This window comes from Pipra filicauda, unplaced genomic scaffold (genome assembly GCF_003945595.2).
Source record: "Pipra filicauda isolate LSUMZ 115617 unplaced genomic scaffold, ASM394559v2 scaffold13_size5146498_pilon, whole genome shotgun sequence".
In the NCBI taxonomy this organism is placed as follows: Eukaryota; Metazoa; Chordata; class Aves; order Passeriformes; family Pipridae; genus Pipra; species Pipra filicauda.
In genome coordinates, this window is record NW_024103874.1 from 4,102,436 (window position 1) to 4,246,614 (window position 144,179).

A 144,179-nucleotide genomic window follows, 5' to 3' on the forward strand; every position below is an offset into this window, starting at 1 on the left:
CACTGTAGGCTTTATACTTATTTATCATCATTATTGGAGACATTGTGTAGTTGACTGAAATGTTATGCAACAGAAGAAAATCTCAGAAGTGAGAGCTTTTGGGAATATTTCTTTGCCATACCCTGCCTGAGAAGGACAAATATTGATTCAGAGACTTTGGGTACATTGATTATCCTTTTAGGGAAAACATGATAGCATTAATAAATCTTGGAATTTTGCTTTTATGTTCCCGAGAGTCTGTATTCTCAGCCTAGTCACATGCTGAATAACTGATTAGGGTCTCTTTTATCTGTTTTGGGGTTTTCCCTTTAACACTACAGTGCCAGCTCTGTTGAAATGAATGTGAGCCTTTTTGCTGCCATTGTGTGAAGTCCTGCCTTTGCCCCTAAGCACATGTACAACAGAGAAAGGGTCACTAATCTTGGCTCATAAACCTTTTTCAAATGACAAGCTATTACTTCCCTGGCCTGTAAGAAGTGAGGCTTGGCTGCCCTTTTTCTTAAAAATGGAGGGGAAAAGAAAAACCTTGAGGGGGAAACCACAGCCAAGCATTTCAGATGGTTTTGGATGAAAAGAGAGGGGAATTTCAGTGTCAAGGCCACCACTAATCAAAAAATTTCTTGCCATCAGCCTCTTCAATCAAACTAAAGAACTGTTAGTTTGATTGTCTCAGAAGATTTTGTGTGTCCTGCTAAGTGACTGAGGAGATCCAACATTGCTGGTAACCTGAGAGGAGGAACTGTGAGTTCTCATCACACCAGAGGAGTGATCTGACCTCCTCCTCATGAAATGTCAGATCAACACGCCCTAGACCATAGCTGGGCAAGAGATCCAGCACACTTACAAGCTCTCAGGCAAAAAACCCTCAACATAACTTCTCAGAAACACACTCCCACCTTCCCTGAGGGTATGGGAAGTAGATGATGAGTCAAAAGGAGGAGGCTCTGACGTCTGCTGGCAATGGACCTAAAGGAGTGGCTGTTTCTCCTTGGCTGAGGAGCAAGCAGGACAACCATCATTGTAGCAAATTATGCTGCTCTCCTTGAGCCTAAAGGAAATCTTTCAGAGGACACTTGTGACCACAAAAGATCAATGGCAGGTCAGATACCACTCAGAAACATATATGATATTGGCACCTTCCTGGCACTGTGCTCCAAGAAAAACACCCTTGGCAAATTCCTCCTGTAGACAAGGCAGCTAATCTGGGCTCATAAATCACGGATTGCGGGGAATCGCATCGGAGGACCGGACTTGCAGTTCATTCTTATCAGTGTTTCTCAGGTCTTTGCTTGCTGTCAATAGTCCTCCACTTGATGTGGCAGAAGGCATTATAATACAGCTGTAATTACAGTCCTCTCATTTTGGAGGCTCCTCAGCAGTTATAAACGTGTGTTTAAATCAAAGGAATTGCGCTGATGTGCAGCCGATGAGGATCTGCCCTTCGGTTTTAGAGGCACCACTTATAATTTGCTTCAATCATTTTCCTGCAGGGGAGCAACATGGCAAAGTATCTGTGCACAAATGAGAAGGAAACACTAATTTCCCAATTCTGAACAGATTTAAGTATGTTGATATAAAGCAAGGGTGAGTTAGGAGGTACAGCCCAACACAACTGTGCCACTTTCCCACCAGAGCACGAAGCACAGCCCTGCTCATGTTCTCTCACTATATGTGGTACGTTACACTAAAACAGAAAACAAATAGGAGATATTTAATGACACACTTGTCCTCTAAGGAAGTGGGAAAAGGAAGCCACCAGGACAAAATTCAGACCTGTCTCCTTGTGTCCTACAGGAAGTGGCTTAGATGCCGTGGTTGAATGCAGGGAAGGGATTGGTACTTGCTGCGTCCCCAAAATATTTCTGCTCAAAAAATTCCCTGATTTGCAAGCTGTCAGTGCTGGGGCCAGGCTGGCAGCTGGGGTGACTCTGTGTGATGCCACCATGCCTGTTACAATTGGGAAAATGCCTCACACAGGATAACTCAGCCCCCATGAACTCAGCTGCCCTTCCCTGGTGCTTGCTCTGTCCCTTCCCCGGCGAGGAAGAAAACTGAGAGCGCTTTCTGGTGAGAGCAGCGAGCTTGACAGGCTCATAAATATCACACTGCATACCCTTTCCTTTCTGTCCTTTGAAAGAAAAGACTGACACTAAGGAAGCATTTGATCATGTTGGATTTGTGCCATTTTGCGGCTTACTTGAATGAGCTGAAGGCGAGAGTCGGGAGCAGCAGAGACTGGGGAATTTCGTGGGCCCAGCGGGGTTGTTGATGGAGGGAAAGGGCAGCCAGGACCTGTATGAGGTATCAGTGGCCCCATCGGTCAGGCCAGCTGGAAACAGCCCCAGTGCCTGTTCAGCAGCTGAAGACAGAAGGGAGCAGAGCAGGGCTGGGTGCTGCAGTTGCATCAGTTTGGAGATCCCAGTGCTGGTGCACGTGGCTCCTGGGTCGTGCTCTCTGGTGACTTAAGAGCGACTTTGAGGGAGGGGAGACAAGAAGACAGGGGTGTAACAGGGGTGAATAGTGTTTTAAAGCCACCCCAGTGTATTTACAGCATGAAGAACATCTGTTCTCCATCTACACCTATGTGTTGCCACTTTGCATGGGATGCAAGGCAACACGCGTTGGATTTATCCCAGTGGCAATGGTCTTCGTCCTGTGTGATACATTTCCAGCCCCATTTCCACACACTATATATCTACACTTGAGAGGGAGAATGAATGCAGAAACAGCTCTTTGCTTGCTGTAAACTAGTAAAGGGTGGTGTTTTGCTTTTTATAAAAAGAACCAGGTCAGCTCTAACAATGAAACTAAACTCTAAATCTAATTTCTCATTTTCAGGGTTTGTGGCTGTAAATTTTAGCTCTCAACACGATCTCTAGTTGGGACGGATTGGCCTTTTGAAAGCCATTCTTGCTTTCACTTTGGAGCTCTGTTTCACCCTAAGATATGGGCTCTTAGTTTGCAAATGCAGTGTAAATTTATAGTGCTATGTAGAAGAGAATAAATGAGTCTTTATACTGGGTCCTTGGATTTTTTACAGCTCCTATGAATAAAATACAAAGAGACTTGAAAGGCTTTATTAAATAAGAAGGTGGGTGTCTCGAGAATGATCAGTTATAGGTATTGTGCCGGTGTTGCGAATTGTTGGTTTTAAAGCCTTTGGGGCAATCTGTGGTTGATCTAAATGATAAAACCTTTGCAGGCTTCAGGGAGCTCTGACAGCCCTCACCAGCTGGGGATCTGTCCTGCATTTCCAATGACACAATGCTGTGTTTTTGACACAATTTCCAAAAACACAATGCTGTGTTTTTGGCTGTGTTTCATTGAGGGGATGTCCCCTAACAACCCAAGAGAGAGGTAAAATCAATTTTTGCATGACTAATTGCTTGGTGTGCGAATGCAGTGTCGTGACCCTGCTGGGTCTGCTGGGGCTGCTCCTCATGTGGGACTGGAAACAGGGTTGTATGTAATAGCCCTGGAATGCGCCAGCAGTGAACCACTGCTTCCCCAGGGTCAGGAGGTAGAATAGGGAAGCTTTTTACCCTTTCAAAGGGTCTAGCCCACCTTGTCTCCTGTCCAGTTGAGAGCAGCTTCGCCTATGAAGCTGGTTCTGGGGGACAAAGCCTCAGCCCAGGGCTAATCCTGAGGTCAAGCCCTGGCAGCCTGTTTGCTTGTTGCCTGCAGGATAGTGCAGCTTCCAGTGTGCTGTTTTCTCCTTTGACTAAATTTTCTGTGCATGGAGAAACTCTTTTTTCCCTTTCTTTCTCAACTGATATCACTAGTTGGAAAAATACTGGTTACCCCAGCACCAGTCTGGGGCTGAGGGTCCCCACATCCCTGCCAATAAAGCACAGCAACAAATCCAGCCCAGCAGCCCAGCCCAGTGTGGAGCTGAATATCCTTCCAGGTACACCCTGGGAACCCCACATGGGATGGGACGGGATGAGATGGGATGGGATGGGATGGGATGCAGTAGGACTCCCCACTGCCCTCCAGCTTGCCGGGTGCTGCAGGACTGCATGCCAATGAGAATCTCTCCTGGCTCCTGCAGCTCAGAGCACAGAGCAGCTTTTAATTACCCACGGAAGGAGAGAGCTCCACAGCTATCCCATACTAATGATGACCGAGTGTCATTCTCCACACCACCTTCCTCTCTGTTTGAACCTAGGGATACATATGGAGGGGAGAAAGTGGGAGAGAGAAATATATGCCTGGTCTATATTGCGTAAGTGTATAAGCATATATGTCTGTGTATAAATGTATCATACAGATATACATCAAATATCTGTTGGCTGTTTTGTCTGACAGGGCAATGATGCAGTCAAATGGCAAGAAGAACCAGTAACAGTAAATAATTTTGTCATGTTTACCACCAAAAAAATACTTTTCACTGCTAGATGTGGAAATACCTTCCAAAGACTTCACTGACTCCTCCCCCACCTTTTTTTTAATAAGGAAATTGAAGAATTGAATGATAAAATAACTTTTCAAACATGGTACAATGATTGACAGTGTCATATCTTTCATGCAGAGTCACTCTTCTTTCTTGCTAGGGAAATCCCAAACTAAGCTCTTCCTTACTGTGTTTACCTTCTTGTTCACATATACTTAGGGGGGTTTTTTGTATTTTTCACATTATCACTTGCTAAATATATCACAGACCATCATTTACTTTGCTCTGCAGCTCCAAGACCTCCACATGCCTTTCTCTCCTTGCAAAATCAATCGCTGGCTCAAATATTTAAATATAAAAAGAATACCACCATACAGTATACAAGCAATTTGTTATCATGGTGTGCAAACAAGGTAGAGAAGGGAATATGCTAAAGTAAATTTTATGTATAGCTACTGTGTAAATTTGCCTATTTCCCAAGAGTTGTATTGTCACTATTAATCGTAATAGCGTTTCTAATATGGCATATTTCCAATATTTTCTCCTTAATTAGGATTCTGATCATACAATCCTGTTTCATTCCTGTTGTGCTTCCCTTTGGCTTTCTGAAACCTACACAACTTTTATGTGAAGGGTCATAGTTGGTGGCACAAGGGAGGAGCAGGCAGGGGCTCCCCAGCCCACTGTGCCTGCCCGAGCCCCTGAGCACCCTGTGCCCACCACACCATCCAAGGACAGTCAAGGTGTCCTTCACATCCCTTCTGTGTGTGGAGCCCACAGGCAGCTCCATGTTTGCAGAAATGAGCCCCAGCCCCTCTTTCAAACAACAGACAACTGAGTAGGAGGTCTCTGAGCTGAAGGGCTATGCTGTTGTACGTGCCTCGCTGTTTGCTAAAATGTACAGTTGTGTACAGGTAGAGGGGAGAATGAGATGGTTTGAGAGCAGCACTAGAGTGATGTAGGAAAAGAAAGGGAATAAGATCATTTCCAAGTAGGCTCGGCTGTGTGGAGTGTCCTTGACTGTGACTGTGAAGGGTTTCTGACAGCGCTGATGTAGCGCAGCCGTTCCCGCGGGCAGGAGCCTGGGGACTGCTGCTCCAGGTGAGCTCCACGGGCCAGGGCAGGTCAGGGACTCTGTGAACAATGTGTTTGCACGAGCCATCCACCTAAATGATGAGCAAACTACTATCTTTAACTGCTTTAAAGAGCAATTTTCATGTTTATATACCTGTCTTAATAGAGACTGTCCTTACCTCTGCCTAAACTCTGCTACTGTGGTTCTGTGAGACCCTGACTCACTTCAGGCTTTGTTATTTCAAACACACATACACTCTTAAAAAAAAGAATCATCCTTGCACACAGGTCATACAAAGCACATGTGCCTTCCTGCTGCCAGAGTCAGACACAGGATGCTGATGCTGTGCCACTGGAGGTTTTTCCATGGGAAATGCAAGCAGATCAATAAGACCCAGACGAAAGGAGAGGCAAGGGAAGACAGCAAATAGCTGTGGTAGAAATAAAACACTTAAAAAAAAAAATCTGGTTTTGTTTAAAAGCTAAAGTAAATGCTATAGGGAAGCCTCACATATTCTCCTGGTGGGAGGGTGATATTTTGTAATAAGCTTGGTGAGCTCCTGCTCTGTGGTCTAAAGCAAAACCTTTAACCTCCTCTACCTCTGCCTCCTCAGCATAAAAGGAGAACACCAACTTATCCTACCTTGGCAATGTGCTTCAAATGTCATGGAAGAGGCATAAAAAGGAGCTTCTTGTATCCCCATGAGATGAGAAGGGCAGGGCAAAAGATCTTCACACATCATGGATCAGGAGAGCTCCTCCGACTTCAGCAGAGCATCACTAGTTTGTCTCTTCTTCTTTTTATGTCCACCTTGGAAAGGGCAGAAAATGGGTCATTCTCAGCTGGGTTTGACCCAGTTCAGTCAGGACTGGGGCTATTCCAGCAGTTCCAGTATTAACCCTCAAGGGTTATAAGCTGTTCTTAGAAAACAGCTAGAGCAGATTATCCTCTTCTTTTTTACTCCTGAAAAGTGTTTGAATAGAACAATTTATAAGGCACCAAAAATTGCCCGCAGTCCTTTCAAATACCCAGAAGAGAATATTCAGAGTCCAGTAAATAAACAGGGACAGTGTTACTGTGACCCTTCCCAGCCTCTCCTGGTCTGATTTCCCATTATGCAGTAAATAAATAACTATCCGTTATATGGCTATTTTTTTAATAAAAACACTTCAAACTGCTTTGCTTTCCCTTAATTAAAAACACATCAAGCCATGGATAAAGCATTGTGGAATGGCTTGTTGTGGCATTGCCTTTTACAGCTGGCAAGCAAATTTCTAATAAAATGGTTTTTGAAAGGAATATTGCCTTCATTCAAATCTCCTATAAAAACTACCCATCCATTAATTCCAATTAATGACACTACAGCATTTCCACTAACACTGGTAGTAATTCTTTGCTAATGGATGATTTGCAACAAAATCAGAATCAATGTAAGTTTGGACAGGACCCTTGCAGAATTAATTTACTGCCCCGATGTTGGTTGAACCAGGGCACAGTGGTCTTCTCAAGCATATAAATCACAGTGGTTTGAAATGGTTTGTCAGTGGCATCAAACATAGCCCACGTCATGAGTTTCCTGTGGGCTTTACAGAGAAGACAAAATGCACCTTGCTCTGCTGCTTGATCCCACAGGTTCGTGATGTGAAAGCTGCCCTTGTGCACAGGAACATGGAAAGATCCTGGGTGTAGGGATAAAAGATAAAAAGGGAAAAGTGCCTGCTTCCAGCAGCCACAGCATCTTCTTGTCATTCCCTGCTCCATAACTCACCTGTCTTATTTCCAAAAGATCCTGAGCCTTCTCTGTCCTCTCTGCTGGATCTAGGACTGTTCCCTCTTGGTTGGTTTCCAGGCCACCACCAACATCGAGGCAAGAGATCTGGCTTGTTTTGCCAATCAAAAAACAAAGCAAAGAAATCAGCAAGGAAAACAGAGAAAAAAGTCCCAAGAGCCATGTGAAAACAAAGCTATGACTGGTCCATCTAAAATATCTAAAATAAATATATACATCCCACCCCAGCCCCCATCTATGTGTGTATATATTTATGTGTGTGTGTATATATAGGTGTATATTTGTACATAATATATAATGTTTGTTGTTCAATTGCCAAGAGGGAAGAGGAGAACCAATTACACACTGAACTGGTCAGGAAATATTGAGTAAAAATGAAGTTTCTGTCTGATAACTTCTAATGAAAACTGAGGAGCAGAGCACACAAGATACTTCGATGGGAACTGCACAGGAATAACAGGCTTTGACAGGCAGGAAAGGAAAATTTCACACTGCTCCTAATAAGAGGCTTCACATGGTAATGGGAAGGGTTAAGTAATTTCTTTCTCCTCCTAAAGGACTTTAATTAACAGCTGATCATGTTGCCTAATCTATGCATCTCTGCCTACCTGCTGCTGTTCTTTTGTCCTCTTGGAGAAAGGGTGGTAAAACTTAAATTGTTGACCTTGAAAAGCAATCATTCTGCAATCACCTCATTGGAAGAGCTAACAGCATCTCTGTGAGCTCCACATAAACACCAAAAAAGGTGGACAGCAGTAAAATCAGGATGGGCTTGGACCAAGTAATCCCCTTTTCCTCTTCTGTATATCATCAGTTTTACACCTTTACCAGCGACCTTGCTGCAAATGGAAACCTTTGTGTGCAAGAGCGGAATAGAGTGCAATTAACGTAAAACTAGCTCTTTATGTGGGCAGTTCTGGGTTAATTTAAGTCTGTTCAGCAAAATGTGCCCATCACCAGAGCACAAGCAGCAGTAGCAAGGCAACCCCTGCGTTGAAACTCGCTGGCAGCGTGTCAGCATGGCCCATACCCTTGGAACGCCCCAAAATGTTGAGCACATCCCTTGACTGCTCATCCCTGGATAAAAAAATTCCCACAGTACACCTGGAAGAAGACCAAAGAAGTGCCTGATGGGATTACAGCACATCCCGGATGGTGACAGGACAAATTTCCTAAGCTCATTGACCGTTGCTGGCTACTTCCAGGCCAGCGGATGCTGAAAATGGTCTTATCGGCAAGAGGCTCACAGTGATCTGGGATCGAAGGCTTAAGAATAGAAAGGGAGGTTATTTATGCTTTATTTCATGTATCAATACTGTGACAAAAATGCAGAGACCAGCAACATGAGAGATTTCTGAAAGAGAAAAGACACAAAGGCAAGCTGGGGGATCACTAATGTAATTCTTTTCTTTTTTTTTTTCCCCCCTTCCAAAGCATTCATTTTCTAATGATTCAGCCAGGCAATTCAAGTCAACTCCCCTTTTGTATTGTGGATTTAGGTAGAAAACCCAAAGGGTGTTTATTTTGCAGTGTATTACAGAGAAATGACACTAACAGCCAGGAGTACAAGGATGACAAGAGCCGGGGCTTTAGCCGCTCTCGCAGCATCGTGCTCGAGGGCTCGGCTGGGGCCCACTATCAGCATCCCTCCCGCCGCCACTAGACAAGAAGGCAACTTAATAGAAACGGTTTCCAAATCACAGAGCCCTGTAACCTGTCATTTTCTGGATGGCTTTATTATAGCTTTCTGTATCTGAAAAAACCCCAGGTTCATCCTTCGCCGGGTTAAAGGGATTGCGGGGTTTCCCGGCTGACTGTAACACCGTGCTGTGCAATGCTGGCAGCTGAGGGAAATGTTATTTCAGCTGATAATAAGGAGCATTAATGAAAGAAGCTACATCTGCTCGGTTGTAGCAGCGTGTCTAAATGCAAACAGGCTGTTGGAAACTCTCACATTTGCCCCAGGATGGCTCAGACTCAGATTTCAGGGGCTGTGGGGTGCAGATCATCACCTGTGCCCCATGTGGGTGTTTCCCAGGGAATCTATTCTCAAACCATGTCTGGATGATGCATTTTGAAGACTTAATTCCAACCCTCTCTCAGTGGAAAATGTGCTTAACACTGAGCCATTCAATATGACTTAAGCACTTGCTTAAAGCTAAGCAAATGCTTAAGTATTCACCTGGTTAAGGATTCTTTCCTGAACCAGGAATGAGACATGGTGTTTTTTAAACTGATTGATATATTTGGAGTAAGTCAGTATTAATGATCATGTAAATTAAAATCTGGAAGACATCCAACTTTTTAAAAGCTTCATCTGGCACTGCAGCTCCTTGCAAGTTGACTTAGTGTTCCAAACATACTGACGTGGAAATGCACTTTCACTCACAAATATTTCTGGGCACAGGAGGCCTTTTAAAGAAGCTCCAGTAATTACTGTGACGAGGTGATCACGAGGGTTGTCTGGCATCAAGATCGATTTGGAATTAATTTTACTCAAAATAATCCAAACACACCCATCCTTAATGAATTCTCTTAAAATATTAATAATAAAATGCATGGATGTTCTTTTCCTCATTTGCTTACTCTTTCTCACCATGGGATGAGCTGGGGTGCATGCAGGGGTGAGAATCTTCTCTGAGTGTGTTGCAAGAAGACAGAGCCAGGGAAAACAAAACAATGTGAAGGAAGACCTGCAATTCTGTGTCACACGTTAATGCTCAGTGAAAAATAATGCTGTCAGGGTTTACCCTCACTGATTCCCATTTGACACTCGTCCAGGGAAGCTCAGCATGCCAAGAACCACCACGTTGCATTAGTCAGGGCTTGTTGATCAACCCTACTGAAGGACACAGAGTTGTCCTTATGTCTCACAGCATGCACAGAGTAATTCACCTTAATAACACTCTAAGAGCAAAATGGGACTCTGCATCCTTTTTTCCACCACTGCGTCAGGCAATTGATGCTGCTGCTGGTTAACCAGCTCAAAAACTCAGTTTGCTGGTGACTGGGTGTGTTTCTGGCTCTGTTTTTCCTGCAATCAGTGTGATGTTTGCATGAATGTGGCAGTCAAGAGCATGATGATTATTTTGTGCTTCCTTCTCCTGAAGGGAAGGAGAAGTGACTAACATGGGCAGAAGAGCTTGAATAGACAGACAGGCAGCTGACATGAGAAGGTGGGATAGCACCTTCAAGTATCTAAAGGGGCTACAAGAGATATGGAGATGGACTTTTTATGAGGCCATGGAGTCATAGAACAGGGGGGAATGGCTTCAGACTGACAGATAATAGATTTAGAGTAAATATTAGGAAGGAATTCTTCCCTGTGAAGGTGGTGAGGCCCTGACAGAGGTTGCGCAGAGAAGCCGTGGATGTACCATCCATGGAAGTGCTCAAGGCCATTTTGGAAGAAGCTTTGAGCAACTTCATCTAGTGGAAGGTGTCCCTGCTCATGGCAGTGGGTGTTTGAGCAAGATGATCTTTAAGGTCCCTCCCAACCCAAATCACTCTGTGATGGTGGGATCTGCTCAGGACAGGAGGGTTTGGGATGTGTATCGGGAGGGCAGACACACAGGGCAGGCAGAAGGAAGAGTGGGGCAAAAGGAAGCCATCATGGCATGGCCAAGACTTTGTGCTGGGTATGACAGTGGTCACCCCAGAGAAACACAGACATCAGGATTTGGAGTAATCCACTCTTTTCCTGCATCTTTTCTGCTGACTCCACAGAAAGCCTGGACTCCCCACTAGTGCCAGAGCCAGCACATCCACATGCCAGGGATTCGCACTCAAAAGCCCAAAATATGTCCCCCAGTGTTAGTACTTTTTGCGTCATCTCTGTCCTTCAGTGATGTCCCCTTGGCTCCATCTAAAGCTGTTCCAAGAGAGAGATCCTGGGGCTGCTGTATAAACTAATCTTGTAAACGCTCCTCATTTTTGCCCAGGCTATCAGAGTAAAATGTCTCTACAGTGCAGTACATTTATTAAAGTCCTAATGGAATTAGAGTCCTCCCACCAAAAAGCCAGATGGTTGGTGTTTTTATGTTATTAGTTAATGCAATTTAGTATTAAAGTTTTGAGTTAAAAACAGTATGTGTTGTTTTCTTTATGACATCTGCTTATATTCTGCCAGGAAAATGAATTTACGTTTAAATAGGGCCTTTCCTTTATTAATGAAGTCAATTAAAAGAATGACCCAAATGGAGGGGATATTCAGTTTTGGAAGCAATCACCTTTTATTACTGCAGGCAGTGCTGGCTCTGGGAGCCACAGTGCTGAGCAGGCGCTGGAAAAGGCCCTCAATGTCCACCGTGTTTAACAGCCACTGAGAATCAGGCAGGGGGAATAAAAACTGCAGAGTGTCGCAAGAGACTTCATATTTTTGAGACCATAAAATATCTTCTTCACAGTGATTGGCAGCTGCCAGCAGCGTGCGTGGGTTTGAGGAGGGATGTCCTTGGGCGAAGAGCAGCCTGATGGCCACACGGTTTGCTCAGTCCTCATCCTTCATTTCAAAACCCATCACACATGGTGCAAAGGCAACTCCAAGACTATTTCTCGGGCAAAAGGCTCAATTGCACACAATCCCACTCTCCTTGTTTTATTCTCCCTCTTTCTTCTTCTTTTTATAGATGTGTTTTATGACATAGCATCAAGGACAGGCCCCTCTCACAGGTTTTAGCACAGTATTGGGAATGAAGGAATGTTTCTTATCATGCCAGGCTTCCCTGATGGTGGCAAAGAGATACTTTAAGGGGGAAGCAAGACCATGTGTGGGAGAACCCAAGCCTCCATCCCCAGGAACAGGCTGCACTGGAACAGAGACCAGGCTTCCCCGGTCCTTGTGGGTGATGACTCTGCCCCTCAGGTTGGTGTCACCTCATTCCCTAAGCTGAAGCCACAGTCATGTAAAACTGCTAAGATTTACTGGAGGTCTCCTTTATATCAACCCCACAGCCTTTTCCTTTTCATTGTGCTGTCATTGCTGACCTTTCACATTTGGGATTAGACAGAATGAAAGATAAAATCTTCATTCAGCTCAGATAAATTTTAATTTTCTTTTTACTACATGCTCTCTCTCTTTACTTTCTTTTTTTTTTTTTCTTTTTTTTTAAAATACACATATCCCCCAGAGCCATCCAAGCAGCAGCAATGCCATGAAGCAAATGCTCTCAGCAGTCATCATAGTTGTTCTGGAATGTGAAATTGTGAAATACTCACAGCTTTACACTGGAAATATCACCATAGCATTTATGGACAGATACTGCCAAGAGAGCTGGGCCAGATTTTGTCTGGGTTAGTCTCTAACCTGACTGAAGCCAGCGAAGAAAAGTCAAATTAAACCAGTGAGCACCTGAGCTGTAACTTGGTTGCTGTTTCCTGCATATTAACGTTGTTACTAAGTCAGTAAATATCTATTAATTAGAAAACTAAGAAAAAGTTTCACATCCTTTTCAGGCAGGCAAAGTGAATCACCAGAATGAAACAAAGTGAGTTTTTTTCTGTTGCCTAAACATCATCCTCTTCCTGGCACATACAGAGTGGATTTCATGGTTGCTGTTCTTAGGACAGAAAATAGGGTGTCTTTAAAATGGAGATAGAGCTGCAAAGCTGTTAACCTGCAAAGCACAGACTGATACACAATAACTACATATAATGACTTCTATTCTATTCTATTCTATTCTATTCTATTCTATTCTATTCTATTCTATTCACCACCCTTGGCAGTGCTCCTTGCTATGTGTGCACTAAGTGGTGCAGCTCACATCTATCACGCATGGCAGGTTTTCTCTCTTGCCTCCTCTCCCCAGGCCTGGAGCTGTGTTTGTGGCTCAGTGCTTTGCATTGCTAATGATCAGCTTGTTAGATTTCTAGATGCCTACACTGTTCTGCCTGTACAGGAGAGAAGAAGTTGTCTGTGACTGTGGGCTGCAGGGTGTTGAACGCTGGGGTGGTCTTGGAGAGGGTCCCTCTCACAGTGCTCTGAGAAGTGCATGAAACAGCTCACACCAAACAGATGAGCCTGTCCCTAGCTCTTAGGGGTTGCTCAGACCTTGCCAAAGCAAAGGGTGACTGGTGGTTTTAACAAAGCGTTAAGGCTAAGAGTGGTTATAGCTACAGAGGTTCTACAACTGGGAGTCTCAAACAGGCTGATGCAATTAAGATAAGATTCACCAGTGCAGAAAAAAAGCAGAGCTCAACTTATGGTTTGCATGCCAGAAAAGCTTCAGCTTGGTTTTTCTTGCCTGTTTTCATATGCTGCAGTAGCTCTTGGAAGGGACCTTGAGGAAGTGGTGGGGTGACCCCAGTGCAGGCAGTGCAGCTGGCACAGGGGCTGGAGTGATGCTCAGAGTGCACAGGACAGTGTTCACCTCCTTGCAGTGTCCCTCTCCACACAGTACTCATCTCCATGTGTCACCTGACTCCTTCTGGGAGCAAGGGCTCTCCACGAATCCCCAGTTAACTGGGAGTCAGGCTGGGGAGTCTTGGCTGTCTTGGGCTCCTGCACCCCACAGCACCGGTATGAGGGGTGGCATTTTGCAAGAGAGGGTCAGAAGAAGCTCCTTGAGTTCCCTGAAATGCCCATGGCAAGGTATAGGCCCCAGTGTTTGCTCCTTAGTACATCTCCAGCAGGGTATATCATCTCCACCAGAAAGGCTGCCTTCACTGTAGTGGAATTTAGGGAGCTGGTCAATAAAATGGAGCCTGGCCAGACATTTAGCTGTAGATGAAACTCCCTTCTCCTCTCTGCTCCTTGGAAAATACTCTTTTTTTTCCCTTCATTTGAAGCACTTCCTGTAAACCAGAAGATATATGACTGTTTCAAAGAGTTTTAATACTTTTACCAGTAACTCCGCGGCGCTGCTATGAAGAAGTGAGGCACTGCGGGTGAAGAAGTGCATGGCAATTTAGAAGATTTAATAGAAGTCGATTTTACACTTACACACATTAACATTCACACGGACTTGATAAGAAAAAAAGCACCGTCCAGTGTTCTCACAGCTACATGATGCTGTTTGCCAAAGTCTTTAGTTATAATTAGTCAGATTAAACTCCATCCATAGATAGCTTCAACTCCATCCAGAAAAGCTACCTCACCTTCTATTTTTACAAGCCATGCTGACAATAAGCACTCTCACATCTGACAGGATATATTGTCTTTGCCCATTGCCTCTTATAACCTGACAGTGAAAAATGTACACTTCAGCATCCAGGGAGTCGTTTGTTACCTCTCCACTTCCTTCTAATTAATGAAAACATAAGGGAAGAAACAATAACTGGGTCTACTGTTCAGGCAGAAAATGATTATTGCTCGGATGAAATAAAAAAAAAATATTTTTGGCACCTGATTGGCTCAGCAATGACATAATCAGCAGAGAATTTTACTGACTATGCAATAAAGCTGCATATAACTATAAATGCAAAATGCTTAAAGGGTTTGCCCCCTCCTTCCTTTGCATGTAGTTACACCTACCATAAAGGCTATCTTAAAGATGATAAAAATGAGGTGCTTTATAGACAAATGGTCTTTTTACAGAAAAGTGAGAGATTGGACCCAAAAAGCAGTTCAGCCTGGCTTTGCTCACAGAGATGTGTGGTTTGGCATGGAGCACTTAGATTGCTGTATTTGGGCCAGGTAGCATATTTTTCGTGTTGGTACATGGGAAAATGATTGATACAGATGAAACCTGGAATTCAGCAGAGCACTTCCCAGGCTTTTACTCCAGCATGAGTCAGTGGAGGGGCTGGGGGGCCATGGGGACTGGGGAATGCATACTCACCAACACAAAATGAGTTTCCCCAGTGGTTCTGGCATTTCTGCTGGGAAAAGTGGGGGATTCCCCAGCCTTTTTTAGAATTTTTCTGCTTTCCATGAGCATTAAAACTGGTCGGGGCATTTCTACCTGAGATCCACCTGTAAAACATCTCTGGGATATCCAAACTTGTTTCAGAATTCTGATTTTCCCATTCATCGTCCGTTCCTTGAGCTTTCTCATAGAAATGTCCTGAATATAATGACAGTCCTGACCTCCATAAATACAGGGCAGTATTTTCTCAGATGATCAAAGTTGCTGAAATACTGCTATTCCATTTCCCAGAAAGCAAGTTGCAGAGAGCTGTTGGGATGAGAACAGATGTCTTCATTACCCACCAGAAGCAAATGGAAAACCAGTGCAACTGAGGGGAAAAAAGGAGAACAGCAGTGATATGTTGATATTGCAGTTGTTGCCGAGTGGTACTTTATTGCCTGGTCTTGAATGAGGCTATGAACAGTGCAAGATGCTTTAGGACACCCAGGCACTAAACCTAAGCCTCAAGTAACCTGTGACTGTGTTTCATCTTCTCTGTAAATCCAGTGTTTGGCTTGCACCAAAGTTTAAATGGCAAAGTGTCATTATTGGCTGGAGAGAGTGACTTGCAAGGACAGATACATGGCTCCCCAAAAGAGGATGAATATCTTTTATCCTGTTAAGAAAAGGGTGGATACTCAAGTTAATAATTGTGATACACAGCCAGAAATAATTAGAGACTGCAAGACTGGCAATCATAAATTACTTTTCTTTTAATAACATAACGAAGGCAGAGTTGCAGAGGTAATAGAAAAGTGCAGCTCAAGCAGAGAAGTTCAAATGAAAAAATCAAGGCCAAATCCATTTCTTTAATTCCTTTCTCACACAAAGGACAATAAAATATTCAGTTTCCAATGGACTAACTTTAACTATAGCTGATTTTTTCCGCAGCTAACTCATCTAGGGGAAAGGAAGAAATAAAATCTTAAAGGGGAGCTCTGCTGCCTATTTAAATCTGTGAAATGTGGCAATGGAAGGATTTCCTCCACATCTGCAGATGATGGTGGTTGTAGGTAGGAGTAGCCCTGGTCTAACAAGCTGATTTTTGTTTGAAATTCCAGGAGAAATCCTGGATACCAGCCAGGGATTCTAATAGGAGCACCAAAAGCTTTATTCTCCAGTGGGATTTCCTTGGGATACATCAAAGTGATAGTTTTTCTGTTGCTGGAGTCACATTGTCAGCCTCCTGCCCAGTTTGCTGCCAGAGCTAATGCAGGAGGCATCAATAGGCTGAACACAGGTGGCTAAGCTGGCATGGGTCAAATTATCCTGCAGTGAGGCTCTGATTGACTTAGTGCCCATCTTTAGAAGCTGAATTGGGGGGAGATGGACCCTGAGAACAGCTTGTGCTGTTTTAGTTCAGTATGCAAGGGGCAGTGGAGTTTGGAGTGCTGAAAGCAAGATCATTGAAATCTGCTGAGTTGATGTTATCCATTGCAGTGATTTTCTTTAATTGCAGCAGAAGCTGAACGTCCTTTAGTCTGTACAGTGTGACAGACTTATGAAAATATAATGTAAAACTTGAAATGCAACAAAAGGAGGTGAAATGATTCCTAAATCACTGTGATTCTTTTGGAAAAGAGGAAAGGCTTTGCTTTCATGCCCAGACCTATCTTGCAGAGATAATATCAGTATGTGGATTACAGGAGTATCTTTAAGTCCTGAACTCAAGGTTTGGTTGTCTTGGGTGGCATCAAGCAAAAGAAATTATACAGCCTTTCACATGAATATAATTAAATACAGTTTAATATATTTTCCAATAAGAATATAAACATGTCTGAGCCAAAACCAGCCTCAGTTTGAATTTTACAAATAATGTAGGCTGGAGGTTCCAGTGTGACTTTTAAGTAGGAGTCTGCAATTTGTTCTACTTTAATTTGACCCATCCATCTTGATGGGTAGTCTCATTAATGCAGCATAGTTTTACATCAGAAATATCCCCTTTGAATGATATGAAGCCTAATGCATTCCTCCCACGCTGGAATAAATATAATATGTGGTAAATATTAACACCTGATGATCCTTAACACAACTGATCGAACATCAATTTTCAAAAAGGGAAACCATCACTGGGTAGAAAACAGATCAGCTGTTGAGCCAGACAATTATCTCTCTCTTGAATGAGATACTCCCTGCCAAACCAGAAAGAAATAGATATCTGGCAGACCAGTAAATGTAACTAATACCTTTAGGACATGTTGGACAAAATTCTGTGTTCATAGTGCTCCAAGGACTGGAAAAGGCTCCAGTACCAAGGTACACGTCCCATTACTGATGTGAAAATCACTGCATGGTGGTGCAAGGCTCTGCTCTGAATAAAGAGCTGTCACTGCTAACAGTGGTACCTGTTGACTTCAAGACTTCTGGGAGGATCAGTGATGTCCTCCGGTCTTCTTTGCCTCCATCTGCGCATCTTCCTCATGGGGAAGACACCAAGACACGTTGCTCACAGTGGCACTGGGAAGAGAGATGGGGTGGGAGGATCATGCAGGAGTGAGGCTGGGCTTGCCATCAGAAGCTTATTCCCTCTTGGCCACCTAAAGCACCAACGCCACCCCACCAGGGCTGGTGCACCTCTCACACTGCCTGGATGGAGCTGTGGTGCAGGGAAATGGTGTTTCACCTCCCTGGGTCTCTTTGACCTTGCAGGAAAAACTAACCAAGTCTTCCCTGAGTTGCCTGTGACTGGCTCCAGGTGCTGTTCTCACCAAGAGGAGAATTAAGCAATGTTGGGTTAAATGAGCTCTGAACTGGGTGACTGGTTGACTCTCTCTGCAGGGATTTCAAAAGCATTGATCTGCTCTGCTGCCCCACGAGATGTGGCTGCTGGGCTTGGCAACCTGCTGCTGTCTCCAACTCCTGCTGGAGACCTCAGCCTCCAGCTAAAGGTAACATGAGAGAAGTCCTTCAACAAAATGAGATTATCAGCTGTTGCAATTCAGTTTGCTCTTTTAAAAGATGTATGTCAGCTTCCATCAAACCCTTTGTTGGATAACAAAATGTATCAAAGGGACACACATGTCAAGGGTTTTCAGGCCACAGGTTTGACCTACCCTAAAATAGCTATTGTTAAATGGTGCAGTTCTTTAAAATCTGGAATTATTTTTTTTTTTTTTTTTGGTAAATTCAGAGTAAATTTGCCCTTGTGAATTTGGTGTCTGCAATTAAAGAAAAATGAAAAAAATAAATTCTGAGTAAAAGAGAAAGAAGAGTGTTATTTACTTTGTTAGGGGACAGAAAAATAGAATAATTTCTCTTTTAGCAGCTCCCAAGCCTGGCTGGCTGAAGCAGCCTGTTGCTGGAGCTGCACTGTCATTGCTGCTGAGGCTGATACACAGGCAGAGAGATTCTGGCATGAAGCTCGCTTCCATTAACATATTTTTTCTATGAATGGCACTGTTTGTCCTGCGGAGTGGAAAATCCCTCTGCTTGAAAAAATGGTCTCGAGGGACCACCTCTAAAAGGGAAGGAAGAAATTTATTCATCCAGGCTCACACGGTCTTGGTCCCTCTGCTGAGAATGACAACCAGCGTGACTCCATGTGTCAGCAGAGGTCCTGGCGCAGGAACTGGGCTGAGAAATATGGGGTAATTTGAAGTTGACATTAAAACCTGTCACCATCTAAAACAGCAGGGAGAAAAAAAAATAACAATATTTGCTAAAAGGCAGAAGATAAAATCACTAGATGAAATTACTGCTTCAGAATGACCTTCTAAAAATACCTGCGGTGATCAGTCTGGGTGGATGGAGAGCTACAAACCGGAGAGGTGGTGACTCCACTCTGAAGCCAGGTCCTCCCTAGAGAAATGTAATTTGCACCTTGCAAAAACACTGTCCCCAGATAAATTATGGCCACAATGAACCACAAATACAACAGAAAAAAGGAGCCCTTTCCTTGTAAACAAAGTAGGAGGAGGGAAAGCTCCAGTTCCAGCTTCAGCCAAGAGTCTGGTCGTTATCTCTCAGCACAAAGAAGAATCCTAGACTGGGGCTGCAATTTGGGCAGACCCAGGCAGTTTGTCTTCGTTCACACTGCCAGTGTGTCTCCCACAGTCACCTTCCCCTATAAAACAGGCAATTATTCAATTGCTGCTCTACTTTTCCTGCATCCAATGACACCTACTTGAGTTTCCTGGGGAGCTCTGTGGAGCAGGAACCTGTTTGCATTTCCCATTGCCTCCCAACAAGGGTGACATTCCTGATGGAGCCATGGCAGGGCTACACTTCCTATTCCTTGCCTAAATCCCTTTTGATTTCACAGTCTCTTTGTTATAGGCAGGAACACTAATACGTGGCTGGGTACAGATCACCCCACGGGCCCACGTACACTCTTAATTTCCAATGCATTAACAGCACACTCCAAAACTCCATTCCAAGACACAGACAATAAAAATGAATTAACTGAACAGTCATTAGGATACAATGTGGTAGCGTTAAGGTGAGTCACAATATAATTACCATTATTTCTAATGGAGTTACCACGCCATTACAGCAGAACAACACACCTCACCCCTACCTTGGAATGGGCACACACCTCATTGCACATGCACTGTGGGGCACGCTCGATTCCAGCACAAAAATCAAGGAGAGATCCAGGGCTGGCTTGGAAAATTGCAGCCCCAAGTCAGATGTGTGCAAAAACCACACCCCAGGATGCTGGATCCGAATCTCACTGAATTAGTGATATGGGTCGGAACCAACTCACTGGGTGTGTGCATATGGGGAAGGGCTGGGCCTGGACCTGCTCTCTTTCTTTACCCCTTTTAATCTGTTTTCTTATTTTACTCTTTTCCTTTACTTCTGGATAACTTAAAACCAATGAATTGTGTTTTACTAAAGCTGGTATATGGATTGTTTTAGTGTGTGTTTCCTGTGGAATGGGTCTTTGTGCTGAATGTTTTAGTGAAATGCTTTTTTTTTGGTTGTATTTTACTCTTGTAAAAACTTTTTTCCAAAATATCTTATTTTTCTCACGAAATTAAAAAGAATTTCTCTTAGAGAAGAGTGTGTGACTCTTTCTCTGGATGTTAATTAGAGGTTATAGCATAATCCAGAGTGTAAGTCACAGGTGCTCTTAGAGGCTGGACTTAGAAAATCTGGGTCTGTGTCACTGGCATCAAAATGAGCCTTTTATTGACTGCAGTGAGTTTTAGATCAGCACCCTCAGGCTTCTTGGCACGGGTTCCTAAGGAGAGGTAGATTAGGCATGCACGACCTGTGGACATTTCATTAAGTTTTGAACTTAAAAGTCAAATTCAACTGCATTCATGGGAGAAATTGCAGACAAAAGGTCTTTGACTTCTATGTATGCAGGAAAATGTGTGGCTGAGGCAAAGGCATGGACTTCTGGTGGCCCCAGGAAGGAGAAGGTTGAGGCATCTGCTCCCCACATCAACCTCCAAGGAGATATTTGTCTTTAACAGTATCCTCCACAGGTTTTGGGTTTGCTTTTCTAGGACTCCTGGTTTACAAGGTGGTCAGTGAACTCTTCACAGCAATCATTTCACTTCCAGTTTTGAGGCATGTTGGCTGTTTCGTGAGATATTCTCCATAAGGAGCCTGCAAAAGCAGGGAATATGGGATGTGACATAAATGTATTCTGCTAATGCTCTAAATTAGTCATCTCAAATATGTATTTAATATAATAAATTTGGAATACAGCTACTGTAGGTTAAGTGGCAAGTGGCAGCACTTATAATGAGGATTAATATACATACAGGTCCTACAGATTTGTTAAAATTCAATAAATATTTATTATAATCCACTGGTTCTTAACTTACACTTGAATAAATTGGCTAATGCTAAATAAATAGAGGAACATGACCAAAAGGAATGGGCAAAAGCCTGTTGCCACTGTAAGCTAATGACTCACAAGAGGTTTGTTCTAACAAAACCTGGTTTACTTAGGTTTGGCTCCAATGCCAGTGAGTTTAGCAAGATTTGCATTAGAGCATTTATCTCCAGATGTGTTGCAGAAGGAAATTTCTTTAGAATTTTAGATGAGATAGTCTTTTTCAATCAGAACATGTCTGAGGGTTACTTGTGTTCTTCCTAGAGAGCAGCCTTTGCTCCAACTCAAACAATCCTGAAAGGAAATTAGTTATTCTTGACTATAGAGCATCTTGATGCAGTCTGACTATGAAAAACTAACCTGACTTTTTCAGCTTCAGGAAAGAATACCATTTATGTTCCCTTATATTGGCTCCATTTTTTTTTAGGGAAAAGGAACGCAGGGTGTGGCTGTAAGTTTGAAATGTAGCAAGCATGAAATCGAGCTCCCATCAGGCTGTTGTGTCCCAATAGTCTGGGAAAGCTCCAGCTGGAGATATCTGACCAGGGTATAGGTGTGGTCTAGATGCCATCTGGCCATCTTTCAACCTGATATCTCTGACGTGGGTCTTCCAGAACTGGTTTGGTCACAACTAGTCCAGATCCATCATGCTTAACTGGAGGCACATCAGTGCGCCTGGAGAGAGCAGATTTCCAAAGGTACTTGGGTCTCTTATAATGTGTGAGGAAGTTCAGTTGAATTTCAGAAGCTCTTTGCCATAAATGAGCATCTAATTCACTGCTTGTGCTTTTGGAAATCTTACCAACCACCTCTCTGTCTTCATGGGTTGGTGCCTAATAGTTGTTGAACGTTTGGCAGGGGCAGGGACTGCCTTAAAAGCTCCTCAGACATTTCAGACCAGTGTGGAAGGCTTTGCACAAGGCAGGGATGAAGAAGAGAAAATTTTTGAATTGCCTATTGCACCTTGTTTTGCTAAATTATTTTTGCTCATTGCTTCACCTACTTTTTTTTTAAGTTGATCTTTTTCCTAGCTTATTAAAGAATTCTTGGATCTTTCAGAACTTTTCCCCATATCTGATGATAAATTACCTTCTCCTGTAAGTGCAACATGTGCACACTCTGCTATCTGGCACTGCTGTTCACTACCATCTTTCATGGTTCATCCTCTTGGCTTCCTCTCCCATCATTATGTCTTTGCCCACGATAACCTCCTTGACACTGTCTCACTGATATTTTCTTAGCTTTCCTGGACCCTTTTCCTACTGCTGTCATGCACAGGTTTGCAATGAATATTTCCTCGTTCCCATGTGACAGATAATAATATTTTTCTTAATTGCTAATCACGTCTATTAGTGAGTTACTTGCAGGAGAATAGTTAATTCCAGATTGCTTAGAAATTCTGCAGAAGGGCTGAGGGTACGTGCGGTACTTCCCAGGTGACTCTCAAGCCTTGAGCCCCATGAGCTGGTGATCTCTGCACCACTGATGCTTGTCTAGAAGTTATGTGGTTTCATTCCCAGCCCTGGACAGAAGAGGAGAAGCTATTACCTGTATGGATGAGGTTGACCCCATCCGTAGCCATGCATCCAAGTCCTGTATAATGCATTTTGGGTGAGAACAGAGACCCTGTAGGAAAGGGGAACTTGTAGAGGGTTTGATCTGAGCAAGGGCTTGGCTTAGCAGAGCACTAGGCACAAAGCTGCTGGCACAGGTCCCTCAAAGAGCCTCACTGATGACCCTGTCTGTGAATGGCTTGTTTTTAATGCCCTCCACATGGTGCTGCAGGAGTTCCTTGGCTCACACATTGAGAGGAACTCAGAAACAGTCTCCTAGATTAGATAAAGGTAGTAGGGTGACCCTCAGAGCCAGGCAGTCCCAAGAACTTCAGGGAATTGAAGGGAAGGCAGAAGTAAGAGCTGAGTGAGAGCCTGAGGCATCTGCACAGCACAGGCTGACGGCGAGATAACTGCAGGGAAGAGAGAGGAAGGGAGGGGGTAAAATGAAGCAGTGAGCATTTGTAAATGGGACTCCTCGGGAACTGAACATGATTGCCTAAAAACTCCTGCACTGCCTCTGAACAGCTGCTTTCCCTGTGCTAAATAAATCATGCATCTTGTTACCTTATCCTGTACGCACAGAAAAGATGTGTTTGAGCAACAAAGCGCGGAACCCTTCCAGCACTTTGTTTTTCCCACCAGCCTGTGCCTCTCTCGTGTCAGCTCCTGATCTGGTTTCTCTCCCATCCTCCCCCAGTTTCTCTGCTCCCAAACCAGTCTGTAAAGCCCGGGCTCTGGCCAGCCATCAGCGGAGACCCCAGGCACTCCTGCACTGAGATTTGCAGTGGAGGAGCTTGATAAGAAACCTGAGAGCAGGTTTGTGCTCAGTGGGTGGTGTCGAGGGGCTCAAAGGGACTTAGGCCATCTCCACTAGTGTGTCCCTGCTGCAGCCCTCATCCCTCCAAGGAGGCTCTTCTTGTTCCTCACAACCTCTGTGAGGACAGTGCCCTGCATCAGGCTGCACTTGGGTTGCAAAGGACACCGCTGCATTTTGGGAATGAGTTATTCAAGGAAGTGGGTCTCCTCAGACAAATTTTGCAGAGCTCCATGATCATCAGAAGACATTTCTGTAGCATGCACCAAGCCACAAGTGTTCTTTTTTGCTGTTAAGCACCACCAGTGTTAATCTGTGAGGGAGCGGGAGGCGTGCTCGCTCAAGAAAGATGCGGGAAACCAATTACAAGTTCTTATATAAATCCAAATGTGTCTTCCTAAATACGCCGCCTCTCAAAATGAGGCTGAGATTTAGCTTTCACAATAAGCCTGAACTGTGAACTTTTTAATTTGCACATGGTTTCAGGAAATCTAACTCATCCTATCAGAAAAAAAGCCACTTTAAAAAAAAAAAAGCAACAGCACTCTTTTGCTTGTTTCTTTATTCCAGGAGCAGAGTAATTTATGTACTCATTTAATTTTGTTCTGCCACAAACAAAACCACAGTATATAATGCAATCCCTGTTGCTGGAACACTTATTGTTGGAAGGACACTGGAGAAGACATAAATGTCCCTGACACAAAAGAAGATCCCAGGTTTCAGAGAGATCAGACAGATTGGAAAATATGGGGGTTTTGGTTAAATTTATGAGTGGTCCTTTGTCCTTTCTTTTTGAGTATGATGGCATAATCTTTTAAAACAACAGTAAGAGCCAAATACCTGAGAGATAGGTGCTTTAAAAACAGAGCACTTCCAACAATGAAGGAAAAAACCCTCAAATAATTGAAAAACATTTGTGTTGGGAGGTAAGGTGGTTAGTGCCTTCAGAGAAACACCTTCCAAAACAAGAGTATTGTATTCCACACCCAAACTGGAGACACAACACGCTGGGTTTGCAGAGATACCCAAAACCTCCCAGCCAGCCCGTGAAACAGCCATATTTCATCTTTATGAGAGCATCCAACAGCTGTATTTCACAACTTCTGAAAAGTCGAAGAAAGAACCCGACCCTTACATCTTGCTGAACAAAAAAAAAGCCCACAACATGCGAATGAACTCAAGTCAGCTGGTGGGTAATTGGCTCAGTTATCTCCCATGTCACCGTTTCATCCACCAACAGTGAGATGCTGATAAACCCAGAGGTGTCTGAGCTCACTGGGAGGATGTAGGGAAGCAGCCCTGGCACCCCCCAGTTGTTTCCTTGCTCGTCAGGCAAAGCAATCCCTTCTCCTGCCTCAGTTTCCCAGTTAAATGAGGGAGAGCATCACACTGCTGTCTCCCACATGAGGATTTTGAGAGGAAAGGCTGTTACTACTGTGCTGTCAAGGAACATAATTTCTGTTTGCCATTGGTTTTGAAAACAATTTCATTTTCTTTTTCTTACCAGAAATACCAAATGAAAAGAAAAACAATGGGAAAAAAACCCAACCCACCTTTTCCTTCATACCACATGAACTGTGTGTGTCCCACAGATATCTTATATCCATGTGCAGTAGAAAAGGCTGGGGTTGGCCTCTGGGAGAAGTTAGGAGACATGTTTTTAAGCATGGTTATGTTGTGAAATGGTGATGAAATTGCTGCTTTCATCTGGTGGGAGAGTTGCAGGCAGCATCTTCCCTCCATCCTTCCTCGCCAGTGGGGTTGAGATTTTTTAATTAATGGGAAAATTTGCAATGTGCTCCATTAGTGGAGAGGTGGGACACTGTACTACAACAAAAAAAAGGTGTTTTTAATTAAAAAAAAAAAACTTAAATGACCAAAGGAAAGCATTTTGCCTCAGGAAGATGAAATTGAAATAAACACTCTTTACAGTCAAAATGTATATCTTATGATGTAATAGCCTGATCTCATGATGACTTGGGGGACTTCACAGGCAGCTCCAAAGCTCAGAGTTGGTCTTTTCCAATTATTAATAAAAGATAAAGCCAAGAAAAAAAGACTGTTTTTATAAAATAAAGAATAACTCATTTTTCACTAAGTGTTTGGGGTATTTTTTGGTAGGGACATGCCAATTTGTCAAGACCTCAATTTCTTGAAAGAATTTATCTGTGTTGAGACAACTGCCATTGGCAAAAGCTAATTCTACCTACTGATGGAATTTCGGGTCAAAGTAAGAAAAAAAAAAGACAAAAGAGAGAGAAGGCACATCCCCAGCAACCTTATCAGCTAGGAACAGGACAGAGCCACATTCGAGTCTGTGCCAATAATAAATTAATTATTCATACAAGTTCTTACAGAGAACAGAGGAAGACCAACCACTGGGTGACCAAGCGCCTCCTCACCACCAGTGAGGTGGGAAGGTGGCTGGTCCAGCAGGTTGCTAGGAGATGCCCAGCTTTTCCAGAAACTCCCTCAAGCTGGAGGTGTTAGGGGGTGCTGGAAAAGTGAGTGGGGTGCATGGTTCAGTCAGTTTGGCTTCATCCCAGGACAGTGCAGCATCTTCTGCAGGATGTGAAAACCTGATTGACCTGACTCATATCACAGGGTGTTGGCCAGTCTTTGGTTTGAGATCAGATTTTGGCCCAAAGAAAACCAGAAATCAATTAAAAAAGTGCTCTAATTGGGCCAATAATCTGCATTTTTAGTTTTTTATTATTGGAAATATTTATATTACAGTAGCTTGGTATTTTAGAAGGCTATAAATGCATTTTTATATAATCAGCATTTTTAAAAGTCTATAAACATCCACTATATTTGCCTAATGTACTATAAAAACTTCCAAAGGAGCTGTTATTATCCAACTTGTCACCTCACACAGGCTCTGAGGAAGAATTTTTTTTTTCTTGTCTGCTGTTAATAAAATGAAGAAACCATTAACAGCTTTGGAGCCGGAGGGAGAGGTAAAGGGGCTTGTAATCTTGGACTCCAAAGGAAAAGTCTGCAGCTTTGCTCCTCACCTCTTTGAGATTCCCAACACGCAACAACAATTTCAAACAGACAAAATCAGTTTAGGTTACATAAATTCAAAAGCCCGAGCCTGGTTCTTTTAAAGTAACAACTTGCATTTTGTTTGGAGTGTTGCAATCTCTCACATATCATTTTGAACTGGTTCAGTTTTACAGTCTGCTGTGCGGCTTCCTCAGGTTCCTTTGGTTAAAGGAGCTTAAATGCAGAATTATTATGTGCACACATGAATATATTATTATTAGGCATATATGTATATGCATGTGCAAATATATATATATAAAGCCTGTCAGTCTGTGGTGGTTGCACATTCAGGCCCCATCTCTCCTGGCAGTCTCTGCATGCCAAACTCCCAGTGTTATCGGTGTATGGAGCAAGCTCCAAACCAAGTCCTGATAAAAAGATGCCACACATTTTGGAGAGGAATGCAGATATTTTAGTCCCTGAGAGCTCAAGGGCGAGTGTGGTTGTAAAGCAATTAGTGAGGGGAAGAAATCAGTGTGCAAAAAGCAGGTTTGGGTTTTAAATGATCTCTTAATTCGCGTCTCAGAGGTTTGCTTTTGGTTCATCTCCGTTTATAGTTTGCTCCTGTTCCCAACATATCTTGGTGCCGGGATGGATTCTCAACCCTGGGGAACCTGTCAGGGATGTGATAACAACTCACTCAATCCAAACAAGGGCACGACTGTGCCTGTGATAGTGAGTGGTTCTTAACAGCTCCCCTGCCGCCAGGGCAGGGTCCCGCTGGGGCACAGGCAGCTGCACACCCCGGGGACTTTGTGATTTCAGATGGGCCCCAAAACAGCATTAGAGCTTGTCGCTTCTGGCACTTGGGTTCTCAAAACCCCAAGTGTTCCCCAGAGGGTTATAGGCAATGTTATCCTGTGCTGGCTGGGCTGGTATTTTGGGTAAAGGTGTTCCCAGATGAATTTGTGGTGATCCTGGGTTGAGTCAGAGTGGAGAAGGGCTTCCACGGCTTCAGTTATAGAAAGGGCATGGGCTGGGAAAGCATTGACAGTCCTGTCTGATATCTGAGCGGGAGCAGCTTGGACATCCCTGTAGTGATGGAAAACAGAAGGAAAAAACCCAACAGCAGTTTATGTCATTGCAGGGAAATTCCCATCTGTTCCAGAGGGAAATGAGCTGAAGGTACACTGGTGGTCACAAGGACTATGTTGGGGTAGAGAAGTGAGGAAGAGGGGGAGAGGGTTTCCTACAGGTTCTGTCGCCACTGCCAGTCCTGTGGGGAGTGGCTGGTTTGGTCCCTGGGGTCAGACAGAGCTCTGCTCTATGTTGTCGTCACCTGGCACCTCAGGGACACCAGATTTCATGGTTTTGCTGCCACACACCCTGTTCTGGGCTATCCAAACAGTGACAGTGGGGTACAGCCTGTCTTTGGGACCAGGAGGTGGCAGAGGGAAATCCAGGTTTCCAGAGTGGGTTCAGGAGACCCGTCGGCTGAGACAGAGAAAGAGCCAAAGCAGCCCAGGACAGAGAGCAGACGTGTCATCCGTAGTGGCTATTTCTGGCATCGTCCTCAGAGCTAGGGACCTCAGACATGAGGGCACGGGGAAGCACCGCTGGGATCTCCTGGGAGCCCTCCCCACCTCGTGGCACTATGGGGTGGTTCCTGCAGGCATTTCCCATCCTTAGATGACTTGCTATCAGCTCCCAGCAAGTACAACACCCTCAGATGAGTGTTGCCTGACAGGCTCACACGGATGTCCTAAGTGGAGGTATCCGTTGGGATCACAGTGCAGCAGCGCACAGACCCTGTGGGTGGGCGTCTCTGTGACACACCTCTCCACGCTCATGGGTCACTGATGGGAGCAGAGGGTCTTGGGAACGTCACTGGGGTTCATGCGAACTTCCCACCCCAGTCCCACATCCAGCCACTACCACCCAAACATCCATTGGCAGATGCTGGTCTCTCCAGCCCTGATCCCCCAAAGCCTGCCCACAGGAGTGGTCTGCCAGCAGCATGAGGTGCTCTTGGGGTCTGGGGAGGTGTCATGGTCCCTCTGGGTGAGCCTTGATGAGGTGCAGAGACCTGGGGTGAACAGGGCAAGGGGAGCCATTGGATTCAGGAGGTTGTCCAGAACAGGGATCTGCTGCAAGCAAGCAGGACGGGTTGGCTGAATGCAGCCAATGCCATGTCTGTCATCATTTATCTGCTCTCCCCAAGTGACCTCCCCAGGTCTCTGGACATCTTTATTTTGAAGCTGGGTCTAACTCAAGTTTCTATAGTTGTTCACCTGCTTCTCTGGATGCCAGCCAAGGGCAGTGCCTCCACTGCCAAAATTTTCCCTCCTTGCTGTACTGCTGGATGAAACTTTGGAGGCTGGAAAGATCCCATGACCTCAAGACCCAGGAGACACCGCTGTGTTGGTGACCCACATTAACCCACTGTGACAGAGGGGTTTCCCTGACTGGCAACGAGGCTCCCTAGTGCTCTCCATGTAGGGCAGAAAATCCAACGCCTTCCCAACCTTCAGCACCTTTGGAGACACAGAAGGACAGACGTGGCCAGACAACGAGGTGCCCAGGACCTTGTGGTGAAGGACTCGGCCCCAGCGTGAGGTCTTTTAAAGCCAGTTCTTCCCTCTGTAACATGAAAATCAGGATCCGTTGAGCTTCTTCCCCACCTTCTCACCCAGAATCCTTTCTACCATGAAGGAAGAAATACAAATGAAAGAAAGAAAAGGAGAGGAAAAGAACAAACACAGGAGAGAGCCAAAGGTTCTCCAGCATGGACAAGGTCTCTGCTCTGTGTCTCTCAACACCGGCGCTTACCAAACATAGCCAGGGCCCCGAGAAACCTCGGGCCGGTGGAGAATAGTAAGATGAGCTCCCTCTTTATTTGGCCTAGCTAAAAATAGCGGAGGGGAAAAAAAAGGCAGAGTCAGGACCCTGCAGGACCAGTAGTCAATGGGCTGCGAGGAGCGATTGAACTCCGAGCCCTGCTCGGCAGGCTCCAGCTGACGGGCTATTTTTTGCCGTGGTTGACTAAATATGGTCAGGGAGGGAAGAGCAGGAGCAGGGGCCGCTCGCCCGGGGGTGCGTGTTTGGGATGCTTCGCTGGGTATATAAGCACTGGAAAGGTGGACTCGCGTCCTGACCAGAGCTTCCCCCTCCCTCAGCCAGCCCCCCCCCAGCCCTGTGTATCCCCCCGCAGCCTGACCCTCAGCCCGGGCTGACCCCCGGGGGGGGGAATGTGAAAAGGAGGAGGAGGAGGAGGAGAAGGGGTGGGGTGGGGGGGCGCAGGCACTTGTGCCGGCGCAGCCTCTCGCATCAAGGTGTGCTGCAATCCGGGCGGGCACCGTGGCTGCTCCTTAACCCCCGGCTGGCCGCGGAGCTGCCCGAGCGCGCTCCCCGCCCGCCCCGCGCAGCCCCCGCGGCACCGCGCTGCCTCCCCGCACCCCGCGGCACCGCGCTGCGATGCGGTGCAGCGGCGGGGATGGAGGGATGGAGTTGTGGCGGTGCCGGGCGGCGGGGGCGAGGTAAGGGTGGGTGGGAGGGGAGGGTTTGCCTGGCGATTTTTTTTTTTAATTTTTTTTTTTTTTCTCTCCAAGTGAGGACTAATCCCATCCCTGGGCCTGCTCTCTGTTCCCTTCCTGCATTAGAGATTGGCTATAAGGAGAAGGCTGACGGCTGCAGCATGAAGCGCATTAGTACCTTGTGATTCCATGACCCTCCTCTATGCATCCCTAACTCTCGAAAGCTGATTCAGCTTTCAGCTAGTGCTCTGGTGAGTCCTCTGCTGCAACAGAAGCTCCTAACTGGTATGTCTTTTTTTTTTTTTTTTTCCCCCTCTCTTCTGCTCCCTGCCTTGCCTTTAACTGCTACCAGCTCAGCTTGGTTTAAACACTTTTCCTGGCCAATGCAGGACTGAGTGCCCATCCAACTTACCCGGGGACTTAAATGTGGGCTTCTGCATCCGGCAAATGTATGTGTGTGTGTGTATCTGTGTGGGGTGTGCTGGATGGGTGTTTAATCTGTGGATCGGTTAGGAAACCTCCTCCCCCCCCTTTTTTTTTGTTCTGCTGTGGCATACTCCGCATTTAAAAAAAAACAACCACCTAACAAACTGCAGAGCAAGCAGTGCACTAGAATAATCTGAACTGAAATGTTAGAACTTTGACATGCAACCGTTCTGCAAGGTTAAACCGGCCTTTAAATGCCTAATTCAGACACAGGCTGGCTAATGACACCTGGGGGGATTGGGGCGTTATTTATTTATTTGCAACAAACTAGTGCTATGAGCTGATACCAGGCAGAGCAAAAGGGTGAAATGTGGTTAAACTTAGCCTAACTTGCAATAATCTCAATGCTGTGGTGATTAACTGTTAAAATGCCGAGAAATGAGTATTAATTACAGGTGCGTGGCTTGTGGACGATCAGAAAGGGAATATGGGGAGGAGGAGAAGTTAGGCTTTCCTGCAAGGGTTTGGAATTCAGGTTACATGAAGTGTAGCATCAATTGACTGTTATTGCTTCTGCAGCTCAGAGTTGACTGTGGTCATTATATTTTATATGTTAGTGGTGATACCTAGTCACATGAATATATAGACATCAGTTTTGTGAGATGGATACTGTGGTGCATACACACATAGATTTAGGTTTGTTTTATAGCGCGCATATGGATATTTTACGCATCTTTATGCATAGGTATATAAATGCTATACATAAGCAGGTGTAACATATCATCCAGGTACAACACATCTCCAGGCTATGTGTGGAGTATGGATACAGGTATATATGTCTGTGCCAGAGGGAGCGTGCACTCAGCAATCGTGTGTAATTGTCTAGGCAGAAATCTGTGATTTGTGCTGTCAGTTTAATTGCTGGGATCCTCTCGAGCGGGTGGTTGTGTCTGTGGCTCCCAAGGTCTGAGCTCAGTCTCTCTGCCACAGGCTGCAATGGGGCCAGCGCATGCCTCCACCTCGGCCCCGCTTGTGTCTCCCTTCTCCGGTGCCCAGCCCTAGATACAGGCTGTCCCCAAACTTTTGTGCTGCACATCTTCCATTTGACTTTGCCACTTGGACCTGAGCAGCGCCTGGAGCCTGAGGCAGAGCAGGGATATAATATACAGGACCTTGCTTTCCATGCTTCTCACCAAGCTCCTTCCCCTTCTGTCTCCAGGCAATACCTCAGGCCCTTCCCTCCCCTTTTATTTGCCCCTTTGCCTCTGCATGATTCAGGTCTCCATCCATTTTTCTCCCCAGAACAGCCACAGTTTTACTGCGCATGTTTTTTTGGCCAAGAGCAAGCACAGGAGCTCAGAGAGCCCAGGTGGGTTGAGTATGGTGGATTATGTTCACCCACCACCACTTACTCCTGGTGGTAGCTGGAAGATGGGATCCACAGGGTGCCTCTGATGTCACATTAAAAACACCATCACACCATTTACTTGCTTCTCGACCAAAAGGCACAACCCTGGAAAGCATGAGCTTACACCCAGAACCTCAAAGCAAGTTTAAATCTCCAGGATGAACTTTGCTGCTGTGGTTGTGTCATTGTCTTCAGTTCTAGTAAGGATCTAAAAGGTCATTTTTTTAGCTCTTACATAGTACTTGCTTTAGTGGCTGGTAGTCACTGTCCTACTTGTCTGTAGAAGTTGGGGACTGTTCAGGACAGCCCATGTCAAATGCATTTGAAGAAATCAAATAGGGTGTGAGGTGCAGGTGTTTAGTGCTCCAAGAATCCAGTAACTGTTCTACTGCTGTTGGTCTGAAGGAAATTCAATACCATGGAGTGCCTTGGCTGTGCAACACCTCACCACGAGCACTTTGATTTTTGTTGGGTTTTTTGGGCTTCTTTTTTTTTTAATCTGAGACACTCAGACTTTCCCTCACACTCCTCAGCTCTCCCTTTGCTTTAATTTCACTGCAGTCATGCATTACACCAGTGCCACAGCTCCATCTCTCTTCCCCTTAATCCAAACTAAAGATTGAAATTTGCCTTTAAATGAGACAAATAATGATGGTTAAAACGGCCAACAAAGTCAGGGAATGAGGGGGAAGCTGCACAGAGCCAGGACCAAGGCATGTGCCAGTATTGCATGAGGGGTGTAAAGCCATTTTGGGGGTTGGGGCTGAGCACAGAGGATTTACACCCCGGCTCCATGCGGCCTTTGCTTTTCAGTAGTGCTGGAAGTCGATGGGCAGCAGGGAAGTATTTACTCCCCAGCTGGCAGTGATATTTTAAAAAAAGCAGTGAAAAGCATCGATGCAATTAGGTATTCCAAAGTGCTTAGTTTGCCACTTGCTAAGTTTACTTAAACCCTCTTTAAAGGGTTCATTAGAAGACTGTGAGAAACGGTAAAATTCATTAACACGGAGGCAGCCATTCCCCATTTGCCTGTAAATTGGTATCGATCGTGGGCAGCGGCGGGCGAGGGGCGGCGGGCGCTGGTGAGGGACCCTGCCCGCCCTGCTGAGCGAGCAGGCAGCGCCCGGCGTGACCTCCGCCGCGCTCCTGCCTAAATCCTGCCCATTATAGTCTCCCATTCAGCCCGGGCGGCGATCGCAGCCCTGCCACTCGGCCCACATTGTTCAGGGAGCTTTAAAGCTCAGCACGGCTGCGAGGAGGCGAGGGAGAGGGGGAGAGCCAGGGCTGCGTGCGGGACCGAGCCCCACGGGTGCACAGTGCGGCGGCGTGCGGGGAGCGCAGCCCACGGGGGCTGCGGGAAGAACTCGGGAAGACTTTGGCCCGAGCTCCCAGAACCTCGCTTTGGCTGCCTTTTATGTCTGCAGGTCTTCCCAAAGCCCCTTAGCTGGCGTGGAGCTCAACCGGATGAGTTATTAGGAGCAATTTTTAATTATTTTTTGTTTTTAACGCCCTGATCTCCCCAAAAGGCATGTGCTATCTTTTGGGGGTTGGTTGTCTGCGGGTAGTGTCTCACTTCCAGTGACCAGAAGAGGAAAAATCATTGGATTCACTAGGTAAGATGCTTTCTTCTTCCTATGCTTTAATTTCTACTTACTGATAAAGCAGTCGCTTGTCTGGGGATGATGAGTTCTCTTACTCTGGCAAATGGAACAGTCCTTCCCAGTGTCGGTTTGTAAATCAGTAGATGGCCATTTGATTTTGGGCTTTCTGAAAACGAACTGGCTTTTTGCTTCCAAATTATGGGATGTAGGCAACTGGGAATTCATCTATATGTAACTTTCTCCCACATGGCTTTGTCTGAAATTATACCTGTATGCATATACAGGAAAGCCTTTCCTCTAAACCACATTTTGGTCTTTTTTAAATGCCGAAAGTTTATGATTTTGAATGAAACACCTATTTTTTAGGTGGAGTGGGAGGCTGGCTTGTATCCTGTGTCTTTTATGTTTCAAAGAGCCCCTGCCAGGGCAGCAACTGGACCTTTGCTGCTTTGTGTCCAGTGAATTATGCAGTTCCCCTTTCCCAGGATCCAAAATCCATCATCTGCTGAGGGCTCAGCCCAGCATTACCGGCCAGGATTGGGAGCTGGGGTGTATGTGTGTGTGTGCACATGGGCTGGGCAGGAGGAAAGTCTGCTGGTTTGAACTGAGCCGTAACTCACTCTCAGGATGTAAATTGTAAATCAGCGCTATTTTTCCTCCTGTGACCATATAAATGCGCATATTGAAACTACCTGCTTGAGAGACATACTTCTTTATATGCCCATATGAACCTGGCAAGCTATGGAATGTAAAGAAGTATGTATTTCAGGTGGGAACCCTTCTCAGAGGAGCAGTGTGTGACCCCGGCCAAGGCGGGGGAGAAAGACAGACAGATTATTTTATATTATTTTTTTTTTTTTAACTGCCTGACCCGGCAGACCGACTGGGGAGTCAATTGATGATCTTGTTCCAGCGCGTGTATTGTTCTGTCACTTTGCCTGTGTCAGCAGGTGGAAATGCTCATCAGGACATTAAATATTCAATATGCTGACTGCGGCATGGGCTTTGAAAGGCGATGCCAGAGGAAAGCTGGCTGTCCGCTCCTGGGTTTTAACAGGGATGCAGGCCAACCTCTCCTTTTTCCTGCTTCCCCATCGACCCTTTTTACCCCAGATATTAAGGCTAGATCACAAATAGAGCTGGCTGATCTTTAAATCTAGGAACAACAAAAGGAGATGGAGGGTGGGGGGAGAAGAAGAGAGAGGAAAAGGATACAACAGTTGTGACTCGGGCGTGCGGTGTTTTAGCTTTAAATTGGTGTGCAAACTCCGTTTTTCAAATCTTTCCCACATTACAACTTTTTGTGCTTAAAACTGGCAAGAAGGAGATATTCCTTTTTGTGCGATGAGCCATCCAGTCAGTGGATCACAGCTAAAGCCAAAGGAGTGCTCTGAATATAGGGATCTTATTTTCCCCAGGGAAAACAAGAAAATTAGATCCTTTCATTCTGGAAACCTTTTCCTTTTTAACCTTTTCCAATGTAAAATAGTTGGCTATTTTTCCGGGATAGTACAATAATGTGACAAGATTAAAGAAATTTGGTCTAAAGACAAGTTTAACATTCTGCCTAGATGGGAGCCGAATCTGAGGGTTTAAAGCTTTCATCCCCAAATTTCCTCGCGTTTCTACGACATTGTAACGATGTGCGAAGTTGAACTCCTCAGAAAGCCGCTCCCCAGCTGCCTAAAGTCCTTTTTCCATGTCCATGGGGCCGCTGAGGGTAGCGTTTTTCTTTGGAGTGGTTTCCCTGCAATTGCAACCCCATCTTCATCTTGCTCATGGGCTCCTACGGCATCGTTTGGCAGGTGTGGTGCCATGGCATGGCAGCAGAGGTTAGTTAGGTCTTTCCGATCGCAGCATCCTCCCCCTGAGCACCATCCTCCCCCTGAGCACGGGGAGCAGGCAAGACCCTGAATTTGGATTTTGGGGAGTCTTTATCCATCTCCGTTCACCGTGAGCACCATCATCACTTGTTACAGGTACGCCAAAGGGGATTTAACTGTAGTCAGGTGCTCATGAGGAGTGGGTGAGAAAAGGCAGGTTGGGCTGTGGGGGAGATTTCCTACCTGTAGGATTTGGTGGGGTTTATTGAGGCTGGTTTTTGTTTAAATTAAATACTGTGGCTGATGGGGGCGTGGGCAGTGCTGACCCCTTCCCAGCAGAGGAGGAACCTTTGCTTTGGCAGTTGGCTTTGGGAAGGCCGAGTTTGTACTGGAGAATGGCTGGTTTGCACATCATCCTATTTGCATTTTCGAATGCGCTGGTTATGCTGGGCCCTGGAAAGCTGGGGTGTTCCTGACTGGCTGCGCTGAAGTCCCTCAGGACCTGGCTGCAGCGATGCAGCAATCCCTGGGCTCAGTCCCACCAGAAGTTACCCTGAGTGGGGACAATCCCTGGCCCCCATGTCCCCTCAGGGATGGGATCCTGTGGGTGTCCTGCCCCATTTTGGGGTCAGATTTAAATATGAAGCTGGTGAATGATGGGAAATCAGGTGAGCCCAAGCAGGAAAGCACTGGTGTCCAAGGAGGACTGCAGTTTCACTCCCTTCTAAATCACCAATGTTACCTTGATTCTCTGGATAAAAAAAGAGGACAATTGTCACCATTCTGGATATAACATAGCATTTCAAATTATACATATTATATATAATTTATATAGAAAATTTCCCTCTTTTCCTTGCTGACCCTTTGCCCCACCTCTTCTCCTTTCCTTTTCCTTTCTTCTTTCCTTTTCTACCTTTTATCTTTTTTCTCTTTTTTCCTGTTGGGTTTTTTTTTCTTCTTTTTTTTTTTTTTTTTTAAATTTTCTTTTTTCTTCTTTTTGCTTCCTTTTTTTTTTCTTTCTCAGTGCAGGTTTTACTAAACCCCCTGTGGCACTGTGCATTCCTCTTGCAAAGGTGCTCACGGTCTGATTTACAGTAGATACCTGCATTTGTAATGCAATTTTTATCTCCTTCCCCCCGCCTCTCTGAATTAATACGCTTGTTAATCACATGGAATTGCTAACTTTAGGAAGTCACTAAGTGCTCAGATTTATTTTTTATGTAAATATTTTCAAAGCTATAACTCTGAGCGCTGTCTCGCAGCATGGGAGCGGAGGTAGCAGGGGAGGCTTTGCCATGGCCTGTGTCAGCTGGGCTTGGGTGATGCTAAAAATGACTTGGGGTGTATGTGGCCCCCCAAGAGCCACGGTAGCCCACTGCTGTTGGCATCGATGGCAGCAGGTGATGGCTGCAGGCCTTTGTCTACCAGTTTGCGCCGTTCTTCCGCTTCGTGGCAGCTCTTCATCCATTTTACTCCTTTCGGATTAAAACTGTGGCTGTTACGTTGCACTAGGTCCTCTCTATTTGATAGCTAAAAAAAAGCCACTTCTCTTACACTCTTCCTAAACTGGTGAGCACCTCCTGGCCTTGAGTGCCGTGGCGGGCGCGCTGCAAGGAGCATCTGTGCTGGACCCACAGCGCTGGGATGCTCAGGTGCGCCCATCCATCCTGCAAGCCGAGGACTGAGCGGTGCCAGGCATGGAAACAGGAGCTCTGAGAATTGTAAAAGCCATAAATCCAGTGGACCAAATTAGTTAAATTTTTCTATTCTATGCCTCACAAAATCCAGCCGTTCTCGAGATGAATTCTCCGCATGTAAGCGGAACTACCGGCAGGTATAAGATGGATATTTTGCACGTGCACATGAGAGCACAGGGACAAATTTGTGCCATGCGGATTTCCCAGGCGGGTTTTTCTTTTTTTTTTTTTTTTGTACTTTTGTGTGTTTGTTACGTTGATGATCTATTATTACCGTTGTTACTATTACTTAATGTTGGAAGACAGGTGGTCCCATAAATTCTAGCACCCTCTTTTTTTTTTTTTAAAAAAAAGGGGGGGCATGTTTGCAATTCAAGTTTAATAGTGCATTCATCAAGAGCAATAAAGCATTTTATTGCACAAGTATTTCAAGGGATGTGCTGGCCCTGGTAAAAGCATTAGTAAAGGGGTGCATCAGCAATCTCATTTAAAACTGTCTACCCAACGTGAAAAATGTTGCGTTGAAGAATAAACTGCTATTAAGCATGATTAGATTGACCTGCAGGACAGATATTTTAGCTGCAGCAGCACAAGTCGATCAAAGTGAGCATCACTTAGATTGCAAATTTTTTTTTTTTAATGCCCTAAATTAAAAATGAAAGAACCTCAGAATATTTAGGACCAGAGAGTGACTTTGGGGGTGAGATTTGTGCATTCGATTCGAAGTGGTTTGGAAAAGTGGGGAAAGGGGGAAAAGGTATTAATTGCTGCCCCTTTAGCATACATTGAAAATATGTTACTCAGATCAACCAATCAAAAAAGAAATTGTGCTGACTCAGCATTCGGGCTAGTCTGCACGTCCGATTGCAGAAGAGATCAGCACTGCACTGCAGTATCTTTCCCTGCCTTTGACACCAGCTTAGCTGGGCAGGGCTTCCCTTGTGTTTCCCAGGACTAGTTTAGGCCAAGAACAAGAGAAGGCCCTGAAGAAAGGAAGAGAGTCAAGGTTGCACGAGCCTCAAGCTGCTAACGATCCTTTTTAGTCAGTAAGAAAGAGCTTCCATGCTAGGTTTGCCCTGCCAGATGCAAGCGGCATGAATTGCTTGGGAATATATCTATTTTTAAAGACTTTCACCACATCTTGCACTTAGCAGTGACTGTGGGCGAGGGGGTGGTGTGTTCCTAGCAAGAGAAATATCCTCGGCTCGGATCCCTCCCCGGAAAGCCCAGGGCTGATTTAAGTACCGCACTGGCGATTGCCTCCCAGAGAAGATGCTGGGTTAAATGTTTGCCGCTTGACGCTGAAGTTGCTCTTGACCTCGGCCAAGCGGGCAGTGATGCTGCCAGCTGCTTTCCCATTGGGATGCAGCGGGTCACGGTGAGAGCAACCCAGTGCTCCAAGGATGGGAGCTGAGGACACGGGCTCCGCTGCCGGCTCGCTGGGCCTGCAGACAAGTCGTTTGGCTTGCCTGCCTCAGTTTCCCTCAGAGGCAAAGTAGGTGCTTGCTGTGGAGTCGTTGAAGCTGTACCTGCACTGCAAGGCTGAAGCTGGAGACAGCCGAGGCAGGTTGATGAAACTACCTGAGGACAAGGGTTTTGGGTTTGTAAGGACTTTCCTGCTTTGGTGTTGGCTTGCACAGTGGTGCCCAGCATGTGTTTTGGGGAGACGGCACAGCTTGTCTGGACCGTGCCCCTCTACCCTTGTGCTGTAATGAAGACTTGTCTGCGCTCCCCACACTTCTGAGCAAGCTCAAGGCACAAGGTGCAGAGGCTGGACCTCAACCAGGACCTCATGGGGCTGTGACTGCCTGGGGGATGTCTTAGCAGGAGTGAGCTGGTCAATGGGGTCTGTGGGGTGCTCCAGCACCGCGGGGTTGCTCACTGGTTGCCAGTCTGGGTGCAATGCTGTGCGGTGTTGCTGGGTCACTCTGCCAGCACCGGGAAGGTTGTGTGATGCCAGCCTGGCCCCTGAGCTTGCCCAGCTGTGCACATGCCCAACTTTGTACACCTCGGTGGGCACTTGTATGTGCAGGTGGAGCGGTGTCCCTGTGGGCTGTCTCCTCCCCACCACTGCAGATCCCCGTGATGCTCTGAAGACATTTTTGTTTGCATTGTGTAACCAGCACCATCCCTGGGTTAGTCTGTATTTTTCCAGAGTGGTCTGTATGGAAGAGCAGAGCTGGTGGATGACACCCTTGTGTGCAAGGGGAAGGCTTTCAGGCACAGATATGTCTTGAATAAAGCAGAATTTGATAGTCAAAGATTTTAGCAGTTGCTGGTGGTGCTCAGGAGGCTCAGGGGAAGCAGGCGACTGACATCTCCAACAGATGCGGGGTTTTCCTTTTTTTTTCCTCCTTTTTCTTTTTTTTCCTGAAGCACAGGGCCGTGCCTGTAAATGCCTCGCCATGCCCAGATATGGCCTGTGCTGGGACCTGTGCCGCTATCTAAAAAAGCCCTGGGCAGACTGATGAGCCTGGGGGAACTGGGGAACAACTGCTATAAATAGTGCTCATTCTCAGCTGCCCTTCTGGGGGGACAGGATTAGGTGGCATCTGGGCAGCCAAGAGGCGTGGGACTCGTGACCACCAACCACAGAAGTCACCCAGCAGCTGTAAGGACAGGAGCCATCCCTGCAAAGCCCTTACATAGGCAAGTCAACCCTGGCATTTGGGGAGTCAGATGAAGCCATGGGAGCAGGAATCCAGTGACCTAAGAGCAATCAAGAATAAAGTTCACCACAACAGTCTGGGCAGTGCCTCCAATCTGAGTAGTAACCTGGCATGGGAGGCAGGACTTGGCTTTTGGCTCTTCAAGCTGTTTGGTTTAAGCAAAGGAAGGCGTCAGGAGGGAGTTGGTGACATGGGAAGCAATGTGTCACAAGGACTTGCTGAAATGAAGAGATTGGTGTCCCCTTCTGGGACACCATGGGTTAATTTGCTTGTTAATTTGCTGGCAGTGAGATTATTGGAAGCTCTGATTTAATATTTGTGTTTACTTTGGGTAAACAAATTAACAAAAAACCCTCAAGTCTTAATAATTTAAGGCACAAACTTGATTGAAGCCAGGAGAAGATAATGAATCTCATGTGGTGATTTCACTCCTAACCTTGCAGAGGGTGGGCAGTGTGTGTAGCTCATGCACATGCAGGATGACTGTTCCCTATATGTGAGGGTTGCTTTTAGCTATGGGTTGCAGGAGTGTGAACCAGCAGAGGAAAAGGACTGTGTTGTGCTTGAATTTAGCTGAGCCTTGAGTATTTGAAGGGAAAAGATGGAGCAAGGAGTGGGGATGGTTTGGCCAAGCAGAGGAGATGGCTGTGCATATGATACCTGGAGGGGAAGTCTTGAAATGTATGCAATGAGAGATTGGGGGTAAAAAATGCAGAGCGACACTGCAGCTTGTCCCTGAATGGGTTGGCTGCGGGAAGGGGACTGGGATGCGCAGGCAGCAAGTGCAACACAGGGATTTATACCCAGGCTTTGTCTCTTCCACCCCTCACAGTGTCAGGGCTGTGCTGCACAGGGAGCTAAACAACGTTACTTTCTTTAAATTAAGCCCGCTTTGTCCTAAAGCCTCGTCTTTGAGACAATAAGACGCACCCACTAAAATCTATTGTGCCATTTTTGCAAAGACCAGCAAAAGTCTCCCGTGCGCCGTCCCCTCCCTGTCCTCCACGCTCATTTGGCCTATTTGAAACTGAATTTATTCCTGGGAAGGTCCCCATCAATTTGCCTTGCTCTTTTGTTGACAAGTTTATTAAAAACCTCGGCAACTACATATTAAACTTTTATCAGTGTCGAGGAAGAATACGTCCTTTGAGCGGCCACAGAAGTTATGGATTGGGGCTTAACGTTTCTTGTTCCACTGTTCGGCTGAGTCAGCGTAACAAATAAAAGCTGCCACTTCTTTTTTTTTTTCCCTTTCTTGAGAGACAGTTCCCTTAACAGTGTAAGTAACTGTGTCCAATAATGTAAAAAGGTTTCAGGTCTGGGTAAACATCAGCCTTGATCTCTTTTTTTTTTTTTGGTGGCCATAAGTCTGTAATAATTTGAATTATTAGTTTAAAACAAGAATAAAATATGAACCCTGGAGAAAGTTATTGCTCCTTAGCTCTGAACTGATGGTTTTGGTAAAATAACTGTTACTTTACACGGTTTATATGAAAAAAATCACTGCAAATTAATAATTGCTGTACTGCAAGTGATGTGCTTTCATCCAGTGTGAGAGCATGAAGGGGTTGGAGTGATGCTTGGTTGGGGATGTACCTTCTGTGCTGCTGTGATAGGGGATCTTCGCTCATTTTCTTTAGTCATAAGATGAAACAAAGAGGAGGCCAATATGTTGCACCAAAGATGTTAAAAATAAAGCGTTAGAATTGCATAACCTAGTTCCCGTTTCGCCGCGCAGCTGAGTTTTTAGGAGTTGAAAGAAGCCTGGAAAATAATTGGTGAGAAGGAGTTTGAACTGATATAACAACAGGCAGGTAGGGAAAAAAGTGAGTATTGGTGGGACTGAGCCACAATTCTTGAACTCCGCCGGATAAATAAATAAATAACACAGCATCTTTCTCTGCCTGTCACCGCGTGCAAGGATTTTTTAGTCCTTAAACAGGTTTGCTGGCATAATTTGTCAAGTCCAACAGGGAGGTTTCCATGTGACAGCCGATCGTTTCTCACCACGCACAGTGGTGCACCAAAGCCGTCCTGCCAGCTCGGAGCAACTCCATAATTAGATAACAGTTAACACACGTATATGAGATGGCTCATCACTCATGCCCAGGGTATGGCAGAGCCCGCCATGGCCGATCCTGCGCCGTGCTGGCAGCAGGCAGGGAGCATTCCGGACAAATACATCTTCCTCCAGGAGTTTATCTGCATCACCATTTGCTCCAATTATAACTAATTGGACACATATTGCATTTTCATAGCATCTAATTTTCTATTGATTTTAACGGGACTGCTGGTGTTTTGTACTATTAAGTGGTATCTCGTATCAGTTGCTGTTTAAAAACGCTGAGCGCACTCCCCTGTATGGAATTATGCAGTCAGCACATGTTTTAAAACCTATTTAATTGTTAGGTCCATAAAATGCACAAACTGTATTAGGGAGCGGCTTTGTTCTCTTTTGAGAGTGTGAGTAGAAAAAAAAAATCCAACTCCACAACTATTTCCACGTCCGGTTTCAGGAGCTGCAGCTCCCAGAGACCTGCTTGGAGCCTTGTGCTTCAGGAAAACAGCTTTGGAGGGACCATCTTTATCCCACAAGGAGCCAGCTCCCTCCAGGTAACAATGCTCTTCATTGGCAGAACAGAGCAAGTCTGTGCTTGAAATGGGACCGTTAGTTTTCCAAGAGGCCTAGGACCAAAATTTGGATTAAGACGGAGATAAGGTCACTTTAGATGTTCTGTATAACTAAGGAATAAGGTGATAACTGTAGGGTTTGGGACTTCACTCCCTGTCATAGTTATTGCCGTGTACCTTGGCAATATATCCAGATAAAACCAGGCTATCAAATTAGCCATTTCATTTCAGCAAGTACTCAGTGAAGCAGGGTGAAAGCAACAGTCCTTTGTTCAGCATCATTTAAAGAAGAAAAGATTTTAGAAGAGAGATTTAGGGGACAAAGGGAGAGGTGGCCTGGCAAAGAGCATTTCCAGCAATGCGTGGTGGATCGCTGGCTCGTGGAGGTTGGATAGTGGCATTAATGGTAGAGAAGGCAGATTAAAGGAGATGGAAATAATGTTTTGGGGCAGCTGAGTTACCCCAGGGTGCTGGTGAGTTTGCCATCAAGTTGCTGCCTTCGCTGCTCATTAGCAGGAACCACATTGTGTTTGTGGGAGACAGGTGAGTTCATGAGGGTGTATAAATTAAATAGACACTTTATTAAGTTCAGGTAATAGTTGGGGTTTGAAAGACTGAGTGGCTACTGCGATGTCAGCAACTACTTTAGTGCACAAAGGAACTGAGTGCTTTTTAATTAAGTCAAATAAAATCCAAGCGGAAGGCTCTCGAGCCTTGTCTGGAGTCTACTTTTTGGGCTGAATATCTATAATTTTAGAAATGTTAATAAAACACAGTCCACTTTTTCCCTGTAATAATATAAGTTCAATTAATATTTGATGTCTATAAGGAAAAGGATAAAAGCAGCAAGCTTGTATTTTCTGGTTTACAAATGGCACATTGTGCAGAATCCCGTGACTGTGGCATTGATTTAAACATCCTCGCAAAGACACCATGCAATAAAGTTGAATCATCTGCAGTATAAGTATGGCTGTTTGGGGGGAAAAAATAGCAATGTGAGAGAGTAGATGTTTTCCTGTATTATCAAAAGCCACTTCATTTTGAGGAAATTTCCTCCAATTTAGTAATGTTTGGATGGAAATCAAATAACACATTAGCTGCAGGAAAGGGGAAAAAAAACCCTTGCAAAGCTAATTACGAAGGGAATGTGCACTTCATTAAGATAAAGCTGTAGGAAATCAATGTTCTGTATTGTTGTTTTTTCCTTTTGATTGGATTTTAGAATGATAAATTGTTAATGCATTTGATCTAAAAATGATTTGTTTATTCAGATGAAGAGCAACAGTACTTTGTCTCATTTGGCCTTTTAGCTTATAATGATAATGGCTTGGAGGGCTGCTCATTTTTCAAAAGGGTATCGGACTGGAATAGGCAGGAGATTTCTGGACTCGGAAGGATGGGCCCTATGCAAGGGTTCGTTGTAGGCTAATTCTATTGCATGTTGAATCTTCTGCTTCATTAGGAATATCGACAAATGCTGATAAATTCTTTGGCTTTTCTGTACTGTCTATAACACGTCTTTATTAGAATATTGAGGCTAAAGTAGAAAGATCCGCAAAAGAGCAGATTCTCTTGCGTTGCCTACTACTGATCCTCCTTGCCATAGCAATGGGGCTTTTGCTCCTTTTCCTGCCTGCAATCATTGCCAACGTAGCCAAAAGCCAAGCAGGGGCACTGCACAAGGGTGGTCAGAGAGGGAAAAGTGATGCATGGGTTTGTTTTAGTAATTTGGTTTTGACTCACCTCTAGCCCATGTCTCTCACTCAGGGTGCCCATGGCTCCCTAGTGCCATCCCACAGTGCCTGTAGGCTTTTCCCAGCTCAGGATGTGCTGGAGTGTTGAGCAGGGGCAGGAGCATCTGCTCCTGGCCCTGGGGGCCTTTCCAGTGCAAGACCCTATTTCACGAGGAGAAGACTAGACCTGGCTTCTCTTTGGACTCAAGCCTGAACTTGCTGGTGTTGAGTGGTTGAGGTTTTGGACCTGGATGTGGTGCTGTTGCAGACTGCACTTGCAACATTGGCACAGGCAGGAAGGGAGAGCAGCACCCTGCCAGATTCTGCCTGTGGAACCTGGCAGCACTCAGCAGGCAGAGGTGAACCCCGTACCTCCTATTTCATAGAAGTGAGGGCCCACAGGCATTTGGGAATGGGCACTGCCTCACTGCAGAGATCAGGGGCTTCAACACAGCACACACCTCTATCCATACCTGTAATCCATCTTGCTTGGGTGCCTAGTGGCTGGTACAGCTCCAGAGACCAGTCTGGTAGTGCCTGCCTGTGCCCTTCCTGCTGGGAGGCTATTGCAGCTCTCTCCAGCTTGTAGCGTGGGCTGCTCTTTCTCAGCTGCTGGGAAAGCCTCACCACCAGAGAGACATCATTAGTTTTGATTAATGGCATCCAGAAGAGAAAACCTAATTTTCTAAAAAGGAAAACCTCACCCATAACTCACTGCAGAGAATTTAAACAAAATGTTATAGAACATCCACGCCGACTCACATTGATTTCAAATATGTTCCAAGGAACTCCCTGAAGCAAAGCAAGGGGGGAGTGGGGACAGCACTGGTCCCCACCAGGAGATGCTCAGTGTAACCCCACACCACTCTCCCACAGCAGTGCTTTCAAATGACTGACCCCAAATCAACGGGGCTGGAACAGAACAAGAGTACCTGAGGAGCAGAGTGTGTTTTAAGTGGTGATGCTAAGGCAGCTTGGTGCACTCTAAACAAAAACCCATGTGCCCATCAGGGTTTAGCTCAGTACAGCCTCAGTCGCTGATGGCACTTCCACCTCCACCCAATCACCAGTAAATAATTACTTTCCTTTGCCTCCTGTAAGTCACCAATGGATAAATTTAATACTTCCAGGTCTTCACTGTCTAAGTTTCCACTTAGTTCCTTGGCTTGATTGTCTCTTGAAAAGGTACCTAGAGATAACTTGATTAAATTAATTGTAGAGCTCTTTTTAAAAGCTATTCTCTCTCTCTTTCTCCCTCCATCTCTCCCTCCATTTATTTATAGGCAGCTTAGAGTAACGGGTTTGGGCAGTTAAGTGATCTGCAGTGCTTACCGTGACAATGCGAAGCCTGTAACGCTTGGGGAGATGTAATGCTGGCCCACTTGCAGTATTTCTGTGTGCAGTGGTTCTAAGCACAGGTGCTTTTCCCCAGTATCATCTTGCAGCGTGGTGGGCTGTGAGGAAGAGGGGGGAAAAGTCACCTTTGCCTTATGACGCATATAAATTCTTTAAATAGGTTATGCACATGGCAATGTGCAATATCTGCGCGTGGCTCTGGGTTAAGAAGGAAAGGCCTGACTTTATTGGCTCCCACTGCAGAAATGATCGGAGCCGCTGTGATTTTTAAATTTGATTTACTGAGTTATTTTTAGCAGTGGGGTGTTCGTGCTGCAGGGCTCTCCAGGAGAAATCAGCTCCCCAGCTCTGCGACATGAACCGTCACGCAAGTGACTTGGACAGCGGCGACGTAGCAGGGACTTGCTTTCCTCATTTGGGGACAAATTGTCTGATTACGGGATTGCAAGAAAGAAAAGGCTTTTTTTCCTTTTTTTTCCCCATTTTACCCCACCTTTCACTTCCTTTCCTTCGTTTCCCTGTTGGTTTCTGGTGATGTCAAATACAACGGTTGCTTGTCTTGAGCAGATCTTAAACCTCCTGAAAATGCTGATTTTAATGCTAGATAAGAAGACATGGGAGGCTGCATGGTAGGGAAGCAAAGTTTGCTAACCTCTAAAAAAGGATTTCAGGTGTTTCAGCCTTTTCCCTCCTGTTTGCCAAGGAGAACCCTGAGGGGAGAAGAGTTCTGCAGTTCCGAGTTCCTTGGTTGTAGGCTGGGCTGGTTGTAGGAAAGGACATCTCTGCTGCTGTGTGTCAGGTGTCATTTCAGATAACAAAACACAGGGCATGAAGGATGACAGCAGACCATAAAACACTGAGAGGAATAAGTCAGGAAATGATAATTAAAGTATCTGGATTAAAACAATAGCCTTTACTTCTGTCACGCTGTAGTAGCAGCGTGGCTCTCAAGACAGACAGAGCCAAATATCAGGTTTAAAAATGCTCCAGGCTGATGGTTACTACTGCAGACTATTCCACTGCTGTTAAACTTGCCTCTTTAATTCAGACCCGCTCTTCAGCCGTAGCCTCTAAGAAGCTTAAATAAATCCTGACTGCCTGAAAGTGAAGCCATTTGAACCAGTGCAGCATCAGGCAGCAAGTTGAGAAGAGGTCCAGGCAGCTGGGAAAGAAAAGACTCTGAAGAATTCCCCTCTCTGCTGCCACAGCCCATGAGGCCAAATGCTTTGCTAAAGCTGGTAAAATGGAACCAAATCAACTGTTCAATGGATTTGGTCCCCTTCAACCAGCTGTAGCTGTGCATTGATCTCTCAGATGCACCTTGGAGGCTGAAACACTTGAACCCGACCAGGGCGACTCAGGTAGAAGACGTGAATGCTGCTGATAAGGAAATGATGATGACTGGCATCTGCAGATCTATCACTCGGGCTCTAAACTGGTGGGCTGAGCCTGAGTCATTATGTGGTTGCCAGTCAATTCTGCCTAACGGAGACCACTCAAGATTGATAATCTCTATCATCCTCCTAATATTGATCTCAGCTGTAACTCAGGACCGTGTATTTCCACTGCAAATGCTGTGCGTTTTCATATGTATTTGCTCACACCCACCCAGGAGCCCTGTGCCTCAGTGTTTCATCTGCTGCATCGAAGAATAAAGGTTTTGATCTGAAGTTCCCTCCTTGTGTTTTGTACCACGCGCCAAGCTGCTCCTTCAACAGCTCTAGTGAAGAAATGGGTTGTTACAGGGATACCAGAGCTGGGAAGGAGTTGGGAATACCAGCTGCTTCTTCATTGCCCCAAATGGCAAATATCCACAGCCTGTACTAGCCAACAATGTTTTTTTTTTGTTAATGAGATAAAAGATGTGCTCCTAAAAAAAGGTCCCCAGTTTGATTTTGTTGACCTAAAAGGCTTGTAAAGTCTCTATCCCGTCTGGTCCTTATAAGCACTAATGTTATGCTAATGGACTTAAAGAAAATCGCTCCCTTTCTCATGTAATAATGATTGGTGGGAAAGTAAGCTGGGCGTCATCCTTTCCTAGCAATCGTAAATCTATAGGACTCTCACAAACTATGAATATTGTGGGCATAATGAGCCATTTGGATGCAAAAGTCTGATGAAAGATTATTCATGTCTTTACTTCTTAATGACACCTGGCCCAAGTTAACCCCTGGCATGAGAGTGTGCAGAGATTTGTCTCTTTTCACAAGCCAGGAATTTGGTTCACTTGATTCCACATCTCTGGTCCTTTAGGTACCATTTAAATGTTCTTACTAGGGCCAAGAGTATTCATGTGCTTCAAGAGAAGGAGTTGTTAGATGGATCTGAGGCTTAACATGCATCTAATATTTATGTCACTGGGTATTTGAAAGGCAAAGACATGAGGAGCAATGTTACTGCAGCAGCACCTTTCCTCAGCTAAAAGGAAAGCAGTGCTTACTCAATCCTGCTAGCCCATTTTTCTGCCTCTTAACAGTGCCTAAACATCTATGTGGAAATCCTACTGAAATCTACATGTGTTTTTTTTCCCATACACTTCAATCAGATCAGGCACTTTTTCCTTCATGCCACCAGCTGATTTCTTGAAAACATGTAAAAGAAATTACTGGTTCTATTTATTCATTTATTTATCTTCACAAACGCAGCATCTTTTCAAACACCCAACAATGCATCCAAAGGGCTTTGACCCAGCCTGATGGAAGAGACTCGAGCCTTTGCAAAATGCATTTGCTGACATTTGTGCCTGCAAATAGAGGAAAATGAGCAGCTCCAACAAATCCCTGCATTAGCATGGGGCCAGTTTGCAGTGGGTAGAGAGGGTACTCATGGCTTTCCAGTCCCAGCCACACAGCGCGGCTGTGCCCTTGGCAAAACAGCCAAGTGGCCACCACCTCTGTAGCTCCAAGTCACTTCTTGACACAGTGTCTTTCAAGGCTGATTAATTGCTTTGCAGTTGGTCCTGATGGTTTCTGAGCGCTACTCAATCCCACTTCCTAATTCCCATCTCGGAAACACCGGGCAAAGGCATCTGCTGAGACAGGAATCTCTGTGTGAGCAGAGCAGCAGTCGCTGAGCAAACATCAACTCAATGGTGTCGCTGCCAGTCCTGAGATTCCTGAACAAGGAAGGAAGGGGACGAAAGCACAAGGGAAGGGGAATCCTCAGCACAAGTCCCTAATTGCTGGCAGTCTGGGCTGTGAATGATGTTGGGACTCTAGAGGAAAAGGTTGAGTAAAAACAGATGCTGCCAGCAGGTTGTGGCCTGGGTTTCCAAAATACCACTCTCCTCCCGCCTGCTCCCACAATCTGGGTTGTTTTCTCTTGTTCCCCAGGGCCGCATCCAATGTAAACCACACCACTATTAAAATTCTTCCTTGGTAATGATAATTAAGTTACTAAAAAATGTCAAATGGGAAAGCTGGAGGCATTGCAACTTGAACAAAACCATGGAATGTAAATGAAAATGTTTTCTCCTTAAAGAAATGTGGTCTGTATTTAGGTTCCCCCAAAGCCACCTGAGCCTCAAATATCAGGAAATCTTCCAGTTCTCTTGTAGCAAGAGAAGATACAAATGCACAAGGATCCCAAAAGTTGGGCCATGTATTTAGGTGCTTAAATGTGGATCCCACTTTCAGACAGCCATGCTTGAAGATTGCTGCCAGTGTTTTTATTGCCTAATTATATCTTTATGGAATGAGAAATTCAATTCACTTAGCATGGAATTCCTATAACAGTACAGCCATTATGGTCTAGTCAAGGAAATATGAGGCCCAACAGAAGGCAGCAGGTAGACTTCAGGGGAGCTCTCTAGGGACTGCTACTGTATAGGGACAAACCTAAGGCGTGGACCAAAAAGTTGTAAATATCCCTCCTAACAGCTTGTGTTTCAGCCCTGCTCACCTCCTGATGCAACAGCAGGGACTGGGAGCAAATGGAGCTCACTGATGTTTGCCCTTTGCAGCCCGGAGCTGCTCAGATCATGAACCCACCCATGGTCTGAAAATTGGATCTGCTTCAGTCGATTTCCCTTAAAGCACAGCTCTGAGGGGAAGTCTTACTGCTGACTTTGAAAACCCCAGGACCAGGTCCTGGCTAAGTAATTAGAAACCTTTAGCCAACCATCCTTAACTACCTCAAATCTAATTGTCCTCCATATCCTCTAAGAGGCTGCTCTGATGGCTCACCAGACACTGCTGGTTTCCCGGAAACCCTATTAGCTTCTCAAACAAAGCAATCCTGAGGACTCAGTCCCACAAACCTCTTGTGCAAATATCAAATAACAGGGAATAATTAGCAGGAGTAACCCTTTTTGCTTGACCCTCTTCTGTAATAAAGATCTTTGTCGGTGAATGCAAACGTTATTTTGAGGAGCAATTCATAATCTAGAGCTGCTGAACACATCAGCCTAAATACACTAATACTCTAATATCCATATTTGTACAGGACTTAAGACAGATAAAAACAGACACGTTATCTGTCCCAAATACCTGAGAGCATTCACCAGTCAAGCTTAGGAAGAGAAGGGGGCACAAGAGTGGTAAGGAAGGGATCACTTCTGCCTTTGATACATCTGCAAGCACATCTTGAGTGGTGCGATCAGATCAGCTGGATTCTGCCCATGGAGTTTTTCTGTGGATCCTTTTCCTTCATGTGCTTTTTTTTTTTTTTTTTTCTGAGAGAAGAGAAAAGAAAGGACAAGCCAACAGGCAGATAATTGCTCTGTGCTGACGGTTTGTCAAGTGAAGGAAGCACAATTTTAGTCAAGAGATCTGCGCTACAGCAGCGCTTGAGCAGAAGTCTCTTCTTTTCCTCCCAGATGGCATTGACATGTAGCCTGAAGGGGCTATCAGGATACAAAGCTAAAGATGGTTAAAGACATTAAAAACTCTACCGTATGAGCACCATCTACACCAGGACCATCATCTGGGAGGAAGATTCATCCTGACGTATCAGGCAGAAGTCAGACCTTCTACTGGTGTTATGTAAAGCTGTTGAGACAAAGGTATATTTGAGATAGATGAAAAATATATATTACTGCTACTATCCATGCCTTTTCTAGTAGGTCTTCATTAACTCTTGAAAAACTATGACCAATAAATGTAATGATCTGCCTTCCCTTTTCTTTCTGGGTGAACGACAGCTCCTGTAGGGTGTTTTATCAGTGCAGGCAAGGAGTGGCTTGAGCCTTTCCTGTCTAACTCCACTTCCCAGCAAGGTACTGAATGCATCCTCTTCCTCACAGAGCCACCAGTGTTTCCCTGATCTTGACAGCGCTTCTGTTAATGATAAACATTGCAGTCAGGCTAGGATTATAAATCTTGCCACAGGATGGAGGGAATTTGAATTTCTGCATTCCTTGGATTTGGTATTGTGTAAGTTGCTGTAATTAACTTGCACAGAGAATGGGCTTAATAACATTTCATTGTTTAATAAGCTGGACAGCCTTTTCGTACCATGGGTGCAGCTGGAGGGATAGAAAACCACAAAGAGAGGAGTTCACCTGCAGGAAAATATCCTCTGCTTCCCCCAAAAGCGATAAAAATGTCAATACTATTGACACAACCCCTAATTAAAAATGACTGCCATAATCACACATATCATAGCCGTTGGACATTAGTTTGGATTAAACATATACAGTGAGATGTGTTGCATGTGTTTTCCAAGGGAAGACAGGGCTGGATGATGGTATCTCCTGTACATCCAAGCAAGAGCAGAAGAAGGATGCTTCAGCTCCTACACACGGGCTGCTTGTTTGCCACCCTTCCTGGTGAACAGCGACCGCCTGCTCAGCCTGAGCTATTTGCAACCACGAGATTTAAAATGTGTCCATGTGAACTTCTTTGGCTGAGGTTTAAAGCAGACGTCCTTTCCTTTGTGTCTGACGTGGTCAGACAGCAGGCGCGTGGCTGGTCGTAGCAGCTTGGCGGGTTCATGCATTACCTCAGCTACTGCAGCAGTGCTGAGGTGTAGTAGCACCCAGCCTGGGGTGTGGATAAGTCCTCCTTTCTCTCACAAGGAATAAAAGCCTTCGTTTTGGGGTATTCAGCAAACAGAATTACAACAGAAAACAGCTTGTCACTGCTCCATGTAAATTAACTTATGCAATTGGTCTGCCTGGATTGGACATGGATTTAATGGTTGGACTCGATGATCTTAGAGGTCTTTTTCCAACCTAAATGACTCTACAATTCTGTGACAGGCTCCCTATTTTAATGTTCAACTGCTCTTACCTTAAGCTTGTTCTACCAGTGTATGCTCAGGAATCTCAGCTGACTTATAGGTACTTGTCTTTTATTCTACAACACCAAAAATAAACACTGTGATCTTCCATGTAGTCCTGGGGCTGAAAGGTAGGATTGCACCACAGAGCTGGGGCTGAGCCCACAAGCACCATCTGCTACAGGAGGGCTACAATGAGCTGAGTAACCCAGTGATGGGAGCAGAGCATGGCCAGTCTTCTCTTGAAGGTACCAGAGACTCAGCACCAAGGGCTTCTTTTCCACATCCATGTGGAATAGGTATTTCACATCTCTTAGCACCTCCTTCAGACAACATCTGCCTCCAGTTCTTTCTGCCCACCCCTCCTGTAAATTATTTTGTGCAGTACCTTACAGGTGGCTTCTGCTTTCTCCTGCATAGTGGGAGAGGGAGAGGGAAAAGAGTGAGAGTGAGAGGGGAAGAGATTTGAAACTATTTCCCAAATATGCAGGTGTCCAGCCACGAGCTGATATCCTGTCAGGGTAAGAGGTGGCCCTGTGCCACACTTGCTCCTCAGTGCTGGGAAAGCAGTTGTTTTCTATTGCCCTTTTGTGGATCACCTGGAAAGTAAAGGCATAATCCATCTTTTCATGGTGAGGACCATGGTCCTGTGAGCCAAAAAAAGCCTGCGAAGGATAAAACCTGGGACAACCCTTTGTGCTGGGATATCTGTCAGTCATAGAAAGAAGCAGGACAAGAGACAAAAAAACCAGACCATCAAAACTGTGCCATTTGTTCCATAGGGCAGTGTCCAACAGCCAGCACTTGCCAAATTTAATAATACTGATCTCAAACACACCATTGTGTAGGCTTAAGTGTTGTATCCTTTAAAGCAGATGATAGAGTGTGAAAAAAAAAAAAAGGGATTTGGAGATACCAGGGAACAGCCAGAAATTAGCCAACAGCCTGGCAGAGACTAAAAGCAACTCCAGACACTGTATCTCTTAAACCTGGGAGAAAAGTTCTGTCTGGAACCAGAACTTCTGCATCATGGCTCAGGTCCATTGCTGGCAACTGCAGAGGATTTATCTGGTGATTACACTCAGCCTGACTTTGCAGATTCTCCCTTGACACCCCAGGGAGCCTCACCTGCGTTGGGGCTGCTGGGGAGCCAGTGCCTGAAGAAACCTCCCTGTCGATCTGCCGGCAATTCCTGCAGGATTCAGCCAGTGTCCACTGCACCAACGCTGCCAGGTCTTGGGGCTGGTAATGGGGTGTCAGACCATGTAGTGCAGTTAGGAAGGTGTCTTGTCCCTTGTTTTAGACACTGTTGGTCTCCAGGACTCTCCTGCTTGCGGTTGTGAGTGCTGTTCGGAATTTCAAGTAGGGTGAGGCTGGAAGAAAGTGGTTTGCTGCTTATGCTGATGCTGATGGATTCAAGTACATGACTTTATGAGAAAGCTTCATCTCCTGCAAGGGAATCTGGAGCTAAGTCTGGTGTAACACCTTCACTTCACTTTGGGGACGAGCATTTCATTCTCAACCGCTTTGGAAGTGTTAAAGACTTCACCATAATACCTTTTCATCATTTTAAAACTTCAATTGTTACACGCTGTTTGCAGAGTCACACTGGAAAATTTACCGTGGGGTGTGAGGAGGTTTTTAAGTGTGGACAAGATTGATTCATAGGTGGATTAATCTGATGCATCTTTTAAATGGAAAACTGACATAATTTTCCATCAGAGACCCACTAATAAAACGCATTTACTTGGTTAATCCATTTTTTTCCTGTACTAAGTGCACTATATAAGGTATAAAAATATCAAATCAATAGCCAATGAGTATATAAAAATGAGACTGAAATTTCAGAAACCATGTGTGAACCACCCTCTCCTTGGCTTCTTGGAGGACTCTGAGTTCTGTTTCTGCTGCTGAAAGCCCCATTCCCAAAGTCTCCCTGGAACAGCAAGGCTGCAAAACCCCAAGTGTCCTTGTAAGTCCCAGAGGGGATTGGGTGCATCGAGCCATCTGCTTCCAGGGGTCTGGTGGCATCAGTTCTCCTGCAACCTTCCCTATTTTTAGAAGTTAATAGTTTGAGGGGGTTGGGTTCTTCTTTATTAGTTTTTTTATTATTATGGCAGAAGGAACTGGATAGGAGAAATGTGTTTAAAAGACAAAGGCATCTTCCAGTACATTTGTGCAAGGAGCCTGTCCCAGCCTGCCAGGGAATCTGCACAAACTCTCCATTTTTATTCTTAGGCTGGAGTAGAGCAGTGTTATTTCAAAGGAAATGCCTGCACAGTCTTCTCTCTGCAAACACTGCAACCATCATTCGATCAGTGCAATTCTCCCGTGTGAGCTAATTTAACAAGCGGTTGCTTTGCAGGCTGTGGAGAATTGCCTCTTACCTAATAATTCTGCTAATTTGCTTAACTTTCCCAGATTGCAAACGGCCCTGCTCTGTGCAAGCAGCTTTCTAAATGAACCCCCAGACAAGTTCTTGACAAGAGCCAAAGGAAAGGTGGATGGCTCAGGAGGTTGAAGCTCAGAGTCTTTTATTTTGACCTTTGGGCCAGCATTCAAATTTGCTTGTTGGGAAAACTGCATTCAGCATGTATTTTCTTCAGGGATTTATGCTACCCTTTTTCTTGTAATTATTCTCACTTGATGTCTTCCATAAATTAAAGATGCTTCTATTAGCAAGCTCCAGTCCTCTCAATTATCTTGCAAAAGTCTCCTTATTTGTGGCTGGGAGCTACACCACCAGGATTGCCATCCCTGCAAAGCTCCTGGTCGGTGGCTACAGGCAGAGAAATAAGGAATGTACATGGGTAATACAAATGTCTGAGCAATCCCAGAAAGAAATGAAAACTGCAGTAAAGGTAAATGTCAGACTATTTAAAGACAATGTTAACTATTGATTTTTTAGAGGAGACTACCTCTTCAAAGGATGGCAAGCATGCCTTCAGATACAGACGAGGCAACCTGGATGGATGGCAGAGTGAGGGAGGCGAGTGATCTGGGAAGACAGAGATTTTTCCGGGAGAGCAAAATGAACCCTTGATGAAGCCTTTGGGATTAAAGAGGTGGCTTAGTTCTTTCACAGCATCCACCCTTCAACCCATTTAAGCACCATGCCTTTTCCAAGAAACGAAGGGCAAAGAAGCACTGATAAGCAATAAAGAGATAAGCAGCAAAGTACTCGTTTCACCGGTGTTTCCCAATGAAAAATGAACCCTCAAGCACACCCAGTGATTTGTTGTCTAAGTAGCAAAGCTCACCCAAGTTCCTGATTTTGCTTCCAGCAGAGATGCTCATTGCTCATTCTCACACCCTGGAGCAACTCGGACTCATTATACAGCACTCGCTCTTCCTGCCTGCACCTGCCTGGGTGCAGCAAGGACCAGGTTATATATGTACATATACATTTTATATAGGTATGTATATATGCTTGCCTTATGGCCCATGCTGTGATATCCCTGCCAAAGCATCCCGGAGCAGATATTCCTGGCCGCGGGCGCCTGCATCTGCAGGGAATTGTTCCTTTCAAGCTGCAGTGCAGAGATGATGCTACACACGGTGCTTTGGGAAAATAGCACGATAAGAATTTAGTGAGGGGATTTAAAGGTCTTCCAAACCCGCATTTTCAAAAAGGGGAATTTCTTATCGCAATGGGTGTTTCGGAACAGGAGGAATGAAAGATCTAATCCGGGGAAGTGTAATGTCAGTGAGGGCAAATTAAGTTTGCATTTGGATACAAACCCTCTTTTAGAGGCTAATTTGGGTGTTTAAAAAAAATAATTATGCATATCTACAAAGCAAAGGGAATTGGTGATGCTGGGGGGTCACTAATGGCTTTGGCAGATTTTGACAGAGTACAGGAGAGGAAAAGACCCTCCCAGTGCCTTCTGTCTCTATGAATCTTTTGGGTGCTTCAGTTTGAAGATCCCCACAGGACTTGTAACTCCAGCTCCCCTTCTTTGGCAGCCGCTCGAGGTGCAGAAAACCCTGGTTCCTGGTAGATCCTAAACACAGCACAATATTGTATTACTGTTTGGGGTAACCTTTGGTTTAGATGTATTATTTCAGTAAGGAGGTCTTCAGACAGCGTTAAATGACAGATGATATAATTTTTTGAATGCGAGATTCATCTGAATTTTATTTTCTATGTTTTGACTCACTGACTTGATGTCTCTCTATTATGCACACACCTCTGGAGATGTTGCTGGCAATGATTATGCATAGCATTGAGTTAGTGAATAAAACCACTCCAGGAACTGTTTTACAGATCACAGTATTGTTTTCCCTATAATTGTCCCACAAATGGTGGAAGTTATATGGAGAGAGCAGCATGCTCTGACAGAGTGCATATTTTTGCAGTGTGTATCAGATCTCACTTTGGCTTCTGAGACTTATTTCTGATGGTTCTTGGGGATTTAACTTTAAGACCAATATATTTTAGTATCCATATACGCTCCACTGTTCATGTCATCCGGCAGCAACTGAGGATGAGCTGTCTCCTTAATATGGATGAGACACCAATTTATCTAAGTTATCACCACCCAATCTCTCATACATCTCTGCTGTTAACTGCTGTGTTTCTGACATCCATACCCAAACTATCTGCAACTTCTCCTTCAACTGAAACCATTAGTAATTTTTTGGCTGGAAGTTCTTCTTGTGTATATAATGGCTTCTTCATCTCCCAGCTTGAATTCAACCATGAGGTGACAGAATCAGGCTCTGGACACTGCATTTTAAACCCACAACTCTGCATATGTCCACGCAGCACACTAAAGCAGAAGTCAGGGTGTTTTTCCAGCATCTGAAAATATATGACTGAATTAACATGTCCCAGGCTCACTTTGAACAGCGCTGCAGTCCCGTTGTGTACAGCCCCAGCATTTGACTGCAGAGTCAGCAATACTTTCCCCCTTCCTGATGCATTCCCAAACCAGCAAAACTTAGCCCTACTCGTGGTATTCTCTTTATAGAAGGTCCCAGTGGTATTATGTATCAAATAAAGGTCTCATTACTTACATTCTGGTTCCTCCATGCCATTGCTCTCATTAATCATCCTGCTCTTCAAGCCGGTGCTACAAGCAATTAGAACTGTCTCCCTCCACACCCCTAAATTAGAGATTCCCTCCCCTGCAGTCCCCTGCCCCTCTGTGCTGCAGGGGCCACCAACTCACTGGGAACCACTGCTGCTGGCTGGGCCAGTGCTGGATGGCTGGGGGCCTCTTGGCCATGGACTCTGGGCTTGAGTCTTATTGCAAAGAGATGGTCTCCCCTTTCTGCCCAGCCTCATTTTGGGGCACACGGGGGTGCTCTTAGTGCTAAATACCCCAGCACTGCCAGCTTTGTGCCTTGTAGCATCTCTAGATGCAGTCTCCTCCACCAGGTGAAAAGGAAAACTGTGGCTGTGCCCCAAATCTGTTGATTTAATCCTTGATTTCCCTGCAAAAAATTGCTGTAAACAATTGAGACCAGGGAATCATCTCCTTCTCCCCCCTTCAAGTTCCCATCGGATTTTATTTCCAGGGAGCTCCAAGGTCAGGCACAGAGATCACCCCAAAGAGTCACACTCTGCATTTCCTGCAGACAGAAGTGCTGCAGCCCCTGCCACCCACCCCTGCTTTCACCACCCACCCCTGCCCTCGTCATGTGGCCACACTGCTCTTTGCAGGGTGGGACCCAGGGAATTTGCTACTTTCTCTGGGTAATATATTTTTTAGGATCACAAATGACTTACTGAAAGCACTGGGATGTGATTCTCTTTATGCTGAGGGTGAAATGCAAAAAGGCAGAAGAGCAGGGGAGAGCAGACCCCCCCCTTCCCCTCAGCTCTATGAATTCACCAAATCTGATGGTTTATTCATTTTAATTAGCCTCAGAATTCATATATAAGTGTATATATTTATACATATGAATTCATATAATGACACATAATTAATTTAGAGTTTGGCATTTCTGAACAGGTAATTAAAATAGTTCATTGTTGATTAATCACTTGCAAAATAAATTATTAGCAATATCACTGTTAGCATTATGTTTATTACTACAATTTAGAGAAATTAAGGCAGTTCACTTACATTAAATTAAACATGAAAGCACAGATGTAATATACCCTAGGCAATATCTACTTACTTGGAGAACAAATGCGATGTGTGCATTACAGTACATTTGCTAGGTCATACATCTTGGATGGCCTCTTCATGTCACCACCAGAAACCTAATACCGACACACAGACGATTCCCATCCCTTTCCGTAAATATAAAAATAGGACCTGCTGGACTTTAGCACTGGCTCTGCACTGCAGTGTGCTCCAGGCAGCTCAGGCAGAACTGGGGATGCTGAAGGCAGCTCAGACCTGCGTGGGATGGAGGGAGACTCTGCAGGAACCTCTGGACCAGGGGAGTGGGGAGATAATGGGGGGCATAAAGAGCCACATCAAATTCATAGAAACACAGAAATGGTTTGAATTGGAAGAGACCTTAAAGATCATCTAGTCCAACCCCAGCCCAAAACCATTAGTGGGAAAGAAAATCAAATTCTTCGTTCCTCAGCAGGACCCTGGGCCACAATTATGAGCCAGATTATAGCCAAACTGCACAGAAATGGGATAAATCTCAGCCTGACTCTATGAGGTGCTAAAGGCTTTAACAGATCATTTCAGTAAAAGTTGAATTTCATTTTAAGCAGCTCTCTGCTGGGGTGAGGAGACATTTCCCTTTCCTGTAGGGAAATAGGTATCCCTAACTCTTGACAAGTGTTTTGTCTGGAGGGCATTCAGCTTGGACTTTAAGGAAGCAATAGGGAGAAGCCAGTAGAGATGAAGAGGACACAGATCACCTCATGACATATTTTCTGGATCTGTCTCTCTGCAGTTTTATAGCTATGGGAAATAATCTATAATTAGGTGTATAAAATAGCTCTCTGATCTCTTTGCTTCTGGCCCAAAAGAGCACAAAATTGATAACTCAATTATTGCTGCTGGAAATACAAATAAATTAAAAGCACCTGGCGGGGGGAACTCTAAGGGAGGGACACCCGTGCAGCAGAGAGGATGCTGCTCTTTAATTTGAGCTCAGAGGCAATTAAAGCCCTGGGGCTGGAGCAGGGGTGGGGGAGACCCAGCCCTTAGTTCTCAGACACACGGGATAGTCACAGCCAGTGTGAGGGTGATACCACCTTCTCAACCCAGGAGCAAAGTCAGGGGAAAGCTTTGGAAGTGGTGACATTCTTCTGGAAGAGAGGGACTTGTTGAATGACTGGTGAGCTTAACTAAGTTATGGGGTGAGGAAAAGCAGGGTTGGGTTTTAACAGCTTTCGGCATAAGAAAATAATTAGTCCCTAATCCTGTCGCCAGCAAATTCCTGGCAGTTTTTGTTCTGAATTTACAAGCTGAGCAATGCAGGATATTGAGGGTCTTCTTCACTTTTTGCCAAGTCATCTAGCATTGACAAAAACTCCTTTCTCCACTGAGGCTTGTTTTTAATGACTCCTGTGCTGAATTAACAGTCTACACCGGTGTGACAATGACAACAGTCACTAATGACCATTCTGTTTGTCTAAGCCACATGCTGAGCACTGATTTCAGTCCCTGCCACAGACTCTTTTTGCAAAAAGCCTTCTGGGTCTTTTTAAGCAATTTAAAATGTGTAGGATGAGCTGGCCTGTCCATCCCTGCTCTGTTGATATTCTGCTGCCTGGAAGTGTCCTTGAGTCAACAATGAGCACCTGTAGGGAGGTGTGACCTGGAATGATGTGAGGAGCAGGAAGAGAAAAGCCTTTGAAATTACATATATCCAGTACTGATGACCCACACAGTAACCAGTGAAATTATATTTAAACAATCTGCCCTTTGATGCATCCTCTGCCAGATCAGAAGGGCAAGTGCAGTTTTGCGGAAAGGTCTGGTTTTATTAGGCAACACACTTTGTGACCCCATGGAGAGCGTGTGATGATGCTGACACATGGAATACGTGCAGGTACTATTTTAAAAAGAAAAGGAAAAGGACTCCAGACAATCCCCAAACTTTGTGTCAAAATCATTCCACTGTATCACATTGAATGGGACATTTTTATCCATGGAATTGTTTCTTCGATGAGGGAGGACATAGTTTAGCTTTGTGTAGTGCTATTGCGCGGTCCAAATGATGCAAACCCCAGCTCTTCTCATCCCAAGCACTGTTCCTTCTGCTCACCCTCCCCATAGGCATGTGCTGCTTTTCTGCCAGAGCAAACCAGGGCAGCACAATAATATTCACTTTGTGAATGTGACAGGTTTTTATTTAGGCAGCAGCGCAGCCCCCGAAGAAGCCGGGTGCACATCATCCTTCCTGTGCCCGTTGCATGAGGCAGGTGTTAGAGTAATTCCATCTGAAAGCTTTTAGTTCCCGTAACTGATGATTTATATTTGTGCTGTAATAACCAGATACGGCAATAATACTAAGGATTTAATTGTTTTAATGAAAGTAGCTTTTTCTGCGTTCGAATCAATTTGCTAAGTTTGGATGATGGAATATAAGGCTGCATTTGGCTGTGCTTTTCGTGTGCCCTGAACAAAAAGGTGCAAGCCATTTCAAAAGAGCTAGCTTGGCATAGTGAAACTTTTAATATCTGCAAAACGGCAATAGGAACAGCCCAACCTGAAGAAAACAGATTTTACAGGAATTACAGTCTCACTGTCACATTTGTAAAAGGGACACATGCATTTTTCAGATCTTTGCACATTAATGGCTGTATTTGATTCAAAATACAGTCAGTGAACCCTCAGTAAATGGAATTAAATGGTATGTGTCTGATTTGAGGGTGACAATCCAGCAATTGTTTCTTGTTTGAATTACTACCTGCGTGGCTGGGCACAGCGGTAATTGAAACTATAATGTTTCATTCCTCTTTAGGTATAATTTATCTGAAAAGTTCACTCACTGCTATTCTATTCCCCTTCCTGAAACCTCTCCCCTTAACATTACTGTGCTCTTGGGGTCTGCATCCTTGCTGTGTGCCCAGATTTTGATCTGTTTTGGGCTTGACAATTCAAGCACGTGAGAGATCCGTGTTTCCCTGGACCAGCCCCATCTGCCCCCTCTTGCTTTGGCCATGGGTGACTGACTGGGGGCTTGGCTGCTGCACAGGGCTCCGCTTATCCAGCCCCAGATCTCTGCTTTGCCTTTGGCTCAGAGCTCAAGTCAGCGTATCCTTACAGGGTTCTTCAAATTCCCCTTCAAAGCCAAGAATTTGCAGTGGCTTTGAGAACATCTTATTTTGTGTGACCACGATTGTTGGCTGCAGGATCTGGACCTGCTTGTACAGTGATAGCTGTAAATGGAGAGGTAGCAAGGGTTGCTCTTCCTTCCATCTGTGCCTGGTTTTATGGCTTTATGTGGTTCTTACACACTGTACTGAGGTGGCTGTGGCAGTGCTGTGCATCTGCAAGGGGTAACAAACAGATTGCCTTTCTCTCAACACTCCCCATTTATAAGCAATTTCTAGTCTGTTTTCACCCAATATTGATAAACAGAAGAAAGTGGAACGTATTTGATTCATCCATAAAGTCTGACATTTCCAAAGATGGAATCAAATTATCCTCCTCATCTGTCTGCAGATCTCTGGATTGCTCGCTAGGTACAACTTTATGCCCGCAGAGTAATGACACCCAGTAATGACATCTGATTTCAGAGATTCCACAACGAGCCGGTCTAAGACAAACGGGGTTATTTTGCTCAGAAATAATACGTAACACAAAGCCAGAGTCTGTGTCCCAGGATGATAGCACTTCTTTCTTCCATAGGCCTTATCAGGACTGGGGCATGTTCTTGGCATAGGCACTTCTACAAGGGCATTTGCATCTTCTTGAGTTGCTGTCACTGCCTGTAGTCTGGTTGTGATTCAGGGTGACGAACCTTGGATTTTATCCTAGATTTTGGGGTGATTTAGATGAAAATTCCATGTACGTATTGTCTGGGAACATGATGGTGCTGCGAGGAATTGCAGGGAGAGGCAGAGCTCTCCACTGCCCGCAGACACAGAGGGGTGGAAGGAAGAACAAAGAAGAGATCATAGGAAAGAAGATAATGAGGTTTAAAGGATAATTAAGGCTGCTGGTTCCCAAACACCACAGTGCTCATAGCTGGGCTGGTAAGCCCAGGGGAAAGCCAAGTGCTGGAGCAAAGCTGGCTGCTGGGGGGAGGCTGCAAACCTGTAAGTGCCACTGCAGGGAGGGTCCTCAGCTCCTCCAAGCCCCAGGGCTGGTCCCTCTCTCTGGGCACAAGATGCACAGAGATGCTCATCCTCTGGGATGCATTCATGGCATTGATCTGCCAACCTTCACCTCCACCAGGGAATCCTGGCACCTTGACAAAGTATTTGTGTTTGAAACTAGGCTGAGCTAAGATGGGTGGGGAATAGCAATGAGCAAGGACAGACTGGCATCTAAATGTGAAAGGAGCCTGGCAGCCCACAAAGAGAAAGATGGGGAAGGGAAGGGGTGGGGATGGAATGAGATGAAGCACCTGGAGGACAAAAGAAGGGAACATGTCACCCAAAGGTAGAGGAGGACAGGTCCTCCCTGAGGAATTCTCTTGAGTTTCCATACCAGCACCAGAAGGACCCCTTGGTCCCTGTGGTGATGGCAGATCAGCAGAAGGAAAGTTTTCTTCCATCCTCTTCTGGACCCAAAGGCTCTTGAGTTTCCCCTTCCTAAGTCAGTGATGTCACATCCACCAGCACAGGGAATCACAGGGCTCTCAGTGGGCTGGAATGTAGTAACTGTGTTGGGCAGAGGGAGAAATTCCCACCCTGGCTCTGGCACTATTTTCTCTGTCCAAACCCCCAGCAGCAAAAGCAATACCAGCTGCCTCCAATGGGAATTTCACCCAAAATGAGACCTCCAGAGTCAGTCTACAATGCTCTCCCACTCCTTTCATACTTTCCTACACAAACATACAGACTTTGTTAGGGGTTTTACTTCCCCAGGCCCAGAGTCACAACCATGCCAATTAAAACCAACCCCTTGCATTTTCAAGTTTACCTACTAAATTATTTTTTTTTGCTTGCCTTAGAGTGCAGGACAAATAATTAGAGCAAGTGGCTGCATTTCTCAAAATAAAACTGGGATTTGTAAGTGCCAGGGGATGTTAGCAGTGCTGGAAGGGAAAGTAATTGACATTCTCTTAGGGAAACCTCTTCAAAAATTTGGACCCTGGTTGCTTTGAATTTATTGTCAGTGGTACAATACAAGCAGGGAAGATGATAATCCCTGCAAGCAAACAAACAACACAACCAAAAGCAGCCAAAGCAGAAGTTCATCCCTGTGTGTCTGATGGCTGTGACCTGCTGATCTTCCAGCTCTTTTATACAAACCATGATGTTAAAGGCATTACAATTCAAAAGGAAAAAGCCAATAAAATTCTTCTAAATGGAACTGGAAGGTCTCATCAGCAAACCCAGGACCCTCAGGTGAAGCCCAGGAGGGGTTGAGTGCTCGGCCATCCCTGGGGTGCTGTGGAGGATGTAGTTGTCTGAGTGAAAGCTGCCCCAGGGTGTCCCAAAACACTGCAGAGAACTCCCTCAGTGGTGCACAGTGCTGATCAACTGCAGGCTCCCCTGGGCTTGCCAGGATTTCCAGAGAAATGATAAAGAGAATTTGTGTGGCATTCCACACCCCAGCATGGTGAGAGGAGAGCCTGTCTGCTCCCCAGTCCGCATGCCACAGATAAATAAATATCTATATATGATATATATAGATAGATATGCACCCACTCTGCTGCAAATGTGGTGTATATGTGCCAGGTGCACAGCACAGCCTTGATTAACCCTTGCCTGGGTCACCCTCTTCTTGCAACAAAATGTGCATTATATGATACCCTCAGGAGAGGAGTTTGCACCAGCCTCTCGGCAGCTCCTGCTTAAAGGGCAGCTCTCGTGTCCTGCAGTTGGGATATTTCCAAAAGGGAATAAATTGTTGTTTCTTATTCCAGTTCCCCTGTTACAAACTGCTCAGTTTTTCTGAGAGGGACACTCAGTGTCAGCTCTTGCACCAGGGCTTTGCAGTCCCTGCAGTCCAGCCTTCCTGGGATGTTTTGCTGCTAGTTGGGTTGAAGCAAAGGCTCAGCTCATTCATCTGGATTTACAGAAGCATTTGCAGTGCCCTGAGGACCAAACTGTTGCAAAATAAATTAAAAAAAAATTAAAAAAAAATCTAGATGAAAACAGGGCAGCCCACAATAACACAGCCCCCAAACCCCCGTGGTACCGGATCCTCCACTTCTGCAGCAGCAGGGGCTGGGGAAGGCATTTGCTGAGTAGTAAGGTGCAGTGACCTTGGGACAGGCTGGGCAGGGAGCAGTGCTCAAGGCTGTAAGACCTTGTAACAACTCTAGCTCCCCCTTCCCCACCTACAAAGGCTTTTGGGGAGCTTTCCAGTGATTCCCCTTCATCTACTCATTTACGAGGGGCAGAGAACAGTCTCTTCCCTGTCCTGCTCCCTGTCCCAGACTGCACAAGCCTTTTGACATTGCCGTGTCTTCACCACTCACAACCTGAAGGACCACACACTTCTTTTCCACCCCGCAGCTCTCTTTTCCCTTCCGGTGATTTTGTAAAAGGACGTCTCCTCCCCTCCCCTCGTTGTACCTCTGCTTCCAAATCGCAATTGCGCGTCTTGTGGTTTAGCTGCCGCCCAGAGCGCAGCGGCTATGGTGCATTTAAATAGCTGATTTTTTCAGGATCTGATTCAGGTCTTGCCTCCAGTGATATCAGCCTGGCTGCTGCAGTGGGAACACTGTGTTAAAAGTGTTGAAGTGAAGGAGAAGAACACTTGGGAGCATCAGGTGCGGCACAGGGACAGGGCTGGCAGGCTGGTTCCCTTCCACCCGCGCTGCCCTGGCCTGCCTAAATTTGGTGCGTGCCCTGAACCCAAAGCAATGTCTGCCCTCCTGGGCTGCCGAGCTTCTCCCTGGAGAGGAGGAGTTCGTCTCATCCCCGGTGGTGTCACGGACACCCCGTTGTGCCTCCGGCTCAAATGCCAAGGTGCTGCCGTGACATCGTGCCCATAATCCCTGGATGTTTTTTCCTGCTCCCAAGGCACACATGCACTTGTGACCTCTCCATGCCCTGTCCCCTTGGCCTGAGGATATGAAGTGCTAAGAATTTTCGGTGTAGTTAAATGTCTCCACAAGGCTTAGCAGGGGAGGGCAGACAGAGGGGTTATCCGTGGCTATCAGTGCCAAGGAGCTGGTTGTATCCTGATGCTTTCCACTGACCTGAGAGGGAGACATGGAAGAGAGGGGGAGCCCAGCATTTCAGGTGCAGCTGGTCCCAGTGACCCTGCACACGTGCACACTGGGGAGAGGGTGTACCACCATTCTCCATCTGACTGGAGCTCCAGGTGTGCTTTGGAAATTCAGTGAAATTATGATTCAGAAAGTAAATTAAAATCTAAACTAAAATTGGAAATTTTGAATTTTAAATGAAAAAAAAAATCTAGAAAGAGCCTGGGAGGCACTTTATTTCTGGTTATCTGAAGCTCTTATGCCATGGAAAAGTGTCTATGGGGAGCCAGGCATAGGGCAGGACATCTCCAGCAACATTTAGCTCCAGTTACAAAGATTGCTTGAGACCCTCAGCATGCTGCTGGCACCACAGGCTCCTGCTCCTGGCTGTGAGCAGGAAGGGGCTGATCTTGCAGTGCAGACCCTGTCAAAATCATGGGGGGGTGGTCATGCTGTGGAGCTGGGCTGTGCCCAGGGAAGGAGCAGAGCACCCCGTGATGGGGCAGAGCTACGTTGCCACTTGCCCACCTGCAGCCAGGACACACAGGGCACAGCTGCCCGTGGAGCCACCACTGCTGTCACCAGAGGCCACACAGGTCCCGTGGTGGCTGTGCTGGCTGGGGTCTGGCCACCACATGCTCACACATAATTCCCGACCCCAAGTCGAAAGTATAATTCTTTCTGCCACATCTGACATTTAGCTGTGCACAGATCCTTGCCAGGAAATTGCCATCGTTTCAGTTCTGCTCCCAGCTACCTTTCTGATTTATATTTTTGTTTTTATCCAATTTTTCTGACTTGTTTTGGTAGGGTGGACAAAATGTTCTCACTCAAGACAGATGACAGTTTGCCGATAAGAGGAGCAACTTATCACCAACAGCTCCAATTCTTTCTCAAATGCTTAGTCTGTTGGAACAGCTTTAAAGTCTAATGTGATATCACAGGTTAGCCCCAAATCTGCTTCCCCTTCTGTATTTCATACTATATGTCTCAGAGCATCACTCCTTTTAAAACAAAACATTTCAATCTTTTTCAGATCATTTTTGGTTTCTTCACTTTTTTTTCCCTCTTCTTAATTTAACTATTTCAAAAATTCTTTTGGTATGGCAAATAAAATAAACACCATAGATGAGTGACCTCTTGGAAGCTTGGTGTCCTTGAGTCTAACTTTAGAAATCATTTGTCACAGGCACAGAAATGTGCACTGCAATCAGAATTAGCTGCCAGAATTTTTTTTTTCAAACAATGATATTGTAATTTGAGTGGCATTCTTGATAATAGTTCAGGTACTCCATCGTTCTCCTCATCCCCAGCAAACCATACACTAAAAAAATAAAATTTCGTTCTTATTCTGATTTTTTTTTTTTTTTAATTTATCATCTGGAAAATAAATGAGAGGGAAAAGAGAGACAAGGAAGTTTAACAGCTTTCAGATCTGGAGATAAGCCCAGTAGGCTAAGAGGGTATTATACAGCTGGGTTTAGTTCAGCAAAAAGAGGACATTCTATGAGAACTGGGTGAATAATTTGCAATTAGTAATTTGGAACAGAAATATCCAGGTTATTTTGACACTTTTAGCTTTATGGAGTGAAATGCCCTCTTCTGCTCGTGGTTTGTATGCTACCAAAATACAACATACTCTGATCGGTGCTTTCACTGCTTGAAATTGTAGATTTTGTAGCAGAATTACTTTTGATCTGCAGATGTTTTATTTCCATCTGACCATTTATGGCTGATGCTCAGGATGCATCAGTGCTTTGCACGGGACACAGGATGCACTGGAGTCTGTGAAGGGATAAGCCCCTGGGCACAGGTCCTGTATCGATCCGTGAGGAGCTCCATTGGATTGCTCCCTCTGCCCTCCATTAAATAGATACGTTCAATTTTTATACATCAGCACAACCCCCAGTCACTGAAACCGCCCTGTGAGTCTGCAAGTACCAGAGTGACGGAGTAACCATGCTCCAGAGATCCCTGCTGGGTGCACATCAGCTGCAGGACAGCACAGAGGGATGGGGAACATCATCTTCCGTGGGTGCAGGGTCAGTCATTGCACCCCAGAAAGATCCTGAAATCCTTCTGGGAGCTCCTCCCCTTGTTCGGAGTGACTGTGGGTGGGTTTGCATCACCCCAGGGTGCAGGGGTGGGAAGAGCACATTCCTGAACACTGGATTTGGATCATGGGTGAGAACTGTACAGAGAACTCGCTTGAATTGATACATCTTTTGTGAAAAGCCTCTGGATTTGTAGTATATCTGAGAGCAGGAGAGAGAGTTGTTGAAATTAGGGTTGCTGAAGCAGCTGCACAGTGGTTGCTCAGGGGTCAGGTCTCTTGGAGGATTTTGGCAGCCCATTTTGAAATCTTGAAAGATCTTTTTGGACTGAAAATACAACTGCCAGCCTCCCTGGATAATCAGATCACTGCAGACACCTCTCACATGTATTTGGAAGGAAGGTGTTCAGTGAAAAGCAAAGCTGCCTGACCCCACTGACCGCACAGGGCCAGGGGAGGGTTCATTTCTCAGGCGTGTCAGGGCATTGCTCCAAGGTGTGTCTGGAAAGCAGCTGCTCCTGAGCAGTACTAACCTCTCCCAGAGGAGATTCCACAGCTGCGCCCTGGATGATGCAAAAGGGTGCTGAGCATCCTGGAAGGCACAAAATCTGTGGATCCTGCCATGGCAGGGACCTTGTGAGCTCCAGCCCGCAGCTGTCCTGCACAGCATCACAAACCTCTCCCAAGGTCAAATCCCCTCGGGCAGCATGATGGAGCCTCCTGGGACTCCTAAGACTAACAAAGCTTGAAATTCAGGTCTAAACACGTGTATAGCCAACAAGGTGCTTCTTTCACACCCGACTGTTACCCAGAAATGGGGCACATGATGTCTTGTAAGAGCACAAGCTTCATTTTCCCTGTGATTGAACCCCCCCCCAGCACTGGCAGCTCCCCCTGTGACTTCCCAGGCCCCATGTGTGCAGAGGGAATTGAAGGAGACACTTTCACATCTCTGTGTGATGGAGTTATCCTCCTTCCAGTAAATAAATGTCTGGGTGTGCACTTCTAGCCTGTATCTGAAGACGAGATACCATGTACCTGGCTCTTACAATATTTCATCCTCCTGGAGGGAAAATATGATAGGAAAAGCCTAAAAATTAAAAAAAGACAAAGTGAACAGCCATACCTAACATCTTTTTCAGCACAATCCACCCAATTATTTTTCTTTCTCTGGCTATTTTAATTTTAAAGCTTCCTCCCAATGTAGGTCCCAGGTCAGTGGGGCATTAGTGTGCTCCTGAAGTCCCTCAACTTTAAACCATATCCCACGGAAAGGACACTAATCATCTCTTGCATCTTCAACAGAAGATTCAGTATTTTATCTGGGATCCTGAGTGTGCCTATAAATATCAGCCAGGGAAGCACTCAATCCATTACAGAAATGGGTAACCTAAATTATGGAGCTGACCGGGGCTCAGCCACGGTTAATCTTTGTAGTGGGAGGGAGCTGGAGCAAAATCTGTGTATAGGTGAGATGGCAGGAGGTCCAGAGGATATGTGCAGTGCAAACACCAGGGAAAGGTGTTCCCATAAAGATGTCCACAATAATCCCATTTTCTCCAGGTTGTCTCACAGCCCCACGAGCACCTCAGGAGAGAGGTACCTGCACAAGCAAGCAGTGATGGCTGTTCCAGAGGTGTGAGGGTAGAGGACACATCTGGAGGAGACCCTTCAGAAAATCAGACAAGCAAAAGCCTATTTCTCAGCCCTTCTGATGATGGTGGGTGCTGGATGGGTGACCTCAGCAAAGAGAAAGCAGATGATCTGCTTGCTGTTGCACTGTGTCTAGATCACAGGTGTAGACCTCCTGAAATACAACTAAATTCAAAACTTAATGGGGTTTCCAATACTTTGATTTTCATTACCCTAAAAAGAGTGTTTTCAAGGCACTTCTCCTCAGAGAGGGCAAACCTGTGCAACAGCCCAAAACCTTTTTTGAAGCGGAGTGGTCTGTGGGTCAGGCTGAAGAGGTCTCTCTTCTTCCCCAAAACCAGTCTGGGGTCCCTCTGCAAACCCCAGGGCAGATGCTTACCTGCAAAGACTGTTCCCAGGTACGTGCTGGGAGGGCTGATGCTGGCCCATACGGCACGGTACGCTGCTCCATGGGTTATTACAGTCATTTGTTGTGGTTAGTGAGCAAAACCACTTGAGCTCATTTCTGTTCTATTAGAGGAAGGAAAAAAAGGGAATAGAATAACTCATTTTGAAATAATTTGCTGGGGATTTTGCGTATGATCAAGAGGTCTGTAAAAAGTGGGAATACTGTAATATGGCTCTTCAGAGAAAAGCGTCCCAAAGTTCTGAAACATCAACAACGTGCCAAAACAGGTGGTTTCAATGCATTTTACCTGTCTGTTGATCACAAACTGCCCCACTATGGTCTGCCCAGCCCAGAAGCTGCTTTTTTGTTTAGTTTGATGGATTTTTGGTCAAATCTCAGGGGAATGTCACTGCACTGGCTGGCAGCTCCTTGGCCAGGATTCGATCCTGGGGTTTGGCACATGCAGGGTGTGATCCCTCCCTGATCAGCTGCCTCATGGAACACTGGTCCATGTCCTGATTCTCTTCTCTGTTGCCCACATCTCCGGGGGAGTGCGAGGAGATCTGGGGTGGGCAAGGTCCCCTTCCCATGGGACACAGAGCACAAGGGTCCCTCCAAACATGGGCATAAACATCCAAACCACCACCAAAAGACAGCCGTGTCACAGAAAGCGCTGGCTGCTCTTAGGAGTGAACTGGAGATTTCTCCTGCTAATTATAAAAATGGCAGACAAAACCCTGCATGATATGATTCCTTACATTAAACAAATTTTATGGTGGAGAAGACTTTTAGTGGCACTATTTGCAGACCTGGCCTTTCGCCAGCCCGCTGTCATTAAATCCACCGATCTTAAGCATCAGCTGCACTTATTCCAAGGGGCTATAAATAAACCCCTGAAGCCTATTAAAGGAGCCGGCTTGCTCAGGCTGTTTGTCAAGCCTGGACAGACTGACATCGCTGGTGTTGTGGCTCTGGTCAGTGTTGGGCATGTCTCTGGACAGGTCTTTCACATGCTCACAGATTTATCTTTCACGCTGCTGGACACGCGTGACTTTTTTGATTAAAAGGAAACCTCAGTTTGCTCTGGCAACAAATAGTTCTGGTTCTGTTAGGGATGGGTGAGTCCTTGACCACATGCCTGGAGCACGAAACTGTTTAACCTTTGCTAGATGGAAGGGTTAAAAATGAACAGGAGATTGGGAGAGGATAAGAAATGGAGATGATATTTTATAAGACAAGGAAGTGTTTTAATATAAAATACAGAGAAGTCACCACTCCCAGGATATTTATCAGTCACACTCGCACGCAGGGTTGCCACCATTCTGGCTCTACTCTGGGATTTACCTGGTGAAAATCGAGGCTATGGGTGCCCCCCACCACCCTGAGAAGCCCACGGGCCACAGGTAGGATGCTCCAGGATGCAGCAGCCACACTCCGTGTCGCTGGTGCAGCTCCTATGAAAAATGGGTGGCAGCACTAATGTGTGGTTAATGACCCGTGGTTCAGAAATGACTAAGATGCAGGAATTAAATTTACAATCAACTTCCTCCTTTTTTTTTTTTTTTCTCCCCCCCCGGAACCTTGAAACCAAAGTTCCTAATCAGAAAAGTCCATGAAAGTTCCTCTCCCCTCCCAGGCAGGGCAGGTGACTGCAGGCAGCTGCAGTTTTGAAGCTGGGTGCTGTCACGGTGCCAGGCGTGACACGGGGCTGCTTCAGCAGCAGGGTAAATTGATGACACAATCTAAGGAGAGCTCACTACTTGATGCCAGGTTTATTTTTGTAAGTGCAAACTAATGAAATTTAGAGATTTTAACGGGGGGGGGGGGGGGGGGAAGAATAAGAAAGAAAGAAAGAAAAGTAGAAGCTACAATTTATAAATGAAATTCATTATGGAGCTGAGCACCAACCGCATTAAGGAAATGAGCAGCTCAGGATTTTACTCAGAACAGCTTCAACGTTTTTTGGCAGGAGGCAGGGAAGCCCACTTTGTCCCAGTGAAGCTTCTGGCTCTGCACAAATGATGGACCAGGGCTGTGAGGAAGAGGGGACTGTGCAGGGTCCTCGCAGACACCACACTGTCGATCTGCGCTGGGCTCAAACGGGGAAACCACCCCGAGGGGTTTGGGATGATGCTTGTCCTGCAGAAGGCACTGACCTCTACTACAGACCAAATATCCCTTTCCCATTCCTACATTGCACAGCCAAAGGTGGACCTCGCTCGTCATGTCCTGAATTTTAAGAGGCAGCAAGGAAATCGTTCGAGGCAATGAAAGGGAAAGAGAAATAACCATAAACCCACAGCAGAGGCATCCCAGAAAAGGAAGGCGAGTATCCAGGAGGAGAGAAAAAGACAACCTTGAACATCTCCCAACAGGAAGGATGTGTAATTCAGAGCAACCAGGAGGCATTTTGTAGCTTTTTTTATTTTACAGACTTTCTGTTCTCCTGTACTTCACCACTTCTCCACTTACAGATTTGCCCCTAAATACTCTGACAGATTAAAGAAGATGGAAGGGCTATTTTCAAGAGCAGGAATAGGCTCATCCTCAGGCACCGAGTGCAGCTGCAGCCACATCTAGAGGACTCCTGGGGTTTGGTCTTTTCCTACATGAATGATTCTATGATCCTATGATTCTATGGCTCTGTGATTCTATGATTCTGTGTTATGGGGTCAGCACAGCTTGTCCTGAGCTAGACACTTGCACTGGGTGAGCAGAAACAGGCACTGCAGAGTGTGAAGAAGAAGCACAGAAATCTTTCAGCATCCGTCCCCATCCCTTGCCCAAATAAGAAATGAAGCTGTTGAGAAAAGAACTAATGAACACACTTAAGGAAGTGAGGAGAGGGACATTAATTGCCTGTATAGCAGTGCAGAGTCTGAGCAACACAAAAAACTAGGAGTGACTAATTTATGAGTACAAATTCTATCTGGAGAGCATGACTTAAACTTAGGGAGAAAAATCCATGTGCCTGGAATATTAAAATCAATAGTTTTAACCTATTTAGAAAGAATTGAGTGGACAAAGAAGGTGCAGGAGGGACAATCAATATCAGAAGTGACATTGTTGCGTTCCAAGCACCACTAGAAACTGAAGGGAAAGTGACTTCAAATATAAATAAAGCCAAAAGAAGATGTTTCTCCAGACAATCAGCTCTCGCTAGAAAACAGGGACTACTAGCTCCTTAGTCACATATCATACTCAAGAAAATTTCCCTCTGCTCTCCAGGGGAACCTCAACTCGAATGATGTGAGCTGCAATGCTCATGCTGCTGCTTTAGGGATTTTCTAAATGTTGTAAAGAGTATTTTCTAACCAAAACCAGGAGGATCCTCGACAGGATCATCTTGACAGCTGGAGAACTGTTCACAGATCCAAAAACCAGCTAGAGCCAGCACAGAGGTGACCCTGTTTCAATCATACATGCTGGGCACAGACAGAAGAAAGCCTGAACTGACAGTAGGTCCCTTTGCTTTTCAGTGTTGTAAGCCAGGTCACCTGGAGGATTTTAAAGAGAAAATGTGAATGATATTTAACAACTCCTGGTTTAAAGGCACTCTGGCTTCTAGGAAATCTAGTAAAATCTCAACGTTGAGAAAGAGAAGGTTATTCTGGCTAAAAAGTGAAGCTCAAAGGGGAGTGAGAGTAGGTAAACTCACAGAAAGGAAGGAAGGGAAAGCGAGTGATAATGAACATAAACCAGCCCCAAGCAGAAGGCTGTTAGGTGAAACCTGTGGCTAGCAGGGCTGAGGGCAATAGGGAAGTGCTCTTTAGATGTAAGAGACTAAAAGTAGTTGTCTAGACAGAACAGCAGACATTAAAAAAAGAATGCATAAAAGGCAGACACCGACTATTTAATTTCTCTATTTTGGGGGGAAAAATGCTAAGTGAAATAGCCATGTAATATGATGATGTGGAATATCTTCTGTTCCAACTCAGGATGTTAAACAGCTGCTGCTGCAGCTAGAGGATTTTTTTTTGATCAGCAGCTCTCAATATTCAGTGCTGTGAGTTTTAAAATCCGTCCCAGGAGCGCCCCAGGCCGGCACAGAGTTTTCCAGAAGACCTAAGCAGTGTTGACTTTGTGCCAATGCATAAATGTCGATGAGGAGGATGACTTGCGTAATTATAAATCTGATTGTTTGATGTTGATTCTGTGAAAAAAATAATGGAAGAGCTGATAAGGGACTTGATTAATAACAATTTAAGGAGAATAACTAATTACAATCAACACGAGTTAATGGAAAATAGATCTTATTAAACAAAATTGATATAATTTTTCAAGAATGTGATTATAGATTTGATTGATTTAGTACATTTCATCAACACTGTTACGTTTGACTTCTGCGAGGCATTTAACTTAATGTTGTCTGATTTATTAGGAAGCTAAAACAATGTAAAATCAACACGGCACGCGCTAAACGGATGAAAACCCTGCTGATACGTTTGAACATATCAGAGGAGCATCCCGAGTGGCTGCGTTTCGGTTCATCATTTTTAGCAAACGGTAGAAAATCAAAACTCATTACAGTCAAAGTTTGCTGATGAGATTTGGAGCCGGACCACAGCTGGCATGTTGGATGCGCTTTCCGTGAACCAGATGGAGGCGAACTCCGGTCTGTTTAACGTGGGCACACACAAAACCACACTTCTAGGAACCAGGATTTCACTGCGGGGAGGAGGGATCCTCTTACACAATGCTGGAAACTTGATAAAATAGTGGAGTGAAATATCTCTGGTGTAACATCTAGGGGGACACTGCAGCTATTTCCTGGTGCCTTCGACTCAAGAAGGATGGTGATGAATGGGAGAGGGCACACAAGAATGACTGAAGCATTGCAAAACATGCCTTATAGTGACAGATTCAAGGACCCCAATACGCTTAGCTTAACAAAGAGAAGGTTAAGGGATGGCTTAATGACAATCCAGATGTATTCAGACAGGGTACAGGAATGCAGAAAGGGAGTGCTCCTCAATCTAACAGACAGAGCGATAAAAAGAGCTGGTGACTGGAAGCTGACGCTGTTAAATTCGAACTGGGAAGGGGCTGTGCTTTGTAACTGGGAGAAGTAACATCAGAAAAACTTCCCAACAGATGGTTTCATCATCACTGGACATTTCAAATTCATGCTGGGGGTTTTTTGGTTTGTTTTTTTAAGCCATATCCTGGATGCACAAAAGATCACTGTGAATTGACATACAAACACCAACACCACAAGCATGGAGTGGTCCTTTCTGGGTTTTTAATTTTCTTAATAATGAGTATGTAAGCTGTCATCCTCAAGCACTGACTGGGACCATTCCCTTTTCCCAGAGTTATTGGTCTGGCCTTGGTGGAGTCACACAGACACCTCTGTGTTATTGGTACTTCATCTTTTCAAGTGGAAAGGCTGGAAAAGTACTATGAAACCCAATAAAACAAACCCAGCCTGCATCCCTCTGCTATAAAAAACCCAAAATGCAGTGCCAAAGAGAGCAGCTCAAAGCAAGTACATGAAGGACCTGCGTTTCAGTGGTTCAGTTAAATCCTGCTGATCCCCATCTGCTGCTGTAGTTTGATAGACTTTTCAGGGAAATGACACATCCATATTCCTTAAAGGTTGATAAAACTGTGAGTAAAAATGTGTGGTTTGATAACAGACTCACCTACTCCCAGGAAATCACAGAACGAGAGAGAGCCACAGTCTTGTGGGATTTTCTTCAGAAGCTCCATCACATCTCTGCTCTCTGCTTTGGAAGCTGAAATTTCTCCTTTCACAGAAATTCTTCAGCAGGAGTCCTGCCTGCAGACTCCTCGCTCAGGAAGCTCCAGGAGCCATCTGGGACTAGTCTGTAAGGCTCAGCTGATGTGTTACTGTGTATCCAGATGTACTTCGGGACCAAAAAGGTGTGTATATATATATATATATATACACACACATATAGAATTTATTTCTTATTTTTCGTTGGGTACTGTGACATTATTTCTGGGTTTTAAAGCTCTGAAAACAGTGTCATAAAAAAATTTCCTTCCAAAGAAATACTGTGACTGGGGGAGGTGATTAGATAAGAACTTATATCCAAAAGCTAGACAACTAAAGTTGCTTCATAATTGATTTATATATATAAGGGACTTTAGCTCCTGCTGAGGTCTTCACCTTTAAAAGCAGGTCTTTCCCTTATATAAAGGATATAAAAGAGAGGCCATTTGTTATCTTAACTTGTAATGAGATCAGCAAAGAGAGACTTTTAAGCCTCTCCACAGCTTATTCGTGATATCACAGTGATTCTTCAATAGCAAAATACATCCAACTGTAATCTGGGAGTCTGGGACCACGTCTCATCCCTTCTGCCCGCACTAAGGAGCTGTCTGCACACAAAAGCACCACCAAAGACTTTGAGTCCTCAGCTGTGCTGGGTTTACCTCTGGCATGATTCAAGCCATTGCTGCTGTCCCCACCACCTGCCACCTCTCTGCTGCTGTCACCAGCACCCGAGAGCCACAGCTGATAATCCAGATTACCAATGAGCGGGGAGGAGGCAGCACTGCAGTGATGCTGACCTGCCTCTGACACACCTCTGCACTTCTGGCTCAGGGCAGAGGGCATCACCCAGCAAATTCTTCAGTAGTTCCAATTCAGCCTGCAAGAGCCCTCTGCTCCAAATGCCACTTAATCCAGCTCCATGTTAGCCAGCCAACAAGATTTCCATTGATTTCAGGTTTTGGCCCAGGAACCACACAGATGCTTTTGAACTGAACATCTTAAGCACAACACTTCTGTTTTGTCAGGAAAAGCCTGAACCAGCAGAAACTCTTTTAAAGCAACATCATTACCATAGAGGCAAACACTAATTTAATGTGGTTCACAATAACAACAGACCATTTATTTAAATACTTCACCATTTAATTTATTCAGCATTTTATATTGAAGAGTATTTTCATTAGGATTCCACTGCAAAACTGAAGAAGGCATTAAATCATTTAATATACTGACAGCTCACTTAATCTATTTAAGCACAGGACTCTAATTCAAAGAAGTAGACCTTATACAGAGCCCTGTCTTTACAGACCTGGCATATAAGGGCCTATTAATTTCAGGGTAGGATGTTACATGTTTTTATTTTGAAATCCCACTATGTATTCTCTTTTGGTCAGCAGCCTGCTGTGGTGCTGCACCTGCCAGAGCTACATTTAGGAATCCCTCCTGGTGCACACCAGAGCAACTCCATGCCTTTTGCTTCTGCTAATGCTGGTGAACATCCAGTCCTTTGCATTTGTCATCTGGCTTGGTTTGGAGTTTGATGGACCATGGAGCAACCAGCATGGCTGGAATAGCAGATCAGCAGGGAAACAGGGACAAATGCAGTGAGTCCTGGGGCCATCAGTGATGTCTTCAGTTTAACTCTCCTTAGTTGGCATTCCTGGCTCTGGAGCACGAGATAAAGTCTGTGAGATCCACTGCAGTGCACTCCTGTCTCAGTTGGTGTTGAATTAACTTGAGACACTCAGTTCACCAGCTCTGGGGCAATGTGTAGTGAGGCTCCCCCAGCCCTACCCTGGGAGGTGCTGAGCAGCATCAGGACTGTTCATAATTGTCACATCAAAGCTCCCACGTCCCACCTGAAGCAAATCCACCACCTATTCAGGGTGCTCAGCTCCTTGGGCAATCAAGCCCTTGTGGCTTATTACTGATGTTTCCAGATCTACCATAATAAATGGGGGAGAAGAAAATTGTCCCCTATGACAAAGCTCTGGGTGATATTGAGGTCTCTAGTGGCTCCCGGTTTGGCTGCTTTCCAAGACTGGTGTTGAAGCAGAACCTCAGAAACAATAGCACGTTGTCAGTAGGATGCACAGGACATCATTAATAAACATTAGGGAGCTTGATATGATCAGGCAAAAGCAGTACAATGAAATGAGGTACCAAAAGCAGGACAGAGAGGAGGGGAAAGGACCTGAACAGGGTGTTTAATGACTCACCCGACTGTGAAATGCAGCAGAGAGCAAGGCTGGGATAGAAAACCTTTTAATGAATTCAACATGTGTGCACCCTTTGAAGGCTTAGCTCCCCATTCCCCAGTGGTGTTTGACCCACCTGAAGATACAGATCATGCAGAAAATAATAACCAGTAAGTAATAATAATAGTAATAATAGGAAGAGCAGGACCCTCATCTCCAATTCATATTTATAATCCAGCAAATATCTCACCTAAAGCCAGGAGATTTATAGGTTTGCATCTATAATTAATATCCTTCCTTAAGCAGGAAAGGGCATGTGTTCATACAAATAAATCTGCTGCTCTAGACCTGGATTTTGAAGACTAATATTTAAATCCCCAGCAAGACACAGTTTATTGATTGTATAGATGCATACAACAGAAACACACCATGCACATTTATAGAGATAACATTGTACAGCTATTTTTAAAATAAATAGAGTTTCTCTTTTAAATGCAAGAGACAAAGCTTAATCAGGGAAAAGGAGGAAGATGGGGAGGTTGGCTTGGTGTCTGCTCCAAACTGTCCCTGTTTCCCAAAGATTGCCTTTGCATTAGGCCCTTTGCTAACAGCAGGGCCGCTCCTGGGCGCCAAGACACATAAAGGGCTTTGAGATGGAGGTAATCGATTTGGTTTAGTTTTATGAGGAAAATAAACAGTTAGGCTGATATAACAGTAAAAGGGTCAAACGGGGTCAGGGCTAATGAAGTGACTCAAAGCAAGTTAGAATTAAAACACCCTTCCCTTTTCTTCTGTCCTCCCCTTCATACCTCTTCTCCACGAGTGACCCCTGTGTTTGCCCAAAATCACACCCATGGACAACAGCAAAGCACCAGCCAAGGTGGGCCAACCCACCTTATTTGGGGCTGAAGGTTTCCATCTCCAGCAGTGTCTGCTGAGCAATTGAAAACTCCAACCAAGGTAAGCCCTGTCCTTCAGCCCCTTGTCACAACCACGGCATGGACCACAACCACTGCACACTGCCATGGAGGCTCAAAGGTGCCCAAAATCACCCCTCCAGGGCTGCACTGGCCACTGGTGGCTGGAAGATCCCTTTAAGGGTCTGTGTTGTAGGCTTGGAGCTTGCTAGCCCACCATGGGTCAAGACCAGCTTGCTCAGCATCTTTTGGCTCTGGCTTTACTCAGAGGATCTCCTCATTCTCTGAATATTCTCTACAACCAGGTTTCAGAAGGTTTATTTGTTCTTTTTATTTTCTTGGGGGTTTCTTTTCACTTTTGTGAGCTGTAATGAACAAAGTGGGAATGTGCTGGATAAGCAGTTGAACCAAACCTAGGAAAGGACAGCTTCTCTGGAGCAAACAGGGATTTATCTGAAAAATATTGAGAATTACTGGAAATATAAATATAGGCAGTGTTCCAAGGTCAAGAGTGTAAGCATCACCTCACTTAGCAGTGAACTTAACAAGAGGGGTAAAGTACTTCTGCTGTTCTGTATCCAAAAAGCACAGACATGAACAGAACCCAGAAACTTTTATTTATACTGTCCTAAGCTGTATAATACCCTCACTTAACAGAGATTTTAGTTAGTCATATTTAAACACTATTGCTCAAAAAAGAAAAAAAAAAAGCCTTTATGCACTCAGTCATTCAAGGAGCTCATCAGTGACTGAGTGTGAGAACTGTTCAAAGCTTGGGGCACCAGCTACCACGAGTGGGGGACGAGCTTCTTCCCCCCATATTATGGGGTCCCAGGAGAGAGATTATACCCATGGCAAGGAGAAGGAGGGAAATGGCAACAAAGGGATGGTGAGCCCCCAGGCAGACTGGTTGCACCCTGTTTTGGGGAGTCAGCTCCATCACCGACCAGCTTCATGGACTGGAAAGGATTCTTCCTCCAAATGTTACTTTCCAGTGTCAGGAAGTGGTTTTGGAAGGAGGGAAAAGAAGCATCAAAGGAAACCTTATGACAAGTGTTGTGCTGCTCCAAGTCCTATGTACCAAGACCTCAGCTTTCCCTACAGACATGCTGCTCAATGCACTCCTTTATGATTTTTATACCCCTTAACAACATGGGCTGTTGGTGCCCAGACACTGCTCTTCTCTGTGGCTGTGAAAGGGGGAAAAAATCAAGGCTGTTTCTCTGCAAGGACAAGCACAAGTAGCACAGGGGCTCTGGAAGCTGCAACCAGTGTGGGGTACTCAGCCAAGGCAGAGCTTTGCTGCAACTTTGTTTTCATGATTTAGCATCCCTGCTGTAAATAATTGATACTAATGTAAGGGAGATAAGAGACAGACTGTCTGTGGGCCGGGAGGAAGTGGATCCTGGTGACATCCACCTGGAAATGTGCTTGCGGATTTATCTGAAATAAAAACGTTGAAGAGCCAAACACAAAATCTGAGAGGTGGGGAGGGAAGAGGGATAAGAAAGGCAACCTGTGATCAGCTCTGAGCTTTCTCATCTCTCTAAGAAAAAGCTACCAATAATAATTTCCTTAACAGGAAAATTCCTGCACTAACTAGCACTTTCTCCCTAAAAATTGCTCTCACACTAGTCCATAAGCTGTGTTCCTGCATTGCCAGAGAGCTGGGTGGGTGTTAGCACAGTTTAAGGAATTAAAATGTCATTAAGGGGGTGCATGGAGCACACCCCTCCTCGTTGGACACCGTACTGGCAGGAAAATGCCAGGGAGCTCAGTATATTTGATGCCTTTGGCTTAGGTTATCTGCAAGCAGCTGAGTACCAGGAAGGAGCTTTCCTGCATCTTAGTCTTTGAAATTGGAGAAGGAAAAATTAAATCTCTGGTCCTGCAAGGGCAGCCGTGAGACAGGCAATGGAGACAATGTTGCTGGGTGGAGAAGGGGAGGTTTCCCTGCTGGGAGCCTTGGAATCCAGCGTATCCCAGGGGCCATTACGCCGTATCCATTTCTAAATCCTGGTTTTGAGGCTGCTATTGGCATATCACATCCTCTGAGGAGTCTGTGCCCAGCAGCAAACTGGCATTCACTTCTCCTGGCCTGACATAATGCCTGTTTTCATCCTGTCTAGTAAATAAAAACCGATAATGTCAGCTGAAAAAAATGACATCACTGTTGAGCCTTGCAGCTCTCTAGTTCTCTCTCCTGTGTCTCCATCTTCACACCTCACTTATCTTACCTGTCGCTCATCAGCTCAAGGATGTTCCTGTACCCACTGTACAAGGTAAGTGTGCCTGGGGGGTTTAAATTGCTGGGGGTTTCAAGTGCCAAAGTGAAAAGAATCTGCAGTGGAAATTCCTTCATTTTGAACTATTTTCTTGTAAACCTAGCAGAGGGTCCCTCAGATCTGGGGTTTCCCAGGCAGGTTGTTGAAGGCCATGACTTTACATGTTACTCTGGTAAGCACATGTTCAGGGCTCTAAGTTTGTTTTAAAATATACTTCTTAACTTATAGATTTCATGTAGGAAGGCAGATGAAAAGAGATGCTTTGGAAATGTTAGGAAAGAGCAGCATTGACTTGTCAGTGATATGAATGGGGAAAGCCAGAGAGACTTTCTCATCTCTAATGTGATTTCATGATTCAGTGAATAATGCATATTAGCATAATTCTAACTAAAAAAATCCATACTCATCATAGAATCACAGTTATCAACATTATCCTATTATTAATTATTAACATTTACACTATCAATCAGCCCCTGGCTGACCGATAGCTTAAAATCTTGCATAAAGATTGTTACAACAACAGCCACAGTACATCACGTAATGTGCTTCACAGTCAGGTTGTCATATCCTCATCTATAAAGCTTTTTACTAATGCACTTTACAACATATCTTACAGTACATGGATGAAGAATGTGGCTGCACCCAGTAATAATTCCATTAATTATGAATAAAGCATTTACAAATGACATCCTTATTTAAAACTGGTGATGAACACATTTTGTTTTAATGCACATGCACTGTGTAATTTGTAATTGGATAAAAAGCAATACTGGCAGCGCGGGGCAGGGAAAGGGGGCCAAGATCTTATGATCCTTGCAACAGAAAGGGGGGAAAAAAACCAGTGGAGAAAATGACTGACAAACAACAAAACACTGGGATAAAGCTGAGCAAACTCCAAGGTGATGGTTGAAAGGAGTGATTAAAGGCACCCTGCAAAGCTGAAAGGCAAAATTCCTTACCCAGTGCCCTTGCATTGCGGTTGTGTTAATAAAACTCTCCCCTATATTAATAAAGTGTGTATTTTCATTGCTTTCTCTCATTTGCAGTGTTTTCAGCTGGCTGGCAGCTCACCAAGACTCATTAGCCACATACAGTTTGCCTTTGCAGTACCTTGGTACCGCTTTGTCCTATAGGCTCTCTGAGATGGCAGAATATTTATTACATACAATATTTCACTGAGGCTACTTACGTCAAGAGGCTATAAATACATTACTCTTCCTAGTTTACTTAAGGGATAAAAAGTGAGTAGCTGAGTTTACAGAGCAGGCTCAAGCTCTATTAATGTGTGGTCTGTTCATTTTCATATGGCTCTCAATTGTTTGAAATTATTTTCCAAATTAATCCTGTGAGTGATTCTTGCCTTGCTGATCATTTCCGAGCACTGCTGGCCTACATGTGCGGTGGTGATACTCAGGTTATTTCATGTATTACAGAAAAAAAGTTAATTTAAACTCGTGATTTTTTTGGTAATAAAGCTGTGAATATTTATGTGGTTGTAGTTTTCAGCTGAGAGCCTTGAGCCAAGAACTCCTTATACTGAGGTTCAACTATTTAAATAGGTGCTAACTGGGGATGCAAAAATCCCAGCAACTCAGTTCTGGCCACACTGGTGGGTGGACTAGAGCTTTGGTGTTCAGCAGAAAGTCAGCAAACTCCTCCTGATTACTTTTTTCCTGAGTTTTCCCGGTGTTTACAGCAGTCTGGATCAACAAGGTGCCTGGATAATGCACAGACCATGGTGTCATGTGTCTGCTAACACAGAGCCAAAGCTGTGCATGGCAGTGAGTGCTGAGGGTGGTGCAAGATTATGAAGACTCAGAGAATCCAGAGAAAAGAATCCTGGATGTACCATGTGAAGTTAAGAAAAAAGATTGCCTTGGGAGGGACCTAGTTTTGGGCTCAGGCAGACCTTTTTGCAGGTTTTCCAAGGAGATGAGGCTGCAAATTAGAGCCAAGCCAGGCCGGAATTTTTGCTGAATTATTTTCACATTCCCTTTCAGTGTCCCATTTGTGGGCCATACCTAGTGCAAAGCATGACAACTGACATGGCCCTTCCCCAAATTTTCAAGTTAATAAACATAGTAAAAAATTCATGTATAGTGTTTATTGCCAGCACTGTCAAAGATGACACTGCATTCCCCTTCTCCTCTCAAACTCAGGCAGTCTAGGAGAGGCTGCTATAATTACAGGTCTCCTTGTGCAAGACTGCTTTGAAATTCCCAATATTTCTTGAAACCACCAGCAAGTTGGTTTTCCAAGTCAGTTGACAGAGGATTTATTTATTAAGGTTTTGGCTGTCTGCAGCAGTGGCTGGGCAGCAGCAGTTCCGCAGAGTTATCAAAAATCTATTTCCTCTCAGAGTCACAAGTAAAATATCAAACCCCCTCTGAAAAGCCGAGTGCAACATTTACATTTTAATCTCCCGAAACACTTTCATTTCTGACAAACTGGGTTTCTTGGTCTGTGTGTTATGGAGAGGAAAGGCAGCAGGGTTGCAGAGGAAGGTTTATAGCTCTGGGAGTGAGCGTGGGCTGCTTTGTGTGTGTGGCACAGCCAGAGTGGCACAGTGACCTCCCTGTCCACAATGACAGCAAGGACTGTCACTCTGCAGCACTGCTGGGGTCAGGTGAAAAATAAAAGCACCCTGGCCCCAAAATCTACCAGTGCGTGGGCATCAATAACTGAGCTTGTTTAGAGATCACATGTGCATGTGGGAAAAAAGGTTATTACTCCAGGGCTGGAGTAATAACAGCCCTTTTCTGGGCTGGGCACAGCTCTGCTGGCTACAAACAGAGCCCAGACAGGGGTCATGTGGGCTTGGCAGTGGCTGTTTGCAGCCACTTAAATATAAGGGCAAACCCTTATTTCACTGTCTATTCACATCTTTGCCCACAGGTTAATTGGGATAAAGTGGAGTGTCTGGCTGGACCCAAGCTCTACAGTTTGCAGTCTGGCAACAAAAAGCAACTCTCTCTTTCCCTTGTTATCACCGAGGCTGAGGTCCTGTGCTGCCTCTGTAGAGTCGCTGCAGCAAAACATGAATTATGGATGAAATGAAAAATCCCAGCCCAGTGCACAGAGGGAATATGCAAAGTGCAGAGCAATCACCTCTGTGCCTGAGCCTCGCTGTGTGCCACCTTCACATGCATAATGCCCAAAATACTCCGCTCAGCTTCAGCCTGCCACTCCCTCATCCCACAGGGCTCAGGATTCCCTCCTCCGAAGGGATTTGGGTTTTAAAATGATGACATTCATTAATTTGAAAAGCGTGCCCTTGTGCTTTGTCGTATCTCTGTGGGAGGTACTAAGGGTGCTGTATGCCTGGATAAGCTCTTTAGAATTCACACACAGAGCACCTCCAGCGGTGCTGGCATCAGGAAGGACGGGTGTCTGCTCCCAGCGTGGGAAGGGCTTGCCCCGGGGAAATTTGGCATGTTGCAGATTGCCCACTCTGAGCCTGGCACGGCCTCACTACGCGCAGAGGAGCTCCCAAGGGATCTGCAGAGGTGATGGCTGGTTCCCATCGGAGCTTCCTTCTCCTGAAGCAAAGTGAAGTGTTGGACAAATGCTTCAAGTTAGTTACAGACTCTGGCTTTAAGGATCTGTGATTTGGGGAAGCTCAGTCTCTCTACTCATAACTTCTCTTTCACAGAAAAAAATGCCTTTCAGGAGTCATTTCTAAAATGTCTTTTAATTTTCAAATGCTTTAATTCCTCCCTTGCAAGTGCAGCTCTTTGCTTTCGTGCACCATCTAATAACACACTGCAAATGTGCTTCCAAACAGCCGTTTCTGAGTGTGCAATATCAACATCTGTACGAAAAACAAGTAGAAATCTTTCCCTGAAGCAATATTTTGCTCAGTATTATTGTTACTTTTTTTTTTTATTTAATGGTTTGCTACCATGGGAGCTCTTCAGCCTCTCGATTTTGGGAAATGAAGGCTCTGCTTCTCCCTCCTTGTCAAAGACACCCTGGCAGGTGAGCCCATCATCACCCTTGTCCCACCTGCTAAAAAAGCTTTACTGAGTGTTCACTAAAAATATGTTGCACTGAAGCACCTCACTGAACTGGGGGCCTGATATGCAGCAGGTTGGCAAAATTAGTTGATTAGTGTTTGTACAGGATTTTGAACTTCTCCTGTTAAGTAGATGTGAATAATAAAAATAATATTAATGTATTATTATTGTTATTGCTATTCTGACTCTCTCTCATACCAGTGATGAACATTTCCCTGTGCATGTATTTAAGCTATCCAATGTGGGATGCTTTGTTCTTAATTTTGATTATTTTAAGTGTCCTTTAGCACATCAAACAGTCTCCCTAGATAAGGATTTATAGGAAGGTCTTGAGAGCTGTCAGAGTAATGTTTTTCTAGCAGCAAAAACTTAACCTCCTCTTAGATCTTCATTTCTGCTTTGTCCTGGGTGTAGCTGCAGCGGGTGTTCAGTCACAGCCATCAGGATGAAGATGTGTTGTCAGTTGTTTTATTTTTGATCCCATTTGAATGTGTCAGTCAACTGCATCGAATCAAAGAAAGTGAGAAGGAGCCTTTAACAGTTGTGATTGGAAACTTCAGACTTACCTTTTTTTTTTTTTTTTCATTTTTATAGACACTAACTAAATGCTTGGCAGGTTCTTGTGAATCATAACATTCCTAAATATATCAAAGAGGCTCTTTGCCAAGCTGCTGGCGAAGGTGGTGTCTATTCCTATTGACTCCTTTTTCCCCTTCAGATTACTTTATCATTTAGTAATTTCAAATCTTAATGCAAAAAAAAACAGGGACTCTTAACTAGGCTGGCTAACATCGTGATTAATGAAAGTGTAATGTGAGCTACTGTACAGCCATTAGAAACCAGTTAGCTAATTAGTGTAATCACAGGGGTGGAAATAATTAAAAGACCATAAAATAGAGGTAACCTAATAACAACATTTTCCTCTGACCCAGAACTGGTGAGAAGAGGGTGGTTTGCTGGGTTAGGAGCAGACAGGAGTGGAGATGGAAGGTTCTGTGAGTAATCACTGTCAAGGAGGTCTCGGGGCACAGACAAAGAGAACAGAGCAGATTTTACACCAGCATAATCCAGACTGCAGCAGCACTTCACACCACTGCACCCCTCTCCCATCTTATGCTTTGTCACAAGTTTAGTGACAAACTAATCAAGACATGGGTGAGGCAGGATCCAGCTGGTTTGGTCTTTTTAACTTTTTTGTTCCCTTTCCTCCTTACCAGGTTATTAACAAATATAGTATTAAAACTTCCTTCACATTCCCTGAGTCCACCAGGTTTGGTTTCAGGAAAGGAGGAAATCAGTGTCCTAAGGTGCTTAAGAAGAAAATCCTGTTAGAGGATTCCCTATATTTATAGAGCTTCTAATGTATTTATGTATGTTATTCACTGTAAGTTTCACAAAACTCTACAGCTTGTTCAAAAATCTCTTGCTAAGAGGAAAGAGCCTTTCTGGGCAGAGGGGAGTGGTGCAGTGACTGATGAGGGTGACAGTCACTGCCAGAGCTGCTCCCAGGAGCTGGTGCCAAGCAGATGTGCCCCCCCCACTCAACCCTCACCTGCAACCTTTGCACTCAGGTTGGTGCAGACAGCCCAAGCCCTTTGGGCAGTACCAGCACACTATTGTGGTGGTGAATCCGAAACAACCCCCAAAATGTGTGCCCTGGTGCTTCTCTAAGGGGTCTCCTATGCGGGACTGTTCAGGTTCATCTCTTGTTAATGAGAGATGGGGGACGGTGTGATGGGCTGGATCTCACCCCTGCTGATTAGAAGTGACCTACCTCTGGCTGTTAGGTGAAATAGCTCCACGTAACAGGCAATAAAAAATCCTAACTGGTAATTTTCCACTTGGGATGGGTCACCACTATGGCCATCTCCATCGGTTCTTATAATTTCTGCCACGGTTTGTGTGTGTTTCATTTGACCTGGGTCTAATGAGCAGAGAAGACTGAACAGTAGCTGCAGACACACAATCAAGGATCAGCCGCCGGAGCTGATGAGTCTGCCGAGACTGCTAAGTGGGTCTTCATTAGCTATTCACATGCAAAGAGCAATCCTTATTTATTCTTCTTTCCTAGGTGAATCTATTTTTGAATATCTTTTGTGCTGATCTTGTCTGGGGGGTGGGAGGTTGGATGGAGGGTACCACCACTGCCGGTTAACCAGATGATTGTCCTGAAAAAATAGAGTGTGACACCAAGTTGGCAGCAAGTTGAAAAGAAGAAACAATGTGATGCCATTTAGAGAAGGAAGGAATCATTTTCCCCTGTGACTTCTCTGGTGGGAGGCAGAACTTTATCTTCTCTTTGCAGCTCAAATGAAGCATCACAGCAGTAGCATTAACTGTGCTTTCACGCTCCCAGCTTGTCTTTTCATTAACTTATGTGTTTTTTTATTGCTGTAGCAGGGAACACGCTTTCCAGGGAGGGTTTGCAGGGGAGTCACTGGAGCTGCAAGCCTGGGATGTCCCAGGCAGGTCCCCAGGCTGCACATGTGATGTTATTGCAGCCAAGGGGATGAGCTGGTGGTCTGTGCTGCTGTACGTGAGCTTGCAGTGAAGAAGGGAAACCTGACGTGTGTCTACAAGTCTGCTGGAGAGGGGGTTTTGGAGCAGCAGGTCATGGTGAGCCTTGCTCCAGGTGCACTTTTGTCCCGCCAGCTCAGCCGTGTGAATCACATCCTGGGACATCCTCGAGGATGCAGACGGGTCAGTCCTTAGCCCTTGGCAGAACCAGCGGCTTCTTGAGAGAAAGGTACCTTTCATCTGCACAACCCCTTTTTTCCACACTGGGCATTACTTAAATGTTCTCATTTAAGCATTTTCTAAAAGCCGTGTTCCCGCGGTGCTGGGCCGGTTGGGTGCGGATCCTCTCGCCCTCCCGGCCGCATCCGCCTGTGGCGAAGGCTGCCCTCTCCCGACACGCCGAGTATCCGAGAGATGCGGTGGCTGAGCCGGGGTCCAGCACCCTCCTCCAGCACCAGCCCTGTCCCCGCTGCACCGTGCACAGAGCAGCGATGTCCCGTCCCAGTGGGCAGAGATGATCCCCCGAGGTGGCCTGGCCCCATCACCAGCTGCTCTGATGCTGGATCCAACCTGCATCCCCCTCGGGCAGCAGGAGAGTCCTGCTTCAGGAACCACCCAGAGCACTGCACTCCTGCAGACTTCCATTTTACCAGACCAATCCCTGCCCTTCCAAACCTGCCCGGTACCTTTTCCTTCACGTTTTGTTTTTTATGATCTGGTAGTGTAGGCGCGAGTACCGTACTCCTCTGAGTTGTCTTTTCCCAGCTGAGTCTGTTTGTGCTGCAGACTGTGTGGGTGCCACCCTAGGAAAGCCACCCTTAGCAGCGTGTTGCTCCAGGAAAGCACTTTTATATGAACAGGGATGTGAGACAACCACTTGCACCTCTGGGCTTGGCAAACAGCTGATCCATGAGAGATTACTTTTTTTTTTCCCCCCCCTTGTGATTTTGACCTTATTTGCTGAAAGTGGAACATCATTCAGCCTTCCAGGAAATACCACAAGTCTTCAATCTGACATGAGAACATAAATCTTCTGTAAGAGTTCATCCATTCTGCATCTCGGGTCTCTGGAACTGAGTTGTGGACATGGGAGTGGGAATCTCAGCATCCTGAATCCAGGGCTGCAGAACCTGAGCCCCTGCCCCTCCCCAGCCTAGGGAGAAATATCCCCATAGGGTCAGGCCCTTACTGAGCTGGTTCTGCAGCAGTTCCTCATGGAAAAATTGGGATTTTTTTTGCCTGAATCACCTTGATCGTGTTAATTTTTTGTAGGACAGGTGAAACCCTTCCCCTCCAGTTTTGTGGATCTGGCTGAAATAGAACACAGTTTTACAGCTCAGAGTAACCCAGCTCTCTGTGCTTCAGACTCCCCTAATCTCCTCCTAGAAGAGAGCTCAAAGGCTGTAGCATTGCTGAAGTCTCAGGCTCTGCACACCCTGCTCAGCAGTGCAGCCCCAGCTCACACCTCTGACAGTACGTTTCCTGAGCACAGTGCCTGCATGTCCCTGACCTTACTGTGCAACCAACTTTTGTGGGTTATGCCTCCCCCTGCTATTTTGGGGGACCACAGAGGCCTTTCCGGGAAGGCTGTAGGGCAGCCGTGGGGCTCGTGTGCAGTTCATTGAAGGTAAGAGGTTATTTGTGGGACAATGTGGCTCTACATCTCTCCACCTCCCACCCACCACGAGGGGTTTAACAGACATCATTTTGCTCATGAAGTTCATGCTTTTACATCCACACTGTTCCGCCTGGGGTGTATTCATCAGTGCAAACCTCTTTACTTTGCAGGTCATTCCCAGAGCAGGGTCCCTCAAGCCTCACTGGACCCAGGGAAGGACTCACCCTCCTTTGCACTTTGCTGTGTTTCCCTCAGGATCAGTTCAGTGACATTCCCAATCCCAGTTGTGCTGGGGATTATGCATTTAACTGAACCCACAAAGATACCCCTTCAAAAGCCCCAGAAAACTTAAATTTCCTTTTTTTTCTGCCTGGACCACCTTTCCTTGTTTTACCACTAGATGGGAGAGTGAGACTGAGCTAACTGAGGTGCTCCCATCCTTATCCCGGTAGGAATTCCGAGGGGAGAAGACTACTGAAAGATGCCTGCGGGTCATCCTGCAAATCCTCTGACCTCGGGAAGGGAGCAGGTAGCCCCCAAAATGCCTGGTTGTTTCCTAAAAGTGCATGGTTAGGGGGGACTAATGCTTGCCTGGTGCTTTCACAAAATACCAAGATGCCAGTGGATCCCACTCTGGAAGGGGGATTCACTTACACAAACACTGGGTATATTCTCGGGGTGAAATATTTCATATTTTTTCTCCTATCCACCTGAACTGGAGCAGAGGGACATAGGGGAAACACTTGCAATTCATTCCTCTCATCCACACCCCAAATTCTGTTTCCCAGGAATCCGAGTGATCCCAAAAATTTTTTGGGGAGGTAAAGAATCACAGAAACACAGAATCACAAAATAGTTAGTGTTGGAAGGGACCTCAGGAGATCATCTAGCCCAAAACCCAACAGGTAAATGTAAATAAAGCAGCATTTTCTCCTCCTTTCCTTCTACAGGATTTTCTTCCTCCTATAGGATTGTTGTGTAATGATACTCCCGGTGAGAAAATAAAACTGGTCTATTGCAATGATTGTACTTGCAGGAGAAGAATTCATGCCCTGGTCCAACACCACTCGCCTCAGGAGCTGCTTTGGGTGAGGGAGGGGATGGCACCCAGTTCATTAATATCTTAATAAATTTACTTTCACTGCAGCACTTCCCATCTCCTGAGACCTCCCAATGTTTTGCTGAGACTGGGTATATTCAGGAATTATATAGCTGTAGAAGCAGTTTCTCAGCCAAATCCAATGGTCTAGTTTGACTATTTTTACTATTACTAGGTTTGGGACTTTAAAGAGGGACATTTCTACTTGCTTCCTGAGATTTCACAGATTCCGGAAGAAATTTCGCAGGAGACAAATTTTCTGACTGCCTGTGTGACTACATCAGAACATGTAATCCCTGTAGAGTGGAAATAATCTTTTGTGGGGGTTTTGCTTTTTGCCCAAACTTCCTAATTTGCAAACTCTTTAGAGAAGTGACTCAACTGATTTGCCCAATGCCTGGCACAGTTTGGTAATGAGATGAAATAATTCTAATAACTTCCCTAACTGCAGTGCCCTTGTTGCCTCTGTTGTGGTCTCTTGGCTTTGCCTGCACAGAAAATATCTGTCATTATCCTGCTAGACATAAATAACAGCTTCTTTGGAAGACAGAGATTGTATTTTTTACTGGACCTATCTACTCTTATTTTCCATAAGCAACAGCCACCCCACCCTGTGTGTGCAATGAGGCCACTGAGTCACCAGCATGAAGCAGTGACCAGCTCATACATCTCACCAGGGAGGACCCAAAATCCCCTCCAAAGAAGAGAAGAGACATCTTTCTTCAGATGATAATTAGAGGTGAAAAAATGTAGCCTGGAAGCAATTAAAAAAAAAAAAAATAGACATTCCAGACCTGGCAGGTCCAGGGCACATCTCCTTGTGCAAAGGTTTGCTTGCTCAAGCCCTGGCATGGGCCACCCAAAGCAGAGGAGGAGTCCCATCCCTGGAGGGATTTAAAAGACATGTAGATGTGTCACTTGGGGAAATGGTTTAGTGTGGGCTTGGCAGTGTTGGGGGAATGGTTGCACTTGATGATCTTAGGTGGCTTTTCCAGCCTATGGTTCTAAATGATTCTGTGATTCTGCCTCCTCCTGAGGGGCATTTTGAGCTCCCAGCTGAGCTCAGAGTGGGGCAGGTGCTGGTGAAGTACATGGGAAATGCTCCACGGGACTGAGACATCTTTGGAGGGGCAAGAGGCAGCTGTGTGATGGTAAGCACAGAGCACAGATTAACAAAAAACTATTACCAGGGTGAACATCAGCCCCAGGACACCAAGGCATCCCCAGACAGAGGGCTCTGCACAGCAGGAGATGTTGACACTCTCCCTGATGGTACCCATGGTGAAATCCAGCCCTGATGAAATCCAGCAGGCCAACCTCTCCTGTAGACCTTGATCCTGCAAGAGGAACTACAGGGATGGATTTTCAAAGTCAGCCAGAACCAGCTGGATTGAGACCTTATCTGAGATAGCAATAGAATTAGCCACGTGATTTCTTTTCCATGTTTACAGTGGCAATATTTTTCCAAAGTTCAAAGTCTTCCTCTGCAGGAAGCATGTGATATGCTTTGCAGTTACACCATATTTTGGTGCTATGAACAATTAAAAAAATCAATTTCCAGAGCAATATTTTCTATGTTTGTAATCTCTGAACTAATTACAGGGCTGGAAAATCAATAGCTATCTGGAAATCTTTCCAATACAGCTAACTAAGCATGCTGCATATCATGCTGGAATATATTCTTCACAAACACATGCTGCTCATGACCATCTCCCAGATCACACAGGCAGATGATATCACTGTTAATAAGCCCCTGTGCTTCACTGCACTGCAATGGCAGCATTTACCAAAATCTGCAGGGGGGATTGGGCAGAGCAAATAGCACAGTACATGAGAGCTGGAGCAATGCTTGTGCCAGCATTTTAAGCCAACGACAAAAACAGTTGAAAGACTCATTTAGTTCCACAGGAACCTACAAAAAGATTATGAAATAAAGTCATTAAAAGTTCATGCCTTAGTTATAATGTTGGGTTTTTTGTCATGCTGTATTAAAATAAGAAGTAAAACCTTTGGTGACTGAAAATAACCTCTTTGTCTAGTTTCCTAGTAAGAGAGAAGTGGTGTTAAATGGGTAGTTTGATGGTGATTATACACCAAAAACACACGTGAAGAGGAAGGGTGTTGCTCTGATGGATGGATCTCCTCTTGCTGTACAAACACACTCTGTTGACCATGGCAGCTCAGTTGGAGCCAAAGCTCAAACCCTTGTGCTGATGCTCTTCACTGCTTCCCACACACACTGCAGGCATTGCTGGGATCTTCTCCAAGATGCTGCCGCCTCCCTCGTGCCCTGCAAGAGCTCAGTGTGCTCTTCCTTGGTATGCTGGAGTTTGTGCTGCTGCTAAATGAAGAGGAAATATTCCCATTGGACACGGTGCCAGCAGCACAGCAAGTGGATAAGAAGCACAGACCACAGTACAGGGGATTTTCCCCAGGCTCCCATTTGCACTCCTGCTTGGTACAAGAAAGCAATGAATTCTGAGCTGTCACCAAGCCACAAAATATTTGCTCTGATTTTATATGTTTTTCTCTGATTATTCTTCATAGCTGTTTTCCCCCCAGTGAATTGAAATCTCTGCCCTCACTCCCTCCCCAAGTCAGGAGATCCCTGCAGTTCTCCAAGTTGGTGATCCTCATCCTGGAGTGGAACTTTGGGTCTAGCAGCCCATGAGTTAAGGTGCAGCATGTGCCTTGTCCCAGCCCTCATCTCAGGAGACAGGTCGTGATTTATAGTCCCTCCTAAATAATTTGGCAGGTTAGTTATACCCAAAGAATTTAAATTTTGGAGCTGGACATGATGCATGTAGTGATCTGGATTGTAACTATTGTCATTATTAATTTCTGTTTGCATTTCTGTAGCACTCCCATGTGCAGATGAGGATTTCCTGTGCCTGGTGCAGCACAGTGGCACAGAGAAAGGAGCCCTTTCTGTCAGCTCCAGGCTGACAGCCTGCCTGGAACAGCAAACCCAAACCTGAGAGGGGCTGGGGGTGTTGATGGCAACGGCACCCAAAACACACACTCCAATGGTGTGGCTCTGCTAATCTGGGCTGTTTCCTGCCAAGAAGCAACAACTACAAAAATACTGTGCTTATCATTACCACAGTAAAAGTTTCTCTTTTAACTTCCTAGGCTGAAATGACCCTGATGGTGACGCAGAGTTGTGGGTGCCACGCATTGCTCAGACTCTGCAGGACCAGACCTACAGCTGCTGCACTAAATTTCAATGTCTTCTCTTCAGATGATGATGTCTTTGGACTTTCCTATTTTTCTTGCCAATCTAATGTCATATTTCCTTCAAATAAAACTCGGTGTGTGAGAACTCACTTCTGTTTCTCTCTTAGGAAAGGAAGGCTGCGCTGTCTGTGCATCACCTAACAGGAAAGACCTCAGGACAAAGAGCTCAGAACCCTCCAGAAATCTTTCAGAGAGAAGCTCCAGCTCTCCCTTATCTCTTTTAAAGTTAACACATCACACGCTGTACATGCTCAGTAACAAAGTTCCTAATGTTGTTTCCCGATAACCCAGAGGCCCGGGACAGCAATGCTGTTGCTGTTTCATAGAGGGCGAGAGCGGGACACTTGCTCCACTGGCTGCCAACAATCAGCACTTTGGGAACATCCCACACTAGCGGTTTGCACAGAGATTATTGGGTTTCACAGCCACCAAAGCATGTGTCACCATGAATTTGTATAATTATTCCTCAAATACAGTTACACTTTTGGCTCTGCAATGCCTCCAATATCAGTTGCTGCTGTTTAATCAGGAGCTGCTTTAAACCTCCTACCTCATCCTTTCATTTACAGGATCCTTTGCTCTAGTAATAATAAAGGCAGCTCACAGAGTTGAGCAGAATGGATTCTGATGCTCCAGCTTGCAAAGCCAAAGGGTCTTACAGAGGCAGGATAACACAAAGTCTGGTAAAAACCCAGGGAGGTACTTTCAGAAGTTCATTTCCCACTGCAAGCCAGTAACCAGCCACCACTCTTGAAAAATCCCATCTTTGTTTGTTGTTTACTGCGTTTCCTGTGAATGAATTTCTGGCTCAAATTAGAGTTGTAATAAAACTCTAAAAAAATATTATTTTAGAAAAAACTTAGATCTGTCCTTCCGTCCTGGGGATTTGTTGCTTGTTCTGCAACAGGAGATGTGAATCATGGAAGTATCTATAACAGCAATATTAGGAAATGACCATTCAGGCACCAGAGATCTGTATCAGACATTATGCCTTTAAATAAATTGTCTGTTACTATGTTAATCTAATCTTGTAAATACATGCACACTTAACTATATTAAAAATGTAAATGCTCCCAGAACTGGACTTCACATGATGAACGTGAACTCCCCTTTTTTCCTTGCCAGCTCTGCAGATCTTGGAAAAACAAGGATTGTTCAATTTGATGGGCATTAATAAGGTTGATGTCTGCACAGATTTAGCCAAAAGATTGTCACGATCATCTCAGGCCCCACGTGGCTTACAGGCCTGAACTTGAAGAAACATCTTTCAACAGCCGCTGGTGACGGAGCGATTCCAGCTCTGGGAGCACCTCCAGCCAACTGACTTGCCTTCTGTGGCACTGAATTTGCATTCATTAAAACCAGAGTTTTAATGAGTTATGGAGATTTATAAAAAATGGCATGCCAGAGTTGCTGACACTCCCAAAGCTTCTGACAGAAGTACAACACACCATAAACCCTGGTGGGAAATACTGAATGAAAACCAGTGCAGGTATATCTGCAAGTGTTAACATGACTCATAAAATCAGGGATTTAGGGAAACTAAAATTATTGGTGCACTCCAAACTTGAGGAGATAGTAATACATATAATGAGAATAATATAAAAATGTTAGTAATAACACTGCCAATATGATTACCAGTCTCCTTGTCATTGTTTATTACCATCACTGCCCTGATAATTCTCAGCTCTAAGAATGGACAGAGGCAGAGATTCCCTCACGCTTTCAGAAACAATCTCTGTGCTTTGGGAAACAAATTCCAGTTTCTCCTATTCCTTAGAACAGCTACCAAGATCCTTAGGATGAGGCCAGTCTGGGAAGACTCTGGAGGAGCCTTCTGCCACTCAAACAGCAAGGTGTGCATTGGCTCTCACTGAGTGCCGGGGGCTGTGAAACCTGAGTTTAAAACAAACTTCCCCTGGGATAGGCTCCTTTTCATTTACAAGTGAATCAGCAGAGATGGCAAGGCTGATTTGCCATGCCACTGCCCAGCATCTTTTAAAGATTTTGTAGGAGACAGGTTGCTTCCAGGTGACCTCTGTGCTGCCTTGCCACACCTTCTTCCTTGGATACCTTATCACAGTTGTTATTAGCTCATGCAAATCCACAGCACGAGTTCCTTATCTTTACATCTCTCTCACCCAAGAGGTAACCTATTTTGAGATGCTGTACGAGGAATCACCAATAACTAAGTAAAAAAACTGCTCTGCACCTCTGAGGACAACTTCACCCAAGGCAGGGTGGATCAAAACATACGTGGAGAAGTGAGCTGAGCTGAGGAGCAGGGATGCATCCCCCTACAGTCAGAGCAAATGATGACTGCAGCTCTGCACAGTTGAACAGGAAATGTGGGGGGATTCCCCAGCTCGGACACTTTTGACGCATTGCTTCACCTTTGTGCATTTGTTTTCCTTTCCACTCTGTTTATTTAAAATATAAATGGTTTGAAACAGGGCCTTACTCATCAGTGATTATACAGCACCAGCCAAAACAGCGCCCTACCCTTATTGTGGAGGAAATGATCTGTATATAATAAAGCAACATGAGTGTGTGTACGTGGAGCAAATGCTTCCTGGTTTTCCTGACCACACCACGCAAACAGCGGACTCTCCTACACTTCATTTTGCAGCTCTCAATTTAACCCAAACAAGCAAGAATCCCATTCAGTCTCAGCTCCAAGGGGCACAGCAAGGATGGGACAAAAAGGCAGCACCTTTCAGCTCTATCCTGAAGCCACTGCTTCAGAGGAGGAGGAGGAGGCAGTGATGTGAGCAGCATCACCACAGCCCTGGATGAGCCTTGGTGAGCTGCTGAGTCTGCTTCTGCTTCGGCTCCTGCCCCAGCTCTCAGTTCCTTGTGTGTCCCTGAGCTCCAGCAGCAGCTGTGGGAAAGGTACAACACTGCTGCCCCTGCACTGAGCAGAGAGGGGACTGCAGGGCTCAGCATGGTGGCTGGATGTCAGATGTCTGCCCACGCCTTTGCCCTCCTCCCTGCCTCACACAGCGTTAGCTGGGCTTTTCCATTACCCGGGTTATCCTGCGCACTCCGGGAAATGGAGCACTGATTGCACTTTAAAAGCTAAACATGCAGTGCCTGAATTATTTATCTCTGAACATGCAGAAACGGGCCAAATTCCCAAGTGAGGCGGAACAGCTCCTGTAAAAAATGCAAAGGGGGCTGCAAAGGCTTCACGGGTGGGCAATGCAGGAGCTGCACGGTCAGAACCTCACACGTGCACGTGTCACATCTGCTGAGATTCTTCCTGACAAGGTGGTTCGTGTGCTGGAGGGGGTGGAGTGCTCAGCTGCAGGTGCTGGTCTGGAGACTCATCTGTGGAAGTGCGCAAGGGCCCTCTCTGTACCTCAAACCAACCACTGTGACAGCAGGTCCCCAAAGAGCAAAGAAAAAAGGCTCAAACAAATGCATTAATGCAAATATAAGGGGTTCGGGGTGTCCCACAACGTTCCTGCTCAGCCCCCTCAGCTCTGGAGGGGTTGTGCCTCCTCTGCAATCATTAACTGAGCCATGCCCAGCCTGACAGTGCCTGGCACGATATTGTAACCACACAGATAGCGCCGTGATAGCCGTGTTTGTGCTCCAGGTTCAATAATGCCCCTGCATCTGTCCCTGCACTTTCCCTTCCTTTTACTCTAACTCAGCTCCAGGAATAGCTGGAGGAAAGACGAAAATCCTGCCTTTGCTCTCTGTCATCACAGACACAGATGCAGCTCTTTCAGCACTGTTGCATGGATGCACCCCAGAATTTCTCCGTGAGCATCCCGGGGTGCAGGGGAGGCTGGTATAGCCCCGGGACGAGGATGGGCAGCCCGAGCCCTATCCGGGGGCTGCATGTGCCGGGGGAAATCGGGCGGGTTTGATATGATGCAGAAGCTCTTAGCAGGGCTAAGGGTACCTGCTCCTACCCCTGCTCCTACCTTACCCTTACCCCTACCCATAACCCTACCCCTAATCCCAACCCTATCACTGTTCCCTCCTTACCCATCTTCCTCTCGCTCCCCCATCCCTCTCCCCATCCACCTCTTGCTATCCCTCTGCCCCTTTACTCCCGTCCCGCGCAGGACCCTCTCCTTGCCCTTCCTCTCCCATCCCCGTCCCTCTCCCCCCATCTCCTCCCGTCCCCCCTCCTCTCTCTCACCCCTTGCCTTATCCCCACTTTCTCTTCGGCCTCAGTTTCCCCACCATTGGCCCGGTCGCCGCCCGCGTCCGTCGCCGATTGGAGAAGGTGCCCGTCCGTCAGGATCGAGGTGCCCGCCCCGGGGAGCGCGGGGGCGGCGGAGCGAGAGCGGCGGCGGCGGGAGCGGCAGCGGCAGGTAGCGGGCACCGCACCGGGCACCGCACCGGGCACCGCACCGGGCGTGGGGCGCGGGGAGGGATGAGGGGCGAGGGGCTGCCCGGGAGACCCTCCCCGCCACGGCAGGACCTGCCGGGAGGTGCCACACGCGTCTGCGGGAGCGGCGCGGGGGAGCCCCGAGGAGACGGGGATGGGCGCGGGGCATCCTTGGGGCGGTGAGAAGCCCCGCGGGGGGATGAGAAGCCCCGCGGGGGGATGAGGAGCCCCGCGGTGGGGCAGGGGGGGGGGCTCGGGGCTGGGATGAGCTGTGCGGGGAGGCAGCTCTTATCCCCGGCGTGCGGGCTTTTGTGTGCGCTCGGTGGGTCGGGGAGCAGAGCTCGGGGTCTGTGCCGGCAACAGCCCGGTTGATGCCATGGAGGGGGGAGAGAGTCACCGAAATGGCCCAACTCATTGAGATTTTCCGCTTGCGATGGTCCCCGAGGATGCTTCAAGCCTGTAGCTGAAATTTGTTCGAACTGATTCACTGCGGTTTGGGCTTTTCCTTTTAGCGAAACCGTGTCTTTCTATGGTAAATTAAAAAGATGCCGAGAAAAGGCGGAAAGTAAGGAAAGGTATTAAAGTGGCATGGCAAAAGAATCCTTGCAACAAGAAAAAAATGTTATGTTAATGATAAAATAATCCCTGTTTCACAGGGGCAGTAACTGAAGTTAGAGAAGGAAGTACCAGGCAGGATGCTGAGCAGAACTGGAGCACTTTAGTCACTTACCCTATATTACTTTTATAACCTATTTGTTCAGATGATAATAATCAAAAGCTGTTATAATAAAACCATGGTTTTCAGTTCTGAGAGCTTAAAAGGCACAAGTGGACCTTAATCACGTGTTTGTTGCATTAACATTTTATTACCATTTTATAGGCTGTTTGGTTTTACTAGGCAACATGCTACAAAACTGAAGTTATCCTAGTCTGGCACCTCTTTTTTTAATATATATATTTCTGGGCTCCTACTTTCTATGGTGCCACTTGGTTGTAAAAACACACATTAAAATAGCATTTGAGGCAGAATGAACACAAAGGAGATCTTTAGAAAAGTATGTCAGGGCTCTTGTAAACGTGCGAGAAAGGATGAAACTGCGGGGAGAGAGGGTTAGTCAAATAATGAAAAGGGAAAAAAATAGCAGCTATTTATATGCAAAGAGGTCTGGCCTGCAAGCTGCCAAAAATGATCAGAAACTGAAGCAGCAGCCCTGTGCACTGGGTGGGCTGCGAGGGACAGACCACAGCCACCTGCCCGGACACGACTCTGCCGGAGCTCTGCAGTGTGAGATGAGCATGGTCAGGTGTGACAAGTGCCACCTGAAGCCCTGGGAAGTAGCCACTCCACTGACATTGCCTTAATTTGTCCTGCACACGGGGGAAGCCCACTAAGTGGCAGTGGCAGAAACAAAATGTGACCGTGGGGTGAGAGGTGAGGCAGGAAGCAGCAAATCCTGTCAGGGTTGGATATTCTTGGCCAGTGAAACCAAGAACTACCTGAGCAAGTACTAGCTAGAAGTCTTTACAGAGATTAGAGATTTGCAGGCAAGGGGGAAGATGGGATCAGCCACTAACAAAAGAAATACCCAGAGGCTTAGGGAGATCAGCATCCAGCTGCTCAGTGCCTCATGATTTCCAACTCCAAACTCCTCCAGGCAGCTTTAATCTTTTTTTTGTGTGTGTCTTTGCAGCACAGAGTATGCTGGGGAGGATTCTGCCCTCTGATTTGGGGCTTTACATCCTGTGGTAGCACAAAAAATGAATCATGGCTCTGTTTTATGCTGCTCGTTTTGTTCAGTCCACCCCAAAAAGCATCACTGAGCGCTTGTTTTACTTTCCTTTATTTTGAGCGTACCAAGCCCAGAAACCTGCCTTTGCTGATGAGCTTGGTCACATCTTGCTCGTATGCAAGATTACCATACACTTTGCTTTACCATTTGGGTTTTTTGTCCTCCTCATATGTTTCCTTGAGCTGCTGCCCACAAGTTGATTATTCAGAGCCTGGGACATTCACACCTTGCAGAATCCCATTAATGCAACAGTGATTGGTGGAAAAGCTCTGCACGACTCTGCACCCATGGAGCAGAGCTGGCGGCTGGTTGCTGGTGGGTTAGTGAGGTAAGGAGTATGATTTCAGGGGAAAGGTTCCCCCTTTGGATTTTGTACTTAATGAGTTGAGGTCACTGTATTAAGGAAATGTGTAGGAGTTACTAACCACAGGCTGTTACGGATGCAAGCAGCCCTGAAATGCGTCGGTCTGGATTTCAGTAGCCACCCTGAAGTGCCCTGTGCTTCCCAAGGACACTTAAAAAACACATCAACTTGGTCTGATGAGGGGCTGATCCTTGTGCAGAGGAGCAGAATTTGGAAGCTGTAGTAGTCCAGAGCACCCCACGGGCAGAATCGGGGGCTTTGACCGTGGGGTTGGTGGCAACATGGCTCTCCCTTGCACATGTCCCTTATCAGGTTTCCAGCTATCCCAGCCTCTATAGCTGCAGGATCTCCAGATGCAAGAGCTGTTCCTCTTCTGGAGCCACTCTCCTTTCCCTTTTCAAAACTGATTTATTGCTAGACCTCCCTGTCATATAATTAGTTTTGTTCCATCTTGGCCTTGAGTGACCTCCTGGCGTGCGAGTGGGGATGCTGAGCGGCAGGATTTGAGAACAAAGAGTTTCTGCAAACATGTTCTGGGAAAAATGCTCTGAGAGAGGTCAAGGACTCAACTGGTTTATGAATCCCAGACAAAAGCATCCATCCTACTTCAGTAGCTGGGATGAGTGATTGTAGTACTCAGTGGGCCACTAACTTTAGTAGATTTTGTGTCAGACCTCTCGTTAGTACGGTAGAGAGCATGTGATGAGGCAGCGAAGTCTTTAATATTAACAGGGTAGAGTTATTCTGACCTTAAATCTCTCCTCAGCCAGAAGTACCTCTAAATCTGGGATTCTACAATGTTGCTGCTGCCAAAAATAATGTCATCCCACCTCTATTTGTAAATGAGCTTGAGCAATGGGAATATGTTAGTGCTGGGAAATACTCCGTTTATTCTGGTTCATCTTGTTCAGCAAAGTGCAGAGCCTTTCCAGCAGTTCTTGAAATTCTTGGAGCAGTGAAGACACTGGTCCCATTTCTTCCCTTGTGCTATTTCACTGACATGTAAAGTTACACTAAAAGTAAATTTAATTGCTGTTGTTAATGGATATGCTGCCAAGCTTTGTTTAACCATGGCTGCTGATTTGAAGGAAGTCGTTTTCATGTTGAGAAGGCAAGATCAAACACTTTTTTTCCTAAGAAATACTTTGACTTTGCAATGTTCTGACTGAAAAAAAAAAATCCAAGAAAAAGTACTTTTTGACATTTTTATGGCTTCATATTTGTGGATTCAAGTGCTTTGGGTATGATGTGTGATAGGAGTTTATTTTTCTAAATGGAATTAAGAGATAAAAAAATATGTTAAGATTCTATACTTTTGATAAATGGTACCAACCCATGACACAGAAATAAAAAGTCCCCAAAACATCAGAAGGACATGGGCTCTTTTAGATTTTTCTGTTCTCTCAGAGCCTCCCCTTGAAAAACTGCATCAGTCTTTTTAGCCTGCCAGACTCCAAATAAATGAGATTTGAACATTTAATTCAAGATTTCTTTCACTTTAAAAGCCCCATAGGGAACAGAATCTCAGCCCTTGCTGCAAGCTGCTGTACCTTGCCTTGGCTGGAAGGGTTTTGCCCAGGCCTTCCCTCCATGACTGACCTGATCCTGCACTACTTCAGCATAATCAGGACAGGGCAGATGCCACGGGGCTTTGTGTTAGCATAAGAATTCCCAGAAAAAAGGGATTTCCTCGCAGTGCTTTCAAAGTAACTTTAAGGTCTCCTTTGTATTTCTGGAGCGGATTCAGTCTCATGGAGGATTTAAATCTTTGAGCCAGATGTGGGTCTTGGTTACAGCAGAATCAGCCTTTTCTGGAGTCCCCATATAACCCTGACATATAACCTGTGATCCTGTTAGTGTTGCATATTCCCTCTATTTGGCAAAAAACCTTGAAAAGGATATTTTAACATAGGAGTGAAAAGTAGGTAACCAGGCTGTGATACACTGATTACGTCTCCAATATTTTAAAATGATTTAAAATTTGAAATATTGCCACCACAAACCAGCCAATTTTTATTCCCTTGAATTCCCTTTTACTGTCTTTGAGTGATCTCGAGGACCCTGCTTGGATGCCTTGTGTGAACAAACACCACCATGGGTAAGCAGCAATGGCAGGATCAAGCCCATCACTTCTGATCAAACTCAGTCTTCAGTGACTCCCTTCAAGCTGATGACCAAGGACAAGGTTGTGTCCATTTCTCTTGGCACTTCAGTAGGGACTGTAGGTTGTGAGCAGGTCCCTACCAAGGAAAATAAAAAATTCCTGACCCAGAAATGGAAACCTCACTACGTTGCTTCATGGAAGCAGGAATCCCTTGAAGGCAGTTTCCAGATTTCCAAGTAAATCCATCTTCCAACAGCTGCTTGTCTAAGGCTGTGATTCCTCATGTGTGAGAAAAGGGAGGGTACAAGGTAGGACATGTCTCCACACTGTGCATGGACAGCAAACCCCTCTGAATCCCAGCAGATGTTTTGAGTTCATAATGGGAACATTATATGCCTGTTTATTCCTTTATCTCAGGAAGAAACACCATTTGGCACCAGTTTCTCTCTGGCAGTCTGAAGGAATTAGTGACCTGGTTGAGCATTGTCAGATGAAGGACATGCCAGCCTGCAGGAGGGGAGGCTTGCAGGGCCTGTGGTGCTTGCAGAGTGTGCACTCACCTCTGTGCACCTCCTTCTCCATATATTAGATGTATATTGTTGTGTCTGTGGAATTGCTGTTTCATACTGAGCTGTGGCTCTTGGAGAGGCCTGTTCATGCTGAACCTCTTCTCACCCTTTCTGATCAGGGGTGATTTTTGTTTATTTATTTAGAGGCAGCCAGCCATGGAAGACACCTGCAGCCAAGGACAGCACAGCCAGGGTTTACCTGCCCCTTTGCAATTTGTGCTTTGTGGCCATGCTTGAGGCTTTCAGTGCTTCCTACAGTAGATGTTTGCTGTAGTCACTGTAGGAACTTGCAGCGCAAGGAATCGCCTTTGGAATGTGTCTGAGGTTTCTAAGGAAAGCATCATTTCAGGTTGGCTTCTTCTTACCATCCTTGGTGGCAGTGGTCAGCAGCCCTGCACGCTGCCAGCATGCTGATCTCATGCTCTGTCCCACTCCCCTGTGGGTTCCTGCCCTTCATCTCATAGTTGCTGTAGTTTGTGGTTATGGTACTGGTTTGGGATTTTAAATCAGGGAATGAAGAGAGGTCATCCCTTTGAAAGTGGTCATCACTTCCTCTCAATTACACAAGGATCTGCCCTCTTCCAAGAAATCCCCCAATATACCACAGTGTGTCAAGATCTAGGGTATTGCATGATCAAATGAAAATTTCCTGCAAGCTGACACTGTGTTTATTTAAGTGGATGAAATACGATGAAGTATAATGCTTGTTTAGCTCATCTTTGCAGGGTGGATGGGGGGAGTATTAAGGAAACTTAGAGGCTGCAGATGCCGTGTCAGAAGTCATACAGACCTATGAGCCTGTGCACTGATCTGGACCAAATTCCCTGTGCCACACCAGATTTGTGCTGAAGGGGTTAATTTTGCACCATCTGGCTTTATGCTAGATCAAATATTGTTTGTGTTGTGGTAGCCAACATGAGGCCAGAATAAGCTCAGGGTAATATGCTTGGCTAATCCAACAGAAATATGATTATCTGCCTGTTCCTACTCCAGATCATATCTGCAGTAATGGGTGATTTAGCAACACAAAATAGTGATTGTGGAAACAGGGGAGAGGGCTGAGGGCTGGAGCACCTCTGCTGTGAACACAGGCTGAGAGAGCTGGGGTTGTTCAGCCTAAAGAAAACATGGCTCCAGGGGGATCTTGGAGCCCCTTGCAGCACCTAAAGGAAGATGGAGAAGGACTTTTTATGAGGGCATGTAGTGATAGGACGACTGGGAATGGTTTCAAACTGAAAGAGAGCATGTTTAGGTTAGGTATGAGGAACAAATTCTTCCCTGTGAGGGTGGTGAGGCATTGGTACAAATTGCCCAGAGAAGCTGTGGCTGCCCCATCCCTGGAACTGTTCAAGGCCAGGTTGGATGGGCTTTGGGCAACCTGGTCTAGTGGAAGCTGTCCCTGCCCATGGCAGGGGTGTTGAAAGTAGATGGTCTTTAAGTGGTCTTCCAACCCAAACCGTTCTGTGATTCTCTGGTGTGAGGGCTGTAGATGTGATGATCTCCTTGCAACAGGCAACAGAGAGACAATAGGAATGTCTAACTCAGATTAGGTACTTAGCTTTAAACAAGTCATTAAGGGAGAAAAATTGCAGTCCTAGAGCAGAATGACTTCCTAGGGAGTTACCTGAGAGGCAGAAATCGAGGTGATTTAATTTTGCATTTTTCATGCCAGAGTGACTTCCCAGGTGCTAATCTGAGGTTAACCAAAACGGAACAGCTGGAGTTCTACTGTATTTTGAAGTATTGTACATTTCAAGCAGTGAGTTCATTTAAGTGCTGTCTGGGAGGCTCTGCTGTTCCTGTGCTTGGCAGGAATCTCAAGACTAATACCTAAGAGGATTAGAGAGCATCTCTGAATGTTAAACAAGATCCAGGCTAAGCGGTGTGCACCAGTGAGCTTGTGCTCCAGGGGCTGTTTGGGGAAGCTATTACTTGCTGATCTGGAAAAAAAAAAAGTGGGCTTGTGTGGGAAATACTCTTCCCTCAGCTGAATCCTTCCTGTAGATTCTGTGTCTCCACGTGCCCATGTCATGGACTCCTGTGCTTAGTGCCAGTGTGAGTGTTGCAGGGGATCAGATGATCAGCAAGTTTCTTTTTCTGTGACGCTTTTAGTTCTTCTCACGTGCTCCCTTCAGCTCTGTGTTGTCTGGCTTGAGTGAAGAATGGGTGGGCATCCAGCCCACCAACATAGGGTTGAGCAGGAGAACTTGTCATAGGAAGCTCAAGATAAAGACTGTCTTTGCCTGGAAGAGCAATATGACCTTGTGGTACATGATTTTCCCCGTAAAGTCCACTTAGTACAAAGGAGGGTTGGAAGGCAATCATGTCTTAGGAAAAAATGAGTTCTAGGTAGTTTCATGGTATCATTTCATCTGGTTTTCCCTTTTTTTTTCTTTTTCTTTACCTTCATACTGATCAAGCCATAAGGATGAACAAGATTAAGTTTATGTAAACCATGGTAGTTGACAAAATTATTCAAATATATCTATTCTGAACACAGCATCCTTGTGTTGTGTCACACAGGATGTTGCATTTTTTTGCATTTTTATTGCTTCTATCTTTAGAAGCACCAAAGAATCACGTGTCTCACATTCTGCATTTGGGTTTGGCTCATTTTGTTTAATTTCTCGTATCGTAAAGGATTTGCCTGAGTCTGCATCTTCTGCATGGAAACAAAGAAGGGACAAGTATAGGAACTCCTGGTAAGAGCTGACTAATTGCTCATGCAGAAACAATATCCTAAATATTGAACATTCTTAAATGGGTTGTAAGAATCTAAATGTTGGAAAATAACACCATGCAGTGGGCAGGGCTAGGTGTTGGGAAAATGCTCCGTGGACAGTGACGGTAGTGGAAAGTGCAGGGCTGTGCCAGCATGAAAACTTTTTCAGCATTGGTCAAACTTATGGGTAGGAAAAAGATATTAAAGCAAGAGTGACATTAGGGAGAGGGAGTTAGGTGTTATAGCATAAAAGACCTTTTTGTCTGGCTAATCTTTGCTATGGCAAAACGTAGTGTCCCAGTTAAATCTCCTTCGTATGTTGGCACTGCAAGTTTTTAAAGATGGTCTGAGGCAGCTGCCTCCAATTGTACTTGCACAGATAAGCTGGAACAAATAAGTAGGCTCAGAAAATCTGGCTGGATTTATCTTCAAAGCATTTTTGAGTGGCTAATTGAAAATTATCCAAGCCACCTTCTTGGTTTTTTATGTATTATTGCATTAATTTGCCAGCGAATGGAAAGCACTTGGAAACATACGAAGGATTTGTGAGTGCTAAGCTTTACTATTTGGAATTTATTTAATTATAAATATATCCTTGGTCATGTGATAATTGAAAGCCAGTTTCAAGTGCTCTCTTCCATGCTTCAGACTCCAGCAGGAGTTTTACTCATGTAAAAACACATCTCTGACATGAGGGGTGGGCCAGGGTATTCCTATTGTCCTCTGCCTCTAGGAGCTTTGTCCCCCGTCCTCCAGCTGTCCCTGCAGCACTGATGGTGAGCACAGCATTGGGTATACAGTCAGCTGGCTGCTCTCTAGGTGTGTTTCTCATTCCTGAAACTTTCCCATGTGTGAATGGCCATGCTGTTCCCGTAGGAATTGCTTACAAAAGGCTCCAGGCTGGTCCCCATCCTGGTCCTGGCAGTAGCAGCATCCTCTGTATTGCTGAACCAAAGGGATGATTTTTGAAAGCGTGCTAAAAAATGTAAGGTTCACACTTGGTGTGAGCTGGGTAAAGTTCCTCAGCTGTCAGGAAAACAATTCAGTGTTGCATGGGAACAACTCGCTCATCTCATGCTTACTTTTATCTCCTTTTAACTGAACCAGTGCCCTGTTCACAGAACTGAGATGTGGATTTATCTCACTTCTGGGAGGCTTCCCCATTCCTAAAGCAGTCAGTGGATTACACTTGATCCATATGGTGTTTATCAACCATGAGAGAATAATACTGCTAATCCTCTGAGGCCAAACTATCTGAGAAGAATTCAGTGCGTGTTACCAAGAGAAGTTAAATGTACAAACCCAGATGACTTTGTCCCTTTCTGAAGTAACATGAGCTTGGTACTTGGGTGTGGACTTTCCCAAATTCAAAGTACTTGTTCAGTAAGGTCAGTCTCTCTCACAAATTGAGGAAAATAAAGGAAACCTGTGGCAGCCACCGAGCATCACCTGGGGTTGCTCCTCCCCAGTTTCCAGTACACTTTCTAATAATTTTTAATTCCCTATACCTGTTTCTTAGGAAATATCTCAATGTATGCCATAGAATTGAAAAAATTATTAAGTCTGCTCATAAACTGTGCTCAGCTATGGAAAGCTGAAGTTATGAATAGATGTTATTTGCCACAATAATACCATATAAAAGTCAAAAACCATAGCGTGAGAGGGAAGATTAACTATTATTGGGCATGTTTCAGCAAATGGGATTATTTTGCATGTCAGTTATGAGTTAATTTGTAACATTAATCTAATAGCAGTCTTTGGCAGAAATGCAAAATGTTTTTAATTGGTCCTGTGACTTTTTAAATGATCACCTGATGAAAAGCTTGTAAATTTTACTATTGATTTAATGCTAAATATTAGGGGGGAGGCTTTACAGATTTCATCAGGAAATACAAATCATATGCTTTCATTGCCTTGCTACTTGTGCTGCGTTGACTCGGTAATGTTGGCACTCTGGAACCAGCTGTACAGTGAGAAAAAAAAGAGAGTTGAAATCTTGCAGCAAAAATGAGGAAATCTATGGTGGGGAGATAATAGCATTGGGACTGATTCAATGTAAGCAAGAAATCACAAGCTGAGTCATTAAAAACAGAAATGAATGGGAGGCAATAAATGGATGGCTTGGATGAATAAGAATGATTAGGAAGTGCGTGGAGTTGCTTGGGTTTTTTTTTCCCTAAAGATTATATTTTGTCCTTTAAAGTGGCATATGGCTCCTGTGAAAGCCAATACCCACAGTGAATGTGTCACAGGCAGTTTATAAATACTCTAAGAGATGACAAGCAGCTCGGTGGACAGCACGGAGCAGGAGTGGGCTCCCTGCCCACAGCACCTGGGCACAAGTCATTAGCTCAGATCCACAGGGAGATATCCAGGAGGTGGGTGTTGGGGCTGAGAAGGGTTTTGGGTGGGGGGAAATATCTGCTGCTTGGAAGTGTTTCACCCTGTTTGCTGTTAACTAGGACTAGCAGTGACTGAAGTTGAAGGGGAGGGTGATGTGGTCACCTGGGTCAGGTGGCCCAAACTCCTGCCACTAAGGGAATAAAACCTTTACTCTTCCCTGACTCATGAAATATCAAAATATCAACATAAATTCATGAAGTATAAAAGGACATATCCCAGTGCTGGTGAAGAGACGGTAAGAGTGTTTCCTCCAGAAGGAAGGTGGGCCAGTTTGGGAACTCATGGCTTCTGGTTGTATCTGGTAATAACAGAGATGTGCTTTATCAATCTTCTGAAATTGGTGAGAGTACAACCAGTCCCCAGCCAGGAAAGCTTCTTTACAAGTGCAGTCAAATGTAACATCAGACATGAGTCTGATACACATTTGATAGGGGCAGTGTGCAGCTGCAGCCAGTGGCTGCTGTGCAGGAGGCACGTTTGATTTACATGAACACAAGCTGTTCCTCCCCTTAGAGCCTGATTCAGCACCTCATAATCACTCCTGACTTTAACAGAGTGCTAAAGCAGTCTTATTTATTGCTTCCAATATTGCATCCAAAGATGAGAAACAGATTTAGAGCTGTAAGAGTCATAAGAACATTGGAGAGGCAAAAAAACTGAAAAAATAGAGCCTTGCACCAAGGCATTATCTTTTTGTGCCAACATGTTACAACAATCTGTCTCTGCAGCAGGATTTCAATGCCTGCAGTTAGTTTTTGCATTTAAATGTTGCACATCAAAGTTACCTGCACTGCACTCAGCCAACTAAGGCAGGAGTTACCTGGAGGAGTCCAGCGTGGAGCTGCAAAGCCATGCCTTCCTTTCTACCAGGCTCACCCGCTCTGCATCAAATTCATGCTGAAATCTGAACCCTGAAATAGTCCATGCACTCTGCTCCTCAGACTGGGTAATTAAGATAAAATTTTGCAAATGAAAGGTGGATCTCGTTTGTTTAACTTACCTTAAGGACCAGACCTGTTGTAGCACTACTGACCTGAATGTTTAATATTTGGTAGCACATGTGATCTGCCCTTCTGGGGTGGGAACAGGACCTTGGTGCTGTTCTGAGCATCACCTTCTGCCAAATCCTCTTGTTCCAGTGCCTGCAAGACCTGCCAGTACAGGAAAGCACATCAGTGCTTGTGCACACCATTATCTACTCAGCAAATGTCAGTGTTTTTTCCAGCAACCTACAGATAAGTACTAACATCTTCACCAAAGGCTGCAATATTCCCAGGTTACAGCCATCTGAATGTGGGACATTTTGTCAGGGAAACAAATGCCCTTTCCCCCATTCCCTGCTGATGAGGCTGATTACCATCTCAGGGGAAACGTTTTTATAGGAACATCTCAAACAGATGCTGGCAAAAAATATTGGGAAATACAGGATGCTTTGAAGATGCTCTCTAACAAAACACCTTCCACAGTATTCAAGGGAGAACCTTATTAATTTCATCATTTATAGTTCAGCCAAGGTATTTAAGGAGAAATACTCTTGGTTGCTGGCACAGTCAGGTGCTGCAATGCACAGGAACTGGTTGAAAGAAGGCAGTCTGCATCAGTAATCAGGTTAGAGTCAGCTGCCTCTGCCCTCCAGCTCCCTCTGAAATGGCATGTAGTCTAATTAGTTGTAGAAAGGATTTTACTGAATAGTTGTAAACAGATCTGAGGGCTTGGAATAAAATCAATCTGACTGTGGAAACTTTTCAGGATAATTATAAACTGTTATTGGCAGAGTGTGAGAGAGACCAAAGGACTTTAAGCAGTGGGAAACATGTAGCTGTGCGGGCTGCTCTCTGCAGGGGGAAGGAGAGGGATGGAGGTTGTGGGGGTTTAACCAGGCCTTTACCAGAGGAGAGAGGGGGGGCTTAAGCTGCTGGGGAGACTTCCTCAGAGGTGCTTTTTTTTTAATGCTCCTGAATGTTTTGTTCTTTTCTGTAATGTTAATGACACCTGAGGTACCAACACACCTCATGGTGGAGAGTACACGACCAGGTGAACTGCACAGGGAAATGCTTATACTTGTTAAAAAAAAAAGGGGAAGAAAAGGAAAAATATTAGGGGTTTAAGCATGGTTTTATATAAAGGTATGTAAAAATTCTCTTTCCAGAGATCAGAATGCTCTTGGCTCAGACCTTCACCATTTCCCTACTGATGTAAGCTCTGAAAATTGCATCTCCTGGACAGGCCAGTCCTCGCTGCCCTGTGAAGTTGCCCTGGCCACCAACCCACCTTGACCTGCTGCTCAATTCTGTGTTCCTGTTCATGGCAATGCCCCAGAATTCCACCAGAGAAAATGGCTTTTGTTTCACTCAGACTCTTGACTTCTCCCACCCGTCTCCTCATCCTGGCGATGCCGGCCGGACTTTCAGTGCTGTGAGCGGGCTGGATGCCTGTGACACCCCAGTGAGCAATGGCATCACCTCCCCCGCTGTGCCCAGCCCCTCTGACTCGTGTGCTGAACCCCTCTGCTCCACCACCCCGGGAGAGGAGGAGACCCGGTTCGAGGAAGGGATTAAATACGTGTCGGCTGAAGGGGAGGAACTGGCCTGTGGCTGGGGGGGTTTCACCCCCGGGTGCTTACAGCTCTGCAACACGTCCAAGGGCGTCTTGTTCTTCCTCTGCGTGGCCTCCTTCCTGCAAGGCATGACCGTGAACGGCTTCATCAACACCGTCATCACCTCCATCGAGCGCCGCTTTGACCTCCGCAGCTACCAGAGCGGGCTGATCGCCAGCTCCTACGACATCGCGGCCTGTGTCTGCCTGACCTTCGTCAGCTACTTTGGGGGGAACGGCCACAAACCACGCTGGCTGGGCTGGGGGGTGCTGGTCATGGGCTTGGGCTCCCTGCTCTTCGCCTTGCCCCACTTCACCACGGCGCAGTACGAGGCACACTCGGCGGCCGAGGTGGGTGTCTGCGGGGGCAACCAGAGCCTGCCGTGCTCCCAGGCTGCCTCCAGCCTCTCCGGCTACAGGTTTGTCTTCATGCTGGGGCAGTTCCTGCACGGGATGGGAGCCACGCCGCTCTACACGCTCGGCGTCACCTATTTAGATGAAAACGTCAAGACTAACTACTCCCCTGTGTACATTGGTGAGTGGGGCTGGAGGGGCAGCTCGAACCCATGGGCGGGGTGGTGGGAGGAAGAGGTGGTTCCTCTGCCTCAGCACCCAACAGCCCACAGTGGGAATACCTCTCCTGGCACTGCTCAGTCTTTTGTTCCTGATAACGGGCGAGGTGGAAATCAGAGGGACGTGGCAGCTGCTGGGGAGGTTTGGATTATTTACTGTGACGAACTGTAAGCACAGCTGGGTATTTTTCCCCTGCAGTGCATGCCTTGAGGATCAGGAAGTACCTCCTGCTCCTGGCATGGAGCCAGCTGGGGAGAGTCCTCTGGCCATGCCCTGGTGTGTGCATGGCATTAACATCTCTGGCAGGCAGCCACGAGGCCATACCCCATCTGTGCACGGGGACACAGAACCACAGAATAGTTTGGGTTCAAAGGGACCTTTAAAGGTCATCTAGTCCAACCCCCTGCAACAAGCAGGGACACCTTCAACTTGTTCAGGTTGCTCAGAGCCCTGTCCAATCTGACCTTGAATGTTTCCAGGGATGGAGCATCTGCCACCTGTCTGGGCAGCCTGTGCCAGTGTTTTACCACCCTCATTGTAAAAAACTCCTTTCTTATATCTAATCTAAATCTTTAGATCATCACCTCTTTAGTGACACAGCAGAGCAGGGATGGTCACTGGGCTTTGGTCACTGCTGGTGCAAAGCACAGCCAAGAACAGAGGCTCAGCTCACTCCTCTGTATCGCTGCTCACTTAGCAGCTGCCAGATACCCATAGTCCTGTTTGGTGAAATTGCTAAAAGGGTGATCTTTTGGCAATTCCAAAATTTATCAGTCTGCCCATGTCGTATCAGAAGGCTGTGTAGTGTGGGAAGGAGATCACAAGGAGATCATCAGCAAGTTGATGATTTTTCCATATGTTGTTGTTTGAACAGCAAACCAAAATAAGTGCCAGTGGTGCCATGTTTAGTGTAGACATTGCGTGTCATCAGTGTGGAGAGAACAGTGCTGCTCATCCTGCCAGCAGCTGGGATGTGGCAGCAGGGTCAGATGCATCCCTGCTAAATAAGCTTTTCCACTGAACCAAATTTGCCTGCCCCTTGCTATAAAAATTCCCAGGTTGAATGCAAAAGTTTCCCTGGGACAAAAGCATGAGATGAAAACTTGTTAGAACTATCTGTGTTTGTGTCTCAGTGGTTTAGGGAGAGGGGTGTGATGTGGCCAGGGGCTGAGCATCCTGCATCCAGGAGGAAATTGGGCTGGGGATGCTGGGCACCAGCAGTGCTCTGCAGCATCCCTGGCTGACAGGCTGCTGGTTCTCTAACACAGCTTGTTTTCCCTTTCAGCTGTTTTCTACACTGCTGCAATCCTTGGGCCTGCAGCGGGTTATCTGGTAGGAGGAATGTTTCTAAATATTTATACTGAAATTGGCAGAGAGTAAGTCGTTAAAAAAAAATCTTGTTCCTTTCCCTTTATGCTCTAAGTTTCCTTTGGGGTAAAAAACAAACAAACAAACAATGATCTGAAACAATGACCTGATGGCTGGGTGGAGGCTGCCTGGGGTGTTCAGTGATGTGTCTGCAGGGGGGAGAGGCTGGAAGAGTGGTTTGCATTAGTGCTGCTACTGGAGGGAAATTGCTGACAAACCTGTCAGCTTAAATCCTCCTTCACGCTGCACTGCCTGTGCTAATGAGGCTATGAGCAGCAGGTGAATTTTTTGAATGAGTTCCCTGATGAGCAGTGCTACCAGCAGTGCTGATGGTCCTCCCAGTCATCCCACCAGGGTGCTTAGTCCCTCCTTGCTTTGTAGTGTTTGTAATTTATTCTTGTTTCCTTACAGATTCTTTGGCAGATCACAGAATCATAGAATGGTTTAGGTTGGAAGGGACCTTGACGATTATCTAGTTCCAACCCCTCTGCCATAGGCAGGGACACCTTCCATTAGACCAGATGAATGGATTAAAAAGGGGAAATGGGTTTCCAGGGGAAGGAATGGGTTATTTGCACCAGTTTTATTGCAAAGTGTGGGTTTAGGGTGGAGCAAGGATCTTAGCAGCCCCCAAAGCACAAATGAAAAGGGGTGAGGTGAATGTACAAGCCAGAGATGAAATGAGAATTAAATGATACAATTTCCTGGGCTCATTAAGTGGTCAGACAGGCAGGAGGCAGGGTGGCAGGAGGGATGGTGGATGTGGCATCCCCATCAGATCACCACAGGGGAGCCAGAGCTCGGTTTCCTTCCCTGTCACCCCCACCCTGTGTTCCCCCAGCCCCTGCCAGCCTCAACAAGAGGCACACCGAGCTGTCCTGCTCTGTTTCCAACCGCCACCTCTCTCCCTTGTGCCCTTCTGGCTTCGCTTCCCACAGGATCGGCATCTCCCCGGAGAACACGCTGTGGGTGGGGGCGTGGTGGATCGGCTTCCTCGGGGCCGGAGCAGCCTCCCTCCTCATCTCCATCCCCATCCTGGGGTACCCCCAGCGCCTCCCAGGTACGTGGCTTCCCCAGGGCTGGGGCTGGGACTGCACTGCTCACACCTGCCTTGGGGCTTGCATCCTCGTGCACGTGTGTAGCTGGGGCCACAGGGATAAAGGAAGAACTTCCAGTGCTTAAGTTGTAATTCCCAAAATGATTTCACCGCCTTGGCTTTCCATCTGCCTCTTTTACTGCTTCTCCCTTGCAGCTGTTGGTGGAGGGAGGATGTCACGTTGCATTTTCCCTCTGCAAATCCTCTGCTTCAGTAGCATCCACATCCCGTGTCTGACATGCTCCCTGTTCCTGTTTGCCTCTCATTTGCAGGATCTCAGCGATATATTGTTATGAGGGTGTCAGAGGCTCATCAGATAAAGGATGGGAGCCACAAAAAAGCGTCGGATCCAGACTTCGGGAAAACAGTTAAAGATCTACCTCGGTGAGAAAACCACCTCATGCCTGAGGTTCGGGGAGCCCTCTTCAGAGGAGAGAGAGTAATGGGCTCAGGTTGAGCTTGCTTTCAGCCCTGCCAGCTCGAAGGTTTTGCCCATCTCAAGCGATGACACTTTCTTACAGAGGAGGTGCCAAAATGCCTGGTCCCGTCAGCGTCTGGGGGCTCTCGGTGAAGGGGCTGAACTAGAACTGGTGCTGGGGATCCCATGGGAGAGCAGGGGACAAGGGGCTGGTCCCATCTGGGGTTTTCAGAAGCTCACATCCATGTGTGCAGATCCACCTGCAGTCCTGTGCCACACAGTGAGTTTCACTGAGAGTATCTTGATGCCAAACTTTAGGTGAGGGGAGAGGAGCAGGCGTTGCCAGCTCATTCCCTCTCCCCAGCAGCATTTTTTCTGCCTGTTTGCTTATGGCTGCCCTCACCTGGCCCAATTGCGTGTTTTCCAACATCTCCTCCTCCCCAGCCCCTTGGGGCTTTTTTCTTTTCCTCTATTTTTACTTATGTTAGATCCCTGTTTGGCCTTTTAATGAGAAACAAGACAAAACAAGGCCCCCTGATTCTCACAGCTCCATTCCAAATCCAGGGAACAAGATATGCCTCACTGTAGCTTTCAGTTCCCTTTCTCTTTTATTCTTAGTTTCCTTTTTTTTTCCCGTTTGCCTTCATATCTTCCAGCCACCTTTTATGTGTTACTACTTCTTATCTCTCCAGCAAGGCAGTGACACAGCAACTTGCTTAATCCCTGAGCTGCTGCTTGGCTGAGTGGTGCAGACGAGCAGGCTTGGACCCAGCAAGGTCTGGTAGGAGGTGCTTTTAAGGAGTCCTGACTGGGAACAAGCCAGTGGCCAAAATAAAATGTGGTCTTTTAGCCTGGAAACTTCTGCGATAAATCTTTAAAATCTTTTGTGATTTTTTTTTTTTCTGTGGTGAGTTGTATTTAAGTGGAGGGCAGGGGGAGAGGTGCTGCTTTATTTGCAGCTTGGGGTTAGCTGGCATTCAGGCTCTGGATGTTACAGAGACACCTGGGTATCGATTCCTTTTGGAGCTTGCAGTCAATAAGGAGCTTTTTCGTTTTTGTATTTCTCCCAGGACCGTTTTTAGGGAGGAGATTGTATCTGTGTGTGACGGCTGCTCCGTGCAAAGGCAAACACTCAGTGTTGCCAAACCCCAGGCCGCTGCCAACAATTATTTCTGAGCTGTAGTTGTGGTGTTGCTGTTGTGCTGGCAGAGGAGGGTGGAAGCAGGTGCTCAGTACCAGTTTTCAGCAGCAATCGATCTGTGTTGTGTCAACACAGTGACTCACATCGGTCTGGAATTCTTGGAGACTTTGTAGGAAGTTTACCAGGGGTTAAGACAGTTTTATGAAGAATATTACATTGAACAGATTTCAATACTGTTATTAAATGGCATTCTTGACTGGGTGCCATTTTCCAAGGTCATGGCTTACTCTCCGCACGGAAATTAAATTCAGAACCTGCATTTAAATAATGATAAGGTTATGACTAAAACCAACACAAACAGAGAGGGTAGCAGGGAGGGATGAAATTCAGTGGTTGATGCTTTTCTTGCTTCTCTGGAACAAAGCTCCCGCTGTTTTTTGGTGAAGGCTGTCTGACAGCAGGAAAGGAGATAGTCCTCCTTCGGGAGCATCTTCTTTCACCCCTCGTTCCTGAAGAACAAATAGCTGAAGGTGGGCAGCCTTTATCAAACAATTTAGATCAGTCCAGACCTTTTCATTTGGAAGCAAAAACCCAACAGACTTTTATGGTCCCTGGTTTTGATTAATAAAAGGGAAGTGCCTTAAAGGCTTGCTATTCTGGAAACTTGCATTAAAAAGATCACATCTGTGCAGGCAGCTCTTGGGGACACGTGGACCAGGCTGGAGAGTGAGGCCAAAGGAACACTCACTGTTCCTTTTGTTTTAGTAAGGGATCATGTGCTACACATTTTCTTACAGCATGGACAGGAACAGTTTCAAAGATAAGCAGAAATACTGATGAAATAAAATGCTGTTCCATGCCATCAGGTCCTTTCTAAGCGAGGTTAATGAGTTGCTGTACTCACAGTGCTGCCTAAGAGCAGGAGCTTACAGGAATGTAGCCCATGCAGTTTAATCCTCTGCCCTGAAGAGACTTCTGTCTTAACTCTTGGGTTGAAAAGCCCTGATAAAATAGCATTTTCCTTTCTCTGGTTCCATATGATTGCTCTCCTGGAATAACCCCTCCTGTCAGAGCAGAGGGACGCAAATAGAAGGCGTGTAGAGCTGTGCCAGGAGAGGAGGTGTCCTGGGCATGCCAGGGTTTCTCAGAGGAGCAGGTTCTGGTTATACAGGTGGTGCCAACCTACTCGGGAGAACCATTAAGTGATGAAAGAGTTCCTATGTGTGCCCATATCAGTAAAGATTTGGAGAGTCAGCTTTTATACGTGATGGGATTCTCCTCTGTGAGGTGCTGAGCCTCCTGCAATCCCTGTGGCTGCAAAAACTGAGGACAATCAAGGCTATTCAAGAGTTGTGTGGTTTCTGGGTGTGTTTAAAGTCCTATTGATAGTGATGAAGAGGTCTGTGTTGACTTTAGTAAAGTTTTATGTACCATAGCTGCTCACAACTATGTCTTTTGTCTTCAAACAGATTAAATTACATCAGTAAATTCTTACTCAAGTGCTGAAAGGAGTTCCTTTGCATTTTTTTGCCTGCAAGTCTAACCTGGCAAAGGGCACAAAGTCACACTAGTGCCAGGGAATGACTCTTTTCTGTAAAAAGGGGAAGGCACTGTCCATTTTCTGCATCAGCCACAGGGTCCACAAGCGTTTTTTCACTAAAAGATTAGGCCTTGTGCTTCCAAATTAAGCATAGTTGAAAAGATCTGGAAAATAGTTTAGTAAATTAAACTAATCCCAAGAGCTACACAATGTTTAGTATTCAGCTCCACGTAATCAAAGTGTAGGAATGTGTGGTATTCCTGTGTTTCAGCATATTTGTTCTTTCGATGTAACGAAATTCTCCGTTTGATGTGAGCAAAGTTGCACAAATCTGAGGCTGAGCCTCAACACATCTCTCACTCACTTGTTCTGCAGTAGGTTTTCTCTGATCTCACACCTCCTCTGGAACAGGAGTGGTAAATGACTGTTCCTTTCTGTTCAGTGAGCATCCCTGTTGCTGCCATTGTTGCAGGATGACCAGGTTTGTGCCCATCCCAGAAATAGGATAACCTGTGGCACCGGTCTGAGCTTGGCTTGGGGAAAGTCACGCAGCAGAATTTCAAGCTCGTTACAAAACATCCCCTGCAAAGCAGTGTCAGCCCTCTTAGTCCAATATCCGAGATAGAGAGAGATAATTGAGACCATCCCATGTGCCTGAGGGCCTTTCTGTGTCTCAGAGATGGAATTGTTGCTGGATCTGCATATAAATTACACATGGCAATTTTTCAGGCATATCTATGGCATATCTACTAAATCCTGGTGGGTCAAAGTAAAATGTATTTACTCAACTTATACATTAAGCTTCAAGTAAAACTGTGCTTAGATTGTGGAATAAGGATTGCTTTCCACTTTTTAGTGGATATAAGGTGTCTTGGAGGTGTTTCCTCCATATAGAAAGGCTTGCTTGGTATTTCCCCCAAGGTTATAATTCTTATGAGGATGTGGGTACATGAGTAATGTGTGTATGTGAGGATGTAGCACTACTTTGTTCCCTGCTCTTTCTTGAGTCGGGAGTCCCAAGATACCTGCCATCAGGGCCTAATAAAACCTTGAAATGGTTGAGATTTAGTGAGGAGTAATGTCCTTTCACTATTGCCTCGTTTAAGAATAGAAAATACTCAGCCTGACCCTAAAAGCTGGAAAATTACTGCTGAAATCATCCTTTTGGAAGTCGTGGGTGCCCTGGGTGTGAATTATATCACACACTGTGACATCTACCCTGTGCAGGTGCATAGGGACAGGTGAGGGTACCCTCAGCATCCTTCCTTGGCTGGTAGGACTCGATAAGCATAAGTGGAGAAGATCCCTGCTCTTTCAACCCCCAATTAGCTCCCTTTTGGTATTTTTTCTTTCAAAGAGATGCAGCACAATGGGATGCTGCCTCATCTTACATGTGATCCTTCTGACTTAAAAGATAGGGACAGACCTGAAGTCAAAATGTGCCACAGTGATTCAATTCCAATATATTTGTCCTTCCCAGAGCAGTGCTGCTACTTCTGAAGAACCCCACCTTCATCTTCCTCTGCTTGGCAGGAGCAACCGAAGCCACCCTCATTGCTGGGATGTCCACCTTTGGACCCAAATTCCTGGAGTCTCAGTTTAGTTTAAGTGCCTCTGAAGCTGCTACATTTTTTGGTAAGGAAACCACGTTTTTGCAGTGCTTTCCCATTTTGCCAACAAATACAAGATCACTTTAGTCCCTTTAGAGTGGAGACAGGTGCTTTGCAGTTCATTTACAGAGCTGTTATCCTCTTCAGCTGTTAGATAGGATTATTTTCATCAGCACATCTCCACCAAGTGCATTTCCAGAGCTGTATCTACTGACATCAGGAAGAAATGTGGTCACTTCTGTAGCCATCTGTTACCCTCTAGAGGAAGGCAAAATAATTGTAGCGTGTTCCTCCTAGTGCATTACCAGGAAACATTGACTAAACATTTCCTGTAATGAGGGATGTCTGAGCTGGGGGACATATTTTGTCAGCACCCAAAAACTGGGAGGATCCTCATATAGCTGCTGTAACACAGACCAAGGAAGTGGTCTCCAACAAGCATCAAGACTCATTATGTGCTCCTGAAAGAGTCAGTTTTAAGATTTCTGGCTAGGAAGAGCTCTTTACCAGGCTCAAGCCACGTTACCTGAGCTGTTAAGGAGGACCACCTACTATAGCAACGTCCACTGAACTCCCACCAAGAAACCACACAGCAACCAAGGGGTCCTTTATATGCAAGACACACTGCAATTAACGTATTCAAACATGAAAACTCCTTGCTGACATTTCTAAACTTGCTTGTGGGTTTTTTCCCCCTTTTTTCCAGGTTATCTGGTCGTACCAGCCGGAGGGGGAGGCACATTCCTGGGAGGATTCCTTGTGAATAAATTCAAACTCCGCTGTTCAGGAATCATCAAGTTGTGTTTACTTTGCACAGTGACAAGTCTGCTGGCGATATTGATTTTTTTTATCCACTGCCCTAACATGCCAATGGCAGGAGTAACCCAGATGTACGATGGAAGGTAACAACAACCATCCCATCTGTCTGTGCAGTGGGGCCCTGGTCAGAATAGAAGGATAACTCCAAACACACAGTGCTGGTGGCAGTCTCAGGTGAATCTGTTGGGGATGAAAGTTGGTGTCTAGTCAGTCCTACAGGCAGATATTGAGGGTGAGACACAGAAAATAGATGTCCTAATTTTTGCAACTGGATGGAGTTTATAGAAGAGCCTCCCTAGTTAGTAAGGGAGGGGAGATCAGCAGCACCAGAATGTAAGATACTCCACTCTTCAGTTGCCTTCACAGTGTCCTCCATCTCTAGCCAGTGGGATAAACTGGACCAAAACTGGGAATCTTCTCTCCAAATGGAAGTGTCACCCTAAGAGCTGGTCACTTAAACTCCCTTGGTAGCTGTGGGAAAGAGACAGCTCCAGGGCACAGTTTAAACTGGGTGAGACGAAACCCTTCCCAAGCCTGGCTTTATGCTCCTTGGGTATCCATTGCAACTCCTACTGTCTCCCCTTCTCTTTCTCTTCCTCTGCTCATCTCCTCCTGGAAAACACTGTTCACTGACTGCTCCTGTGTTTCCCTTAGTGCTTTGCCTGGTGGGCACCTCAACCTGACAGCAGCCTGCAACGCCAAGTGTGGCTGTTTGCAGGACACCTACAGCCCTGTCTGCGGGAGTGATGACATTATGTATTACTCTGCCTGCCACGCTGGGTGCAAAAAAGTGTCTGAAAAACTCAGGAATGGCAAGAAGGTATGTCTGAAAGCACTGTGTATTAACAAGGTGGTGGCACATCTTTGGAGTGATTTGGCTGGCTTTGCAAAACTGTCCACAGGTTTGAGCTTTCCTCCAGATTATTGTAAAAGTCTGGGGCAGGATGGATGCTCTCCGGTACAGAAGGTACCCAGAGGTCACCCTGCTTTGCTTCTCTCATTATATCCAGTCATCTTTGCCTCATTCTGGGTCAAACTGTGCTGAAATCCAGGGTAAATCACCCAGGCAGGCAGGGAACTTGATAGGCACCTAATTCCTGTTCTAATGCTTATTTTGGGTCTTCAATGAACATGATGTACCTCCTCATCCTTCCAGCATGTTGCTCATAGAGCCAGACAGAGGCTTAAGAAGGGTAGAGATGATATTCTGCATTCAAAGGCTGCCTGACAGTTTACTTCTCTTACTTAATGCTTTGCTTTGAAATAGAAGTGTGTCAAGAATGCAGCTTGATTTCCACTTCCATCCATTCCGGGAGTGAAACCAGCTGTTTTCTGCCCTCCCTAAATTTCATGATTTTTAAAGCTTTGACTATCACTGTGCTCTCCTTGGCAGAACACCCACCAGCCTTTTTTTTTTCAGGTCTATCGTGAGTGTAGCTGTGTCAACAGAACCCTCCTGCCCGGCCCTGGCGATGCAGAGGCAGGGAAATGCACCTCGTCCTGTGCTAAAAAGCCCTTGCTCCTGTGCTTCATGTTCGTGGTCATCCTCTTCACCTTCCTGAGCAGCATTCCTGCCCTGACTGCCACTCTGCGGTAAGCATGGGATGGCCTCAGCCTCTGCCAGTGCTGCAAGAAGCCTCAGCATCCACCTCTCCACTTTATCCTGCTTAAGCCACGGAGAAGGTGTGATGGGAACCACCTCACCTCCAGGCTGGCGGCCTGGAGACATCAGGACTAATCCCTTCCCAGTCTAGCTGGGAAAGCAGATTTTAGCATTGGAAGCTTTATCCTCTGCCGTGTTTACAGCAGTGGTGGGGGCACATTGCACTGGGGTGATCCTCAGCCTCCAGAGGGGTTGGAGGTCCCAGGTGTGTGGGATGTGGCGTTGTGGGGCAGGGAGGTGCCAGACAGCCTGGCAGCATTTTTAAACAAACCCCTTGTGTTCCCCAGGTGTGTTTCCGACAGGCAAAGGTCCTTTGCACTTGGGATCCAGTGGATTGTGGTGCGGACACTAGGTATGGAGCAGAGTGAATTTGAGCACTGGTATGGTCTGCTGGTTTTGTGGAGTGTGTACCAAGCTGTCATCTAAGAATAAAACACGTCGGGTTGGAAAAGAAGGGAGTAGGACATGTACTGATGAAAGGAGGATGCTTTCTTTTGTTTACTGTAATTCAGAAATACCTAATTCCCTTTGCATGTGATTTGCAAACTGAATGGAGGGTTCTGTGACACATCACAGGTGGAAGAGAAGCAATGTCCTAGCAACGTGTCCTTATTTTAAGAAAAGGAGTAGATGTATTGAAGCTCCTGTGTGTGTCTTTTGGCTCTTGTGCAACACGTAGGTCAGGATGGTCAAAAGACCTGCTGGACTCTCAGATCTGGAAATCCAGTGTATTTTTGATAGATTGTGGCTCTGGGTGCTGCAGGATGAGTTTTCCTAATCATGGTAACAGCAGAGCCTAATGCTTTTCTGCAAACACCTTGTGAGTTGCAGGACTGGTGTGTAGGTGCTGCCCAGACTGAAGCTCCACTCTCTCTTCCCACAGGAGGCATCCCTGGCCCCATTGCCTTTGGATCCATGATTGATAAATCCTGCCTGCTCTGGCAGGACCAGTGTGGTGAGCAGGGCTCTTGCTACGTTTACCAGAACTCAGCCATGAGCAGATACACCCTCATCGCTGGACTGGTCTACAAGGTGATAAAACAAGCAGGTCTTTAGGAGACAACATTTTTCTCTGGGAGAGAATTCCACAAAATTGGGTTGCCCTGATCTGGCCTCCCCCAGACGAAATTAAATTTTTACATGAGAAATGTTCTCAGGGAAGTCAAAAGCCCCGTTTCCTTCTCACCAGGTAATGGTGCTCCAGACACCATCATTCTCTTAAATTCCCATTATTTTCTAGGTTTACAGCTTGTTTTGCGCCATATGAAATATCTCCTGCAAACAGTAACCAAAGTGATTTTTGCTAGAAATGGAGTGAAAGACATAACTGCAGTGTGTTAGTGAGAGTGAGGGATGGCTTTTTGGGCAGGTTGTAAATAACCATTCCCCGACCACTGCTAGAAAATAAGAGCTTATGTGGGTTTTATTTATTAGCAGAAAACCATCATTTTAACTGCTCCCAAACAAGCAGTTGCCCTAGGTAGTAGTGTTTAGCAGTTGCTGTGATAAAGAGGCTCTCAAAAGCCTTGCAGCAAATGCCTCATGCAGCACTGTGCTCCAGATGTCTATGTGGGGTAAATTCTCATTGTCCCATTGCTGTGGGGCTGGCTAATTTCAGATTTTTACCCCCTCTGGCTCTGTGTGCTGCTCTGCTGCCCAGGCTGGCCCCCAGCATCACCTCCTCCCCAAAGCCTGGTCAGCAAATCTCATTCCAGGTGTGGGATAGGCACCAGGTTTTGTGGGGAGCAGAGAGTAATGGGGTGTCTTTGTGGCTGCAGGTGCTTGGAACAACCTTCTTTATAGTCGCCTGTTTACTCTACAAACCCCCGCCACCGGAGTCGGCTCCAGGCAGCTCGGATGCTTCCGAAAATGGCAACGGTGACCTCCAGGAGCACAAGCCTTCACTGCCAGCTGAAGAGGATATATAGTGCTGTACTCGTGCAAGTGACTTTCTCAGCCTCAAAAATACAATGAGAAGATGTTATGCGGTCCCCAGGGGTTTTTAAATTAACAGTAATATTATAACTTTTTTTTTTTTTTAGCCGAAGATAAATAATTTAATTAACCACTGGTGTGCTTTGCTGTTTCCTCGATGGCAGAAGCACACTGAAAATCGTGCGCTGGTGCCATATGCAGTTATTTAATTTTATTTAAAGAAAGGGCTACCATAGCTTAATTCTGTGTCTGTGACAAGCGAGGACCGTGTTCTCCACTCGTGGAAATAAGCACCAGTAACTCCAATGGAGCATGTGGGGTTTAAACCACCAGAGGATCTGGGCCCTAATATCTCAATTGTAAAGCCAACTGTAGCAAAACTTCTGTTGGGACTTCCCAAGCCTGGAAAGAGCACTGCTGTCCTGCAGTCTGCATTGCAGCCAGGACAACTGGCCCTTAAACTGCTGTATGCAAAGCAGACGGCCCTGGCAGTGTCCTCCTCCTTCCTGTGACACAGCAGTCTCTGTTTGTCCAGGAGCAGGTTCTCTTATTATGCAAGTTCCTATTACCATGTGATGGGAGATAGGTTTGAGAGGAGATTTGATTAGCAAATCCATCAGGACACTACGGGCAGCCTTCCCCAGAGCTGCCGAGCACTGTACACTCACTGCCTCACTCATTGCAGGGTTTACACCGTGGTGACACTTCATTTTCTTTCTTGTGTTGTTTCAAAGTGATGCCTTTTGTAATGTACTGTGCAAAACTTGAACTTCTTGTTGTTTGCTGGGCGTGGGAAGACATGAGATACAGATCTATGCAATGCTTCTCTTTGGTTGTTCTGAAAAGACATTGGGGTTGGGTAAATGGAAAAGTTAGAGTGAATTTAGTTTGCCTCTAGACCACTACCTTAAGGGATAGGACTGCCTCGTGGGAAGGGGATGCTGACTTGTAACTGGCCTACTTGCAAGTAGAGAGGGCAGCGTTCCCAAAGTGACCTTTGAATGTGCACTTGCAGTAGTGACCAGGAGCTTTCTGTGGGGCAGAAGTAGAATTTGGGCATCTTTATGTCTGGCTTCCCAAGGTTAGTGCTTGGTCTGCCTGTATTTGCACAGCCACATGATCTGGTTACATCTCCAGGGGAGGCTGTGGCCAGGTTCACAGGAGACCAGACCTACATTACCGAGCTGCAAAACTGGTGCTTTTTTTTTTTTTTTTTTTTTTGTGCCAGCTCCTACTTAGAATTAGTTTGTAAATGTTTTTGTATATTTTGTGTATTTATGCTTTCATAAACAGACACAGGATGGGCATTTTCTTCCTTTGTTAGCAAAGGACTGGCTCTCAGAGCAGCGGTGAAGCTGTTCCCGTTGCAGGCAGGGATGGCAGCTCTGGGAGTGTGGTCCATCTTCAGGTCGATGGTGGTCAAGAAAATAGCTTCTTCCATTCCAAGATTCCCTTCCACCCAAGCCAGGTAGTGACATTCCCACTTCCAAACCATCCCCTGAGCATCCCTGCCCCATCCTTGTAAGTGCTCAAGGCCGGGTTAAACAGCGCTTGGAACAACCTGGTCTAGTGGAAGGTGTCCCTGCCCACAGCAGGGGATTGGAACAAGATCTTTAAGGTCCCTTCCAACCCAAACCATTCTGTGATTCCATGATGTTATCATCTCCAGTAACTGCTGGAAAAACTGAAAGTGCTAAGGGTGAGATGGAAGGTGGCTTTTGGCACCTGGTGCAGCTTTGATGGGGCACAGTGTGCAGGGGAGCCCTGTTTTACCAGGGAGGCAGGATTAGACCCACTGATGCAGGAATTAACCCCAACACCACCCAAACACCACAGGCTTCTTCACAACCTCCACGTGGGTTTGGAGCCACCTGCAAACACGAGCCTCTCTCCAGGCCTTGCCCTTTCCACCTTAGACACTTTGGGTACAAGCAGGGACCTTAGATGGGGGAAATGCATGAATGTATTTTGGGAACATATTTTGTGGATGATGTATTTATGAAAGGTAGAAGGTTTTCTTAATATATATGTACGGATATTGCAATGCAATTTTAGTGTTTATAAAATGAGCTTTATCTGAGTGTGTTGTTTCCAGAGCAAAACAAAAGCTTGTGGGATTCTGGGCATTTATTATGTTGCTGTGGGACTAGTAAGTCATGAATTTTAGTAAGCAGCAACAAGGCAGCAACCATAAACAGGTTGTTTAGGTGTACAGGTAACTTAAAAAATTTGGCAGTATGTTTCCCAGTTCATTTAAAGTATTATGTTGCTATAAAAGCATAGAAATACAATCAGTATTTCACAGGTATTTGTGTGTGTGTGTTTTTCATCAGCTGTCACCCTTTCCCAGCTGCTGTTCTTGGCAGGGGTGTATCTATGGTGCCAGGCTTTGCTGCAGGTCATCATAGTGCCTGCAAGGAGAAGAGTTTGAACTCAGGTTAGTGTTTAAATCGTAGTGTTAATAAAACCCCTCATGGATGCAGAAGCTGCAGGCACCAGGTGACATTGAGACCCTGCGGGTTGGTGTCTGTCTCTGACTTACCCTCTTCTCCTGAGAACAGAAGGTAATTGCTTTGGAGGGCAAAAGGAATTTTGTGGTTGTGGGGGAAGAAGAACTTTCATTTCCCTCCTTCATCCACTGATCGACCCCATTAAAGCCATGGAGTTTCTGCCAGACCTGCACTGGGTAAATGAGGTCAAAGTTCTGTGTCACCTGTGGTTTGCTGAGGGCAATTCACACGGTTAAAGAACACAAACAAACAGTGGTTGGTGTTGAGGAGACACTGCGGGGAAGTAAAACAAATGAGTGCCCAGAGGGAGGGAAAACAGGAGCAACTGATCATTATTTACTGTAGACTAAATCTCAGGCAGTCAATGAGCCGGTCTTCCCTGGTGAGGAGTTTGTTTGGAAGCTTCCTGGAGGTTTTAAAATGCCAACAAATGAAAGCTCTGAATTATATGTAGATGGTTTTGCAGAGCTTCCTACCCTTCTCCTGCTGCCGTGGTCTCTCCTGCGCCCGGGTGTGCAGAGGAGCCTCGATGCCTCCCTGTCCCATCAGCTGCACCCTTCAGCCTCCCTTACCCCCAGCCCTGCAGACAGGAATGGGAGCAAATACTGATAATTCACTTTTTATAGTTAGTTTAATATAATACAAGAAGCAAAAAGAAACAAAAAAACCCCAAACAAAACCTGATTGGCACAGTTTGATTTCATCGAAAGAACGAACCTTTTTTCCAGGGACCCAGACCCTGTTCCTGACCACAGCCCATGGCTGTGGGTCAGGGCTTTGTGCAGGGCCGGGTGGGACTGGGGATGGTGCCACTAGATGGCAATGGAGACAGCAGCACGATGGCATGTCCAGAACCTCAGAGTGCTGGTGAGAGCAAGTCCTTGGTGCTTTATAGAAAGGACAAAAAAGTCAAATCACTGCACTGGATTCCAGGTTTGTGACAGCAAAGCCACAAATATGTTTTATAAGATCCAAATAAGGTCCAAACTAAACTTTTAGTATCGTTTTTCTAGGGAAAGTAGGCACCATTTGTGGTCACAAAGCTATGCAACAGGTGAGGGTTAAACAGAGCAGCTGCATTATTTCTACAAAAGCTGATCATTTGATGCATTCCCTTCCCAAGCAGGGGTGGAGGACTCTGAGCTGTCACGCAAAAGGCAGTTTTTCTTACCCAAATGTGATAATTTGGGTTGCTATTAGCCTGATCCTTTCACCTCAGTCTGAGAAAAGCCTACCTGTGTTCTCCTTAAGTTATGAAGGATGCTTGCTTTGGGGCACAGGAATAACCCCAGGTGCTCTTGCCCAGCTGAACTCAGTGGAAAACCTTATACTGAGCCCAATGGGCTCTGAGTCAGGCTTATAGTTAATAACTTCTCTGGCTTGCTTTAAAATCAAACAGCAAAAAATAGAAGAGTGGCAGGTTAAGGGAAAGGTGTGTGTTTTACCAACCTGAGCAGCCTCACCTCAGTGAACTTGGGGGTCAGGAGGTGTGTGTGGAGTGGCTGTGGCTCTGTTGCAGGAGAAGAACTGGATTTCTATCAAACACTTCTAGGGGATTTGAGGGAGCAGAATGTGATGGCATTTTCTGTGGCCAAAATAATTTCCTCTGGAACAGAATAAATGCTAAAATTTTCTTGTCTTCCCTCAAGTGTTCATATTGACCTGCAAGCAGCAATTTTAGAAGATGAAAATGAGACCATTCTGCCCCTTCTAATGAGGTTCTGCATGTCTGCTCCAGCCAGGGACCTGCTGTCCAATTTCCTAGAGACACACAGAAGAACAAATCTCACACTAAATTAAAATTTTCTGTTGTATTACATCTCTCCTGCTTCATTACCTGGTAACACTGTGTCAGTTAAGAGAGTCCTGAGAAAGCTCTTAAAAGTACATACAACAGGATGAACTCACCAAAAATTCCCTTTACAAACCTCCCTTTCTAGTAAGGGGAAAGCAGAGCTGCTATAAAATGAATATTGCAGTAGTTCAGTGAAACATTGATGCATTAGTAACTATAGAAACTGTAGCTCTAGACACGAGTGTTCAACATACTAATGTGTCCTGGTTCAAACTAATAAGAAAAATGTGATCTCTTACTATTCTAGCTATCTGGTTCAAAAATATAAAATCTGTTCCAAGTGGAGCAATGCTCTGAAAGTTGATGAAATCACAGATAAAGCCTTCCACCTTGGGAGGGGTAAGAATTAAAAATTATGAGCTATCCGAGCCTCTATGGCATTACAGATAAAATCTGCCCAGTAGTTCATAGAATGGAACCGTGGAATGGTTTGTGTTTGAAGGAACCTTAAAGATCACCCAGTTCCAATCCCCCTTCCACAGGCAGGGACACCTTCCACTATCCCAGGTTGCTCCAAGCCTCGTCCAACCTGGCCTTGAACACTTCCAGGGATGAGGCAGCCACAGCTTCTCTGGGCAACCTGTGACAGTTCCAACTGCTTAGTTATCCCCTAAGCAGCAGCTATGAAAAATATTTTTAATAGAAAAAGTGCCCGTCATCTTTGCATGCCTTCATTCCCAAGGATGGGTTGGCAGTGGATTTTTTGTTGGGACATGCAGACATTGCTTTTTGTTTTATTCTGGGAGAAAAAAAATAAAAATGCAATAGAGTGTAGCTTGATGCACCAAAAAAAGAGATGGATTTGTGCTTTTTAACATCGGACAGGATCAATTGGGGGTTGTCCATCTAACTTACTTCTTAAACACTTTCTGCTCCCTGTGCTTCTTCTGAGAAACAGCCCAAGCTGCTAAAGAAGCTCAGTCTGGGGCCTTCTGAGGTATGGTTCATCTTCCTTTAACAATATGTTAAAACTTTATTTCCCCCCCTTTTTTTTTCCACATGATAATTCCAATTCCCCACCAGCAAGGTGGGAAGATCATTTAGTTTCACACAATCCTTTTAACACTTCATTTGGATCTGCTCTAAGAATATTCCCTCATTAACACATTTCAGTGCCTGTCTTTCATTTTCTCTATGCTGGGAGCTGAGCAGTGTGTTACCTGCATTTGCATAAATCAGATAACCAGGAGGAAAACTGATGAACACTCAGGACAGTTTATCAGTGTTTTTCAGGGATCTCACACTTTGCAGGTCAGGGGACCTGTGAGTGTTTCTGTCATCTTATCTGCTTCTTGTCTTGCTCTAAATCTTATGATGCTCTTCTCTCAGAGATAAGGCTCATCTCATTTTTCCATAGCTCTCTTATTTTGTTATCATGGAGATCCCGGTAGCTCCACGTGGGAGGGCTCATGGGAATGCCCAGTTGGGTTTTAGATTCTCTGTGAGTCCTGTGAACACAGGAGAGCATCTGGTCCTCCCTGAGCTCCACTGAACAACGTGCTCCAGCTCTGTGTGTTCTGGGGCTCGGGGACTTGGGGGTTCCCTGCTGCAGCCCAGAGCAGACGGACGAGCTGCTAAACCTCTGCCTTCAGCTTCAAAAAATACAAAAGCTGTAGGGAGAACTAGAAATCTTCCAGCATCATTCCCACGATGCTCTCCTGCCCGTCCCCGGGGTGAGAACGGGGAGCTGTGGGCATAGGCAGGACTCAGCTGCTCCCTTTTCCTGCGGTGCCTGGGGAAATACCTCCCTCCAGAGCATCCCGGAGCCAGATGGGTGGTGCTCCTTGGGAGCACAAGTCGGAGAGCTGGAAGGGAAAAAACGAAGTGGCTGTACTCGTGTTTTGCTAATCTAATTAGGCAAAAGAACATCATTAATACTCTGTGTGTCTGATTGATTAACATTCCCGCTAAGCACAAGGTTGTTCTCATTAGCAGAGGTTCAGAACCCGAATGCCTCTTCGCCTAAAGTTGCAAATATGTTGTGTTATCTCGAAGGCACATCTCCTTTCTCTCTTTGTGCAATACTTTGCATATTTACAGGACTATTAGTGATGAGGGGAGAGGCAGGAGATAGGGGAAAAGCACCAAGTGCAGAATAGCAAAGGGTCTTGCACAGTGAAGGTTTGTTATTTTTTGTGCCTCATTAACAGTGAAAGGGAGAAAGATATTTTTTTTTCCAATCTCATAACAATAACATTCTTTTTTTTCATATCCCATAACATAACAACAGGATTTTACATTCTGCATAGGAAAAAAATATTAATTGGGGCCCCAGTCAGCTGAAAAATTGGAACTGCACAACTCATTTTCATCCAAATGAATTAAATGTCTAAATTTTCATTTTGCATTCCTTTCTTTTTTTTTTTTTTTTCCTTTGGTCTCATAAATATTTAAATGATTTTTTTTTTTGCTTATACCAGGAATTTACAGTTCTTAAAAGGAGAAATGTGAGATGATTCATGTGAAATAACCCCAGTCATTTCACAAGTGCCTTTTCTACCTTGGAATGGAGAGTAGTGATGTTATTCTATCCCATCCTGATCCATCCCATCCCAAGTGCCAGCAGACAGCAGAAGCAGCAGCCATGTCCATCCCTGTTTGCCCATCTCCTTGTCCTCAGGCACAGCTGAGCCCCTCTGGACAGGCAGGCTGTTAATAGCAGATTAATCAGACTGATGGCCTTGCTATCTGCTAATAACAACAGTTTTTCTTCCTTGATGTCTTTTACACCATCATTTTCATGGATGCCAAGTGCACAAGCAATGAGAATTTGCAGCAAGTTTCCTCAGTGCTCTGCCAGCTCGTTCCAGGGTTGTGTTATCCCATAAAACCTTTTCCTCAGCCCAGATGCCCCTCCAAGGGCCAGACTCAAACTGACCAGAGTGATTTCCCAGGCTCCAGCAGCTGATCTTGGTGTAGGAATAGAGAAAACTTTATGTCATCAAATTATTCCTTTTGCAAGCAACAAAATGTAAATTCTGGTCCTATTTTCCCTTTTCCTTGTCTTACCAGAAGGATAAAAGACGTTATAAAAGTATTAAGAGCTCAAGACTTTTTTAGTGAACTTACCTATAAATAAGTGTAATACAGGATGGGTCTGAACTTGCAGGTGGGCAGCGTGAGAGGCTGTTTTTTAGGACCACTTTGCCCTGTTTCCCAGGGGGAAAACTGTTTCCCAGCTGTTTTTCCGAGCTGTATTTACCTGGCCCAATTTCCCCCAGCAGCAGAAAACAGTCTGCAAGTTACACATGGTCCATCTGAACCCTGTCAGGGCAAATAAAAGCCCAGAGCGAGGCCAGTGATACAAAACCTCAATAAACATGGATCAGCCATTGCCTCCCCTGGTCGTGTTTGGTCTCATTCCCCAGAGTGATAACAAATCCCATGTGAATCTGGGTCACATCAGGACAGTGACAAAGGAGCAGCACAGACTGTGTGTGCTGCAGCTTCTGCTCGTAGCCTGCCCCTCTCCAGTTGGGAAAAATGCATTTATTCTTCAGGAATGTACATTAAAAAAATTGTAAAGCAGAGTAATGCAATCGAGTTTCATGCTCACTTCCTATAGAATCGCCGTGGAATTTTTTTTTCTGTTTATTTCAGAGGGAAAAAAAAGTACTTCCAAGAAGCATTGGCAAATAATTGTATTTACAGAATTATTTTTGTGCTCACAGGCTCTCGGAGGAAGCAGTGGGAAAGGCATCAGAGCTGTGCACGTTGTGATCTGACTCACAGATAAACTGCTCAATGGATCCACTTTCCAGACTGCTGCTATTTTAGTTTGGCATTTGTTTGTTTTTTCTTTCGTGTTGCTCATTTCCTCTCCAACACCCGCCCAGCATCGCCCACACCTCCCATTTCAGTAGGGCAAAGCATCTGAAAGCTCCACAGGTTAAGGAAACACCCTATCAGAAATGCTGCCCTCTGTCAGGAGGCAGCTGCAGGTTATTAAAGTTTATTCTTGTATTTTTCTGGCTTCTCATTTCCAAAGTGACAGAGCTCACTGCAGTGAGCCCAGAGCTGGGAAAACAGTTTTCCTACCCGGATAAGGAGTTCTGTTAGTGCACCAGGAGATGGGGACAGGTGGGCAGCAGCTTTGGGAGGTGCTTTATCAATCCTTGTCCTCTGAACAGCTGCCCTGGGGGGGTCTCTCCCATCCATGTTCCCTCCTGCTACCTCTCCATAGCCACAAGGCTCAGCCTGCCAGGGAGCTTTCCCAAATTTATTAAAACAAGCAAATTCCTTTTTTGTCTCAGCAACTTGGGAAAAAGTACCCGTCCTATATCTGGAGTCCTAGGTCTTTTAAAACACATCTGTGAGTGTTTTCAGCCTATAATAGAGCTTCTGTGGATCTGGGGGCTCCTGCCTGCTTCTATGACAGATTAGATTTTTAAAGAAATACCATCTTAGCTTATCCCACCCAGGATCACAGCAAATCCTCTACCTCTTGAGAGCTTTAGTTACCAGCTTTCACGGAATTCTTATACAAATCCTGTTGGTTGATTAAAAGCAGGTCTGAGCAGCTTATACACCCCCAGGGCTGCAGGGCCAGTGCCCCTGGTTCCTCTTGTTAGCCCAAGGTAGCTCCAAGCATCTGCCCCCTCACACTGCAAAGGAGGCTGATGGCTCTCACCCTCACCTTCCTGAACCCCCCGAAAGAATTAAGTCAGACAGGAGGTTTTCATCATTCCCCAGGGTTTCCTCAACATCAGGAGTAATTGCTGTGACAGTGATTTTCTCTCTGCTCTATTAAGTCAACCTTGGGGAGCACAGTCCCCACGAGGACATGGTGTCCCAAAGGTTTGCCATCACATCTTCCAGCCCTTCTGGGGAAGCCTCACGTACCATGGGGGGTTCCAAAGCAGCACAGGCTGCATGTTCAAGCACCTGAATCCTTCCTCAAATGCCAGCCTCCTTTGGAAATTTCACACTGCAAAAATTCCCCTCAGTTTCCCTCTGGCATTAGGTTTTTGTTTTATATTGAACAGGAATATGCACACACAGGGGCAGAGGAAGAAAGAAACACTTTAAACAAAAGACCAACTTATGAATTAAAGATAAAGGAAATGTGTTTACTGTAGAAACCAACTGAGAGTAGGCAAATGCTGAGGTGGATTAAGGAGGAAGTGCTCAATGAGCATTGCCACATTTGCTTCCGTAATATCCTCTTTTTAGAGATAAATCCAAGAACAATAAGTAGTTTGAAAAAAGCAACATTTAACCTCCCACATGCCAAGTGTTTTGATTTAGGCTTCTCTAGATGTGCCAGGTGTAATTAAAACTCCTAAACAGCTGTAGAAATAGTGGAAATACATCCTTTTCTACCTGCAGCAAATTGAAGGTTGTCATTGGAAGGAGGTAGTTAATAGGGCACCAGAGAGAGATCATTCACCTTAACCTTTTCTCTGACAACTGTAATGCTGGGGCTTCCCTGTCTCTGCTCTGCAGCATTTCCCATCTCACTGCCTGAAGCCTTTTCCCTTTGCACACACACAGGCATGGAGTGAGGCCGTGCACCCGTGGGTGTCTGTGGGGAAATTCATCCTGTGCAGCCTCCTGTCAGCAGAGCCACTGACAACATACAGAGCCCAAAACTGCATCCTCTTGCTGTCCTGCTGGCTAATTAGGTTTTACATACCTGGGTAATGACATTAAATGGGCCCAGACTGGAAAGTACCTTGAAAAAGATTTTAAAAAGCTAAATTTTGACTCAATATAACATGAAGACTATGTAAATTAACTTAAAAGTCTGTACCAGACCCAAACAGTGCCAGCCAGGTTCAGTTTTCAATTCAGATAAGATAATGCAAACATTGGTACAAATACTTATTTTTAGGAGCTTTAGGTCTGAATCAAAACCCAAGGAGGGGTAGATCTTACATCTCATTGCTCAGCTGAGTTCCATCCCTGTGGGAGCTTGGTCTTGGTCCTCAGCTCCATCTCTGACCCCCTCCTAAGCTGCAGTCTCTGCACAAATCTCCAGGAAACTAAGAAATTTTACTTGACTCTTTAAAAATTCTCATGGGAGAGACAGAGTTAAAACAAATCATGCCTCCCAGCCAACAGCACATATTTGGAAAACAGGCTTCATTTCACTAACTTATCCCTGCTGAAGAAGGTTCCAGATACCCAAAAAACATGGTAAACCCAGTAGCTGACAGAGAAGTGCTCTTATCTCATTCTAACTCATTTATACCCTTAAGTTCATATTGATCCGATGTCCATCAGCTACCTTTCTCCTAATTAATCCCCTTTGGTGGATAAATCTTCCTTCCACTGCCTTCCCCACACAGGTGCTCTGAATTCTAAACTGCAATTAGATTGTGATCCACAGAGACTAAATAAACAAAGAAAAGCCTATCTGAGGAACCTTGTAGCTTCAGAGAACAAAGGGAATTCCCCAAACCCTGTGTTTCTCCTCCTGGCTGAGACAGCACCTTCCCAGGCCTCAGTGTCACTTGTCTCACTGCCATCACACCTAATCCTGAAATGGTTTCTGTGTGTTTCCCTGTGAGCTGTGTTCTCAGCTGCTAATTTGGATAATAGCATCACTGTAATTAGGAGGGGAATCAAAAACCAGGGAAAGAAAAGAAGTCCTGGGGTGTGTAGGGAAAACAAGGAGGCTTCTTTGTGATTTCTCATTGCTTTCGTGATCTGATCAGTGGTTGCAGTAAATAAACACACACGTACATAAATTTGCATAGTCTGGCTTTTTCCAAAGCTTACTCTCCACAGACAGAAGATAAAAACCACCATCATCTGATACTATAAGTGGCATAAAACTATTAGACATTTTTCATTGTGAATATCAAGATTGTTTTCCTGCCACTGCAAATCCCTGCGGATGCATTATGCCTGGTTATCTCAGTTCAACACATTTCACAGGGGGACATGTTAGAAGAGAGGCAAGATTGACAAAAATAAAAATTCACTTGAGCGTAGAAGGCAAATCTATTTCTTGTTTGGCAGGCTCTGGCAACTGGTACTTAAACAGCTCTTCATGCATATCAGATGCATACACAGCACTTCAGCTGAGAAATCACTGCCTCCCAGTCTGGAGGAGAGACAGGCACTTTGCATTACCTGTCTGATCGTGGAGCATCAGAGCTGAAGCTGCACAAAAGCTGCTTAAGTGCATTTCGGTCTGAGGAATTCGGAGCTGCCTTTGTGAACCGGCTACTTGGTTTGTATTGAAGAAAATTGGTTTAAACATCACCCCTGCCTGGGGTGTGAGCAGAGCAAGGGTTGCTGGAGTTCCTGCTGCCCCAACAGAGTAAAGCCAATGGACATTTTTTAACCATTTTGAGGCAGAGTTGCTGCCATGGGGGCTGTGAAAGCTAAACCCCGCTGTAGGACTCAAAATATTTCAAATTGTTTTGCCCAGCACTTCATTCTGGTGGAGACTTGCCTTCAGCAGAAAACAAAAACCTAATAGGAGTTAGATAAGAAGAAATAGCTGATGGGACAGGCTGAATGCCTCCAGGCTGACCAGTGGGATTTTGGTTTTGTATTCTCTCTGGGTATTTCACTGGTCACCTGAACTCCTGAGCTGGTCATGAAGCCCAGAGATGTGGGAGCAAAGGTTGGAGTCCCAACCCACAGCCCGAGCCAGCTGTGGATGGCACTGGAGTGGCAGCCACAGACACTCACTGACTGGTATCCAGATTTATTGAAAATAGGCAGACCTGGCTGACTCCCCTGGGTCCGGTGAGCAATAATTCCACTGCTTTGCACTGAGTGAAACTCAGGAACAGAGTGTGCTTCATTAGAAGAGCACCTCATAAGTTATTCATTATTATTTAGACTCAATACCAGGCAGCAAAATTTAATCAGCCAGAATTGTGAAATAGCAGTGAGGGAAAACTAGTGAGCAGCTACACATTTCCAGAGGCATTAGGAAACAGTCCCTGTGGCTTTAGCTACTCATTTTGCCATATGTGTTAGCACTCCTGCTCTTCCTGTTTTGTTCCTGTTAAGAAGAGGCCTTAGGCATTGCTCCTCTCCGTCATTCCCCCACTGCAGCCAGAAGGGGTCCTTGCTGACCTGCTGTGCCTCCGGACAGGACCTGGTGGATGAGACCTTGTGGTTGGTGGCTCATGGGCAGGAGAAGAGTGATGGAGACCTTTTGATGAAGGATGTATGGACTACACCGAGTCCACATTCAAAGCCACTTAAAAAGAGAGTGACTTGCAAAGTAACCTGCTCAAAACCACCATTACATGAGTTATAACGTGAGAGTTATAATGCAAGAATATTCAGTCCTTCTTTCTTTTCGTTATGCCAGCTCAAACTGGCAGCAGAACCTGACTGCCATGAAGAAGATGTATCTTTCCTCTTTTTCCATCTTCTTCTGTGTCTCAAGTCTGTTAGCCTGTTCTCAAGGCTTCATTGACTTGACAATAGCTTTGCATTAAGATCACCATCCGCAGCTCTTTAGGTTTTTCCTTTTTTCCCTCTTTGGCTGTCATGGGTGAACAGAGAGTCCTTTAAAGTGAAGTGGTGATTAATTACCACCGTGACTGAGAGGTGCTGAATTTCCAAGTTGTGACTTGATGACTAATTTGGTTTGTGAGAACAGCAGGAAGGACCACTGGGCTCCTCTCAGTTGCTTTTGGAAGGCGACCTTTTAATTAAAGTTAAAGGCACCAAAGAGGATTACCCTGTCTGCAGTGCCAGCTCTGAAGGGTGAGCACAGCAGATGAATGGGCAGGGGGATAAGCAGAAGCTCTCTGTTAAGCTGGGGGCAGAGAACACTGAGGGGTCTGCAGGGAGGGAAACAACCCAACCTGCCCAAAAATGGGCTTTGCAGCCAGACCTTTCCTACTGCAATCTTTGCTCAAGCAAATCTAGGAGAAATCATGGAATAAACTCAGCTTCTGGATTTCCCCTGGAGCTCACAGGGGTTGGAATCGCTTGGGAAAAGCTTGTCTTGTGTTCAGCAAAAGTGAGGCCCTGAGAACTGTGTTCAAACTTCCCGTGCTATTAATGCCAATGGAAGAGGTCACCAGTGCTGCCAGGACTCACCTGAATCCACACCAAGAAGGGAAAGAAAAGGTTCTAGTAATTGCCATCACTGGCTTGTGGCTATTCCCAGCACCCTGAGAGGCAGTATGCCCTGTCAGAGCACTTTGTGATCCTTTATCCAAGTCCCCTTCAGTTAAAGTTGGAGACATTCCTTTTATCATTTGCCTGATGTTCTGGGCAGACAGCAAAGCCATATACTTTTTAATACCTGTTGGTAATCTTGATAACAGAATTTCCAAGTCCCCCAGGATTCTGTTATTTTCAAGTATTTTTTTTTTAAATGTAGGGACATAGTAACTAATTCCAGGACTCAGGAAAAGCTACTTGCACAATCTCAGGGTTGGTTCTCAATATCCATATCATGTTGCATCTCTGTGAAACAAGGAAAAGGAGGGTAGTAAAACCTCCCAAGCCTCGTAGACTGATGCATTAGCTTATTGCCTCTCCTACCCTCACTAATGCCGTAATCTGATGGAATTAGGAGAGATGATCCAAAAACCAGGAGAGTGGAATTATTCTCTCCAAAGCCATAGGTGTCTGTGAACTGCTACAGCACATCTCCGTCTTTGCTGAGCATCTTGTGTGAGAACTGATGCTGCCGTGTCGGAGCAGATGTGGAGGAGCAGAGCCATATGTTTTGATGGTTTATGGTTCCCGGGGGGGATTGCTGCAGTCACTGTCCTGTGGACAGCAACCTTTGTTCGGAAGGATAACATCGAGGATGAGGCAAAGCATGTGTCCTGACAGGAGATGGTTTCACAGATGTAAGCAAGGAGTGTTTAAGGGCTCTGTGAGTGCCTGGAAGAGGTGCCAGGGTTTTCTCACCGGCTTGGCCCATCTTCCTTTCTCCTATCAGCACTTGGAGGGGCTCCATCCCGCAGCTTCATCTGCTTAGCTTCCTTCAGCGAGAGCTCCGCTGCTTGTTCACAGCCAGCCTTCTGCTCTGCTTGCTGCTAATGAAGTAATACAGCGTCTCTGCCAGCCACCTGGTGCCTTTGTTAAAAGGGGAGTAAACGTCAAACTGTTCTCATTTCATTTCTAAGGGTACAAACTGACAACTTTTCTCGTGTGTAGAGTCATAAATATGTAGGAAAATCACAGGCCACATCAAATGCCCGATCCTAACTTAAAGCTGACCCTCAAAGAAAAACATGTCTGCTCAGAAATCATTTGTCCTGGACCTTAACTATTATGCAGTCCCTGCCCTCTCCCCTGATCTTTACTGTGTTCTGACTTGAGTTCTCAACAAATGAATGAATTCATACCTGTTAGTGCAAACTGGGTAAGGAACCCTATACCAAATGGAGGAGAGATTTTGTGAATATTCAGGGATATATTTTGTGAATATTCAAATGGAAAAATAATGAAAAGTCACAAAACATACACTGTTTCAAGGTGATGAAAAGCAGGTGTGAGAGGCTCTGCTGGTGGCTGGACTTGAGTTGCTACAAAGGATTCCATGGTGGGCCATTCGTGATGCAACAGTCTGGGGGGAAAGAAGTGGTGGAGAAAAGCTGGACCACTCCATCCATCAGGATGCAGAAGCAGTTCTATGTACCATGAGTCTCATGCGTGCTCATGTGTCTTCCCACACATCTTGTGTTATTCATGGCTTGAAGCTACAGATATTTGGCAGTAACACCCTGCAGACAATGGTGTTACTCTATTGTCTTCACATGAGCAAGAGACATCTGAATGTGGGCACTGTGTTTTGCATATCTGTGCTTTGTGATTCGTTGGCTTTGGGGGAAAATGTTATACCTAAAAACCTGCAGGACCTCTTGAACCACAAGGACTTTCATTAAAACATGAAGGGATTCCAGCTTTCCTTTCTCTCCGTTTCAGGAGCTTCTTCAAAGTCTAAGATTATGTTTGTAGATCTACTTGGAATTTAGTACCTAGTAAATAAAGGCAAAGAAACCAAAAAGAAATGAGTTATTAATCGCATTACATACCCAGGCTAGCCACTTTTGCTAGACATATGGAGAAATCGGGTGGGTACAGATTAATTAAACTTGATCTTCTGGTTACCAGAGAAATATAAATTTGCCATACCAAGTTATAATTTTGTTGCCACTCTTTCTTTTTTTTCCTTAGTTTTTATTTTCATTTGCCTTTAACAGAGTTTTAAATACTGATTCCAAATGTAATATGCTTCCAAAGCAGCATTAGTGCTGAGTCTAAACCAAACATTATCTGATTAAATCTTGACCCAGATGAGTTTGTCTACTTTCTGTGCTTCTAAATACATATTTACCATATGTTGTCTCATATGCTGCTTTTCTTTTTTACTGATACTTTGGTCCAAATGTTGTAGTAATCATATGTTCTTTTTAGTCATGAGTCAAACGAAGTTTCAAGTTTGTAACCACTTTTGCAAGTCTGAAAATTAAATAGTATCACCAACCATGGTCAACCAACATCCTGTTCAATTCTGATGTTGTCACATCTTCCCATCTCTAGAATCAGTGGACAAACCCTCAGTGGACATTAGAGAATGTCCCTGTGCTGAGTCTTCCCAAGTACCCAGCACCCCACAGCCACCCCAGGACCCCTTTTATGCTGCAAAATCCTGTATGGGTTAAATTAATCTAATTTTTAAATGAGAAGCAGCCCATGGGGTCCAAGCAGTCCTTGCTGCCCCGCGCTGGGTTTAGCTGATCTGCACATCCTCTGCACAGGACAAGTGTTCAGGAAAGACCAGGTCTCCAGGCTGGGTGACAGCACTGCCACCACAGCCCAGGGCAGACTTGAGCCACTGAAATCAGAGCACAAACCATGGAATCACAGAATATCCATGGGGGTCATCGAGTCCAACTCCTGGCCTTGCACAGGACAGCCCCAAGAATCCACCACATGCCTGAGAGTGTTGAACCTTTGCTTTCCTGGGTTCTTTATGCACATGTGCCCCTGGGTGAGGATGATGCCTGCTTCTGCTCCTTGGACATCTCCCCTTCAGGTTTCATCTCCTTCCAGCCTTGGAAGGGCAGGGACAAAGCTGAGCAGCTCCTGAGGGATGGAGTCTACAGCTCAGGAGACCCCCATGGGCAGCTTTCAATACCCTCCAGCTGCATGGTCACAACATCACAAGCCTTTTAGCAGCTGCTGTCCCTCCAGCCCCAGGTCACAGTTGAATTCTCACAGGAATCAACACAGAAATGTGTCAGATTGGAGTGAGGGCTTTGTTTGGGCCTGGCTGGTCCTCAGGTCCTGTTCTCCACCCTCTTGCAAGGAAAACGTGTCTTATCTGCTGGGAAAGGCTGTGTTCTCCCACTGCTGCTTCAGCACAGGTTATACCTCCCTGCACATTCCCATGCAGCTCCTCTTTTTTGTCCCTATTTTCGGAACAATCATGAGAATACTGTATAGATCCCATTTCTAGTCTGCTGCTTAAAAATATCTTGCCTTTTAGGCTGGACACAAGGCTTACTAAGCTGTATATGTAGTATAAATACATAGTATTCAGACTTCACCCACTTCAACCAGATTTGGCAGTGCCTACAAAACCCTTGAGTATCTAGAAAATCTAAAGCTTTTTTAATGTATTAAAGTATTTGCACCGTTGAAGTGAAAGTGAAAATGCTAGTTTAATATTTATCCCAATTTGTTGGTGGATTTACTTTCAGGGTTCTCCTTTCTGCCACAGTAACATAAATGTAAGTTATTGGTGGCACATATTCACACTTAATTCCTCTTTCCCAAACCTCTTTATACTCACGCTAGTTGTTCTTGCTTGAGCTCTTCCTTTTTTTAACCTACCAAATTATAGTTAAAGCTGAAGCACTTTCTTGTTCAAGTCAGCTTCTAAAATTATTCGAGCATAAAATTTAAAAAGAAGTAGGTAATTATAGCAAAGTACTTCAGAAAATTTTAATCTCTAACTAAGAAGCTGCCCTGGAGTTTCTGGGTGTTGATACAAGTCACCTCACCACAGGCTGAACTGAGACCCCACAACAAAACCCACAAGCCAACACACTCCAACTTCATCCCCATGGTCATGTCGTAGCAGCCTCAGCGTTGATTTTGGCTGCTACAAAGCTGGTCCCATTAAAAACACCCACGAAAAAGCATCTCAAGGGAGTGGGTTTCTGTCTGAATAGCAGAAGTTGCCGTGTTTAATTTAAACATTTAACATCCTCTCACCCCACGCTTAGAATTTATTATAAACGTGGGGATTTATGTCTTCTTTCTGTGAAAGAAAATCTTCAGCGGGCAGAAATGGGGAAGGGAAGGAAAGTCTACTGCTGTGCTCATGGAGCCAAATTCACATATGCTGGCCAAACCATGTTATGTATAGTATCTACATATATTATGAATCTCATCCATCATGTTATGCCTTATTGCACTGCCGGTGCTGAGCCTGACACTCCGAGCAGTAATAGCAGGTTTCCTGCAGGTTTATTGCAACCTCTGCCACTAGATCTTTCCTTGCTTTATTCCAAAGCAAGAGCATTTCTCTGCATAACATCACACAAATTTAATTTCACTCATCAGTGCCAGGGTAGAAATTACACTCTAAAATGGGAGTTGCTGTTGGAGCCATGGAAAAACCATCATAAAATCAGTGGTGTCATTTAAGCCATACAGGAACAAATCTCACTGCCACGATGCCCTGGGCTGCAGGAACCAGACAATTTCAAGGGAGGTTTGTTTGAGGTGTTTGCTCAGCATCAAAACCAAGCATGAGGATTGGCTGCTATTTTATAGGTTGGCAAAAAGTCCCACATAAACACAAGCTGTAATAATTAGCTTAAGATGGTAAGATACAAGTACACTGACTTAGAGGAAGGGGATGGATTTTGGCCCTGCTATTTCTCCACTTATTTTGATTTAGGTGGTGGCATAGAAACATTAAGGTTGGAAAAGGCCTCCAAGATCATCAAGTCCAATCTTAATGGAAAGATTAAAACACGTTGGTGGTGATATCTAAACCCAGTCTGTTAGTTAGCTCCCAGGCAGCTGGGATGAGGCAAAAATCAGAAATTCCTGATTTCTGGAGCGGGTCTGGGCAGTCAGGAAGGCAGGATGGAACTCAAATATGGAGCCCTGCCACTGATCCCAGATACAGGGAAGACAAGGAGCTCAGTGAGACTGTGTCTTCATCCTCTCTCTGACAACATTCAAATTTAATTTGCCTTGTAATGAGTTCCATCTAATGTTTTTCAGAAACAACAGCAAAACTTGTGATTTCATGAAGAGAAAATCAAAGATTCCTACAGGGGGTTCCTGTTATTATCAGCACATTTTGGGCTCTATCTGTGTGATCAAATAAAGCAACAAGAATGATGATGATTATTGTTGTAGTTTGAAGCTCCTCTCGAGCACAATCTGACCATGATCAATACCAGTGTTTCTGTACAACAGTGCTCCTGCTGAGCTCAGGTCAGCCCATCCCCTGGGACAGCAGGACAAGGTGTTGCAGCAGGTCTGGATCTGCTCCAGCTTCCTCCTGCTGGTGAGGCAACATGGGTGAGACATTGCAGGTTGCTGTGCTTTGATTTTGCATTGTTGTGCATTGATTTTGGCAGAGGACAGAGGACAGGAGTGCTTTATTCACCAGACACTGGTGGGAAGTCCTCATTTTCAGGGGAATGCCCCCCCTGATCCAGCTGGAGATGATTAAGACAAGGGCAGTTCTGTTTGTGGGGAAAAATTCATAGCCCAGAACTACCACTTCAGATCCCCCTGCATGTCCTGGACAGTTGATTCCCAGGAATTTGTGGGTACATTTATTTGTATACAGCTTTATCAGCTCCTATGGCTCTCTGGGGTGTGAGCAGTTGAAGCCTCACATGAGGATACCCTGTCTGGAAGGGTCATCTCCAGCAGCAGCTGCTGTTTGCCATGAAGCTGAGCAGAGCAGCTCCCTACCAGGTAGGAGAGGAAGAAAATAATTGTCTCCATGAAATAAATGGTTCCTGGAGGAGTTATAATAGTAGGCTATCACATGGTGAGGCAGGTGGGAAGGTGGGCAGAGCCCTGTCAGTGAAGAGTGATTCACTGGATAACTGTTTTACAGGAGAACTTGCAGCACTAATCACAACTTCTCAGTTGCTAATGGCTGAGAAGAATTAAATGAAGAGTAAAAATAGCTTCACGTCTTCTGAGTCCTCTGTGGGCACCGCTCTTGTGAGGAAGTCTGCAATTAGGCAAACTAAGAATCTATAGAGAAATATTCTTTCAACTTCTCTTGCTGACTTTTGGCACTATAAGAAGAAACTCAACCTGTCAGGAAATGAACATGAGACTATTGCACCTCTCCTGGATTAGGAGCATCGCTTTCTCCCAGATCCTTTGTGATTAAATTCAGAAGCCAAACAGGATTAGGATTCATCCCTTGAGCAAAAGTACCCACTTGGACTCCTTGTCATCAGCTCTCTTCTTCTTCCATTCTTTGAGGCTGGAGCCAGCTGACCTAGAGCTGTGAGCTGCCATTGCTGAAGCAGAGTTATGAGCTGAATGCCCTGGCTCAGTTCTCATCCTGGGCTGCAGGAGGGAAGGGGCCAGCTGTGACATGACCCTGTGGTTGGATTGGGTTGGTTGGTTGGTGAGGGTGGGATTTGCATATTTGCTGTCTCTATCTGCTGCCAAAATCTGTTCTAAACCAATTTTACTTGAATTTACAAAATTACTCCTTAGCACAATTCCTTTTACATCTCTAAGTAAGCTTGCATTTGATCAAAATGTTTCTTTTTATACTACTCAGAGCTCAGCCTTGTGACATGTCACGCAGCTAACTCAATACCTACACATGCCCTTTTATTCCAATAAAAGATGAACAGATAATGTGATCTCCTCATATTGTAACAGGAGATGTATTTTATTTCTCACAAGTCTGCCCTTTTCCAAGCAGACCTCTTTATACAGAAAACTATCGATTTGTTTTTCTATCTGGTGTATAACATTGGTAATAAAACGTGTTTGCATTCTTATCAAGGAAAGCAGAGACTCTTGTAGGGGGCAGGGGCATATTTCTAAGCTCCTTGGAGGGGCTTCTGGAAAGTGAAGATCTCCATTAAGATACAGATACAAGCAAGTGGGAACTACAAATCTTCCTAATGCATCCTCACAAAGATAAATTTAGAACTTGCTGCTTGCTCATCTCATTTGCCAGTGGTTTCAGAGGCTCATCAATGCTGTTAGTTTGTTATTCTCCCAGCTATGATCCACCACTGAGGTATCTCAAGTTCCTCTGTTCCTCTAGTGAGACACCCAGTTGGGACACCCCTCAAGCTATTTGGATACAAAAGATGAAGAACTCCTAAGAGTATTTAAAAATACTTCTTGATATTTGTGGTCAAACCCCCTCATTTTGGGATATGCCACATATTTTTGTATGCCCCAACTACTAGAAAAACAGTTTCAAGTGTTTGCCTTGCTGTGCAAATTAAACTGCAGAGGTGACAGAAAATGTTAGACTTCTATCCTCTACAAGTATTACTCGTGAAAAAAAAAATGGGGGCAGATCTGCCACCCTGACTTCAGCTTGACTTTTGGCTTTTAATTCTTGAATTCCATAGATCTGTTTCTCCTTGTGCCTCCCTGGCAGAGGAACATTTATCCTTGCACTGAGGTCAACCTGTTCATCTTGTCAGCATAGCTCCAGGAAAGGAAAAGGCTTTAAGGCTCTCTCTGCACCTCCACCTTACACAATATCTGTGCCAAGCTGACCTGTGGCTGAAAAATTTGCTGAAGGATCAGAGCAAACTCTGGAGAATCAAGTCACTTAAAGAAATCTTTTGTTAATTGACCTCTGTTCAGCTGTCTGCCAGTTCATCTCACAGCTACTTTTGTGGCAGTTACTGTCATTATTACCTCTGCTTGCCATGTGGTGAAGTATGATTTTCTTGATAGTGCGATTGTTACTGAGGAAGAAGGACTCCATCTCATTTTTCTAACCTATTTCACATCCTTGTCACCAGTGTGGCTTTGCTGATGTTTAGCAATTTCTTGTATGAATGCACCCTTCTACCCAAATCATTCTCTAGACAGTTTTTCCTCCAGCATTCAGACGTGGATTCAAGGCTGGGTGGGCAGCTTTTTCTGTTTTGCTGTAAAATCATGTACTGCACTAAAAGTGAACTTGTTTTGGTTTCAAAGTATGTACATGGGCTTTGCAAACAAAAGAGAAAAACTGCAGCCTGAACCTGGAAAAGAGAAGGCTTTGGGCTGACCTAATTGTGTCCTTCCAATACTTGAAAGGAGATGACAAGAAAAAAGACGGGGAGACTGTCTCGTGTAGTGACAGGACAAGGGGGAATGGCTTCAAACTGAAAGAGGGTAGGTTTAGGTGAAATATTAGGAAAAAATTCTTTACTGTGAGGGTGGTGAGGTGCTGGCACAGGTTGCCCAGAGAAGCTGTGAATGTCCCATCCCTGGAAGTGTTCAAGGCCAGATGGGATGGAGCTCTGAGCAACCTGGGATAGTGCAAAGTGTCCCTGCCCATGGCAGGGAGCTGGTACCAGATGATCTCTAAGATCCCTTCCAGCCCAACCTATTCTATGATTCTTGCATAGATGCATGAGCTGGAATATACCTTGTGTACACATCTGTTGTGTGTCTCATTGTAACACCCACTTGACATTCACTCAGTTATAACCCTACCTGCTATGCTGCCCTTTAAAATCTCTCCCAGCGTGTGTGAAATCTCCATATTTCCATGTGTTTGGAGAAATACAAACACAGTAATTAATTACTGTTAAGGGAGTATATTTTAGGATGAAATACATTCATGTATTTCCCTTCCTCCCAAGAAAGCCTGTGCACTGCATTGGGCCAAATCCCTCCCCGTGGCTTTTCAGTGGTATTAGACTGTGCAAGACCACAGGTTGGAGAAGGCTCCTTGTGAAAACATTTTAGATACTGCAAAGTCTGAGCTGGAAGCCAGTTGGTAGTTTAAATGGTCTTTGCACCACTGAAAGACTCTTTATTTCAAGACGAGGGTTGGACTGTCTTCTTTAGCAGGTATTCTAGAAGAACCTGAAAAAAAACTTGTACAATATTTTCTTTGCCTCCCCGGAACAGCCTGTCCCAAGGGAAGCCTTCCCTCATCTCACAGCTAGAGCAGCAAATTATCAATTCCAGCAAACATACCACAGGATCACCCCCTTGCTTTGACATTAGGCTTTGGAAAGATACTCACAGTTTAGACAGGACCAGAAGCAGAAGGGGAAGTCTCTAGAAGCAAAAAGGAGAGGATGCTGCAAGAGCAGACATTGTTTTCTGCAAGATGCAAAAAAATCACTTATTTTTTAATAACAAAACAGTTGGAAATATTTGTCTTTGGAGTCAGAACAGTTTATGATTTATGAGAATGTTTCCACTAAATGAACCAAAGATTTATTTCACACAAGCTGAGCTTATTTTTCCCCCCACATTTCTTCAGTACCTGCAGTTATCCAAACA

At 45.4% G+C, this 144,179-nt stretch overlaps 1 protein-coding gene and 2 long non-coding RNA genes across 3 annotated transcripts; 2 read left to right on the forward strand and 1 right to left on the reverse strand.

Annotated features, from left to right (window-relative positions):
- The first annotated feature begins 35,170 nt into the window (after positions 1 to 35,170).
- On the forward strand, positions 35,171 to 94,891 carry LOC120322658. The gene is made up of 2 exons (XR_005562485.1): positions 35,171 to 35,200; positions 92,438 to 94,891. It is a non-coding gene; the product is annotated as an uncharacterized LOC120322658 (long non-coding RNA).
- A 12,623-nt stretch (positions 94,892 to 107,514) lies between these two features.
- Positions 107,515 to 108,982, reverse strand: LOC120322659. The gene is made up of 3 exons (XR_005562486.1): positions 108,902 to 108,982; positions 107,664 to 107,781; positions 107,515 to 107,572 (listed from the first exon to the last, which is right to left on the reverse strand). It is a non-coding gene; the product is annotated as an uncharacterized LOC120322659 (long non-coding RNA).
- Positions 108,935 to 123,696, forward strand: SLCO4A1 (solute carrier organic anion transporter family member 4A1). The gene is made up of 11 exons (XM_027710698.2): positions 108,935 to 109,760; positions 111,084 to 111,174; positions 112,105 to 112,226; positions 112,535 to 112,646; positions 116,842 to 116,996; positions 117,678 to 117,873; positions 118,445 to 118,610; positions 119,211 to 119,383; positions 119,741 to 119,805; positions 120,337 to 120,485; positions 121,232 to 123,696. The coding sequence occupies exons 1-11, from the start codon at positions 108,935 to 108,937 to the stop codon at positions 121,379 to 121,381; spliced, it is 2,205 nt and encodes a 734-aa protein (XP_027566499.1). The 3' UTR covers positions 121,382 to 123,696.
- Positions 123,697 to 144,179: the final 20,483 nt, after the last annotated feature.

What these genes read in the sequence shown, in the direction of transcription:
- SLCO4A1 (XM_027710698.2), top strand. Translation starts at nt 108,935, where the DNA reads ATGGCAATGCCCCAGAATTCCACCAGAGAAAATGGCTTTTGTTTCACT. An exon ending in TGAAGCTGCTACATTTTTTG is followed by an intron (nt 116,997 to 117,677) that starts GTAAGGAAACCA and finishes CCTTTTTTCCAG; the next exon opens with GTTATCTGGTCGTACCAGCC. An exon ending in TCGCTGGACTGGTCTACAAG is followed by an intron (nt 120,486 to 121,231) that starts GTGATAAAACAA and finishes TTGTGGCTGCAG; the next exon opens with GTGCTTGGAACAACCTTCTT.